At 38.0% G+C, this 142,462-nt stretch overlaps 1 protein-coding gene and 1 long non-coding RNA gene across 7 annotated transcripts; both read right to left on the bottom strand.

The window, feature by feature from the left end:
• Nucleotides 1-51,592: 51,592 nt before the first annotated feature.
• CCSER2 (coiled-coil serine rich protein 2) lies at nucleotides 51,593-121,551 on the bottom strand. 6 transcript variants are annotated; one of them, XM_065670839.1, is made up of 11 exons: nucleotides 121,449-121,551; nucleotides 106,849-108,319; nucleotides 105,732-105,931; nucleotides 88,996-89,086; nucleotides 85,778-85,940; nucleotides 84,928-85,123; nucleotides 75,526-75,609; nucleotides 74,073-74,159; nucleotides 73,470-73,568; nucleotides 65,251-65,335; nucleotides 56,629-56,809 (listed from the first exon to the last, which is right to left on the bottom strand). In XM_065670839.1, exons 2-11 carry the CDS (start codon nucleotides 108,278-108,280, stop codon nucleotides 56,715-56,717), a joined length of 2,532 nt encoding a protein of 843 aa, XP_065526911.1. In that variant the 5' UTR covers nucleotides 108,281-108,319; nucleotides 121,449-121,551; the 3' UTR covers nucleotides 56,629-56,714. The 6 variants fall into 6 exon arrangements, with proteins under 6 accessions (XP_065526909.1, XP_065526906.1, XP_065526908.1 ...); XM_065670838.1 differs by having other exon boundaries at nucleotides 105,732-105,934; XM_065670837.1 differs by lacking the exon at nucleotides 65,251-65,335 and having other exon boundaries at nucleotides 51,593-56,809.
• Nucleotides 121,552-139,872: 18,321 nt separating this feature from the next.
• LOC136011160 (uncharacterized) lies at nucleotides 139,873-142,077 on the bottom strand. The gene is made up of 3 exons (XR_010611247.1): nucleotides 141,979-142,077; nucleotides 140,740-140,931; nucleotides 139,873-140,092 (listed from the first exon to the last, which is right to left on the bottom strand). It is a non-coding gene; the product is annotated as an uncharacterized LOC136011160 (long non-coding RNA).
• Between the last annotated feature and the right edge of the window lie 385 nt (nucleotides 142,078-142,462).

Genomic DNA, 142,462 nt, shown 5'->3' on the forward strand with positions numbered 1-142,462 from the left:
AAACCCATTATCTTGAGATACCAAGAAAGCACACACAATCAAATCTCAAGAGAAAAGGCCTTTTTCTTACAATCCTGACTTCCTCTGGAACAGGAAAGGGACTTCACCTTACATTAGTACTTTGTCATATTTCCTTAGTGTTTCACAATGATGAAGTTATATTAACTCTGTCTTGTAAAACCTCTCCACAGAGATGGAGTCAAAAAAGCACCTAGGTCCCTGCACAAGAAGAATGGGAAGCTACATGTATCAAAATACATCTTGTAAACACGAAGTTCCAGCTTATATGTTAATATAAATATGGAAACCAAGAATACCTAGCAAATAATTAAACAACAGATGATACTCACTGACATTCAGGTTGCTGCGGTAGACTTTTTTCTGATCATCTTCTTCTCCACAGTTCCACCATCTTTCAATTAGCCAAGTGCCAAAGTATGAAAAACCTGCTAGAATTAAGGGAAAAGGACAAATTACACCTCTTTTGCCGCCTACATCTTCCTTTCCTACATCTTCTATTTCCAGATTCTTTTTTCGATTAAAAGGCAATATAGCATGACCATAAATATTATTCCATGCTCCTGAAATATCCACTTGGCTTTGGAAAGAGCCTTTCAAATGTTCAATAATTTCTATCAGATTATTCAAAAGTCATTTAAAACTTTTGGAAAATGTTCAAACCCTGTGACTGAGAGAGAATTATTTTTGTAATTGAACAGCAAAACACAAGCTTGAAATAGCACATGGGCTCTTGGGAGATTAAACGATCAGGTACCTTGTCAACTCAAAATATAAATTTGGGTTGCTTTTTTGGCATTTGTGGTTTCAAGGTGATAACTTATTAATTCATAAAATATATTAGAGCACTTTGTATAGGATTCTTCAGATCCATAAAAATATACATGTAGAAGCTAATGAATTTTCACACAGAGCTTACTTCACAGAGAAGGGAAATGAAAGTTAGCTGTCCTGACAGCCTGTGCATAGTTTCATGCTATCTACAAACAAAATGCATCTACTTGTGCTAAGCTGTGAGTTACTTGCATGCCTCAGGCACAGGGCAGTTCTTTTAAAGAGACTTATTTCTAGCTACCTATCCTTTCTCCCTAAGATTGTTAACTGGCTGCTTCATAAAAAGCCACACATAGAAAGAAAAGTATCTAAATTCAATGAGCATCCTAGCAAAAGAGGTTGATCACAGGAACAAAATAGGTCTCTGATGAGCAGCAGCATTAACATGACATTATTGGGGAATCTATCGTGTCTTTAAATACTTTCAGATACTTTATTGAATATCATTTGTCAGCTTTCCAGCTCTGAAACACAAGTAGAACTATTTCCTTCTCTCAAGTGGGTTAGCCTATTTCATCACTTTCATTTCATTCTGGAAGACAGCTAAATGAATGATGAATGAGATACAGAACTTTCATAAAGTTCAGACATAATTCAGGTCAATTTCTATACATTTTAGGCACAGGGTGTGTGATTGATTCCTTGTTTTGGGCTTTTGGTGGTTGTGGTTTTGATTGTTTGGTTTTGTTGCTGTTTTATTTGGGTGGTTTATTTGGTTTTTTCTTTGTTGTTTTTTTTTTGTTTTGGTTTGGTTGTTTTTTTTTTTTTTTTTTTTTGCTTTCAAACTTTATTGGAGTTGGTTTACCCAGCCCCAAACAAATGACACAGTTTGGTCTGTCTTTTCTGGGTGTCTTTCTAGTGAATGTTCTCACTTTCTTTGGTAATTTACTGCAACCTTCAGTCTCTAACTAGGCATGCAATCTTGTTTATGCATATATAAACTGTTCCATTAACATTAACTGGAGCCATATTTACAGAATCAACAGTGAAATTAGTGGCTTGTTTGGTTCATTGTGTGCAAGGTTGCTCTTGCACTATAGTGCTAATTCAGGGGATCAAAGCACTACATCTTTTGTGGGGTTGTTTTTTTTTTTTTCTCTTAAATTCAAAGCTTGTCCAGTACTGTTGCTCTATTCAGCTTTTTATCCTGCAATATATCCCTGCAAGACAGACAAAAAAATATTATGAAAGTGTGCAGGGCTGTACACAATTGTTCTTGTATAACCAGATTCATTGGGCTGTGAAGTTTGGTGCCTTTTCTTCATTAACCAGCAAAAATGGGGAGAGATTAGTTACTACAAAGAGACAAAACAGCAGAAGTAATTAAAGTGCGTCATGTTGAAGTGACACTTATAGAAGGAAAGAGAACAAACTATAGTACAGTAAGGAAAAACTACCACAAAGCTGTGAAAACCAGATACAGGAAAAACAATCATGATCCAGAAGACTTGCTTCCACCAGAGGGATATGTATTTGAGGTAGCCGCTCAAAAAAATGCTGCTGTCAAATACAGAGACTGTGACTTGACTACATGTGTTTCGTCATCATTTTTTGCATATTGTTCTGATTTTTCTCTCTTTCAAAATGGCAAGAAAAAACTATTTGAAGCTAGTCACTGGTTGTTTTTTGGGGGGATGGAAAGGAGTTCCTCCATGCTTGTGCTTTCAAGCACATACAAATAACATTTTCTCAATGGTTCAATGGTTTTCTCAGGACCTGGAGTTTCTTGAGTGCTTTTCTCTTTTACATGTCTCTGGTCTTCATATTTCCAGGCACAAGTGGCCTGACTTCACGTTCTTTACAGAAAGCCTTCAAGTATTTGCACACAGTTATGAGATCACCTGAGCCTTCTCTTCTTCAGGCTGAAAAGTCCCAGGTCTTTCAGCCTTTCTCTTAGGAGAGGTGTCCCATTCCCTTCACCATCCTCATAGCTCTTTGCTGGAACTTTCTCTAGAAGCTCCATGTCTCTCTTGTACTGGGAAGCTCAGAACTGTACTCCAGATTTGGCCTCACCAGTGCTGAGTAGAAGGGAAGTATCGCTTCCCTCCATCTACTGACAACACTCCTCCTAATGCATCCCAGGATACTGTTAGCCAACTTTGCAAGAGGGCACATTCCTGGTTCTTGTTCACTTTGGTCCACCTGGACCCCCAGGGCCTTTCCTACCAAGCTGCTTTCCAGCTGCTGAATGCCCAGCACACACTGAAACTGAAAGTAACACTTCTCAGGATTTGCCTGAAGGTTATTATTACTGTTTAAAATTCAAGTCAATTTTCAGAGTGCTGAGTATTACATCTGGGAGAAAAGGTTTAGTATTTTCAAAGCTTTTCAGTGCAAACTGAATTTTCCATGGAAAAACAAAGACCTTTTGTAGAGTTTCATAATTAGAGAAGCATATATACTCTGGAAGAGTTAATAAGAATAGGCAGTATTATTTAGGATCCAGTTCTAAGTCTCTCCAGTCTTTACCACAGACTTTTCACCCTTTGGATTTCTTACTGTCCAGGTAAAAACCCTGAAAACAACAACAATCATGACTGTAATGCCTGATCTTTTCCCCTGACACACACACACACTTTCTCACAAACTATACCGAACACAAGGAACCCACTCAAAGGTCTCTAAATCCCAATGCATTCCTACAAAGCTCTCCTAACCCACTCTAATCAACACCACCAAAGATGCAGTCTGACAGATAATCTACATTTTGTTATTTACCACAGCTACACAGTATAAATGACCCAATGAAGGGGAAAGAATCCCCAACTGCAAATTACATTACAGCATAATAAAATCCCTTATCAAAGCCACTATCTGAACCACACATGCAGTCAACTGCAAGATACATCTGATCTGTAAAAGAAATTTGTTCACCCAGCAGGATTTCAAGTCTTTAGGAAAACAGCAACAGGAAGAGTCTTGCAATTTAAATCCCAATGCAGAAGAATCTCAGATCCCAAGCAAACATTTTGTCAACAATTAGTTAAATTCAAAGAGGCAGGAATACTTAAAGCATCAAACTATAACCATTTTTTTGCCTCTCAAAACACAGAAGACTTTTTATTTTTTTCACTGCACTAAATTCAATTGAGTAATTTAATAGTTTAATTTTGACTGGCTCCGTGAATATACAGATCCCATTCTCTCCTTTGCCATTCAAACCAGCTTCAGTTTTCACTGGAGAGCTTTACAAGCACTGAGGTGCACAGAGGAAAATATAGTCAGCTTGAAAAGAGAAATGTGTGTCAAAAGCAACTGCATTTCCTGTTCATTGTTTTCCCCTATTTATTAAGATTATTGCTCTCATTTTATCAAATTAGAAATTCTGTCACTACAAAGAGTCCCAAAGTCTACAGTTGCCACATTGAAAAACGTTGTCTTGTCAATCTATTAAACATGTACACAATGCATTCAGAAACTTCAGGCAAGCCAAAAGGCTTTATACTTCTTTACTCATTCTCTCTCTACCAAAAAAATGCTGTGGAAAATTGAAGTGTAAATAAGAACGTGCAACTACTAACACCAGTAGTGATTAACTATAAATAGCAAAAATGAGACGCTCCCTCCAGATTTGCATCCAGCAGACTTAACCACATAAGAAGGAATCTGTTGTGCTCTTAACAGATCAGATGCAATCGCAATGAGGTCTGTTTCCATGTTCTTGCATCAAAAAACTATTTTAAAAGTCCACAGAAAAGTACCTGAGTTTGAGAGTTTGATTAAAATTTAATGGAAAATATCTTTTTAAATACCTTTTTATTTTTAAAGTAGGATCTCATACTTTTATGCTAAAGTTGGGTAAATTCTCCAGAAACCTGTATTGCCCTTCAGGTAATTGCTTATTTACCAGTACCAGAAGCAGAGAAAATGTTGTATACATCTCCATTAAACCAATCATGGACTTCTCTCCATTGACTTCAGTTAACTTGGTATTAAAACTTCAACAATCTTGGATACATTTCTGTGAGAATCACAGGATTCTCTGCCTGTCTTAAAGGTCACCTAAAGGCGAGCATTTTGGCATCAGTTTTGCATCCTTTCCAATTCAAGACTGCTGAAGCAAGCTAATCCACTCACTTGGCAATTTTCAGTACCATTTTCAGCTTTGGATTGAAATATATTGGTCTAATTTTTTTTTCAGATAAAAAAAAATAATTGAAAGACTACCTTTTCTCAGGGGAACAGAAATGGGAAATAATCTATGCAGCAAATTAAAGGGGGGTGATGATAGCATGATTACAATGGAAACCTGTGATTTGACCAGGTTTCAGGCAAGGCTCTAAGTCAGGAAAGTCTACATAACACCTGTCCGTTAGAGTTGTCTCCAGTAGCAGATGTGGTATCTCATTCTTCCAAGTTATAACTTCAGCCACACATTTTTCAACATGACTAAAACCAAGTATTTTCTTGATGTAATACATGAGATAATGGTTTGAAAAATCCAATACGCTATTGAAAGATGGCTATTGTTGAAGATATCAGCAGTTCAAATAGACACTTTTCAGAAATTAATCTTGAAACTGCACATCTCCTGTCCCTTTATTCTTTAAGTGCCCATTGATTGAGACTATTATGTGCATCCTCAAGCACAAAGGGTTAATTGCTGTGTACCACTACTACTTAAAATAATTCCAGTAAAAAAGGCAGCTGTAACAGCCTATTGTGTACTTACTTTCAAGAAGTCTGAGCACATTTTCTTTAGAAACCATAGCAATTTTAATGTTCCTGGCAAACAAAGAAATAATTATCCTGGCAGTCATTGGAATCAACAATGTGCACATGATGAAAAAAATAACTAGAAAGTATCCATTTCAGCCTACTTGGACTGCAAAAATTCCCCAAACTTAAGGCATAGTCAACTTTAGCAACAAAACTTGACCATCCTTTCTTTCAGTCCCTCTCTCTCATTTTATTCATTCTTTGGTAAAATATAGCTAAAATCTCTGTGAAAAAACAAGATTTTATAAGTACATTGAGGCATTTTAAAAGCTACCTGTCCATATATTCTGTAAGTCACAGACAAATAAGGGTAAAAACAAAAGGAAACTAGAAAAACAGAGAAAATAGAGGAAAAAATAAAGAGTGAAATCTTCTGAAATAAACCTCTCCACAGGACTATCTAAAAAACTCTCATTGCTGGGTACCTTGGAAAACATCCCTGCTTCTTCACAGAAACAAACCCCCTTAAATATGGGTTTAGTTCTAAAGAAATTCACTGAGCAGTTCAGAGAAGACAGGGACAAGCTCTCCCTGTAGTAGGACAAATGTTTGCACAACCTGGAAATCAACGGTAATAATAACAGTAATAATCATTCCCGGGTTTTCTTGGTTTTATTCTCTTTGCAAACTTAGAAATGCTAGAGAAAACAGGTGTTTAGCTCTTCATTAATTCATTTGCAGTGATTCCTCCAGGAAAATCACAAAATAAACTGAGGCGATAAAAAACGTTGTCTCCCATGGAAATGCCGACAGCACAGAGGTATGAGCTCAGCAGAGAGACTTTCATATGCATTATGCAAATTTAGTGGGAAACCAGGCTTCTGCTACCACTGCAAATCTTCCGTCCAGCCAATGCCTCTCTTTGATGAGCATTTTCCCCAGTTTTACCTCAGATTACTTTCTTTGCTGAGGATGAAGAGCAACCATTCTGCCATGTTAGCAAAAAAGTTCCCTGCTTAATGATGGGCCATAATAAATTGTTCCTTGGTCAGGAGCAGGAGCAGATGGGTCAAATATGCTTTGGTCATATACAAGGGCAATGGTCAAGCAGACTTACACCTGAAGTTAATGGTAAGCTCAAATCCAATATATACACAAGGTTTTTTATACAAAGGAGAAATGACCTTGAAGAAGCGAACATGAGCGAGAATAATTTCTTAGAGGAAGAAATTGTGTGCAAACTATCCCCCTTCTACAATTAAACTTTTTTTTTTCTTAGCATGCCAATGTAAAAGGATGGACAACCTAACAAAATGGTTAACAAAGGGAAAGGGAAATAATACATCTTATTCTGTCTCAGATTAGATCTGCTTTCACAAAAAAAAGTGCTCCAGCATGCTGAACAAAACATCATTGCCTTGTGGATGAGATAGGAGAAACTACCTTTTCAGGTTTTAATTTTAAACTTAAATTTATGAAACACTAATGCATGCTCCATTAAAGTTAGCATTTGCTGGTATAGCCAGCAAAGCAGGAATGCTTACGAGCTTTCAGGAGTGTACTTTTTAAAGGAGAAAAATACCTGGAGTCAGCCTTTTCCATTGTTCATATAGTTCTCCATTTGGTAACACTCCGAAAATGAATTGGCATGAGAAACTGTGCAATCTGTTCTCCTTAAATCAAGCAGAAATTTTTCTTGTTTCTTATTCTTTGGTGTATAGGGACTTACTGGGAGGGAAAGGGACAAAGAAGGGAAGGGATATTTTGCTGCTGCCCCCTCCCCCCCTTTTTTTTTCCTCCATATACATCCAGATGTAATCATGGATCAGATCAAAGTCCCACCATGTCCAGTAGCCCACCCTTGGCTCTTTGATAGTATATCACACAAGAACTAGTACATGAGCAGAAAAAATACAGTGTTATTTCCCCAAAACACCTTTCCAGTCTCCAGCAGACTGCAGTTCAGAGATTTCTGGAGCCAGAAGCATTGTTTTTATATTTATAAGTCCTCAGTGGATTTGTCTCATTGCTTTTCTGAACTCATGTAAACTTTCAACATTCAGAACATTCTGCATGTTGTGCAATCAGCTATGGCATTTTATCGGTGCTGAACTGACCCCTGCTGATTTCATTTTATATCCCTTAGTTTTTGTATTAGAGGAGAAAAAAAAGAGCAAACTGTTTCTTATTTCTACCTCTCCATTATATTATCTCTCAGCCACCTCTTTTCTAACTTGAAGAATCTTTCTCTGTACCATTGACTGTGAAGAAGTTTCAGGACTTCCTTAATATTCTCCTACTTATCTCTTCCAGTTATACCCAGAAGCCTACTTCAATGCTGAGGAGAGAGAAGCAGGAATAAGCATAGTATTAGTGATGGCTTTCATTTCCTGTATTACTTCCATTATATACCTAGCATATTATTTGGGTTTTAAGATAGTACTGAGAATTCAGCTAGTATTTGCACCACACCATCCATGAGGATGCTGTAATCTGATACCCAAATGGAAACAGACAGCTCAGAACCTATCATTTTATATGTACAGATATTTTTTCTTATGTGCATCGCTTTTTATTTATCTACACAGAGTTTCATCTGCCATTTCTTTCACTCAGTGACTTCATCTAGTGAGATTTATGTGCAATTCTCTGAAGCTGGCCTTTGTCATTACTATCTTGACATTCTTAGGACTGTCAATAAACTGCTACCTGTCTATTCATTCCATTTTCAAGATTACTTTCACCATGAAAATTTTCAAGATTATATGTTGAACAGCACTGAGTCATAGAATCATAGAATCATAGGGTTAGGGTTGGAAAGGACTTAAAAAAAAAAACCTAAATCAATAACGTTTTCTTTTTCCACTATAGCTTGAATCTAGCTCCATTTCTGTGTACAGTGCATTCATTATTCATGACAAGTCTTTGATCTTAACAAAGACAGACAAAGGCATAGATAGCAAAGTATTTCCTGCTTCCCTGCAGTAGTGGTGATGATATTTGTCCCTCTATTAGCACAGAAACTGAGCCAACAATATTAGTACTTGCGAATAATATCTCACCCAAATACACTGTATGCTATCAGCAATATTTGCTAAAAAATCTGACAATGACCATCATGTTTGACAATTTCATGGGAATAAAAGGTTGGAGAAATTTGCTCTTCAGAGACTGATACTTCCATGAGCATAGTCAAAAATTTGTATTAATTTTACTTAGCAGCCTTCCAGTATCTGACGGGGGCCTACAAGGGTGCTGGAGAGGGACTCTTCATTAAGGACTGCAGTGACAGGACAAGGGGTAATGGGTTCAAACTTAAACAGGGAAAGTTCAGGTTAGATATAAGGAAGAAGTTCTTTACTGTGAGAGTGGTGAGGTACTGGAACAGGTTGCCCAAGGAACTGATAAATATTCCATCCCTGGCAGTGTTCAAGTCCAGGTTGGACACAGCCTTGGGTGACATGGTCTAGTGTGAAGTGTCCCTGCCCATGGCAGGGGGGTTGGAACTAAATGATATTAAGGTCCTTTCCAAACCTAACTATTCTATTATTCTATTCTAATCTGCAAATGCATGGTTCTCAAACATGTCTAAAAATTACCTCTGTATTTTTATGACAGCTTGCTCAGTTTATGCCTCAGTTTGGCAGCACTAGTACTTGCTCGCAAGTCTTTGATGAACGTCGTCAGTTTAATCAAATCACCCCATTTTACAGTTGGGGCTGTTGGACTGATACAGCTGTAAGGCACTTATCTTCTCTTTACCAGAACATGAAGGGTAGCCTTTGGCAACTGCATGACACAGGCATTTGCTAAACAAACATATGTTTTGTCTACAGTTGTTTTTTAAAAATATGTCTCTAGCTTAGTTTAACTGGCTTTGGAAGTGAATTGAGACAAAATGAATTAAAATTCAGTTAATTATATATGAGAGTCTCCACAAAAGATTAATGTGAAACAACTATTCCACTCTAGAAGGTAAATCAGATTATTCATTTTTGCTTGTGTCCGCCCCACATGTAGAAGCTGTTTATGAATTAATCGCCCAGTCCCCCACTCAGCTGGACTTTTAAAAGCGCAAACAATTCCATGAACTTCAAAACCCCCACATATGTGCTTAAAGGTGTTCACCTTTAAATGAACTAAATTAGTCCTTCCTTATGCTTATTTTGCAAAACTTTCTCCTCCCCTTGGCAACAGAAACTTCTACATTAGTATTCAGAGAAACTAGAATAAGGTAGCTGTATATTTAACTGTGTCACCCTAGGGAACACTAATCACACCTTGTATTATTACCCGCATAATGCATAACTCAAAAACCTGTTCTTTTCAGATAAATGCTCTAGTCAAACAGAAATTCTGGTTTCACGCAGAAATTACTAGGATATCTCCTTTGGTCTGATCAGACCCTTGCAGACTTTGCATCCAGACCCAAATCTCCAGAAAATCACTGGAAAACAGTTATTGGTTTAATGACAAATTTCAATTGAAATAACCAGCCAAACATGGCAGATGCTGTCGAGTAAGTATATAACCTTCCTTAAACTCCCCCATTAATAAAATCTGTTAGAAAAAGAGGAAGCAAACATGCGTATATTTTCTGCAACATTATATTAGAAGTACCAAAAAGCCTTCAGCTCCTTTTGTTTGCTTTTACAAAGACAGAGAGCAAAGTTTGTTGAATAGCCATACCTTTAAAATGTATCTATTCAGATATACTGAATATCAGTTTTTTAATGAAAGAGAAATCAAACTGTCCAAACCCCACTGGAAGAAATTGGTTTTAACTGTTCTGTGCCACATGGTAGTACCTCAATGGATCTTCCAGTTGCCCATGTGTCCAATCATCCTGCATTCCTAAGCTGTTAATCATCAGTCCCTCTGACTGGATTGGTGCTCACCCCTGGACTCCGCTGGAGCCTGAGTGTTTGAGGCTGAAGTTTCAGTTGTAACGCTGGTATGCTGTGAAACCACCTGTGCGGTCTCACAGCAACTGTTCATCTAAATATTTTCAAAATGCAACACTGATAAGTCTTTTCACTTCTGCTCAGTAGGTGATCAGAGACCATTTTACACCAAGTTGTGGCTTAGGTGTATTGGGCACTAAAGGCATTACTTTATTTTTATTTCATTTTAGACTGAGAATTAATAAACATTACCCTTTGCAATGGACCAGCTCACTCACCTGTTAGCCGCCACAGCATTTGCTGTGTGGCTCCTTCTAGTCATTCCCTGACACTAACCTACTACAGTCATTCATAAACCTCCAAAGAATCTTCACACCACAGATCACTTTGCTCATTTAGAGTGGATTTTCTGTCTGCACTGGGATATGCCTGTACTGTTCCCTGCTAGCTCATCTTCCCTCTTTCTCTCCATCCCTCCAGATTCCAAAGCTGACCTTGTTAATATGCTATATGGAAAAAAAATAAAGCTTTCAAAGGAAGTTACTGTTCCACTAACTGACATCTCTGCTCCCTCCTAACATTTCCTAAACAATTTTATCCTCATGTACATACTTATCATCTTATTGCATGCAATTGTGTGTCTAAGTGGCTAATGCAAGTATAATGATGCCAGTTTCTAGCCTGTCAAAGTTATTCCAGTGATACAGGTCAGTATCTCTCCTATTCCTCCTCTTCACTAACTTGATCATTATAAACTCACCCTAGAGACTTAATCTGAGGAACACCAAAGGTAGACTAAGCAACAACTAAACCATAAACTATGGAGAGCAAAAAGAGCTAGGAAGGCTGGCAAAGCAGTTCATATCATTGCAAGCAGGTGATTAGTGCAATGAGACTCTATTTTATGAAATATTTCATTCATTCATTTTCACTCAACTTACTGTTTTTACTTCCTCTAGACCCCATTTGCTCTGCTTTTTTGGTTTTCCTTGTAATTGTGGAATAGAAGGTGAGAAAGCAGTACATTGTACAACTAGAGATTAATAGGTTATCTACCTGAACACTAGAAACTTACCATTTAAGCTCCAGCAAGAGGGTGTTATGTCTAGTATTTCAGACTATCTTCTTTACCTAGAAAGGCTGTAGATGCTCCAGAGGAATGTCCTGCAGGAGCTGAACAGTAAAGCCAAGAAAATTGGCCTACAGGGCCATGAGGAATCACAAGTTTGTAGAGTTCAGTGGCATGTGGGAGCAATTACTTCATTTGCGTACCGCTTAACAACATCGTACATCTTAGAAAGAGCCAGTGTCATGGCTCCAACTACAGAAGTAATTTTCAGAACAGAGAAGAATGACCATATGCTGGTGCACAGACTGAAAAGTAGATACGTAAGAGCTAAGACTGAGCATGGGCAGCCATGGTGAATTCCAGCTACAGCCTAGTACTCATCTGTCAACAACTTAATGACAACTACCTGTTCCAGATAAGAACAACACCATCAGCTAGCTGGAGAAAAATCTCTTTTCTGTGACCAACCTGTTCAGACAGGCCTTCCTGTGCTCCCCTGCTAGAAGGAATGAAGAGAGCTTCTTGAGGCTCATTCATTCATTCTCATTCATTCATCTGTATTCGTGAGGCAGAACACTAGGTGTTTTTTCTGTTATATTGTTTTGGGGTCTATTGGTTTCTTTCCTTCTCTTTTCTTTCCCTTTTCTTTTCTTTTCTTTTCTTTCTCTTTTTTTTTTTTTATCTTTTCTTTCTCTTGACAATTTCAGAAGTTTTTCTTTCAAGGGATTTCAAAGAATTCCCTCTGTAGATGCTACTCAGTGTTTTCTTCCAAAAAAATCAAGCAATTCCTTAACTTATGCTGAAGACAAACACAAGACTGTTCCTGCACTCAAAAGCTCAACAAAGAGGACAGGAGATGAAATAAAATAGCATTAAAAAAATGCACAAATGTATAATTAAAACCTCCAAACACTAGTCTTAAACCTCACTCAACCTGCTGTCTTGATGCAACCTAGCGTACGGCTGCAACCTAGGGTACAGCTGCAACCTAGGGTACAATTGGCTTTCTGGGCTGCAAGCACACATTGTTGCTCTACTACTAACCATTCACAAGCATGACATTACTTAATTATGGGGCATCTTATTCCAATCCTTCTTCCATGCTCCAAATTTTCTGGTAAATTAAGCAGTTAAGACAAAAAAAAAAAATGTTACCCTCACTATACCAGTAAGGGTCAGGCAAAGTGGCGACGTATATCGCCATCACAACACACACAGCCCAGAAGAGATGTGGAAACTTATTGCAGATTTCTGGGGGCCCCAATCCAGTGCCTCAGAGTGCAGGGCCCCTTTTCTAGTACAATAAGCTTTGGCCTGTGAATTACAGCAAGTCCCCGCAATTCCACAAAAGGGGCAGTGTATAAGTAACTGACGTATCGGGAAGAACAATTAGGTTTTTGGAAGTCACTTGGAACAGAACTCAAGACTATATAAACAATGCAGACTCTGATAATTTCCCTTAACCTAATGAATCTTTTTCACAAGAGAAAGAACAAATATGTACAGTGAATCAGAAAGTACCAAGTAAACAGAATTTGTTTTTCTCGGACTGAGATAGCAGAAGAATATTTAGATCTGATTGTACAACATGGATCAGTCTGATGCCTGGTTGCAGGTTTACTGGCCATGCAATTTTGGTTCTCCTGGACACCAGAAGATCTTTGAGTCTGCTCCTTTTCCATTTAAGAATATTTAGAATAGCATCACGATATTATTTTACAATTCATGGAAAGAAATGTATTTTTGTCTGCTTGTAATTTCGTAAGGTTCACAATGCAAGGTCTTGATGTTACAGAATTTAACCACAAGTGTAACAAGAACAGCTAGTCTCAAAGGCAAAAACACCTTAAGATGACAATCTGTTTCCAATTCGTGATTAGAATGAATACATAGTGGTTTTCATTTTCTCATAAGGAGTGAGATGCCACAAAAAAAGATAATAAGTCTCTTTCTCTATTTGAATTTAGGAATTGGAAGCTTGCCACATTTTCACTTGTACTAAAAGAAGAAACAACAACATGACATCCAGCATGTTTGAGCAATTTTGGAAGATACACTAGGTAAGGAGGTCTTTAGACATTGGTCAGACATAAGAGTCTGGAAACATAAACAATGGTCATGTTTCTGAAGCTGAAGGGTTTGTCTTTCATTGCCCATCTTTGGTATGATACTGCTTTATGACTGTAGTGGTTTAAACCCTGTAGGCAAGTCAGCCGTGCAGTCTACTCCCCCCCACATCCCCCTTCTTCCCCCTGCTCCCAAAGGGATGGGAAGGAGAATTGAAAGAATGTAGCTCCCATGGGTTGAGATAAGAACAGTTTAATAATTAAGGTATAAAACAAATCACTACTGCTACCACCAATAATAATAATGATAATGATAAAGGAAATAACAAGGGAAGAGAATACAACACCTCAGCACCCACCAACCAATAATTCACCCCCACCCAGCAGTGATCTAGGCCCTCCAGGTAACTGCCCCTAGTTCTACATCCTGGGCATGACGTGCTGTGGTATGGAATACCTCTTTGGTCAGTTTGGGTCAGGTGTCCTGTCTCTGCTTTCTCCTGGCTTCCTCTCCTCCCTGGCAGAGCATGAGGCCCAGAAAGTCCTTGGTCAGACCAAACATTTGAGCAGTAACTAAAAACATCGGTGTTATCAGTGCTGTTCCCAGGCCGAAAGTCAAAAACACAGAACTGCACCAGCTACTCAGGAGAAAAATGACTGCTACTGCTGAACCCAGGACAATGACATACCATGTACTAGAAAAGGCAACTCTTACAAACCCGTAAGGACTACAGGGGCACATAAAGTAACATATTCAGGTCCAGGGTGATACGTTCTCTGCCATTTTAGAGTGATTGATAGGATCACAGCTCCTGTTTTGGGATAGGCTCAAGGTTCTAAAACCTGTGTCCCAGAAGCTGAGGCATCACTCAGGTGCTCCTACCCTAGCCCAAAAAACAAAGTAGACCAAGGCAGTTACTTTGTCTACTGCTACCACTTCTAGCACTTTGCAGGAAAAAAAACTATCTGTAATGTTTTCACTTACTGAAACGAAAGAAATCATTACAGATAACAATGACAAGATGCCTCAAACTACCAAGGAACCTATTCACAGATAAGTAAAACTTAATGCCCTCAAACACCTACCTTTTTGCCAAAACACACATTGCCATATTTTTCTGAGTTTGCAGCTCTCCTCATCAAGACAATGAGGGGGAGAACACAGAAAAACACTTAAACTAACAATTTCCTTAGAAATCAAAAATCCTATTAACACTCATGTAAAATAGCCAATAGACAACCAAAATCAGAGCACAGTATCATGTGTTTTCTTGGGTAAGCCTGTAAGAATGAGGGCAGCAGTAGAGACAAGGTCATTAAAAGTAGAGCACTAGGCAATCCGGCCCTGGGCCAACAGCACAACTAAGTGATAGGCTATGATTTACTGTGAAACAATTAGGTCAAGTTTTATGGAAGACTGCCCCAGAGTGAAGCCTTTCCCACCTCAAGAAGAGAAATGAAGAATATACAACAGCTACACTAACCCTGGAAAGTGACACTGTGATAACGGGCCTTTATGAATTCAAGTGAAATGACAGAATAAATCTGTTGAAAGAAAAGTTATTCTACTCTTTGCTGATAAGAGCTTGGTGATTTAAATGCTCATCAGGACAACCACTGGGGTCTTCAATTGCTTGTTTGGAAATAAGTTGAGGAAACTGATTTACAGAGATCCGCAAACTTGCTTGCTTAGAGTTGGAGTTTTTTGTTTTGGTGGTTTCCTATGTTGGGATGAGGATTTGGTTTATTGATTGGTTGGGCTTTAGTTGTGGTTTCTCTTTCTGTTGTTGCTAGTAGGGATTTAGTTCTATTATTCACCATAAAATAATGGCTTGAGATTTTTATCTTTTTTTAAAATCTGACACCGTCTTACTGGGGGGTTTTGTTTGCTTATTTCTGTGATGGCGTTTATCTCCTGCCTCCAAATAAACAACAGCCATATCTTGTACTTTACACAACCTTGTCTTGCAACCTCATGTTTATAGCATTTATATCAGTAACTGTTGAGCTGTCTCCCTGCCTTTAACCTGACTGTATTACATTCAGTGAGAACAAAGTGAATCCCAGAGATATTATATGCTCAGTAAAAGAAAATAAAAATCACAGCCTTTTTATTTGTCATGGGTCTCATTTCACATCTCACGTCACATAAGATGTGCAATTGTGTATTAACAATTGTGTAGTTCTCTCTTTTTGTTTGTTTTTTTTTTTTTTTAATTTAAAACTGCCTAGAGTCAATCCACTGATGTTCCTCCCCACCAACAGATAATTAGTCTAATGAGTCTGACTCATAAAGCATATATGCTGAGCATGCTGATGTTCTTCGCAGTGAAAAATGTCTTTTATGAGGTTAGTTGTCTGTCAGTTTAGCTCTTGGAACTGGGCACCACTGCACTTGTAGGACAGGATATCACCTGAGGGAAGAAACAAGTAGACTCCACAGCACCTCCTGAATGGACCCGATCACTGAAACTTTAGCTTTGCACTGTTGTGGTTCAGAACACCACCTTTCTTCTTTTTGAGGTGTCACAGTCACCACAATCAAGACAGCAAAGTGGATAAATAGATTCTCTGAGAAATACAAACACTTTGCTGGGTATGACCTTACTTATCAGTAGAACTTAACAGACAGACTGTGCCTAATTCCAAATGCCACTTGTACTAGCAGAAATGGGAAATAAATTGGATCGAACAGTCCCATAAGGCTACATTTGCACATAAGGCAAAACTTTGATTAAGCATATTAAAATCTTAAATCGAAGCTTCTCTAAGAGCAAAGTGGGGAATGGTTGACACAAGGGCCACCAATAGAGTTCCTGTTGCTAACGCATTAGCAAACAAAGAACCAGCGACTGACGGCATCATCATAAAACATTTCTTAAAGGCATTTGCACAATGAAAGCACTAGATAATTGTACTGGGTTTGTATGGCAAAGTTTTGGTAGTAGGAGGGCTACATGGGTGGCTCTGTAAGAAGGTGCTAGAAGCTTCCCTTATGTCCAATAGAGCCAATGCCATTTGGTTCCAAGACAACCTACCACTGGCCAAGGTCAGGCTCATCAGCAACAGTGGCAGCACCTCTGGGATAACACATTTAAGAAGAGGGGACAAAAACCTGCACAACAGCAACAGCAGTCAGATGGGAAGAGTGAGAACATGTGAGAGAAAGAGCTCTGCAGACACCAGGGTCAGCACAGAAAGAGAGACAAGGTGCTCCAGGTGCCAGAGCAGAGATTCCCCTGCAGCCTGTGGTGCATCCCATGGAGAGGCAGCTGTGCCCCTGCAGCCCATGGAGGTTAATGGGGGAGCAGATCTCCACCTGCAGCTCAGGGAGGACCCCATGCCAGAGCAGGGGGATGCCTAAAGGAGACTGTGACCCCATGGGAAACCCATGCTGAAGCAGGCTTCTGGCAGGAGCTGTGGCCCCATGAAGAGAGGAGCCCACACTGGAGAAGGTTTGCTGCAGGACTGGGGACCCAGCATGAGACCCACACTGGAGCAGTTCTTGAAGAACTGCAGCCTGTGGTAAAGACACATTGGAGCAGGTGAAGTGTATGAGGAGTCCTCCCCCTGGGGAGCAAAAAGCAGCAGAGACAACATGTCATGAACTGACAGCAACACCCATTCCCTGTCCCTCTGCACTGCTGGAGCAGGGAGGAGGTAAAGAAAATCAGGTGTAGTGTTGAGCCCAGGAAGAACGGAGGAACTGTGAGAAGGTGTTTTAAATTTGTGAGTTTGATTTTATTTCTTATTATCCTTTTCTGATTTGATTGAAATAAACTAATTTTCCCAACCTGAGTCTGTTTTGCCCATGAGGGTAATTGGTGAGTGATCTCCATGTCCTTATCTTTACCCATGAGCCTTTTGTTACATTTTCTCTTCCTGTCTGGCTGAGGAGGGGAGTGATGGAGCGGCTTCAGTGGGCACATGACATCCAGATAGGGTCAACCCACCACAATAGTGCTTTATAGAGTTTGGTTTTCTCCCTGCTCTCATGAATCACTGAATGGCTGCCACTTCAGGAAATTATTCCAAACTAGTTGAGTATTTTGAGTAAAACCAGGCTACAGTTGGGACAATTTTCTTCCTCTTGCATTACTGTTTTCTCATCTTCCTTCTCACTTATTGATTTACCTCTTGTTACATAAAAATCACTTTTTTGTTTTTTTATTATAGACATTACCTTGGAAATGTGCTAGATGGTGCTAGAATGTATACATATGCAATGTTATGCTAATACAGTGGCTTAGGTTACAATCTTTGTCCCTAGATTTCATCTTCTGATGCAGTCGCCTTGTGAATACTTGTTGTATATAAGCCAGAAAGCTGTGTCAGGATAGCAGAGTCTTATCTCCTCATACTCGGGGAAGGCAGGGGAGAAGTGCATACAAAAACTCAGCTGTAATTACATCAGGGCCCAGGTCAAGGAGACGAAGTGTTCCAGCTGCTACTGTAAGAACATGCAGATCACAACCGTACACACACATAAAGCAAACATGCAACTGTATGAATTCTATATTCTCAAGTGCAAGCCATCCTTGCATAAAAAATCATCTTCCAGGCACTACTGTTTTCTTTCTTAATGCAAATATTCTTGGAGGGGGAAAACAGGAAGCAGAAGTAGAAGAAAGAAGAAAACCAACCAAACAATAAAACAAACCAGAAAACACCTGCTCCTAAGCAGGTCTACAGCAAAAGAGAATTTTGTAGACAGATACCCATCTTGTCTGTGACTTGTGTTACCACTGTAACTGATGTTAGTGACTTTGGAGTGCTTTGTGTGGGGAAGTTTAAACACAGTATATTATTGTCCTAGGTTCAGTGGTAGCAGTCATTTTTTCTCCTTCTTAGTAGCTGATGCAGTGCTGTGTTTTTGACTTTCAGCCTGCAAACAACACTGATAACACTGATGTTTTCAATTGCTGCTCAGTAATGTTTACTCTGACCAAGGACTTTCTGAGGCTCATGCTCTGCCAGGGAGGAGGGGAAACTGGGAGGAAAAAGAGAAAGTACACGTGAGCCAAACTAACCAAAGGGTTATTCCATACCACAGCATGTCATACCCAATATATAAACTGGGGACAGTCACCCAGAAGGGCTAGATCACTGCTTGGGTCAGGCTGGGTATCAGTTGGCTGGTTGTGAGCGGTTGTATTCTCTCCCCTTGTTATTTACCTTATCGTTATTATTAATGGTGGTAGCAGTAGTGGTTTGTGTTATACCTTAGTTACTGGACTGCTCTTACAACAACCCATGGGAGTTACGTTCTTTTGGTTCTCCTCCCCATCTCTCCAGGAGCTGGGTTAGGAAGAAGTGGGGAGTGAGCGAGCGTCTGTGTGGTTCTGAGTTACCGGCTGGGCTTAAACCACAGCAATTATATATAGGAAGTCCCATAACACATAAAGGAAGATACAAAGCCATAGTGGAGCAATTGGACTACACAGTACAGACTTTGTCCGTAACCTACTATAACTTTATATATATATATATATATATATATATATATATAGTATATATATACACACACACAAGACATTTAAACATGGTATTAATATACTTGATTCTTAACACTAATGGATAAACATGTGGACACTTAGGGAAAAGAAAACCCCAAGCAGACTAAGCCCAGCTTTAATTACTGTTAATCTGCAGAGATGTTCAAGTCAGAAATATCACCCTGGCATTTTCCTGTTTACCAGCTGCAGATCAAGCTCTGTAACATTTAATCTTTATAAGTACTTGCCCTTTGAAAACCTTGCTTTCCCTCATCTTTCTTTCAACAAATCACCTCCTCTGCACATACTGCACAGCAGTTTCTGCCAGCCTCTCCCAGACTACTCCCTCACATAGAAAGCTGGGGAGCTTTCCTTTCCTAACCCTTCTCCCACCTTTGCAGGTTTTTTTCCTTCCTGGGGTCATACACCTGTGTTGGGTATGTCAGCTTGACAAACAAGAACCCTGGGAGGCCAGGGCAGTCATGACGTGCTCCTAGTGGTGGTAACTGTGTCTGAAAAACAACAAGAATTTGCCCAGCAGAATTGAATACCTGTTATTAAAAATGAAGTGAATCACCTACAGAGCTGTCGAGATCAAAACAACATGTGGACCAGCCTAGAAACACACAAGCCACTTCAGGAGATCTGGAGCTACTTTTTACCTATATAAAGGCACAATCACTTTTTTAAAGGTTTATAACTTTGATGAACCCACACTTGATCAGAAAGCAAGCACCAGTGACCACATTGGAACAATGTTTATCCTTTAGGCTAGCAACATCCAAGAAGGCTAATACCTATTTGCATTCAATTTTGTTAAGCCATGGTATCCAATAAGTTTTAGGATAAATTAGTTTGTTTTCAGCTTCTTAAGTATGGGAGAATCACACAAATGTAATCGTTCAACAAACAACTTCAGAGTGTCAGGTGTCCCTGAAATCTTTCAGAATAAATAGTAAAATAAGAACATAAATAATAAAGCTAATTCACTTCTCAGAAATAACAGTCTTGGTTAACTGTGTAGATTAATCCCTTTTCTCCAAGAAAGTAAGCCTGTCACCACATACATTCTACCTCTTACTCTTTTTCAGACCAGTAGGTAACTGGACCTACCTCCAGAAGAGTTCTATAAGTTTCAGTTATGTTTGATGCTTTCAAAAACCAAAATTGCATGGAACCATTTCTCCTTGACCTCTCTTTTTCCAACACACTTCTACATTTTTGAAGAAACCGTGTATAATTGTGATAAAAACATCTATTAATGCCTATTTCTATAGATATGACTGTGTAACATTTCCAGGCACTGGATTTATTAGCTTCTTTTTGTACTTTCAACATGAAGCATAAGATTTTAGTTTCCTGGGAAAAAGAAATAAAAATCATTGTTGCCCTACTGCTACTTAGACTGAGGTGAGCAGCATTTTCTTTTTTTTTCTTTTTTTTTTTTTTTTTTGCACCAAACACAGCAAAACTGAATGAGGAGGAAAATCTTGAAAGATTAGCACATTTTATAACTGCCCTGGGTTTACCAGCAGCCGTTTTGCTACAGAACTCCTGAGAGAAAGCCTCTCCGGAGATAGCATCCTTATTAGCTTTACTGACACCAGGACATTATTATATTATGTGCAAAACACCAATTAAGTAATATTTTAATTATTCTGCCTCTGTAAAAAATAAAATAATCATTTGTTCAAGCAAGTCAAATTGAGGATTCAGGTCTCCATTTAGCAAAGCATTCAAGCGCATTTCCAGCTACAGCTCTTCACCTATGATTGCTTTTGCAGTAATACTGTATCAGCCCGTATCAGGCAATGCCTACTTCCCATAGCTACTTTTTAGATAAATGGCTGTACCCTAAGAGAGACGCTCCTTTTAAACACAGCAGAAAGCACTTATGTAACAACAAAACTACAGCCTCTGGATGGTCAATAGAAATTTCCAGTCTTTGAAGCCCCAGGTCACACATCTAATGAAATTAGCACTTCATTATCTGCTTTTCCGAATCAATAATCAAATCAGAAGAGGAAGTTCAGGTGGCAGCTAGGAGAAGAAAATCAAGCTCATCTGGTACTCATCAAATGAAGACTCCATTATTCCCAAAACACTCTTCATATAAGGTTAATTCAGCATTAATGTCAACATGTTCATATTTCACTCATTTTGTTCAACTCTGCCTGATATATATCATTACCTTAACACTAGCTAAACACAACTTCTCTTGCTCCACACATCTGCACACCCTGTGGTGATGTTTTTTTTTCCAGGAGATTAATGTAAAAAATTCACTTAGCCACAGCTGAATCTCTCTGTTCTGCTCCAGTCTATTACTCCTTGCAGTTCCTCTTAGTGAAACATGGATTAAACAGCAGTACAAGGCTGTAAATGTTATGCTCTGCTAGGCTCTACTTTATGCTCAGACTCTGCTGGCTCAGAAGCTTACTGCGTTATAGAAGACAGGGTCCTTGTTTCATTGCACAAAGCTGCTTTCTCCACAAAGCTCTCTAGAACCTCATCATGAGTTGGAAGACATTGACTTGCAGGGCGCAGAGAACTGGCTATAACACATGGCACCAGGAGTCAGTGCTTAAATGAAGCTGCCTTATCAAGAATGCTTCTCCCAAGAGCTCTGGAGAACTTTATCAAAGGCTGGCATAGCCCTGTGCAAAGCAGTAGTTTCTTTGTCTGAACAAAGAGATCAGGAGTCCTGCTGAGTTTGGAGCCCTTCTCTTCCCCCATTGTACTTTTAACACCAACTTCCCACTCTCCTTTCCAGACCACGCAAAGAAACTTGTTTTCTCAGGTTATCACCCTCTAAATCCTACCTCTGCACTCCCCTGGTAAGAATTATGTAACCACGGGTTGAAATTCCCAAAACACAACATTTGATGCTCTTCCGTTTTCCTGTGTTAAAATAGCATGTCTTTGTCCCCACTGACGGTAACAAAAAGACTAGGCAAGACTGAACTTTAACTGAAATATTTTTACTCCAGTACTCGAGCCACGAATGTGTGTACTGCCTTACCACTAAACCTCATTTGCTGACATTTTCCATAACAGCCACAGGATACACAATGAGAAGTATATGGTCTGAATGGCTGCAATTCCTAAAGGGTTAATGAAAGGCCCGATCATCTCTTCAAGTAGTGACTTGGAAATAAAAGCCTGAACTGCAGGGAGGATTGCTGAAAAGATGGAGAAGCTCTGGGAGTATCCAAGGCTAGAATGAACTCAGGGGAGCAACAGGGATATAGACACCACGAGGAAGGGAAGGCTGGAAGCTGCTCACAGTGGCAAGGAATAGTTTCCCTTGTACAGGAAAAAGATCCCACAGGGGCTCTGGGCTACCCCAAGAGGATGGGCTTGATAATTACCTAGGTCTCGTTACCCTCAAAAGGAGGAAGAGTGTCTGGAGGCATACAGGCAGTAACCAGGATAGCTAAAGATGGGAGAGGTGCCCCAGTCCAGACATATGCAGTCCTCTAGGCCTGTGCAGCTTAAGCCCTTTAGTTCTCTGGCAGGGAGGTATCACACAGTAATGGTATCGTCTTAGTCCTGATGTGTCTCATCAGGGTTACCAAAGAAATGCATTAACTTACCATAAGAACCCCCTGCCCTACACACACGCATTCTCTCTCACTTGGGAAAGGTAAGAGAACTCATCATACAGAAATTAATTTGACAGTAACTTTGAGAGAGTTAGGGAAATACGTTAGCTTGCCTAATGGCTATAGAGCAGCTTTTTACACTGGGGTTTCACATAATCTAACTGTTTGCTGTTTAAACAAAAAATAATCTTACAGAGCCTGCAAATACCTCAGACTGAGTCCCATTGCAATTGCAAAGGTGATTGTGTTTGAATAGCTGACTTTCTCCTTCACTGCTCTGCTTCTCTCCACTCTGGTGACTTCTATAGGGAAATTATCTTTTGGACATCACAGCTGCTTTAGGAGTTGGACTGTCAAAACCTCAGTATCTCAGCCTTACTGCTAGTATTAAGGGTGGAAGATAAATGGACTGTTGCAAAGAAGGGCAGTTGTTTAGATACCTTTGAGAGCCCTTACTCTGGAAAAGTCTCCTTTTATCAGCACTCATAGCTAGGAGTCTCTTAACCTGTAACTGTTTCATGCAATCAAATTCCATGATTTATAGGGTTGCCATTACAGAAGTAAGTAAGGAAAACAGTATAGAAAATAACAATTTACACTGGCATGTCTGCAATCCCAAGTTCTCAACATGTTCTACAACTGCTAATGAAAAATACACAAAAGACAATGGGTTATGTGTTTAAAAAGATTAATGTTACAGACCTTCCCAGTACAGAAATGTCATGGCAGGAGAATGACACCGTCAAAACTAAACAAAGGGAGAATGCCTGGGGTAACAGAATGAACTTATCTGTTTTTACAGATGTTACTTGCTTAATTTCACTTTAAACAGGAGCTAAAGGTATGAGGCTGTTATAATTTCATGCAAGCTTGCAAAGTTGAGTGTCCTTATAAAAAGAGCAATTATACACACACTTTAAGCACGAAGCAGCACAATAATTAAATGAGTAATTACCTTCCCACTTTTAAGCTGTCATGCAATTAAACTTAATTAAACATTCTCTATACTTCACTAATCTTATACAAACAGAAGAAGGTAAGAAGGGTGGTAAAGAAAGGGCCTTTGGCAGAAGGCGTAGCCTATTATTGTGCCTATAATAAAAAATAATACTGTACAGACAGCACTAGATGCTCATGTAATTGCCTTGTTCCCAATCAGAATATAACCCGGTCCGAGCTGCAAGAAAAACAATACCCTGAGAGAATACAATACCATTTAATTTTATGTAGCATTCTTACATGTAACGTTGCAAAACGCTCTTCAAAGGAGACAATTTCGAGGAAAGGAAAATGCTGGCATTTTAGAGCAGAGGGAGTGAAAAATTCCATATGGAAAGTCCAGTGCAATTGTAAACCAAAATCTTTAACATAAAAACAAGTTCAAGGTTTCTCTTTTCCCTGGCAGAGGAACACTTGCAAAGACACCACAGAGAAAGGGCCACAATAAGACAAGGGAACTTTACTGACAGGGAAACAAAACAGCTATGGTGCAAGAACAGCCATGATCTTGCTCGTGTCCTGGTCTGAAAGTCAAATGAGCTTTGTAGGGGCATAGACCACATACTGCTAATTATGCATACATTCACAGCTTGACTGTATCACATGGACTGTCTCTAGCTGCATATAATTTTATTGCTTAATATAAGAATAAAGACAAAGCTAAATCCTCTCAAGTAACAAGATTTCTGTCTTCTATCACTCCTGAGACAAAGGCCAAAAAAGGCAGCAAAACAGGTACATATAGAAGCAAAGACTGACCGCACTCACTCGACAGATATATTGTTAAGCCCAGGTGTCCCTAGATTCTGGCCCACCCTCAAATGCACATTTACACATGCCTTTTTCCTCTTTTTCCTCTTCAACTGAGTCCTACAGAAGCAATTTAGGTACATCTCAGCAAAACGCGGCTTGGAATATCAATTTTGCTATTTTCCACCCTCATTTCTTCCAGCATGCAGAGCAGTTCCACAAAACTGAAACTGTCATTAATATATGCAGAGAAGGATCTAAACATAGGTTGAGCCTATAAGCACGATGATGGTACAAAAGCAGGATGCTTGAAGATAAATGCTGCTGTCAAACGTTAAGTGCCATTATGAAAACAATGAGGAAAAAAAACCCAACAAAACAAAACTGAACAGCATTCAGAACACTGAGTGTGCATGCGTGGTGAGACGCCTGAACAACAGATGAAAAACACTGCGCTACACACCCACCTCTGCTGCCCTGCACAAAGATAACTTAGTATTTATTTGCCATTGCCTGATGACAAACCACAAGTGTGGTTAAAATCATAGAATTGTAAAACGGTTTGCATTGGAAGGGTCCTTAAATATCACCTGGTTCCAACCACCTGCCACAGGCAAGAACACTTTCCACTAGACCAGGTTGCTCAAAGGCCCATCCAACCCGGCCTTGAACACTTCCAAGGATGGGCATCCACAACTTCTCCGGGCAACCTGTTCCAGTGACTCACCACTCTCATAGTGAAGAACTTCCTAATATCTAACCTAAATCTCACCTCTTTCAGTTTAAGCCATTCTGCCTTGCCACTACATGCACTTTTACAAATTCCCTTTCCAGATTTCTTGTCAGCCCCTTTAGGCACTATTGGCTGCTTCAAGGCCTCCCTGGGGCTTTCTCTTCTCCAGGCTGAAAAACCCCAGCTTTCTCAGTCTGTCTTCATAAGAGAGGTGCTCCAGCCCCCTGATCATCTGTCCTGGGTTCAATAGTAGCAGTCATTTTTCTCCTTCTTGGTAGCTGGTGCAGTGCTGTTTTGACTTTCAGCCTGGGAACAGCACTGATAACACCGATGTTTTTAGTTACCTCTCAAATGTTTGGTCTGGCCAAGGACTTTGTGAGACTCATGCTATGCCAGGGACGAGGGGAAGCTGGGAGGAAGCAGAGACAGGACACCTGACCCAAGCTAGCCAAAGAGGTATTCCATACCACAGCACGTCATGCCCAGGATGTAACTGGGAGTTACCCAGAAGGGCTAGTTCACGGCAGGGTTGGACAAGATATCGGTTGATGCTCGGTCTGTTGGGGTGGGGTGAGTTATCAGTTGGCTGGTGGTGAGCCGTTGTATTCTCTTCCCTTGTTATTTCCCTTATCATTATTATTATTGGTGGTAGCAGTAGTGATTTGTGTTATACTTCAGTTACTAAACTGTTCTTATCTCAGTCCATGAAAGTTGCATTCTTTTGATTCTCCCTCCCATCCCTCCAGGAGTAGGGGGAGGGAAAGAAGGAGGGAGGTGACTGAATGAGCTGCGTGACTGGGTTCAAACCATGACATCATCTTAGTAGCCCTCCTCTGGACTTGCTCCAACATCACAGAATCACAGAATCCCAAGGGTTGGAAGGGACCTCAAAAGATCATCTAGTCCAACCCCCCCGCAAGAGCAGGGTAACCTACAGTACATCACACAGGAACTTGTCCAGGCGGGCCTTGAATATCTCCAGTGTAGGAGACTCCACAACCCCCCTGGGCAACCTGTTCCAGTGCTCTGTCACTCTTACAGTAAAGAAGTTCTTCCTGATGTTAACGTGGAACTTCCTATGCTCCAGTTTACACCCATTGCCCCTTGTCCTATCACTGGATATCACTGAAAAAAGCCTAGCTCCATCATCCTGACACCCACCCTTTACATATTTGTAAACATTGATGAGGTCACCCCTCAGTCTCCTCTTCTCCAAGCTAAAGAGACCCAGCTCCCTCAGCCTCTCCTCATAAGGGAGATGTTCCACTCCCTTAATCATCTTTGTGGCTCTGCGCTGGACTCCTTCAAGCAATTCCCTGTCCTTCTTGAACAGAGGGGCCCAGAACTGGACGCAATATTCCAGATGCGGCCTCACCAAGGCTGAGTAGAGGGGGAGGAGAACCTCTCTTGACCTACTAACCACTCCCTTTCTAATGCACCCTAAGATGCCATTTGCCTTCTTGGCCACAAGAGCACATTGCTGGCTCATGGTTATCCTCCTGTCCACCAGGACCCCCAGGTCCCTTTCCCCTTCACTACTTTCCAGCAGGTCACCCCCCAACCTGTACTGGTACATGGGGTTGTTCTTCCCCAGACGCAAGACTCTACACTTGCCCTTGTTAAATTTCATCAAGTTTCTCCCCGCCCAACTCTCCAGCCTGTCCAGGTCTCGCTGAATGGCAGCACAGCCTTCTGGTGTGTCGGCCACTCCTCCCAGTTTTGTGTCATCAGCAAACTTGCTGAGGGTGCACTCAGTTCCCTCATCCAGGTCATTGATGAAAATATTAAACAGCACCGGTCCCAGCACCGACCCCTGAGGGACTCCACTAGTCACAGACCTCCAGCTAGATTCTGCGCCATTGACCACAACTCTCTGCCTTCTTCCTTTCAACCAGTTCTCGATCCACCTCACTACTTGATCGTCAAGCCCACACTTCCTTAGCTTATCTATGAGGATGCTGTGGGAGACAGTATCAAATGCCTTACTGAAATCAAGAAAAACTACATCTACCGCTCTACCATCATCCCTCCACCTAGTCACTTCCTCATAGAAGGCTATAAGGTTGGTCATACATGACTTCCCCCTCATAAAACCATGTTGGCTGTTCTTAATGACCCCCTCATCCTTGATATGCCTAGTGATGGAGTCAAGAATAAGTTGTTCCATCATCTTTCCAGGGATGGAGGTAAGGCTGACCGGTCTATAATTACCCGGGTCCTCCTTCTTGCCCTTCTTATAGATTGGTGTGACCTTTGCCATCCGCCAATCCTCAGGCACCTCGCCCGTTTCCCACGACTTACCAAAGATGATGGAAAGTGGCCTAGCAATGACCTCCGCCAGCTCCCTCAGCACCCGTGGGTGCATTCCATCCGGACCCATCGATTTACAGATGTCCAGTTTGCATAGCTGATCCCTAACCCAATCCTCATCTACCAAAGCAAACTCCTCCTTTGTCCTGACTCCTTCTGGGGCTATAGAAATCCGGGGCCCTCGGGGAGAGTCTGCAGGAGTAAAGACAGAGGCAAAGAAGGCATTTAGCACCTCTGCCTTCTTTATATCCTCTGTCTCCAGGGTACCCACTTCGTTCAGCAGTGGGCCTATATTGCCTCTTGTGTTAGTTTTATTTGCTATGTATTTGAAGAAGCCCTTTCTATTGTCTTTGACCCGACCAGCAAGATTGAGTTCCAAGGAGGCCTTAGCTGTCCTAATTGCCTCCCTACATCCTCTAACAACTGTCTTATATTCCTCCCAAGTGGCCAGCCCCTCCTTCCATAATCCATAGATTCTCCTTTTCCACTTGAGTTTGCCCAGCAGCTCCTTGTTTAACCACGCCGGTCTCCTAGATCCCTTACTTGATTTCCTACTCATTGGGACGCTCCGATCCTGAGCTTGGAAGAAGCGGTCCTTGAATGCTAACCAACTATCTTGAGCCCCTTTACCGCCTAGTACACTTCCCCATGAGACTTCCCTTAGCAGTTGACTGAAGAGGCCAAAGTTGGCCCTTCAGAAATCCAGAACTGTGGCTTTGCTAGGTATTCTATTCCTCCCACACAGGATCCTAAACTCCACCATCTCATGGTCACAGCAGCCAAGGCTGCCATTGACCGTCACCACTTCGACCAAACCCTCCTTGTTGGTGAGTACTAAATCTAGCAGCGCTGCTCTCCTAGTTGGTACGTCCACCATTTGCATTAAGAAATTATCATCAATGCACTCGAGGAACCTCCTAGACTGTGAATGACTGGCTGTGTGAGTCTTCCAGCAAATGACGGGGTAGTTAAAATCCCCCTCCTTCTTCTGCTGGGGTCCCAGTGCTGAATGCAGTACTCCAAGTGGTGTCTCATGAGAACAGAGTAGAGGGGGAGGATCACCCCCTTTGACCTGCTTGTCACAGTGCTTTGGATGCAGACCAGGATACAGTTGACTTTCTGGGTTGCAAGCACACATTGCTGTGTCCTGTTGAGCTTCTTGTCAATCAGCACCCCCATAATGTATCAAGTTTAAAATTATAAACCTTAGGGACAATATGAAGCAAATGCTATTACAGTGTGTTTTGTGTCCCTCCAAAAAATCTAAATATGAAAAAGCAAAAGATTTTCATCCATTCCTCTTAGTATCAACTTTAGTTTCAACCACATGAGTATTATCAGGATATCGAACGGCCAGATAGATATTCACAGCATCCCAGCACATTGCCAACACACAATACCACTAAAGTATTGCCTACGTGTTACGAAGATATGTCACATGAAAAAAAAAGCACTACTAAACAACGAAAGTTGTATTAGAGCAGCAGAGCCCAGAAAATCTTTAAAGCAACTCCTAACCACACAGGACTTATCCCACTTTCAAAGCACCAAATTATTTTCAAGTGACATTTTCTAACACTCCCTGTGAAAATATCACAAATCTAAAGTAACTGGTAGAGAAAGGTTTCTCATTCACCAAACAACAGAGCTTTCTGTGATGCATTTCTCCCTAGAAGAGAATAGTGGGGTTTATGCACCGTAGACTAAAATAAGTAAATCAACATCTTGAAAAACATTGGCTGGGCAGCATTTAAGAAAAGACTATTATGGCTGGTCTGTGTTTGCTTGTCCAGCTCCCTTGCTGAATGGCTGCTTTAGGAGTTAAGGACACTAGGTTCAGTCCCACTTGCTGCACAACTGCAGGGATCCTTCAAGAGCCTACAGCCTCAGCTGTTTAACACAACCTGACAAGTTCCAATGGATATTTTATTTCCAGTCTGGGACATTGTATCATATTGGTAATTATAGAATCACAGAGGAGCCATAGAATCATAGAATAGTTAGGGTAGGAAAGGACCTTAAGATCACTTAGCTTCTACCCCGCTGCCATGGGCAGGGACACCTCACACTAAACTATGTCACCCAAGGCTCTGTCCAACCTGGACTTGAACACCACCAGGGATGGAGCATTCACAACCTCCCTGGGTAACCCATTTCAGTGCCTCACCACCCTCACAGTAAAGAGCTGCTTCCTTATATCCAATCTAAACTTCCCCTGTTTAAGTTTGAACCTGTTACCTCTTGTCCTATCACTACAGTCCCTAATGAATAGTCCATCCCCAGCATCCCTAAAGGCCATCTTCAGATACTGGAAGGCTGCTATGAGGTCTCCACACAGCCTTCTCATCTCCAGGCTAATGGACTGGTAGTCAACAGTTCTCTATAGCTGAAAACTGTCAAGTACTGTGTGATTTAAATGCAGATTCAGCAACATAGAGATGGTATTAGAGTTATGGTTTTTGCCTTATCATCCATTGTCCCACCCATACCTGTATGTCCAAAAAGAAATCCCAGCAGACCAGAACTTGTCCACAACTAATATCATAGAATCATAGAACGGTTTGGGTTGGAAAGGACTTTGAAGGTCATTTACATCCAATCTCTTTAGGTCCACCTCTGGACTTGCTTCAACAGGTCCACCTCTGTATGTTGGACGCCCCAGAGCTGTACACAGTACAGTAAAACACTCTAGGTTTGCTATGATTTAGGCTCTGGTTTGGAATTACTGGGTTTATTTTCTGCCCTTGCTTGGGTTTGGGCTTTTTTCCCCACATTTTTCTGTTAGATTTGGTAATATTACCTTAAATCCTCCTGCTGCTTTCTGACACAGATTCAGCACAGATCCTTTCAGCCCCATGAGCATAACTTATCCCCTGCTACTGAGGAGCTTTGTTCAGACAAACAGCTTCCATATAACCTTATCTACAGGAACAAAGGAAATAGTCATATGAAACTAACTTGCAAAAAGAAACCCTCAAAGGCAGTGCTACGGAACAGCATGGTGAACTAACCCATGCCATTCTGCACTGCTTGTCATATTCAGCCCAGCTATTTAAAGATAGTTGTAGCATATCCAGAAAAGATGTGAGATTGTTTCCATGCCAGAATTTCTCTTTTGCGTGGTTTCCAAGATGATCCTGACATATTTTACTGCATATCTGCAAACATCAGAAAAACTAACTTCCTTCTGGACTTACCGTGTGAAATGAGACTGAGGCACAGGCGAGCACAGAGTTATGTTTAATGCTGTGTGGGCTGCCAGAGGGACATGTTTAACTCTGTCAAGAGTGGCTGCCTCCTGCTGGTAGGGGCTAAGAGTGTTGCAAGACTCATTATTTGCCAGGTTTCAAGGGGCACTTTGATTCATATCAGCAAACTTTGCACCTTTATTAAAATACACAGTGAGTAGCTGGAGCCTTCTTTCACTAGTCTTAGCATCATGCCACCCTCTCTGCAATATCTGCTTCCTCAGGACTGCTCAGAAGGCACAAGCAGGCTTCATTAAAATTGTCAGTGTTTCTCACCAACTGAACTTTTCATACCGGTTCTCCAAAAGGCACAGGAACTATTTGTGTGTGGCTTGGTTTTACAGCACTATCATGGGAATGCTTGAAGCAAAAAAATATAGAAAAAGATAGGCTGGAAGGTATCTAAGAGCTCCTCTAGCACAACCTCACACTCAAAGCAAGGTCTTCCGGAGGTCAGGTTAGTTATCTGAGCTTGCTCTCAGGATAACTTATTCCAATATTTCACCACCCTTATGATCAATTTGTTTTTCCTAATGCCTGATGAGAATTTCCCTCATTGCAATTTGCCTCTGATGACTTTCATCCTGTCATTAAACGCCTCCAGGAAGATGTTAGCTCTGTCCTTCATACAGTCTCCCTGCTGTTAGATTGCAATATGAAATTCTCATAGCCTTCTCTTCTCCAGGCTGGAAAAAATAGCACTTTCAGTCTCTCCTGCTCCAGCCACCAACCAGCTTGTTGGAAACTGTGGGCAGATGCTACAGTTTACCTTTGAGGTGCACTGAATCCGTGAACAGAGAAGGCTTTGCTCACTCTTTGCCAAGTATACCTCAAAGCCTTTCCAGCTGAAAGCTTTTCTTAAGACTCTCCAGCTTTCAGAGAACAGAGCCTTAGGCTTCTTATGGAAGAACGCTGTGTGTGCTTCTTGGTTGAGTTCGTAGCAAGGCAGACAGACCATGTGTGAAACAATGTCTGTTTGCTCATTTTTCAGCTAGATTTGGTAATATTACCTTAACTCCTCTTGGTGATTTCTGACACAGATCCAGCATGGATCCTTCCAGCACCACAAGTGTTTGCCACTTGCCAGTTCCACCTTTAGGGTGTAGCTGTCAATCCACCATGGTCTGGCCTCTAGTATATCTCTATTCCGTTGCACATGTAGGTAAGCCATTGGACTATGTTGTCCTCAGGACAGTTCATTAGACAACTTCAGCTGTAATCACTGGCTAAGGAGCTACAATAATACACTACCTACCTTACACGAGAAAACCATCACAAATTCACAATTAATAACTGCACTAAACATTAAGTGAGAAAATACACAGACATGGGTATCCCCTGCTTGAAACAGCTCCCTGCCACATTAACATGTCAAAAAACAGACTAATGAAGACCCATTCTGGCTTCACTGTGATGGAATGACATGTGTATAAGCTGTTCTCACAATCTTTGTTACTGCAATAATAAACACAAACCTGAAAATGAGAAAGGAAAAAAATCCACTCAGCTCAGAGACTACTTCTTGGCAATCAGCACACTCTAAATGACATATAAAATTGTGGTATACAAGAGGTAGTTGACAGTCAAGTCCCGCCTTCCATCTTCCTTTAAACACTGATCTTCAGAATGGCTTTTCATTAAGAAGTGTTCACTTCTATCCCTGCTGCTGCTCAGCTCTATTCTTAAAAGGGAAGGGTGAACAGTCATTCACTACACACTAACACTTACAAGGCTGTTCTTAACATTGGCTCTATGAAGTCTCTAAGCTGATTTGAGAAGATGCGGGGGGGGGGGGGGGGGGGCAGAAGATGGAGCACAAGCTGCAGAATTACTCAGATAAATACAGCTCAGCAAGGAGAGTGAAAGCTTCACAGCTCTATATTTTTAAAACCTGGTAAATAGGTGCAGGGAAGAGTTCTTTCTTTACAAGTCAGTGGGATCAGATCATGAGTGTCCATTCTCAACCCCAGCCCAGGATGTAAGGTCAGAAAAGCACACAAATTGAAACCTCTCAAAATAAAACCAAGAGAGATTTACCTTTTCTGGAAAGAAACCCATAAATCTATTGTTTAGTGTTGTTGAAAAAAGTGTGGTTTCTGTAGAGGAAAATGACCACTTACTTCAGGAAGTGGTTGCTGCTAAAACAAGGAGAGGCAAGTGTTTAAAACACTGTTAGCACTATTAGTCCTAGCATCAGACTGAGATGTTTGTGTACTAAACCTTAATGCAAAGCGTGAGACAAGGATTGTGACTGATGTTTCATATTACTCAGAAATAGAGTGCTCTCTATTTTTATATATACGTTTATTTTCATGTACTTTTAACTTGTCTAAAGTAGCTATATAACCTATAAGGTTGAAAACAACCTATTAGGTTGTTTCAAACATGCTAAGGCTCACTTCCTGACACACTATCTCATATTGCACCTAGACCTTCTTCAGTCCCACCAGCCCATGTCTTGCTGGGGCACTCCCTCCAGTCCTTTGGACATAGCTCCAGGTGCAGATATCTCATCTCTTCTGGCAGTATGTCCCACACAGTACCATTTCCAAAGCCATGAAAGTAGCATTGAGCTCTCACACTCACTCCAGAAAACCCAGAATTCTTTTGCAGCAGTTTTCCAGCATGATCATCAGACTACAGTAAGAAGCAGAAAGCCAACCTCAAGCACAGAGCAGTTTCACAGCCAAAAGAAACTTACAAAGCAAATGGGCCATTGCTTAATGTTGTGATAGATGCCTATGTGCTCTAACAGCACATCTGAGCTGAAAGCTGTTTCAAGAAAGTCACGACAAAGAAATACTGAAGAGTCGACTAATGTCAGGAAAAAATATTTTGGAAAGCTTCCATCAAAAAGCTGTAGGCAAGCAAAACTCCCTTGTGCCTCCTGTGGCCACTGGGATGTTAAATGACTGCACATGCTCTCAAGCTGCTGAAGGAGAGTGGGAGTCTGTGGACAATGAGTACACATTAACATGGATTCATTAATGTGGAGTTAGAGACATTGCTCATCACAGTAGCAAGACTGAAGAGTGAGAGAAATCATGCATTAGGTAGCATTTGAACTGATCAGAAAGACAGGTTTAAGCTACAAACTACCCATAAAAGGATTGGCACAGGTCATATGTAGGTCAAAGTAGCAAATGAACCCAGACCTCATACAACAAAGCAGATTAATTACTGATGCAGGCTCAGTTCTTAATCACTTAAAACAGTAATCTAAAGGTGGTAAGTTTGGTGTATCACACTGTTAATCCTTTAAGGCAGCCGCTCCACAGTTAAGTTGTAAATTCAAGGAAATGGTCCAAAATGCTGTTAAGGCTTTTGTTCAGTTGGTAGCTTTTTATAACCTAATCAGCAAGCCTGGGTACCTGAGCATAATTTGGTCAATTTAGTTTTCAGAAACAAAACTCAGGGAAAGCAGAGACCACTGGTTGAGAATGAGTAAAATAACATCTAGAAGAGGGAAAGTGGACCTTAATCTTAAACCATTTCAGAGATGCGTCTGACAATGCTCACATGTGCTGTCAGCCCTGACACACAGTTCAGCCATGACAATGGTGGTAGCAGCTAAAAGCATGGTAACAGGTACTTCTGAGACTGGAAAACAGACAATTTATGCCATGGCTAGTACCTGCACTCTATCCAGAACTAAACAGCAGAAGCAAATGAGAAGCATATGTGTGCAGCTCGCACAAAACAGTTACACCTAGTGGTTTCCACAGGGTAATGCAGTGACAATAGCCAAGTTGGTTGGTTGGATGCTCAAATCCCTCAGCTTCCTCCCATGGAGACTGAATAGCAACCTTTTCCTGTGAATGGATATCATCAGTAGCTTTCTAGTAAGGGGTGATTGGCTGAATACTAAAACCAAACATTTCCTCTTTAAACACTTCAACTTTGTTTAGGCACATTATTTTGACACAGTATTAAATCGCCATCTTGTTTATACCCACAGACAAGCTCTGAGAAACCTAAACCCATCAACAACACATTTTTTTCTTTTAAGAAATGTGTATGATTGATAGACTACAAAAAAAAAAATAAAAAATCTGCTCTCTCCTGTCTTGTTTTTTTACAAAAGTTCTCATCATCATGATTTCATAATGACAACAAAAGTACAGTGTTCTCCACCAGTAATATATCTGAAAGATCTGAGATGTGGTCCAGAAATATTGCTAACTTCATATCTGGTAGTAACTAAAGTGCTTCAGCATCGTCCTCCTCTAATTGCTCCCATCTTTGAGAGAATATAACACCTTAGCTTCCATTAAGTTCTGTGAAGTCCATTAATGGAATGAACTGTATACAAATAAAAAAAAAAATGCTATCAAGTAAGATAGAATAAGCTTCTAGCACTTTTTTTCACTCCAGGACTAACAACAAAACCAAATACAGATGTCACTGGAAGTACCCAAGTATTCAAAATCCAGAAGGAAATGATGAGTAACTGGTGAATCACATGCAAACATGAAAAAGATTAATAATACTAAGTACAGGGAAAATCTTATAAACATTTACTAGCACTTTGCAGGCTGCTTTGATTACCTTGTGTAGATAAATACACCTCACAAAAGTTATATTGCAATGAAGATGTTGAAAGCAGCCTCTGAAATGGATATCTATTAACTCTTTCAGTAGTCTAATTAGGATTGTAAACCAAGCCATACATCACAATGCACTGTAAGTCTGTCAGGTAAAAGCAGTAGCTGGTTTAAACAGAGATGGCACTACATTTTTTAACAATTGCAGAGAAATCCCATAGGAAGCATCTCAGCCTGGAATTTTAAGGCAATTCTTTTAAAAACACTTAGCAAATTAAACCATTTAGAGATACAAATTTTTCAGTGACGTCAACTGCCTTACTTGACCCTTTCACATAAAATCCTTGTGGATCTATTCAAGTGCTGCTGCAATCAAGTTACTGAATTTCAACAAGGTACAAATGTAAATATTCTTCCCCTAGCAAACTTCCAGCTTAGACCAAGAAAAAGTCTCTCTGCCATTCATTCAGTAGCTAATGGCTTTCCAGTTTACTTCATGTTTGGCTAAGACACTTTTCAGTTAGAATGCCAAGCTGAAAGCAAACCCATATTCAGTTTTCAGAAGTGAAGACCTAAGATTGCCCAACATGTATCCTCCAGGACTACGTCTACCTGGATAAATTTGTGTCATGCAATCTCTTCCCACAGTGATTGCACCAGTGCTGGCCCTGCAGATTTGTTATTTTAAGTAGCATGATGAATGATGGCCATGCTAGTATACTAGGTACCACAGAGGTGCTTAAGGGAAGGCTCAGTAGACAGGCAGTTTATGTACTCAACACACTGTCACAGTTGCTCCTACTGCGCACAGGGACAATGTTGGAACACCACATACCTGGAGTTTAACTTCCCTTGACCTTTTCAGGTTTTCAAGTTCAGGATTTAGCTGCTTGTCTCCATTAAGAACAGCGGGAAGTGAGCAGTTAAAATCCCTAAAAAAGGCTTTGAAAGCTACTTGTGAAATGTTCCAATGCCTTTCTGCAATTCAGCAACTGGCAGGAGGGAGGGAGGCGAGGCTGAGGAATAGGATGCTGTTAGAGCAGGAAAGAGGACACGATGAATATGAAGTTTGGCTGTTACAAAACCAGCAGCTCAAAAAAGACCTTGAGGAAGACTCTGGCAGCTCCCATTCATGTTTCATTGCACAGGGCTCTATTCTGCTGAGCTTCCCAGATGTGGGAAAAGGTACTGAAGCTTCCAAAGCAGTTTATTCTGCTCTTCAAAGACAGATTGACCTGGGGGTTTTGCCAGCTATTTGCCCACTGCATCATGCATTTTTACAGTTGAAACTGGCTAAACAGCTGCTAAGGTAGGGTGGATCTTCCAAAAATCTCTGGCAGCAAATCAGCAGCTGGAAGTCCTGCATCTCATGCTTTGGATAAGCCAATTCTGGGATCTTTCAGGAAGGAATGTCTTCTAATACAATACTTTCTAGATCTCAGAGAGGTGGTATGCCATTTTAATAAGGTCATTATTTCAGATACAGACATGTCTATTCACCCCTGGTCAATGACTACATTCATTCTCATTGTCTTGGAGCCTCATATGTCTCCGGTAGTACAGCTCAATTATTTCCTTAACTTACTTGTAGATCAGTCCTCCTGACTGATTTAGAGTTCTGGATGCTGGGAACAAACTTTAAAAATCTGCATTGAAGGACAAATTCAGGTTCATTGTGACAGGAGCAGGCTCCTGGGAAGATTGTACAGAAACCCTACCATGGCCACTCCTACAAAGCTGGTCAGTGAATATCTTGGTTGTTCAAGGACCTGCTGAGAAGGCAAGTTATGATTCCTGACTACAGTAGCAATCTGAACCAGCAAGCTACAGGTCCTACAGGAATTTGTTTGCCTCTGCTGCGAGAAGGGAAGAAGATCACCAAAACATGCAAAAAGAGACAAGTTTCCTAGTTTTAATAGGGAAAGGCCACTTCAACCATGAGTGGAAAGAGACAGTCATGTCTTTAATGAAAGAGAAGTTTTGGGATAAGGACTCCACACAGTTTTTCTACCAACCTTGTCATCAGAACTGTAACACGTGCTTGAAAGCGTATAATTACTCTGAGGTATGACAGTAATTATGGACCTGTAGAAGCAATTTAATCCGGGCAGCAACAGATCTGCATTTTTTAAATCAAATGGCGAGTTTCCCATCTAAGCAAAGGTCAATGGGACAGTAATCAACACATACTGCTCATTGCAACAAGTCTGGCTTCCTCTGAAAAAATAGTTCAAGCTACTCTACTCTGGATGAAAAGGACTGTTCAGGAAGAAACTATTCAAACCACAAACAGATAGAGGCCTAATGGAACATATTCTCCCGGCCATGCAACAGAGAATGCTTGTATAAAAGACACATATAGATCATGATTAGCAACCTCAAAAAGTATTTTCACTCGAACACTTGTTTTCAAAAAACAGAGAAAACATCCGTGTGCTTTATAACAAGAAAGAGGATCTCTGGTTTATGCAATTACTACACAAGCCAAAGGAAGGGCAGTACTAGAGCTTTGCTTAGAGTACAGATAAAGAAAATACAGTCAAAAAGGATAGAATTAGAGAACTAAGCAGCACTGTCTCAAATATATAAAGCACTCATTTTACCCTGATACTGCTGGTCACTGATCAGAACCCATTTATACATGCTTTTGTTAAATACAAGCTGTACAAGTGAAAGCAAATCCCTGTTTGAACAGCATCAAACAGAAATTACATCCCACTCCCACACAATTACCAGCCAGCACAATACACACAGTAACTAGACCAAGCCAGCTTATGAGGCAGCCTGAGGATTTGTCAATGTATCTCACTAAGTGAGCTTGGCTCAGCACAGGCTGATGGGCTGTAGTTAAGAGGTGATTCCCTCCATCGTTTCCCCAGGTATCAGATTATAGTAATTTCCCTTAGCAGTGCAGAGGGATACTCACAAAGAAATGGAAGGTATAGGGTACTTGTAAGCTACACCTGATCTCTCTTCGGATTTACTACAGCACAGCCTTTTCTGCAAAAGTCAGGAAGGAGCAGGATATGGAATTTCTGTCCCCAGTGATGACTAGCCACTGTAGCTGCCCCTCCTGGTTTATAGCTCCTACAGATATTGCAAGGCAAGGGACAGCACAATGTTCTGCACAGTCTTCAGCTTTTGCCCAATGCAAGTGCACCAGTGTTGACCAGTGGACTTGGCCAGGGACCTAAAAGACAATAGGTACACCTACTTTTCCTGCTGTTTGTTCTTAATTTCAACTTAATTTCTAAATTTCAATTTTTCTTATGTCACTTCAAAGCCCCTTCTCTCTTTTTCTGATGCTAATGCCTTCCACATTATTTATACAAGTTGTTTTTACTGTTGGCTCCTTTCAGTGTCACAAACACATATATTACTTTGAGAATGTGCACATGCATACACTTACACACACTTCAGACTACTGTCCCCTTAAATCTGTTTAATCTGTGTGTTTTCATGCAGATATAAAATAGCTTTTCAGAAGTGCTTGCAGGGTCCTGGTACCCAGTCACTGCTATGGTTCTGTCCTTCAAGGTCTCCTCAACTTTGTTTGTGTGCTCTGGACTCCTTCCAATTAATTCATCCACTGCAATCTGACAGTGGAAAAAGGGGATTTTGGCTCTGCTTTGGGTGTAGCTCTCTCAGAGCAGGAACACTTAAGACAACTGGTAGAAGAGAAAGGATAACATAATCCCCTCTAGAGGCCAGATTGCACAGAAAATTATCCGTAGCGCTAATTCTGCAGCCCTCCACATACTTGATTCTGAAGCTCCCCAGATTCGTCCTAAGATGAGAACCTGGCAACGAGCTCCATATAAAGCCCAGAAGGCAGGCAGTTACTTCATATTCTGCACAGGTGAGACCTGAACATTGAGTATTAAAGAAATGCTGAATTTTGTTCAGTGGTATCAGCTCCACAGCAGAATAAAAAATAGTGTGACATCACTTAACAGACTGCATGGGCAACCAACTGCGGCAGCTTCCGCATTCTGAGAGCTCTGCATTGCAGTCTTAACAATGAGGGGAGGAGGTTACTGAGTTTATTTTAATTATTACTTTAGTAGGCTTTTCTCATTACCAAGGAAATACATGTATTTAAACCAAGGATTCCCTCCCCTCCACAAACACATAGGTTCTGATAGCACTAGAATGGCAATCTCATATACTTACAGGTAAAAGGAAAGATCTAGGCTCTTTCAACATACTTACTGAGTTCACCTCCCCCACGCCCCATCTGGACAGGAAGACTATGTCTAACACGGCTGTAAAGCCTGACTGGCTATTCATAGGGTCATGTAAAGCTCTGCTATGGAAGCTGTAAAAGGGAACTAACTGCTTAGCTGTGCAAATCTTCACCATCAAAACAGAGCTCAAATTGACAGGTTCCAGTTGATTTCCAGTAATTACAAGGTCTTTTAATTACTACATGCAGGCAAGGGATGGAAATGACTTAGCTGCTCCTCCAAGATTTAATTATCAAGCTCATGCCACCAGTGACCCACCTTGGCCCAGTGCAGCAAGAACTGCTTCCTATCACAAAATGCTGTTCACTAACATAGCCACTGTCAAACACAGCAGCATCTTCGTTCTGTATTCAACTCAGGAAAACAATTACTGGTGGAAGTAAGATATCCTATCCGCCTGTTTCTTTTCCCATTCAAGCAAGAGGTAGCCACAGCTGATTGAGCAAAAAACTAAAGCTTTTTTGATGGCAAATAAAATCTTTGCAATGTTCTGCATGGGCAATGTCCATATGGATTCTCTTTCCCCCAGTTTTCAGGTTGCCTTATATCTTCCCCCAAAGGTAGGGTATCTTAACCCAAAGGTAGTTATTTGAAAGACTCTCAAATGACTCCTGTACAAACCTGACTTCCAAAAGCATGTTTTTTTTTCCTCCTGAAATGCATCTGTGGCTGGTGCCTGAAGTGGACTTGGGCAAGAACAAAGACACTGATGGCAGCTCAGCTCCCTGAAACCAGTTATACTTGGGGTGGTGGCACACAGGAACCCATGCCATCCCCAGATGAGAGATCATTTTGCTACTGGTGATCAGGCTCAGAGTCATGAGGTAGAATTAATAGCCCTGGTGGGTCCATCTGCCCTGACTCAACACATGGCCTATAAAAAATAGCAGAGGAGGGGGACCAATGCAGTCAAACATAGTAATGCATCTGGAAAACAGAAAAAATGCAAATAATTTCATCTTCATGTTTACAACGTGCTCCTGCACACCTTGCACTCTGCAATAACAACCCCAAGCAAAAAGCAGGGAATAATATGGGTGAAAAAGCATGCCAACAGGGCTCAGCCCCTCTGAATAGTTCATCCAGTCCAACTGCAGCTCTGTTGAGAAAATACTGCTCTGCAAGTGTTCAAAATGAGCTTCAGGGAGCAGCTTTACTAGTCTCAGATTGCAACATGATAAACAACACTTACAGAATCCACTACAATCTATCAGGGAGGATATTAAGACTTTCTGGTAGGGGAACTTCAGCAAATGCTTAGTCAGCCTGAATTTATGATCTGATCCTTCAGTTCTCTGTTCCAAATGTAACTAGCCCTTGGCTTCTTCGTACAAGCTGTGCTCATTCCTGAGTATGGCTTTTGGAAAAGACAGAAGGGAACTCAGCTGAGTGCCAGCTCAGAACTTGGTTGTTGTTTTACTAACTGTTTTCTATTAATTCTTTTTCAGTAGCAAACACTGCTAAAATCATAATTCATAGCTGTGTACAGAGATCAATAAATAAATTGGATATCTGTTCAGTCACCACCTCCCAGAGCTGAGAGTAATTAAAAACCAATTAAAAAACATGCATCTGTCTCCCAATTGTTCTAATGGGAAGTGAAAGACAATCACAGAGCAAAAGTTGTCAAAAGAAAGCAGATCTTCCTGGACCACCTTTTATAGTCGATCATATAACAATTAACTTACAAATCAAATAGCCCAAAAGTCATTATATTATAAACCATTGGTTTTAGTTTTACAAAGCAACAGATCCCTCTCTTCATTGATCATCTCAGCACATTTAGCACATTTGATTCATGAAGCTGCACCTGAGGTTGCCAAGAACAGAGCTGCTCCTTAATTAATAATAATGAGCAGTAGCTCAGAAGCCTCACACTTATTAGAACCCAAAGGAGCACCAGCTGAAGCAGGAATCTCAGTGGGCAGCATTTTATTCAGCCAACAGCTGAAACACAGATTAGTGAGAGATAGTGTTTACTAGAGATGCATTAACCATCTTTGTTGTTCATCCATAATATCCCCTGCACTGTCAAAAATAACACCTTTTGGGGGTTTAGCAAAGCATTTGGTACTACAGCCCACAAAACTATCTGAAAGCAATTGCTTCCATAAGTTTAGTAACCACAACTTGGCAATAAGATATCAGACAATAGAGAGGAAATTCACTGTAGCTGAGAAACAAAATGCATTTGTTTTTCTGTGAGAATGTCATTGCAGAAGCAAATAATACAATGCAAAAACATTAACACAGAAATACACGAAGTCCACAGAATGCTCACATTATGCAGGAACCATTTCATCTTTTGATTTAGGACGGCGAACATCAGCTATATTGCACACACCATTACTTGATTACTTGACTGCAGAATTAAATCTACTAAAGCAGGAGCGGCTGATGCTCCGTCAGAATTTTGTCTCCAGCTCCATCCCAGGAGATACATCAGCAGAACTTCTAAGTCTGCCACTGTGCCTGACTTTCAGCTTGGCTCAAAAAAATTGCTGGGACCTGAACAGGAAAAAGTAGCATCATTCGACCAGGGCACTGCTGTTGGCAAGCTCAGTGAGTCCATAAGGTCCTAATTAGGTGGTGGTGAAATAGATACAAGTGTCACCTGACAGCAATGCTGTTCAAAGTAAAAGGACACTGAACTGGCTTCCTTGGAGCATCTCAAGCAACAGGACGAGAAAATTAAAACATTTTGTTCTTTCCCATTATTTAGGCAGTGAAAGTAACAGCATTTCAGAGTGCCAAGAAACCTTCTGTACCTTTCAAGCCCCTCACAAATCACACCCACACACAGTAACACACACTGCTAATCCTTTCCAAGAGTCTGGTTGTCTTAGACTGGTTCAACACCAGGCGCTTCAGCTGCCCTGTGGCACAACCCGATTCTTCCCATCCCAGCCATCCTGCAGGAGAAATTCAAGCTCTGTGTGCCCTCAAGCAGCCACCCCACCAACCCACTACCCCAGGCAGCCCAGAATGCAAAACCCCAGTCAGAGCGCAGCTGGCTCCGCACTGAGAGGAAGGCAGTTGGGGCCCATCACCCACCAGCATAATGCCTACTGATTGCAATTCACCTTCCAGAAATCTCCAGAGATGTGGAAATCCGCACCAGACCTTGACCACACTCTGATTCATGGTTCCCTCCGGGTCTGGCAAGGCCCAACATGCTCCTAGGGATCACAGGACTCTCAGGATTGCCTTAGGCAATGCCACAACTTCTGCAAAACATCAGGCCACAGAAAATGTCATAAAGCATTAAAGTCAGAGAGACCCCTGAGCTGTGGGAGCGAGTTTCCTGTGAACCCTGGCACTAGTCACATTCAGCATCACAAGGTTCGTCAGGTCAGCTGTGACAGGTGCTCATTGCAACCAACAGAAAGGCAAAGTACTCGTGTGCTTCCAATTTAAACTTAACAACTGCTGCGCCAGCAAATAAGAACATCTGCAGAACGTTCATCACCTGGGCAAACAGACAGAGATTTCCTGACAATAGGAAGGCACTTCGGCTCTGTGCAGAAAAAAAGCCCCCAAAACAACAAAAGAACCCAAGGAGCCCAACAAACCAACCAGACAAAATATATCTGAATGAATGGTCCATCCTGGGAAACTGCCTGCTAAACCCATGGCCATTACCTTCCAAAGAAAGAGAATTAACAAAGAAAACAAAGTCACAGCTCTGCACATGGCTGCTAGCAGCTGGGTCAGCTGCTGCTGGATTCAGGGCTGGGTGTTTCCAGTGGAGCTCGCTCAGGTGTCCTGCCATGGCAGCAGGCTCAGCTGCAGCTAGTCAGAACACACGCAAGTGCCAAAGGTGTGCTGAGAGATTATCACAGCATGTTTTAATGGATCAAATTAAAGGAAGAAAACAAGTGGAATCCTTATCAAAGCTGTAGTTTTAAAGAGACTTACCAATAGCTGACTTAAAATTAATTCAGACAGTGTTTGCTCAGTTTCTCCACAAACCAGCTCAAACCCCAAGGCTGAGGAGAATTAATTATTCCCATACCCTCACTAGCACAGGGACCAACAATATGGCTTTTGATGACAAGGAAACATCTCTGAGGAGCAGACTCGGGACTGAAAAGTGATTTCCTTGGTTCTGTTAGTAAAAGGTTAATTCACAGTGTACCTGCACCGTGCTGTTGAAAGGCTTGTGCCCTCTGTAGTTAGGTGATAAAATGATGAACTCGGTAATGGCCATGGGTCACTATGGAAGCCAGGAACAAGTAAGTAGTTACCAATAATCAAGTAAGTGGCAAGACCAAATGTAATCTAGGTCTGACAAGAAAAGCAGGTAAAATGATGTGGAGCTCAAAATTTGGGCTACATAAATTGTCAGCAGATAGCTTTAGAAAAGAGAGGAAGGGAAAAGATTTAGAATGCTTTATGTTACTGGGCTGATACACTTACATATAATTACAAATAAAAGGAAGCCATATATGTGAACAGCTAGGGGGACTGTGGAGAAGCACGGCAGGTGAAAGTCTGTATACGTGTATGAAAACATCCTAGGGGGAAAAACAAAAGAGGATGAAACTGGTATGGTGATGTCTGCAGAGCTGCATCATCCCAACTGCTTAACTCCTCCAGCACTCCTCCTCCCAACTTGGACAGGGCAGATCAGGTCCGTGGTGGTACTGAAGATGTCAAAGGAAAAGCAACAACCTTTTGGAAAGGCAGTCACAATAGTTCTAGATAGAAATCAATCTTTTCTGCCAGACCCTGCACCAGTATTACTTTGAGTATGATACAGCTGGCAAGGTAGAAAACATTAAAATGCATCTTCCACTGCCCCGTTTTCTTTTGTGTTAGAAAATACACACACATACACACAGTGAGGTTCAAGCCTGGCTAGGTACCTTCTGCATATGCATGCTTTCTTTAGAAGTTCAAAAAGAACTGCCTTTGTGAGCTCTGCCCTGCTGTCTGTGATTTATTTTGCAAGGGCAGAAAAGGGAAACAAAGAGAAACAAGAAGGCACATATATACTGGAACATGATGTGGTTAACAGGTGCCTAAAGTAGCACCAACTTGAGCTACTGTGCATTGTCATGTAGATGAGAGAGGCATAGTTATTAATGTAGGTGTTCTGCTTCTGGTCCTGAGATTGCTGCCGTCTCAGGTAAGCCTGCACTGTATTCTACTGCATGGCAAGCATGCTCATTGCACGGCCAGTCCTTCCTCCAGGAGATTTTACAAGCTTTCTCATACAGCTTCGTTAATGCAGCTTCCTTCCAGCCAGCAACAGCTACTGAAAAGCCTTTTATAGTGGCATAAGTCAGCACTGCTTTCCTGTTCTTCATGCTTCAGTGGCATGTATCAACCATAATTCATATTATAGCATCAGCGTAACATAGGAGAAAAAGCCATCATTACATCCAAAAAAGAAAAAAAGATGACCAAAAAACTCCCTCTGCTGGATTCAGCCTGAAAAAATGAATTGCTCTTGGTAATGGCACAAAGCACTCCTATCCTGAGATCACCACACAGATCTAGCAGTAGAAAGCATGTTTGTTGAGTACCATGCTGTATTTCCGCAGAGCTTATACACAAGGTACAAAGACCTGATTGCTTACTGTTAAAATTAGCATAAATTGTCATTTAAGAGGGATTTCTTTGCTATCAGTCAAGATAAGAACAGCAATTTTTCAGAGAAGAGAGGCCGGGAAAAATTACACAAATAAGAACTGAAAAACTTGTGTGAGAATGTGGTGACAGGCTAACATGGACTTAATGTACTTGAAGGTTCAAAGGGAAATTTTCAAACAAGTGCATTTTAGGGGTCATTAAGAACCTTTTTCCTTGTGTACTGGAAAGAACTGCTAGGAGAAAAACGGCTGAGCCCAAGGTTTGTAGCCTGAACTACAAATGAAACAAACAAGCAAGTCACAATGCACAAGTGCCAGGTCTAATGCATCACCAATTTAATTCCCTGAAAAATTGCCTGCTTTTTTCTATCCTAATTCTATCCTAATTCAGGGCGGTAACATATAATTAATAAATTCTTCTAACCTTAATTCATACTCACTCTACTTGTGGAAATGTTATCTTTAAATTAATATGATCACAACAGGCCTTAAGTTTCATAAAAATAAAATCCAAAGAAATAAGTTTGTCCCCAGGTTTGTTCCACATTAAATATTCTACTGGATTTCAGTGTATTCTCAGTGGTAAGCAAATTAAACCAAGCTCTCAACATATTCATATATAAAAGCCTCCTCCTCTGCAGAACGGAAGGCTTACTGCAGCAGGCTGCTCACTGCTATAACTTGTGCGTATCCAAGTGCAAATCCTAACAAAACAACAGACAGCCAAGACTGCTGGGAAATGAAATATGGTAGTATAAGCAGGCAACACAAGTGATAACTTCTGCCGCTGAAGGTCTAAGGAGGGAGTGTTACCTACCGGATACTAAATTCAAGGAACCTTAGGAGTAGTTTTTATTTTAAAGATGGAACTAAAATATACTTTAAAAAGCAGGCTCATTTATAGCTCACTGAAAACTGATGACCTGACAGTGAGAACGATTTCTGGTTATTTAACCTGTGCTATATGCAGTAAAGATTATGCTCAGTTAGACAGGAAAGAAAACACACATAGGTCCTCCTCAAGTAATATTCTAGAGGTGACAACCAGCACAGGAAATTGTGCAGTATAGAGAAGAAAACACCTCTTCCCAGCAGCAAGGAGTTTCTCTGCAGGGTATGTCTGTGCACTGAAAGAGCAGTTAAAGATTTCTACAGGAGCTTGGAGTTGCAAACACACCTGCAAGTTTAGTTTTTGTCTCCCATATCCGTTGTGGATTTCCAGCCTGAGCCGTCAGTGAGCTGAATGAGAAATACAGCAGGCTGAAACAAAACAAGCCTGTCACAGAGACCAAGCAGGGAAAACAACTAAATTATTCCTGTTCAAGTTCTACAGATTCTTCGACTGAGGTTATCTATGTCTGTTTCACTTCCTGCACCTCCAAACAGATGATAGCATTTTCTCACTGAGCAAGGTTGCTCCTGCTCACCGAAAAAAAATAAATCAGTATTGCTTAGTTTGGGGCTGCCCCAAATAGGGCAGGATAAGGAGACAAATGATCGGTGTGTTAGCCAAAAAGGCATAGCCCCATCTATGCCTAGGAAGATATTTTGACGTACAGAAATTACAGACAAATGCCGTGGTTGGAACCGTTCTGTATTTCGGCTGCCTGCATTGCACTGCCCTCTCCTGTTCACAGGAGCGAAAGTCCAGCCTTCTGTCTCTTAAAATGAGAGGAGGAAGGGCAAGAACGGAAATTTTTTTTGTTGAAACGGGTGAAAACGTGAGATCTCTTTTATGCTGATCTGAAGAGGGGAAAGGAGTAGACAGAAGTATGTTTCTAAGGGATTTATCACAGACAAAGCAGTTCATTTTACTTGCTTTTATCTACCTGCTTTTTATGCATTTACAATTCAAATAGTAACACTTAATTCTTGTCCTTTTCTGTCAGTAGAGTTACAAGTTATTTATGAAGTGCTTTACTTTTATTAGACCTTGTTATTTACCCTGCAAACACTGCCTAAAGCATGTTTGGTAAGGCCCGTGCAAGTGGCATTCAGTTTAGAGCCATTAGCACTACGTAGAGACAGATGCTCTTATGTATTTTAACAGCTGGAAGGGCCTTCTATAACATTTATCCTGTGCCCACCAGTATATTTCTGACTCCTCTCCTCAAATTTCTTTGTTTAGTTTGTACCTATACTAGTCACGTTCCAGGATAAGGGTCTGGAAAACATACAAAACACAGGTGTTGCAGTGTTCTGTATTAGCCGAACTGCATACTGCAATGTGGAAATGACCTTCATGACCCTATTTTTCCTTTAAAAGAAATGCATTTGTGAGAAATCAGATAATATTGCATAACAGAATAATAACTGTCAAAGAAAATCCCCTGAGAAAATTAACACCCTCAAAGCAGCTCAAAAAAGTGTCATTAGAAGCATAAAGGAAATACGTATTTAGCACGTATAAATACGAACTATAACTACACAGTATTCTTTCAGTATCCTGCATGTCCCAGAAATGCCACACACAGACCTTTCCACAGCCATTAATGTAATGCTCACACACATCACCCTGAACCAACTCTTTTGAAGTAAGAAATCAAATGCCAGCATAAAATACACAGGAGTATTATTAGCAGAGAGCTTGTATATCATTAAGCTTCCCTGCATGGTGACACCAAATCTGCAACAGCTTATAAGCATATGGTTTGAACATCATAGACTTTTCAGAAACAGAAGTTCGGATCCTGGCAGGATCAACTTAGCTTGACAACCTTCTGCTGCGTATCTTGCAGCAGTAACTGCTTCGCTGCTACTGTTTGATACAACATCTCACACAAACAGCTCTCACCTGTGATTAGGGGTTTCTGTGTTGCTACCCTAGTACAAAAAAAATAACACAGCAACAATCCACTGAAATTACACAGCAGAACTTGAAAGGGTTTCTAAGCCAAGTCTGAACTCAAGAGTTGCCGGTAGCAGCCTGAAGAACACAGAAATTGGTCACTCAAATCAGTTTGCCAAAAAACCCCAAACCTACTGCATAAACTCACAACTTTTTGTACAATGTACACTTCTGACATCTTTCAGGATGATATGGACACAGGTTCCTACTAGCCCATGATACTGTCAGTGTACTGTCTGAGATACGTATTGCCATAAGAACTTTCTTACAGGGCTTCAGAGTACTTTTTTGTTGTGCTGTGTATAACACAGATGCTATTCCCTCTCATTTACGCTTTACGAATTCCTGCAAGTAATTGCTCTGGAACCCTAATAAGTTGTAAATGCACTGGATCTGCTATTACTGAAATGGTTCCAATAAGATCCACAAAACTTGCCTTGCGAGTAATTATTTCAAGATTTATTTTTTTTTTTTTATTAAAAACCTGAGCTTTGTATCTAGCTCAGGCCTTTGAAGACTCCTAAGCAGGCAAATGCAGGGAGATTAACGTAATATTCAACAAAAAGAGGAAGGATTCACTTCCTCAGGTAATTTTATCATGCTGTCAGCATAGTCTTGACTTTGCTGCCACTGATATTATTCTCATTTTATATATGAGGAAATTAAGGCACAGAGGTTAAAGGTAGCATGGATTAGATTAGGACTGTTTGTCAAACTGAGTAGCAATTAAAATGGAGCAAAGAATTTTAGGAATCACTGGGCTTTCATATTACTAAGCACTGAAATCTATCAGACTAAGTGATCCAAGTCTTTAAAGGCTCATGGGTTTTATATGCATACACTTGTGCTGTAGCTAAATTAGTGGTATTTACCATCCCTAGTTACCACTGTGTGTGCAGGAAAGTTGTTCTATACTGATGATCATAAGGAAAATAGGAAAACTTACAAAGGCTGATTTCAAGGGTGCCTCTTTTTCTACCCATAACACCCAAGATAATGATTTATTAGGTCTCATCAGAATAAAATCTGAACAATTGTTTTGATTGGAGAGGCATTAAGAGAACCACATTCTATCAAGACTGTGAAGCTCCATTGAAATCTACATGTTTCCCCCAAATTGCTGCATTTCTAAAGAATATCCAGAAAAAACAAAAAAGTAAAGTAACTGTTGAAGTGTCCCATTTCTACAATTGTTTTTAAATGCCTGCCAGTTTGGGCTATTTCAGAGGCTGGCATTGTAATAGGCTTTAAAAGTCAACCTCTGTAATAAAATGCATTCAAAAACTGAAGTGATTTTCAGAGGATGTGTTGGATGGAATAATTTTAAACAGCTTTAAGGTACTTTAAAGTAATTTGCTTTAAAGTAAAGGGTTTGGTCTGCTTTGGAATAAGCAAATTGAAAACGCTCTTAAAGCGTCTGGTCTGTTATGTAAGGCAATTACTTCTGCCTTTAGCTTCATACTAGGAACTCCCACTCTACTGAGTGAAGACTTTGAACAAGCATACAGAACTAGCCCATGTACTAGCCCCGAGGACTCTTACTGCGCCTCTGGTTTCACAGAAAATAACTAGAGCTAACAGAAAAAACATGCCTTATGCTTCACATTGATCAATTAGCCCTTAATACTTGATTAACTCATTTTTAGATCTGTGACATTTATATTCAGTGTCCTCTGCTAAAAGAGAATTCTTACTTGAAACTAATAGGCTAATTCATTACCTAGGGAAAGCAGCAGCTGCATAAATCTAGTTGATGCTACATTTGCTTTGATATTAACTACTCTTGTGATTCAATCATGCTTTTAAAAATAAACCATTTCTGTACAAGGAAAGGTGCCAAGGGTGTTAATTCTCAGTCGCAAAATAAAGGAAATGTCATAAATTTCTCATCATGTCTCCTCACGTGTAATATTCTGTCCAATGACAATGAAGCAGATCTGCTCCAATGTCAGAAGATGTCCTTGTTTCCTTTGTGATAGAGTTTTCTTCCTAGTAGCTGATGCAGTGCTGTGTTTTGGCTTCAGTCTGACAGCAATGTTGATAAAAACACCAGTGTTTTAGCTTTTGCTAAGTAGCACTTACCTTGATCAAGAACTTCTCCGTCTCTCATTCTCTGCCAGTGAGGAGGGACATAAGAAGCTGTGAGGGAGCTGAGATAGGACACCTGACATAAACTAGCCAAAGAGGTATTCCCATACCACAGCACATCATGCCCAGTATATAAGTATATAGGGTTGGAACTAGATGAACTTGAGGTCCTTTCCAACCATAACTATTCTATGATTCTATAAACTGGAGCTGGCCAGGAGCCACCAATCGCTGCTTGGAGATAAGCTGGGTATCAGTCAGCAGGTGCAAGGAACTGCATTGTGCATCACTTGTCTGTCTTGGATTTTATTCCTCACATTTTTTTATTTTTTTTTAATCTCCTTTTTCATTATTGTCATTATATTTTTCCTTTATTTCAATTATTAAACTGTTCTTATGCCAGCCCACAAGCTTTATCTTTTCCAAATTCTCCCATCCCATGGACGGGCAGGGAAGGGAGGCAGGGAGTGTGCTAGTGGCTGCATGGTATTTAGTTGCCACTCACCTGAGGTTAAAGGATGACAGGAGACCACGCTCTCAGTCCAGTCAGCAGAAGTTTGCTCTTCACTGCTTCAAGGCGTTTGCCTCTGGATGGGAGAGGGCCGGTAAGACAGAGAAACTGAATTATAGCTTTTAGGAATACTATTTACATAGTCATTACATCAGCTGTTTCACACCCAATGATCACACTTAGGTGGACAGGCTTATCCACCACAGTGGCACAGTCTAGTCCACCAAGTAATAAACAGCACCCTTACCCAGCAGAAATTACGAGGCAAGAGGACCTACAACATGTAATTATCTATTTGGGTCTCAGTTGAAGAAGTTACCTAAAATGTGTTTGGACTTGGCAACCCTATGCAGGAGTTCCCCCACCCCAAAAACCTCTGGAAGTCTTTACAGATCATCTTGAAGCTCAAAATAAAGCCTTAGGTTAAGGATTAGAAGTGTCTGCAGCATTTTCTAAATGTTCTTACTTCAAACTACAGGCCTGTCCTTTACCAATCCCCAAACTGTGATTGAAATTTCAAACTTGAACTTTCATTTACTGAAAAAAGTTAGATGAAATTAGTGGAGCAGATGTCCTTTTCCCTCAAGAATAATAAGCCATTCAAACCATGGGCAAAATACTAGTATACAATTAGGAAACTTTTATGAATGTATATATGTATGCATACATTACATTGATTTGGACTCCTGTGGGGAAATAATTTTCTCAAAGTAATCTCTTCTAATAATAATTTTAACTAGTTAATTACATAAGAAAACCCTACGAAATATTCAACTTTGCAGTACAGGTGAAATAACATACTTTACAAACTAGCCACATCCATCCTTTTTCATCTGGAAACAATACATTAAAATGTTTATCTTTTCTATGTCTTTTTTTTTTTTTACTTTAGTAAAAAAGTCCCATTCTAAAAGCCTGCAAGCCTGTTGGAGAAAGCCAATTCCATAAGAAAACACAGTAACCATAAGCATAATCACCCCCTCCCCCAAAATTTCCTGCCTACAGCCCTGTTAATTCTCCAGTCAATGACTTAAAAAACACATCAGTGAACAGACAGAACACACGGATACTTACTAGAATTATTACTTTTATTTTTATTCACTAGAGCAACACTGAGGAAAGAATTTTTACATACAGATCTTTTAATCAACTTTACAAGCAAATATCCAATATACAGTATTTACTCTGGCCTGGGTTAAAAAATGAAACAAATGAAGCAGATAGTAAAGGTACCCCTTGTTTAAGCTAGTACTGAATTTAAGAGATCACTGACACTGGAATTATAGTGTTTTTATTGTGGTGCTTTTACAGTTAAGTAGGCAGTGAGTAGCTTTACCACAACAGTGACTAAATTTCCTTGATAGCATAGTTGCGAGACGACTATACTGAGACCTACCACCAGGATCATGTATTAAATCAACTCTGCTCAGAAAAAGCACTGTAACGAGATAAGAAATAGCTATAGAAGCCCAATTCAAGAACAGATTCCATTTGTATGGCAAGAAAATGTCTCTATTAGGAGTATTATGTGCTGTGCAAAACCAGAAGTACTTTCCCCAACATGCAACCTACCCAAGTATGACACTTCAGAATGTGCATATGGATATGACATGCAAAGTAAATCACGCACATGGTTTTCAGTTTTTTAGCATCATCACAACAAATCAGCATTTAGTTCAAGGATGAAATGAGTTTTACTGACCTATGATGCAGTCTAGTTGCTATGTTTAGTCTCACTGCCGTGAGATGTAAAGTTGAGGAATCCACTCTTTTTGCAACTATGTGAAAAAAGTATCAGTGCTATTTGGTATTCTCAGGGCATTTGTGATTATTTTGAGAAGGTCCAGGAGATAATATTGCACTTCTTTCCTCAAGTAAAAACGTATGCTGGGAATATTATTCTCTAAGGGTTATGCTAGTCCTAGGAAACTTTTGCCATTGGCCTTGATTCGCAGTAGGAAGTGCTAGCTTCAGGGAAGGGGAAGGTAATAATCCAGCTGCATCATCAGTATGAAAATTCCACAGTAAAACTAAGTCATTGCACAACAAAAAACTCAGTATAGTATATGAGTATTTTTAAACATGCTACAGTGCTTATGGATTCTGTGAAAATGTTGTGAAGATACCTTGGAAACAGCAACACTAGACAGCAGGAGGCATCTAGATTATTTTAGGCACAACTCCAAGCAATTAAGCTCATTTAAAGTGCAGTTCTGGTTCGCCTTTTTTATGTGTGTTTATTAATTTGTTAAAATGCGTAGTTGCCTCTGTACACACATACCGAACAGTAGTTTAATACTTTTGTGAATATTGCACAAAAGACTGAGAAATCCAACAACAAAATAATGCAATAAACCAGTTTTAGAAACCTAAAAAAAACCCTAAAGACATCAAATAATTTAATTTATGCATTTAAGATAATCTGCACCAGTACTGATTATGTATCTGCACCTTCCATTAAAGTAGATACATTACCCAAAAATACTTGCTTAATCCCATTTGACAAGCTCTACACAGAGCCCTCTTACCCGTCTCCTCCCAACCCCTGTCCTTCAGTGAAGTGAAACTTCAATTTTTCTCTCTCAGCTGCCCATCTATTGACAGGCTTTGCTCATACTCTGGACTTACTATACATGCAACAGAGCCTTCCCTGGTAAAGTCTGAAGAGCCAACTACGTAGCTGTCTTTAGAGGGATGCAAACTCGGCAGCTGAATATAAATACAATTCAGGCTAGCATCAAATCCTGCTGTCTCCAGCTCAATGTCTCACTAATCTGTCAGAACAAAATGGCGAAATGCTATTAAAAAAAATATATATATATTCCTAACACAGAAACAAACAAACAGACAAAACCCCAACAGAATAAATATATGTTTGCTTTTCTGGAAAAAAATAATTACAAGCTACCTTCTTTTTTTTTATGAAAACACTGCTCATCTCTTTGCTTCATTCCTTAATTTTCAGTAAAGGTGCAGACAGATAGATATCTATACTTTTAAATGTAAACATAACATTTTAACATCATTAATTCAGGCTGCTGCTACTTCTAGAACAAGAAGCAAAAGAACTCATGGTGAAACATCTGTCAATACCATTAAGTAAAAATAATCTTTTTACCAAAAATCATACAAAACTAAAATCAGCTTCTCTTCAAGGAAAGTAAACATGAAAAATCCCACCTTCCGTAGAAATCTATATGGACCAGAAAATGAACCAGGAGTCTGATCATTCCCTCAAGTAATTTTGATCTCCCAAGAAACACAGCTGCCGAAACTAAAGCAGCTATAAGTCAGTTTTATTTTCTTATTTAAATACTTACAGCAAAAGCCATCTAATTCAATACTTTTCAAGGAAGGATTTTTTCCTGGAGAATAATTGTTACAGCAAGCTTGAATTGCAGTTATTTTGATCCTGTATCAACTGCAACAATGTTACCCTGATTACTTCTTGGTTGCATTGTCTTCGCACCAGTTAGCAGAAAGTCCTGCAGGTCTCTTATTTCAGATTGATATAATCAGTTTTGAAATAGACCTTCCTCCATACCAGTTTTCTCCCCAAGCTTTTAATTTTTCCATTTAATTGTTAGATAAAACAATTTACAGTGTGACCAATCCAAAAACTTTCTTGGGTATTAATTACGTACTGAGAAATTCAGGTGAGAATTGTATTTTTTTCCTTCCCCCCTCTAACTAAGGTATCCACCAGGATACCCCTAATTAAAGGGTTTATATTACAGAAGTTGATAATTGAATTTATTTATGAAGTGTCTATGCCTATTCAATTTAATCCTTTCAAAGAAAATACTGCTATCTCTCAACATCACATAGCCAAAGCCTAGAAAAAAATATGTTTCTTTTACTGACATGATATGCTGTCCAAGAAGCTATTTTGAGCTAAGTTACTGCTAGAGCCTACTACCACTGATTTTAAAACCAATCCAATAACAGGAAAAAAAAAAAGGGGGGGGGGGTGGAGGGACAACACAAACAAAAAAAAACCCAACCAAGCAAATTAGTAATATTCCAGAGGAAAGAAGACAGAATTGCAGATGGGACATAACATTAAATGTCTGGAAAGCTTGACTGGATATGCACATATGTAACTCACAGCACAAATGTCATGGTCCCACAGTTGCACCACGATGGGCGTGTATTTCCAGATCACTTTCAGAAATTATATTTCTCCTAGAGAACAGGTTGGTGTGGGGTTTTTTTTTGTTGTTGTTGTGTTTTTTTATTTTTATTTCCCCCAAAAGTTCTCATGCACTTCTTTAGAAATTAAAAAAAAAAAAAAAAAAAAAAACAAAAAAAAACCCACCAAAAAAACCCTCAAACAAACAAAAAAAACCCAAACCCAAAATACACATCTCTGACAAACTCTTAGGAGTACCAGCTCTGGACTAGAACATAATAGGATTGCTCAAAGCAAACAAGTGGGGTTAATATTTTTATAAATAGTTGCTTTTTCATACAAGTTTTATTCTGTAAAATAGTTTCAAATTCTTACACATATGGCAAAGTTAGTGCAAAATTCAAGTCAGGTACTTCAGAGTCATTCAATGTTAAACAGAAATCAATAAATACAAGTAATACAATTGAAGTTAAAAAATACTAATTAAAATGCATGTTGTGCAACCTTGACACAGGTGTTATGGACCCCTTATTCCCAGAGGCTCCCTACTTACCAATTTGTAAGAGCCTATTTTGGAAGGTTTTGCACAAGTATCCTTAGAACTGCTTTTCAAAAATCTACCCAGTAATGTGTCTATTCAACAGACTAAAAACATACCACAGTATTTTACTAAATGATGACGTTTAAGAGAGAAGATTCACTTCACCTTGTGAAATCTGCTTATTGTCTGTGAACAGTGAAAACAGGATAAATAAAGAACAGAGCAACTTCAGATTACAGCAAAACAAAACAACACAACCCACCCAACCCATCAGATTAAATAACATTAAATATGTCAGTCTTAAGATAAATACAAGGATTTTTGCATAGGCCTCTGGAATACAGAGTCAGAATTATGGCCAATAAAACATCTGCTAGCAAGTCTAATTTTCCACTGCTCTAACCTAGTGAGTACTCAGAACCAAGAAGTTAAAACAAACAGTAATTTCATTGTCTCATAACTCAAATAAACAGAGGTAAGAAATTATTTCTGCCATCCTGAAATACATAGTGCAGCATTCTGGTATTCATGGCCACCACAGACTTCAGTATTTGCTTCATTCCTAAGAACACTGGGAAATAACAATCTTTAATACAGACCTGCAATATAGAGAAGCTGCACAGGTCATAACATGAGCTTCTGAACATATCAGGATGAGTAAGCAAACATTAAAGATGCTACTTTTAATATGCACTCAGGATTTGCAGGCTGTGGATAAAGCAGCCTCAAAGGCAGTCATAACATAGTAGTTTAATGTATGGCATCATTCAATGAGATGTAGGTATGTTCTCAGTGTGTCTTTGGTTTAGGGAGACGGGAATGCCGATTAGAGGACAAACTATCCCCAGAATGCAAACCGGTATTCTGTGTTTGAATGTTTTCCTTTCTCTGTACCGGTGGCTTTGGGATGTTAGTCTTCAAACAGGTGTTCTGAGGCTCTGTGGATACTGGTGTGGATTTCTGACTGCTCACTTGCTTAGATTTGACAAAGGACGTACTTGGTGGGCGAAGTTTAGACACTTTCTGACTCTGTTTACCCTTTAGGTTATCCTGACCAGATGTTGCCTGTAGCTGAGCTGAACTACTTAATGGTAGAAGCTCACGTTCCTTGGAAGCAGCGGAATGGTTTGCAGATCGTGCGAGAACGGCCATTGTAGGAGGCACTAAAGCATTTGGGGGCTTTGCGATTCTTAAAGTCTTTGGCCGAGAAGCCTGGTTTGTGAATGAGGGTTGACCTTCCAGAGCTAATTCAGTCTGTACCTCTTGAGCATCAGCTCGTGTGGAGGTCTGAAAACAGGAACGAGACAGTAATGTACCTTCTTTATTACTAGCCACCTGTCCAAGGTCTTCAGTGTTTTTGTTTTTCAGGTTTTCCAAATATGATGCATTCTCATCTTTCATGCTTAACTGTACGCTCACTAAAGAGTTTACATTATTGAGGCTATTTGTGAGAGAGACATCTGCAGCATTTTGATTCTGATGATTACTATTTTCATGCAGACCATGTTTAGGATATTCACTGTGGGCCTCGATATGTGGCATTTTTATTAGTTTTCCCTGGGCGAGGTCTGTGGAACTGGGAAGGCTGCTGGAAGGCTGTAGTACTTGAGGCTGTTAAAGAGAAAATAATACAAAAATATATTAGGCAAAGAAAACATCAGATAATATTTTGAATCCAACGTGCGCTGACTGGATGCTTGATAAAGGCTGTATATCTGATTTATTAAAATCAAAACTTTGACTTGGGCAAAACGTGATGGTTCATGGGATGTGTACAAATGTGACTTGTAACTTCAATGGAATAAATTGTAGCAGCACCAAAATACACGACAACATGAAGACAAAAAAGAAACCAATTAGCTTTAAAAAAGAAACATGTAAAAGGCATGGTTGATGATTTCACCTAAATCTGCAGGACAGCTTAAGAATGGCACACAAGTACTGATCAATTCTGACTCAAGTGCTTAATAAACAAATGCAATGGCTATTACACTGTATCCATCTTGTAATTCTCTTCACTGCTTACCCAAGTTACTATCCAAAACCTTTTATCAGTGTTCTGTACCGTACAAGCAAGAAAGGAGTTTAATGGACCACATGAATTTATAGTGCATCTTCTTTGCGTTACTCAAGGCAGAAAAATTGATACAGTTATGTTGTAATTAGGCTACTGACTAGACTTAGGCAAGTGTGTCATTTTTGAATGGATTTCAAATAGGCTGATAAAGAAACCACTTTCAGCAAAGCAGTAAAACAGAGTGCACATGAAGCTAGAGATCATACACTACAGCACTGACAGCCAAGGGATAAAGATAACTTAATGAAGACTTGACATTTTATGTGAAGATAAAATCTAATCAGACATGGATCAGACAAGAGAATTGCCAGTACCTCTTACAGGTCATTTCTATTTTCTCTTTACTCTTACCTGTAAAAAGACTGTAAACATTAATGTGTGTGCTAACTTCACAAACACATACTAGAGCTGCAACTTGCATACAGGTCTTGGAGGAAATAGAAAAAAAACTCTGCGATTCCCCAAACCTACTAAAAATCCAAACCTCAAAACCCCAAACCTACTAAAACTCAAACCATATCTTTAGCAAGTTTCAAGTTTGGATGAATTTCTCATTTTCTATATAGAAGAGGGAAACCAAATTACTACAAGCCAGTTTTATCCCTAAACTACTTGAATTCTTACCAGCTGGTTTACTGTATGTACATAGGCTTATATCTGTTTACTAGTGAAATATAGTCAATAAAAAAAAAAAAGCAGCTATGTTTCTCTTTAAGAGATTTGACTAAAAATGACATTTCAGCCACTCTTTTGAATTATTCACAACTTCTAAATGAGAAAGCCAATTCTTTGGCTGGTCCTTTTAGCTCTTAAGATCAGCAGGAAGAATGTAATGATAGCTGTGCATGCCAGAGTCCTGTTACATTTCTAGCACAACAGCACGTCTAGGGATTCTTTAAGCTTTTCATCTTTTCCTTGGCAGGATTACTTCTGAAAAGCGAATCCTCAAAATCCTTCATAAAGAAAAAAATTTAATGGTAATGAAAGAAATATCAACATTTTCAAGCTAATTTTGATTTATTAGCAGTTTTCCCCTTAGTATATACCAGTTCTACCTCTTAGCACAGGTAACATCTAAGCTGGACCACTAACATCAGCAAGTGCTGATGTTAGACAGGTTAAGTGCAAGAGCAGTCAGAATATGACAGTTCTGGAAACAGGGAAGAAAAGGAAAAATAAAATAAAGCCCTCAAAATTGGTGTCAAATGAGTATCAGAACACCACTTTTAATGTGACTAAAAATAGCTTAACTTTGTGATTTCCTTACACCACCTTGCTACAAACCGAGCAACCCTAGGTGAAGATATTGCTGAACACAATAATTCAATATACATATACTTAGAGTTACAGCTTAAAAGACCCCTAAATTCTCCTGGTATTTTGGTCATTTCTCAGTGTTTGTGTAGGGGTTACAGAAGTCCTGATCCTTCCAGCTTAGGAGATAACACAGGGAGGTTAGCCAAAATGACCTCGCCTTCAAAAACAAAATTGTTAAAAATGAATGCAGAAACCAAAGCAACATACGCTTGATTCCCACAAAAATACTCAATGAAAATCTTCTAATCAAACTTGAAGTTTAAAATTAGTACATTTATAGCAAACGGCATTGTATCAAATCCTAATATGTAAAAATAATTATCAGAAAACTTTCCCCCTCACCTATAAAAGGTTTCTAAATGCTAGTCTTCAAACAATGCATATAATTATCTGAGCGTTACAAATCCTAACTTTATATCAAATAATCCTAGTTAAGCTAATCAGCAAAATGAAAAATTTCTAAAGGTACAGCAGATACTAGATTTGTATGGAAAACTGAGTTAGACAGAAATCCAACTGAAATACAGCAAAGCAGTAAGTTTTTGATAATGCTATTTTAAGTTCTTCTGACAAAAAACGAGGTAACATTTCAGCCTTTCAATGTGCACGACTTTGCATTTTTACATATAAAAATAGCCAAATACATATTTTCCTTGTTATTCTTCATAACCTAAAAGGGTCTAAGCAGCTTAATATCCAGGAATTTAGCAACTCAAAGGCAGGGAACAGCTACTTGCTCAGAATTATGAGGACACTAATGTCCTGGTATCATTTTTACTAAGTTGTTTTACATAGTGTACTGTTTTCTAATTTTGTAGTTCTGTTTAGTCAAAGCCTGTCCAATTATCACGACTGCAGATTTTAATCTCTTCAAATTGTTACATGTGTTAACATTCAAGATGGCACTGAAAGCTGAAAACCACCACATCCTAAATATGCAAAAGTTCACAAGGTATCCGATACGAAAACCGTATTAACTCCATCCACAGCTTACATGTTTGCCTTATATACATGTTTTTCATGGACTAATACTTGGTGAATTCCATTACAAGAAGGAAGAAGGATTGAAAGATGAAGCATTCCACCTTCTAGGCACAGTCCTTTATTTCATGGAAGTCGTTAAAGTTTATAATTTGAATTTCTCTGAGTATGCTTTTGATAATATTTTGGGATTGGATAGACCATGACTCCTTGTAGACTGCCATGCTAACCAGACTTCTATTTTTGTCCCATAAAGAAAGCATTCAGGTGGACAAACACCTGCATCTCTGCGGGATGCTCTTAGATTGTCAAGTTGGATTGTAAAACATTTCAGGCATAACATAACTGAAGAAAATTAGTTCTTCCATAATTGAAAGTACATTAGACAAAAACTTTGTGCACATGCTCCTTTTTGAATAACAAAGCAACAGACATTTCTGTACTAGCAAGAGTGCCAAACACTTGCATGTACTGATGCACCAGTCAAAATTACTAAATTATAGTCCCTACCACATTTACTTCAGAGAAATAAGAAAGTAAATCTCTCAAACTGAACTGGATATCACATTATCCAGATAAAAATGACAACATATCCACAGAGAGGATTACCATTATCACACAGTTATTGAACCACTGAGACTGTGTTAGCTTTGTGTTGGAAAACTGAGACAAGTATGCTATATTGAAAGAAGTTAAATCAATGTGGTCATGACAGTGATATTTATTGCAATATCACTACTTTTAAGATTCCCTTCAGTTTTGCTTTGGTTATTCTGTATGTCTAACATCAATCCCCAGCTTGATTCCCTATATAATACCTCTTTAGAGTAAAATAAAGAATTTTTTTCCCTGCAGTATTATGAGGAAAGAGGGAAGTGAAGCAATGAGAAACCTAGAACCGCATGCACATCTCCAATAGACATGCATCATGCATAGGGCAAAATAAAACACCCCAATGAAAATGCGTGAGGAGGAGATGGGAAGAAATTTGAAGTTGTACTGTACCACGCTTTATCACAGAAGTAATGGACTAACTTCTCAACTCCTTGCCAATAGCATAATGGGAAAGCAGAGACAAGAAAAAAACAAGGACAATGATGTCAGAGGACCAAGACAAAACAAATGAGCAGTTGCCATGACAGAACCGCAACTTTTCACCATTTAAATTGTAATTACCATGTTCCCCATTGGTTTTTAATCCACCTTCCAGAAACAAAGGTAGCAATAGTGTTTAAATAATGAAGTACAGACTATATTTATAGCAAGACTGCACAGAAGAAGCTTTGATCTTATAACTTCAAGTCTTTTAACATAGTTAATCTCTTATGTTTAAAATACTGTTTAGACCTGTAACTAAAATTCATGTGTATAACTGTATACATCAAAACTATTTGCATTCACACACATACATGTTAGATATCTAAAATTAATAACATCATCATAAGATACACTGCATGACAGATTCTGACCACGCTTCCCATACTGTTCAGTAGCCCATCTTCCTAACGACTCAGAGCGTTGAAGAGACTCCAATATAACAAGATTTCCTTTTGGAAGGGAGATGTAGCAGATGAGGTGAAGGGAAGGGACACAAGCCCTACTACATAGGTTTTTCCTTTTCTGATCAGTTCTGACATCCCCTACCTCACTGCACTGGCACAGGATAGGTTGTTATTTCACAGGCATTCATTGAAGGCACAGCCTTGCTAAATGGGAGAAAGAAAGGCTAAATGGGAAAACTCTTATTTTCTACCTCTGACAAACATCATGATTTCCCACCTTAAATCTGTAGCATTTGCCAATACCTTAATTTTGGATTATTTTTTTTCTTCCTTTTAGCTAGCTATATTATACCAATATTTTAACATTGTAAAATAGAATTCCACAGTATAGACCGTAACTTCAAGTAGTGATACAATACAAGCATATTTTTTTTTCTTTTAAATCGCCATTCACCAGAGCACGAGGGTACTAAAAAAAACTGGTAATATGACATAGCATTATTTTTGACCTGCATAATCTGTACAGAAATCCCAACTTAAAGAAAAATACTGTCTTTCTCAAGGAAAAAATACTGAAAGAAATACATAACTACAAGGCAGGCATTTCATCCATAGATACAGATATAGGAGCAAACCCCCAACAAATATAACCAACAAGTAAAAGTTTTGTTTGCAAATATAGCTTTAGTTAGGTATAAAAGACATTTCTCTTTCAGGCCAATCTGCAACTACCCAACATGGGAGAAGGGAGCTTTTCTTAAAAGAAATTTCTTCATATAGCTGAACACCGATTTCTCAGAGCAAAAATAATTAAAGGACAGTAACTCCAGGACATTTTAAATAATTTGTCACTCTTTTAACCCAAGTCATAGAACTTCCAAGATAGTATTCTGAAAGTGCTTTGGTTCTGCTAACACAAGTACTTTGTACACCCTACGTGGAACCTGAATTAGTTAATAGAGGTTTGGAAACATTTCACACTGCTAAGCAAGGTACCTTAAAAAAAAAAAACAACCAAACAAAAAAAAAAAAGCAACCATGAGAAAGCAAAGCCTGGACCTGCTTTACAGTCAATGTGCATACAAGCAGCTTTCTTGCTGGTAATCAAAAGCTATGTGTCACCTGACAGAATTGCTTACATACAAAAAGACAAAATGTTTTTTCATGAAGTGCACAGTAAGCACAGATATAAACAACTGCAATGCTTGAGTAACAAAAGTTTTCATCAGTGTTTCTGTGTGGAGAAGCACTTGGGGCTAGGGGCCTAAGAAGAGCATTTTAATATCCTTGTATTACTACAAGATTTCATGCTTGGTTCATTAACAATATGTATTCTAAATGCTGTGTTTCTAGAGCTGCACCATTAAAGCTCCAGAATACAAATGCAAGCTTTAAACTGTACAGAAGAAAATTTGCTTTATCATCAAATTGTATCCTATAACCAGGAGAAAAATAAAGGAAGTTGAATTCAAGACACATATAGGAATTATAGGAATAAAAACCACACACAATTTTGTTCATAAAATGACAAGAAGCAACGTACTATTATGAAATACAAAATGCAGAATTGTTTCCAAGGCTGTTGAAACAACATGAAGTCAATAAAAGTGGAAATACTAAAAAAGTGATTCTTAGTAAAAGTGCAAAACATACATCCAATTCTGAAGTGTGTTAACAAAGCACAGTGATAAATTCATAGGCAACTTAAACAGTAGGTATGCTAACACTGTAGCTGGTGCTAATAGAAAATAATTGTAAGTGTATGATAGTATTGTAGTATTACAGAGCAGGGATATATTACCTGGTCTGTACAGCAGTAATTAATTAATATTTAGTTGTTTATATATGGCAACATGAACAGTTTACAGATATATACCCTCGAAATCTACAGTATTTGTAAGTGATCTATGTATCCATCAGCTTTCAACAAAGGGAAGAAACCTGCAGTATTCACAAGAGCAGCTGGTATCTTAGGTTCAGGATCCAGAAGGTAAAAAAACAAAACAAAAACACAAAACCAAAAACAAACAAAAAAAAACCCACCAAAAAAACCCTTAAATTTCAAGACCTCCAGACAGAAAACACAGCCAAACAAAAGCTGAGACTACTTCATGTTCCCATCACCTTTGTTAAACTCCTGCAAAAGAACACCAAAGCTGACTTTAAGGCTGTTTTCCTATCCTCAGTGGCAATACTCATCTCAGTTCTTGTCTTAAAACCCCACATCTGGCATTCCATATAGCTCAAAAACCAGCAGACCTAAAACTACTTAACCAAGGGAAGAGGTAATGTGAAAGAAGGATGCTAGTGATAATTCCAGTAATATTCTACTTTATGGGACTCTTCACACAGCAATAAATAATTGATTTTGCAAGAGTATCAGTAAAAATGTCCAAAAAACCTCCTAATTTATATTTTATTTTTATTTTCTGTATCTTTTGATCAAACCTAACACTTAAAGAAAAAGGCTAGGAATGCTCAGTTATAGGAGATATTTATTTTACTAAGCAACAGGCTAACTAGCCTAGGTTAATTACTCAAGGGCTAGTTTTCATTTACTTCATTTTGTTTACTAGTAATTAATCAAATGTAATGTGTAAGACGTATACTAAAAAATCCAACCTCCTTTAAGTAATGTAAGTTCATCACAGAGCCCTCGAAAAAGAAGCTGCTTCCAACATTGGAGGAATGACTGGTGGGGGCTCAAAGAATTGGTAAGAGATTAGGAAAGTTTTCTTCAGTACAGCAGTTGATGTGAATGATCTAACACCCAGGGGGCACGCATCTAGCAGCTGTGACACCATCCTCCCATTCTGACTCTTGGATCAACAAATCCCAAACCCGTGACATTCATATGCTCCTCAGGTCTAAAACCGGTCTTTTAAAACTCAGACTTTCTGCTGACAGGACAGCAAAACAGCCAGGCTGCGCTACTGCTGGCCTCTACCCAAAAGCAGAAGACAAGATGACCTTACAGGTTCTTTGTTCATTAACATACAGCACACAGATTCCCACATTAAACATTGCAGAAAACAAAGCACATCTCTCCATTGCATAGAGAAAAGCCTTTGAGACAGGCTGTGCATTCCTGATGAGTTGCTTAAATGAACATTGTCACAGAAATACCAAGAGAGTATTTGAAACAATATACAAAATACAAGGTTGGGTTGTTTTGGGTTTTTTGCCTTGAAGTGAATTAGGATTTTAGCCATCTGAAATATATATAAGCTTGGTATTCCAAGGTGCAGCTTACTCTTCAGATCTCCAATGAAACTGGAAATCTTACTTTGTTTCCATAATTTTACCTTTTCCTTTATTTCTTGTCCAAATACACTCTTGGTCTTTGCTAGGCAGTCAAAGAAACTGTAATTCTCAAATTACAGTACATTTTAAAAATATAACTTTAGCTTTACAAACTAGTTATATTTCTTCAAACAATTATTTATAATGCAATACTAAAGCACAAAATCAGACTTACCATTTCTCTATGTCTATGTAAGCATACAATTTTTAAATCAGCAATTGTCTTTTGTATTGCAGATCCAAGCCAAGAGAACAAATGCATTTTATATCAGCCCACATTGTAGCTAGCACATAAGGAATTTTAATAAATCATGCAAGTTTTGTAACAGCCACTTCAATGTATTAGAAGCCTTTATACAACAAATACCAAGCAGGCAGGAGGGGAAATTAGTTTCAGGGAAGCCATTCTGAAAATTTAAGGAAACTTCTCATGAGAGGCAATGAAAACACTTTCTCACCAATATTTTTATGTATGTTCACTACATTTATGTAAATATATCCACATGTGCACATGTGCAGACTTATGAGCAAACAGAACACATACACAAATAGGATAGCATAATACAGCCACTTAAAATTAAGGGAAAATGCAGCAAGCAAGACTTATGGTAAGACAAGACTGGAAACAAGGGCCTATTCGGGTTTGCCTGAAGAACTACTGATGTAAGTCAGCATTTAATTACTGTTATAAAGACATAAGTTGTAGATGTTTATACACTGGTTGAAGGAAGCATTTTGGTTAGCCACAGACTATTGTGTATGCCTGTAAATCTGCCTGAGAAAGGAGGATACTACAAGATGAACAGTGCGTGCAAAAGGGGAAGCTTCTACTGGAACACGGTGAGGGAGATGAGTGAGAGGTACAGACTCACTCTGTCTGCGGTGCGGTGGAACAGTCCGAGGGATGCCCTGGAATGAGCCCTGCCAGGGAGAGAAGGAGGGAGCAGAATACCCACCCTGTGCAGAAAGAGAGAGGGGGAGAAGTATAATAAAAAAAGAGAACAGGATAAAACAAGACACCAAAAAGCCACACCATTCTTTTTCTTTTTCCCCCAGAAAGGTATCATTATATTTCCCAGTTGTTCTACTTCATTAAAGCAAATGCTACATGCTACTGAAGATCAGAAGAAAAAAAAAAAAAAAAAAAAGGCTTTATGATGTCCTAAACTAGTCAGAAATCTTACAGAATACCTCCATTTTTGTTCAACAGATATGCACCCATTTCTGTTAAAGATGTTTTCAAGGGACAAGTATAGAAGCTGAGCTTTTAGTTGTAAAAAACACATACTAAAAATTTTATTTTTACAGCTTTCAAAATGCCTCACCAAATACTCAGTTGCTTAATACTAACATACTGGCAAACCACACAGTTATAGTTTAGAATAGCTTCTAATGCACAGAAGTATTTTCTAGCAAGTCCTCGTGCTTTAGAGTCCACTCATATTTTGTTAGTATTATTGAATGTGAAAGAGGAGGGGTGACATAAAAACATGTAAATGCTTTCCTTGCATTTTGCTCTTGGAGCTTGGGCCTTCCATTACAGGATCAGAGAACTGTCACATCAATGTCATGCAGGGTCTGCCTGTCAGATGCTTAAGAGCACCACTAAAGTGACACATTGCAGCAGCTGCAATCTCAAGCCAAGACAAAGTTATTTTATGCAGTCTTCCATGTTCTCCATACCCTTACCTTTAAAAGAAACCTATCCAAGCTGCAACTGCTCTCTTAAATCACAATCTTGATTTCCTATTTAAGGAAGACAGGTTTAAGTCTTTATAACCCCTTCACTGTTTAATAGCTGAAAACTTCTGCTTTTATGAACATTGGTGATAAGAATAACTGCCATTGCCTCCTAGCTACCAGTAACAAGCAGATATCAGCACCAACCAGTTATAGCTACTCTTTCAGACAGCAGGCATAAGATATGTGAAGGAACACCTGTATCAAAGAAAACAGGAACAAAGTTTGCCCCTCCTCGCCAGTTTCTCTGCAGGCATATCTGCAGCAGATCATACTGCCAGAGCTGGACAAACAATGAAAGAATTTTACTTCCACACTTCTTTTAAAGGAATGTTAAGCACCATATTATTTCTATTAAGAGATATTCTGCATTTATTTATCCTAGGAGAATTTTAAACACTGATGTTCCAGTTATCCTAATCTAGTTAGATTTTATTCACTACTACTCCAAGTGTCAGCACTGCTAAAATGTAACTTAAAATAATACATGCATTTAAGCAAGTCTTGGAATTTGCTAGCCAGCGTATTTTTAAACTATAACAAGAAATTAAAAAAATAATAAATCTGACAAGGCTTCTTTATTCTTCTCCATAAGCAGACACAAAACAATCACTGGAGTAAAATCCAAAATGAAACCAGTTCTTTAATCCAATTATCTCTAAACAGAGATAGATATTGATTACCTAGCATGTTCTTACAGTCCTCCATCAGTAGCCATTAATGCCAACAAAATTTTTAGACCGCTGCCTGAAAGAACAGCAGTACTAGCTTCAGTCAAGCTATATTACAAAATGATATAATATGTTCCATCAGCTGAGTAGGTGTTAAATACAGTAATATTCCTGGGAACAAGTTTAATCAATCAACGATTGATGAGACATGAACAAAAGCTTTGTATTTTCACAGTGCTGTACAAACAAACACATCATTTTTCAGGCCTGTTCACATTCCCTCCTAAATAACATCAGGAACAACAGCAAATTCTTTCCATTCTCTAAACATAACTGAATCTTCAGAGAGTAAAAAGCACATTATCATCATAGGTCTCATCTTGTAGAGACTTCAGTTGGCAACGAGCTCTTTACAGAGTTCTTGGAAAATTTTAATGTATTAAGGAAAGACGGGAAAATTTTACATCCTCTCCCTTCCTCTCTCTAAAAGAGAGATTAAGACAAGTACAAGCCAGCTGCACTACAGAGCAGATATGATACTATTGTCAAAGCACAGAAATATTTAGATGTCTTGATATATTCCAGTAATTTTTAAGCACCCATACTGGCACTTCAAAGGCCCACACTAAGTACAGTCTTCTCAACAGTTCTTCATGATATGTAATCATTACTCTGACTAGAGAATTAAACGAAGAAAGTGCAAGTAGCCTCCTTTAGTGTTTTGTCGGCTAGACTGAAATGCTCTCCAGACACAGTTCAGTACCCTTCTCCTGATTGCTGAAGAATATTCCATAGTCTCAGACTAACAACTAGATCTTTCTCTGGCACCTGTCTTGAGAGTTCACACTGCTCCACATAGGCATATGTCAAATAAATATCAGATGTCTTAGTTGTAAAAAAAGTAATAATAAAAGCTAAAAATCATAACAAGTACTCTTTAATTGTGTATCAATTAAGGTAATTAAAATCAACATCAACTGAACCAAATCACCACCACAAAATACAGCACTGGGAATTTACCAAGACGGTTGTTATGATTTACACTGATTTCACAAATGATAAAGATTTTACTGATCCCACAGATACAGCACATTAAGAGGTAAATATCTGCAAATAAGCCTGGCTTTTGAGAAGATGACTTATAATAGCATTTTACAGGAGTCCAGGAAATTTACCAAGCTTTCTCCTTTAAAAAACTCACATCAACCCCTTTCATTAGTCAACTATGAACTGAGGTTCCCAAGAAATCCAAAGAAGAGGAAAAAAGAAACACACACTAATAAGCACACCTCTTCAGATTATGGTAGATATTCAAAATACACAGAAAACGTGGCAGTTTCCTCCTAAATATAAGGAAGAAAAACCTGAATGACAATTTATTTTATGCTTATCAAGGAGTCTATAAAACTCATAAGCAAGTTCTGTTAGAATTGAAAGATGAGAATGTGACTTACCTCGGTTTCCATAATAAACATCCCCAAAAAATTTGATGGGACTCTTCTGGGTTCTGGAGCCTAATCTGATGCAAGTTTTTCCAACTGCACTTTAGCATAAGATAGCAGTCAGAACAGATCCTCCCCCCAGCTGTTATGTGTATCCAGCCACTAAACTGAAATCCCATCTCATTTCCCAAATGCTGGAATTGTAAAATAGCAAAAACATCCCAAAGAAGAAGTGATTCAAAATTTTAACAATCAGGCAAAATGGGAGACTTGGGAGTGGAAAAATAAGAGGAGCTTAAATAATGCAGCCTACAAACCAGAACAAAATGATAAATGTTCTTCACAGATCCTGATGAACTGTAGAAACGCTGCTATACATATCACAAAGTTCTGAAGCTTGAGGGTGATAGTTTTTTTCGGGGGGGGGGGGGGGGGGGGAGGTGGGGGGGTGGGTGTTGTTTTATATTAATGGCTACTATGAAGATATTAAGGCCAGACTTCACTACTGCTATGAAGAAGCCTCAACCTTAGAATAAGCAACCACATGAACAAAAGCAATTGCTTCTGACTGAAAAGGACAAGATTTCTAAGCTATTGGTGCACAGTAATTTGCTCTTTTCCTAACATCCTAACCAGCTACTGCTTCACAAGTCTCTTCTGTTGCAGGAACAAAAACAGAAAAGATCCATTTTTTTTCATACATCTGGAACCTCTGAGCACTTGCAAGAGCTGATTTTTGCTGCATCTCATATCCAGTTGTCTTATACAACCTTAAAGCTTCACATCATGAACAAACCTAGAATGATATATTTAAGTATCAATGCAAACCAAAAGTTTTTGCAAGCAGTCTCCTCTTGCTAAATCTAACACCCAGAAAGGGATTATGAATGAGCAGTTCTGATATGCAACAGTCTTTTTTGAAAGTATTCGGGGAAAAAAAAAAAAGAAAATAAACCCAAACCAAAACAGGTCTTATGTGTGGGTTTATACTTAACCAACATGAATTGCCTGCAAAAGGCTTAAAAGACCTCTCTTCTGTGTATGTGCCTACATGCTATGCTCAGTCACTGTAACAGTGCAAGAAACAGATGCACATGGCTACCTAGTCCAGCTGTGGTTCTGTCTCACAAAGAATGTACATTATAATGGATCAGCAAGAAAACAGCAGAATACTAGACAATGTGAGAAACCTACTCTAAATGTCAACATAAACACTAATACAGTGACTAGGCTTCAAAACCTGGAAGTTTAAATTAATATTTGCAGGGTCAAAGCATACAGGACTTTCAATGCTAAGGTGGAAGGAGATACTAAAACCAAAATGACAACAGTACACAAAGATTGCCAAAGTATTACCAAAAATTCATCAAAACAACCACCATAAAAGGCTTTGGAATGACAAACTGGAACAATAGCTAAGTGGAAGGCAAAGAATATCTGAGTGCTGAAGTATGAAGAAGTGCAGCAAAGAATATACACGCTTCCATGTGAACTGAGGTTTTTTGTTGTCATTTTAGCACAGAAAAGAATGAACAGTTAGGAAGCAAAGCTTATTCTCATCACTGTGTATTGGTCAAGTACAAAGTAAAAAAAAAAAAAAAAATCAGTTTTTCCTGTACACTACACTATTGTTACAGGGCGTAAGAGAGCACCCATGAACTAGGAGGAGTTCCATTTTGCTAAGGAACTGGACCTCAATTCAATGTAAGTTATTTTGAATACCTTCTTCCTGGCTTTGGTATTGTTTTCTTTCTTCCATGATAGTTAAGTGATAGACATCAATTTACTGGAAGTGAATTCCACATAAGAGATCCTTTTGTAAGAAATTCTTCTAGAAACATCATAGTCTACCCTGTTAGTAAATACTTGTCAAGCTTTTATCCTGAGGATGGCTAACTAAAGATAATGCTTCTCTCTTTAATTGTCTATACAAACAGTTGGAAATGATGTAAACTTTGAGTATACTGTGAGGACACTACCTCCAAAAACACCATGTAACAGATACAGCAACTAGGCAACATGTAGTTACCTATTAGTTACCATTTATTCTCAACCACTAAGTTTTATCACATAAGTATTCAGTTTCAAGGATTAACCTAAAATTACATAGCTTCTATTTATGTACATATTTATCTTTAAATAGGAAAAAAGCCCACAACCTTGAAAGTATTTTCAAGAACTAGTCTCTAAAGAGAATCATTACAGACAAGTTTATAATCACATCAGGATGTGCAATATTCTAGAAATATCTAGTAATAAAGAAAGAAACAGATAAGAAGATGACTTTTTAAAGAATACATATAATGATTTCACTTGTCCACTTACTGGGAGAACCACGAAGTGATCAGAAATATTAGCTATTTCAAATGGACTGTAGAATTGCACTAAACTGCAACTCATATGGTCTTAAAGTCCTAACTGCAATCCCTTAGTAGCTGATTTACTAGTTTATTCTAGTATCTATTCTTTATGAAACACTACATATTAACAAGTTTGTTAAGCACATTTCTGGAAGCATTTAAAGTATTTCTTGAAACAGTAACTTATCAAGGCTTCAGAAATCAACACGTAGTTATCAGCTCTGCTAGAATTTGGTAACCATCACAATCTTGGAAGGTAGAAAACCAAACTAAATTAGCTTCCTAATATTCACCATAATTTAAAGTGACTGACAGTGCAACAATTATAAGAAAATATGAAATAGTTATATATTCATCAACTTTGATAACTATTGCCAAGCTTAAGGAAGCAAAAAGCTTATAAAAGCTTCAAAGGAGCTATTCTCTCATTGCCAAGACTTCAATTACAATTTGGCTTTACAAAACTGTAGTCTGTATAAAAACATCATGATTTCATATACATTATTTCATGATTTCATATACATGATTTCATATACATTAACTACATTTCATGATTCATACTACATTTAGGACCAATAAACCTAACTTCTCCCAGCCTGTGCTCTTAAGTCCATTATATTAAGCCAACCAGAAATGTTAATAAAGTGTAACTAATTTTATGAAGATAGTTTGAGTGTCTCCTGCTGTTTCCACGCATTGCACTCATGGCTCAAGAAAATAGAGCCAATTGTCTCTTCCTTCTGTTGCAAGCAACATTCTATATCATTGGCTTATAGATCAACAACGATTTCATGCCAAGGTTTTTTCTATATTTCTCCTTCTCTTAAGCCATGCAAGGAAGCATACAAATACACAAATGCGTATTAGCAGAGAAACTGTAAAACCAGAAAGTTGAGGTCAAGAACTGAAACTTAACTACAACAGCAAGACCACTGTCCTACTTTAAGAAATCCCACATCAAGGAGCTCATATCAATTTGTATTTGCTTACAGAAACCCTAAAAATTACAAATATACAAATAAGACATTTAATAAAACCAATCCCACACATTCTCCCCAAAACTTTTCAGGTATCATTTACTTATTTGTAAAAGCTCCTGAAAAAGCTATGTATTTTGAAAATTTTTCAATACTTCATGAATTTTCCTAATTCCTTTAGCAATTTTCAAGTGAAACTTTATATGTAGATAAAAATACCGAGATGTTTATAATGTGCATCTAATGGTCATATGCCTACACACACAGGTATGAGTATCATATACATATGTATGCGTATACAGGTACCCACGTGCATACACACACCAAACCATGAATACAATAGAGGGTTTAAAACAAACAAAAAAAAAAGCTAAAAAATCACCTCTCCCTTAACCTGAACAAAAGTGTCTTTTTAAACAAAACTACTGAATAACATTAAAGAAATATACTGAGCAACCTGACCAAAACGGATAATTGGGCTAAATGACTCCTTTTACCCAAGATTCAACTCACATTCCCCATTTTCTCCCAATATATCTGTCTTATTTAATACTACAGGTTGCTCAAACTAATGCTCTGTACTTTGCAACTAACTTTCAATGGCTACAGATCTGTTTCTGAATTTATGTGGAAAACAGGATAGGAAAAAAAAAAGGGGGGAACATGGAAACAACAATAGCCACTAACCTAGTAGTAATATCCGCAAGAAAAAACTTCCAATTAATATCACATATATGAAGTTAAAGCTTGGGAAAAAGAAACAACAGAAGAGCTCCAAAGCTCCAAAGCAACAGGAAAACAGAAACAAACAGGATAAGCAAAGACATTACACATACATTCTGAAACAGAGGTGTCAAAGGAAACTAAAAGCTACTTAAGGTTATGATTTTTTTATATTGGGCTCTTACCAGGCAGAAGACTGTTGGAAAGCATGGTGTCAATAGGATAATGTTGGTTGCTAGCAAGTGGTGAACATACAGAATGGTGGTATTTATTTTAACACTACATATTTAAAAGAGTAATTTCAAAAGGATAGCAGGGGAAATTTATTTGTACTACAACCTTATATCAAGTAACTCAAGGCAGGGTAAAAACAAATAAACAAATATCTAACCCATTTTAAGCCTTTTTTAAAGAAATCTCTTAGAATTCTCTAGCTAGAGCAGTAGCTTCAAGATCCAAATACTATTTGCTGGTAACTGACAAAATGCTTCTTTATCATTCAAAGCTAATTCCTTATTATTATTTAATACCAAATATGTTGTCCCTCCACCATCTTAAGTATTTTAGTAGTGTTCCATGAAGATACATGAAGCAAACGTGATCCACGCAACAAAATATGGGAATGAAGATGTCCTTTGTCAAAGTGATTTTCAACCAATTATTCTTTGAATGGTTCCAGTTATTCAAATAAACGATAAAAATAAAAATAAAAAAATTAAAAATGTGAAAAGATTAACCATTCTTTTTACATTTATGGACAGAAACTTAGAATACATTGTTGCTTTTCCTCAGTAAATGTGAGAATGTCAACAATGAAACTTTAATTATAAAAAAAAAACAAACAACCAAATACACATACCTATGACTTCAAAATGAGGACATAGGAAAATATGTTACGTAGGATTAGATATACAGCTTGGACTGACTGTAACTTACATAGTGCAATGGGAGACTATTTTAAGAGAAGACTTCTTATTTTAAAAGGAATATTTGTAATAAATGATGAAATAAAAGGGTTGCAAAAGAATGCAGGAGATGAAGAGCAGGAAGGATACCACTCTCACAGACAGCACAGAATCTCTTAAGCAAAGCCAACCTGTGTGACAGCAAAAGTAGTAGAACTGGGGAAATGAAATGCAGAAAATCGTACCCAGGAAGAAACAGCACGTTTTACTCACAGAACTCCTCCTCCAGGAGGTTTGCGTAAATTTATCAGCATACGTGCATGTTGCCCCTGCAGGTTTTTGACTGTCTTTCTGGCAGTTAGACCTAGTAGCCTTAATCACCCCCAAAAAGAAAAAAAAAAAAAAAAGAATTTGTTAGAAAATAAATTTCTTAGAAAAGCACATTCAAGGCCCAGTATTCAAATATCTTGTACTGTGCTGAACTGTCAAGTAATACAAGTAAACTGTAGAAACTAGTACTTACAGTGCTGTACAACAGCTTCTTTTCCAAAAGTATATTTAGAAATTACCTAAAATGAATGTTTATTTTTAGAAAGTGTTTTTGATTCAATTAAATTTCTCAGGCACCACATTGTTAAAGTTGCCTTTCAATAATTACATGCTAGAACATGTAGAATCAGTCTGCTAGCTGAACCTTCACAGACCGATGAGTGAGGTGATTCTAAAAAGAACCCAAGTCTACCTTTGTTATAATGCAAACATACAGAAAAAAATAAGACATCTAGCCTTCTAAAATCCTTCACAAGAATTACCTATTGAAGTTAAACTCTGCAGTGCACACTTGGAATTTCGTTAAACAGTTAGCATTATACTTACAAGTTGATGCTCTAATTGGTTGATTGTTTCATCCTTTTTCTTCAGTTCATCTTTAAGCTGCCTGATCTCATTCAGCAGATCATCCATCTGCAATAGAACAGTGGAGTTTCTATAAGGGCTAGACAATCTAAATCTACACCTCTACAGGACATACTACATCAGATGTTCACGGAGGACTGGCAGTAACATTAGCATGGGCTTTCCTTTTCCTATTCATGTGGCGAGATGGGCTGTACGCATATAACCTGAAGAATGATGAAACTTGACTAGAAGTCTCTGTAAGAGATTGAGTTGAGCTGACCCACTAGATTTTTAAAGTAAATTAACTGTATTTTTCACATAGTAATTAATCTGCTGTACAAGCAACTGGCATCAGGTAGATGAACATCCCTAGCCACCAAACTCTACCTATAGTTCTCATTATCCAACAAGAAGATATACTGCAGGTTAAAGGTTAAGAGAATGGATATTTAAAAATCATTAATATAAACCAACAGAAACAAGAAAAAAAATCATTTAGAAACATATGCATAAGTACATTTACTGCATGAAAACAGCACAACTGATTTGAATATATCATACTAAAAATTGAAGACTTTCTAGTAGCAAAGTTCAGAAGTAAAAAAAATGGTAAATATGCAAGAGTGATTTTGTGTGCAGTTCTGGTGTCCTCAACATAGAAAGGACACAGAACTGCTGGAACACGTCCAGAGGAGGGCCACGAGGATGATCAGGGGACTGGAGCACCTCCCGTATGAAGAGAGGCTGAGGAAGTTGGGGCTGTTCAGCCTGGAGAAGAGAAGGGGCCCTATAGGGATGGTGGGGAGGGACTCTTCACTAGGGACTGTAGTGATAGGACAAGGGGTAACAGGTTAAAACTGAAACAGGGGAAGTTTAGATTGGATATAAGGAGGAAGTTCTTCCGTGTTAGGGTGGTGAGGCACTGGAATGAGCTGCCCAGGGAAGCTGTGAATGCTTCATCCCTGGCAGTGTTCAAGGCCAGGCTGGACGAAGCCTTGGGTGGGATGGTTTAGTGTGAGGTGTCCCTGCCCATGGTGGGTGGGGTGGAACTAGATGATCTTGAGGTACTTTCCAACCCTAACTATTCTAGGATTCTATGATTCTAAGTATTGTAGGATTCCACTTTTAAACAAAAATCGTCTTTTCAAATCCTAACACTTATCAAGTAGGTAGAAAACTTTTGAAAGAAGTTACACTGTTAAGCCCCACATGACTGCTACAAACACCAAAACGTAAGTTATGTTAATTATTTAAACCGTGCTAGCATTTGTAAGTATGTATTTTAAAAGGTCAAATAAACCTATTTTAACAAAACTGGAAAGACTGAAGTGTTTAAGAAACACTACATAGTTATACACATTTTTGGTTTGTGTTTCTAAAACACAAACAGGTTTGTATCTCTTATCCTGTAAAGTAAATTGGTGTCATTTACCTTAAAAGTTGTCTCAGGTTCTTGCAGTTCTGGACTTGATGGAACTGAGAGTCGAATATCCTGGAGTGACACATTTTCATCATTCTAGCAGAGAATACAGCCAAGAACAATACATCAAATTACTTGCTGAAACAACTCCCTTGCAAACTTGCTTTCAAAGAAGGAGATACATCACCTCTCTGTGGAACCAGTTGCAATACCTGACCTCTGCCACCATGAGTTTTCCTTTTTTTTTTTTCCCCCTGACAGGAGAGCCTCCCTTGCTGCAGCATGTGTACAGTGTCCAAATAAGGACCATGAACAGCCTTTCCTCACAAAGCTTAAGGAACAGCTGCAGCTATATCAAAGTATGATGATTCTGCACAAAAATCTGGCACAAATTGGCCATTGTGCTCAAATGTGTTATACAAGGAAGGAATGGTGATGCTATGTTATCTTAAAAGCTTTTTTTTCCTTTAGTATCCATTCAAATCATGTGTGAGCAATATCAAAATATACAGCCAAAATATTTCAGCTAGGAATTCTTAACTAAAAAAGCAACATTTGCTACTGTGCAGACTAATACAAAACGAATTTACAGCCATCAGAACTAAATATCAATTACAAAAACTGTAACTACACAAAGCTATTCTTTCCCCTGCCATGACAGCCACGAATTCTGAAATTAAGCACAGCAAGTAAAAACAGAAATAACAACCAAAGATGCTAAAAAACATGACTGCATAGGTATGCCCTGAAGCACTTACACTCCCGTGACAAACACACACACAGAGCCATTATGTGCAGTACTCAAACCTGTGGCACTCATGCCTCAAAAGGTTGAGGTAGGTTGCACAGTCAAGTCACAAACTGAACAAACTGATGGTTTATTCTTGTGTTATGTTCTCAGGTTTGTCCCATGATGTCCTGACTAATCGCTGTGATATCAAAGAACAGTACAGTTATTTTTTTGGTCATGCAATATCATAACCCCATTTCCTTGGTGTAAAAAGGTTTATTTCCCCTCACCTCCCTCTCTGACCATCTCCATCTGCTACCTCCTTAAATACAAACATTTTACTTTATATTTTTTCAGGTTCTCAGACTTAAGTATCTTTACCCAATGACCTTACTGCTTAACACTGAATTTGCAGAATACAAGAGCAGCCTATGTCAAAACCTGTCTAAAACCACTCTAAGCCTCAGACAGCAACTCCTCAAACCCACAAGAGTAAAACTGCTGCTCATATGCTAAGGATCAATTAAGGGAAAAACCAACAACAGACCTATACATCTTCTTGGTATCTTTTTTGCTTTTTAATCCACAAGAAATATCTTACAAATTTAACTAAATTACAGATAAACATTGAGATTGCCCAGATGCAAATAAGCAAAAAATTAAGTTAATTGAACTTTTAACAATTCAATTTTTACTTTTTCCTAGTCACCAATTACTTCCAACCAAAATATACAGAACCAACACCAGTCTTAAATGGTAAGAGTACCAAGAACTACCATAAAAATCCAAACTGCTTTTACCACACTACAGACAGTTAAATTCATTTCACTTAGGTTTAATTTTATGATTTGCATTTCTTTGGTATTGGTTTGTTTCTAGTTAGCTTGTTTTTTGTGTTGGCTTTGGGTTTGGTTGTCGGTTTTTTTGGTTACTGTTGTTGGTTGTTTTTTGGAGGGGGTTTGCTTTTTCTTTTCAATTTTTGGCCTTTCCCCACCCCCACCCCCCTTCTTTTTAAATGCTACCAATTGTGAGAGAAGTCAAATTTCAAGGCTTCTGACTCCTTAGCATAGCAAATACTTCAGCTTACACTGTCCAACACACAGCTGTGTTCAATTCACAAGTAGCAGTTTGTCCATTCTGGGCAAATCACCAGCAAATGACAGACTGACAAAGCAGCAGTTTACAGTCTATGTTATGAACAACTTCTAAGAGAGTATTTTTAAAAAATTGACAAAATAATAAACACACATTATTTAAAAAAATATTTATAAAATGCTAGAGGAAATGATTAACTAGAATCATAGAATCATTTACAGATTAACATATACTTTAAGTTTTATTTTATATAAAATAACTATATTTCTTATATATTACAGTTCATCAACATTTTTTATTTTAAATAACTATTCATGCAAACACATGCACTCATAAGAAAAGCTACAACAGATGGTCTCATTTATAATTGTGAAAGACTAATCAAAGGAATGGAAAAAACACAGAAGAGGTTAACCTAGTATGTTACTATCCTCTGGTGATTCTCCAGTGATTTAAATCAAGTACTCCAACAATATAACTGACTAATATTCACTAGCAAAGCAAGAACTAAGTTCATTTGCATCAATTCCCTTACCACTGCCTTAATTATCTTAACACATATAATGCACACAGGTCAATGGAAAATAAAATTCAGTTCTAACACGATCTGCGGGACTTTAAGAATCCAGTTGTGAACAAATGCTAAGATAAATCTATGGTCTTGTTCAGCTTTTTCCTTCCTGCTTATCACTTTGCTAAAATGAGACTGGGGAGGATGAAATCAGCAGAATAAAGACTACCCACGTACAAAACCAACCAACCAACCAAAAAAACCCAAAAAAGCCCCCCAAAAATTCAAATTTGCAAATAGACAACAGAATTACAAGATAAATGAAACTGGTTATATGCATGTGCTATTTTTGGTAGCCTAGAAATTATATACCAAGATATCATCAAATTTGAGAAACTTGGAAAAAACATATATTTTTAACTTCTAGGTAAAATAACAATAAGCTTCATAAAAAGATATCATGGCATTGCAATAGACACTATAAAATGCTGCAACCAGTTGGTTTTTACCTCACCAACATTTTTATAATAGTAGAAAACATTATTTATTACAGTATAATTACATCTGCAGAAGAGTTGCACTAGCCTCATTTGTGCCAAATATAAAAGATGCTTGCAAAAAACAAGAACTTAGGATAGTTTGTTAGTCATATTAAAAATAATAAAAATGCTTATGAAATGCATCAAAAAACTATTACTTACAATCAGCAACAAAACATTTTAACTGCTTTAGCAGAAAATGGCTTTTGAAAAACAGCAGCAGCAGAAGGAAGAAACAGTTGTCAGTATTTGTAACTATTTCCTAAATTTAAAACATTGCAACAAACAGCTGAAACCTCATACATTCTGACAATCCCAGTACAGTTACTTTTAAACATTACTTGCAGTTTAGGTCTCAAAATAACTTGCAGTATGTAAACTAACAGAGGACTAATGCTGCAGACACTCCCATTTAATTAGTTATCAAGGAACAGCCTTCAGTTACAGGCTCGATTATTTTAACCAGATATAAATTCATATATACATGTATTTGCATATGATATTTAATCAAGATCATTGCTCATTTAAGAAACAGTCAAGTACTATGGCAGTGACTTATTAGTTCATAGTCCTTTTCTTGGTGCTATGCTTATCAGCAACCCATTTGAGTCACTCTTTGTCTACAATGATTTTCAACTTAATCACATTTATTGGAAGGGTTTTGCTGGACTTAAGTCAACAGCATACACTTCATCTTTTGTCCAGTTCTGGGTGATCCCTATGTAACAAATTGAGGGAATCAAACGCCTCATGTTTTAAAGTGGCTTATAAAGTTATAGCAAACCTGGAGTCAGAAGCCATTACAAAATACCTCTTCACACTTGTCTACAAAAAGTTAGTGTAAAGGTTTTCATCCAGAGCAACCTATTTGTCTTGGAGTATTCTAAAAGAGGTTGAAGGGAGTTGGTGTGTGGATTCCACATACCCCTGGCTACATATTAAGTGCCTATGTAACAAATCCAAAGGATTTAACTATCAAAGTAGTCAGATTTCAGATTGAATATCATTTCAGCTTCATATTTCATTTCAAAGGGGACCTACTCAGAAAATTGGTGACATCATCCTAGTTTTTCAGAAACCAGTCAATTTTACTATTTCAGGACAAACTCAGTGAAATCTAGAGATACAATTGTTAATTTTACATACAGGTAAAATATGTAACAATCCTTTCTTCCCTAAGTGATAATGCTGTCATGCACCTTATTTCTCTGGACAATTATTTTTGTACATTTAAAACATTTTTACATACCCAGTTCCAAATGTTACATGTCCAAGACACTTCTCAAGTCTACATGTCATTTTTAATCCATCCCAAGATCATGAGCTAAAGGTTATGGGAATAACCCTCCATCATGGCTGCCACAGGTACAGCACAACTCATCCAAAGAGCCAGATACTGAAATTCATATTTTTGAGTGGATGTATTCAATATGTTCTCATGACAGTATTTTGTGTGAAAACTCCAGTATGAATGACACACATATATACCTGTGCTTGCTTTACCTTCCTAAATTCCCAAAGAACTGACTTGCACTCCATAAATAATAATCTGTCACTACAGTGTTTAGTATTTGGCTTACCAAAAGTAGTATAAGATACAAGTATTTTGTCAAGAACAGCCTAATAAAAAATGCTTCTTTCTAAGTTAGTCTCGCTAACTTTCTAACCTACTGTGCTTATTATACACAGCAGCAGTTTACCTACTAGACTGTTTGGCTTTGAGCACTGCAGTATTTTTGCAGATAAGCAGCAGCTCAAAAATGCCACACTGGCCTGTAACTCTCAGCAATTACATGTTCTCATCTTCTGAGCCTCTCTATAAAAAAAAGAAAACAACCAACAAAAAACACCAAACCATAAACAAACCCCCAAACAAACAAACCACCAATCAAAAGAAAAGTCAAGCTCCATGACTAAAGAGAAAATAATAGATCCTGGAATACATTTCAACATTACAAACGTGCCTCCTATACAGCATACAGACAGTGCAGATGTTCTTACTGCCTTTTCTTTCCATCTTCCCTTCTCCCTTTGCTTGCTTTGGGTAATATCACTTTCAGGCTTTATCTAAAAACACACACAAACAAAACAAAACAAAGAGGTACAGAACTTCTAGAAGAGATGAGATTAAGGGTATCCTCTCTCAGAAAAGACCTCCTATATTGCCTCAGAAGAAACCTCCCATATTGCCTCAGAAAAAAATACAGATATCAAAGCTTAACAACAGTAATTATTTTCATTATACTAATGTATTTTAAAGTCTTCTATTTACAAAAAAATAACCCATTAGAAGCAAAAGCTTTTTCAGAAATTATTTTGTGATTCCCTAACAGCCTAAACTGCCTTTTAATCCCCAGGATGTTTAAAAAATACGCCACTAACAATATACTAATAATTTAATCTTTAAAATTCTGCCAACATTCCAGCATCCACAGCTCAGGAAGAAGTTGAAAAATGTTAAATATTTCTGAAGTTTACCAAGGTTTATTAAAGTTTTCTCAAGGTCTAGCCTTTGAATGCCAATTCAAAGTTTCCTTTGGTACAAATTTCTTGTTTGAACAGTATCCTTTGCTAACAACATTTTTTTAACGACAGAAAAAAAATTAAGTGTCCTTCAATTAGGGGGTGCTATTCACTTGCTCACTACCTGGCATTTTGAGTGTAGCTTCATTCAAATACTGCTGCAGACAACTGACATACATTTTTCACTGTCCACTGTCAAATGCTGTTATAATGACAGTCCAACAACTAACTGTTTAAACTTAAAATTTTCCAATTTTATTTGCTATTGTTTGTTAATTTCTTTGATTCTGTCTCTTTCAATTATAGTTAAGTCACTGAGGTGAACTATTTTGTGGCTAAGGAATAAAGCAACAACTGTAGGTGCAATTCATACAACTTAATGCATGACACAAACCTGCGTATTTCATTCATTAAATCCGTTTCTTCAGGCCTCTTATAACAAAGATAAGTACCTCCTGCAGATCTCACCAGATGCAAAAAGAAGGGAACACAATGAATATGTACTTCAAAAGTATGTGACTTACGAATCTAAAGCCTCTGCAAAAATATATTGGTACATTTAACAATGTCACACTGTAGACTATACGTTCATTCATATCTCTTCATATAAATGGACTAGTCATACCTGATAAGTTATAATAAAGGTATGTACTTGAAAATTATTTTTTTTTTCTCATTCATGAATGGTGAGTTGAAAAGTAATATATAAAACTTGCCTCCCCTAAAAAAAAAGGGCTTCACAGATCTCATGGCCCAGTGAACCTCTTCATCTTTCAGTTCCCCTTAAAATATCAGTAAGTACTTATCTGAAATAAGACAGATGGTTGTGAATTATTGCTGCCAGTCTTGAGAGGAAGTTACTACAGAGGATGGGCCAATCCTTGCCTAGATCAAAGGCTCTAGGGCATGAGAAATAGTACAATTCTTATTTTAAAATGGATGTGCTAACACTTTAGTTCTGTAGCCTTATCTGGCAAGTTGAGTAGCAAGTTTAAAAAACTGAGGAGGAAGAAGGAAGATATTTTTAAGATCAGAAGAAAACTTACTTCAAGCATGCAAACTGAGTACCTCAGTCAATGTTTAAGAGGCATTAACATCTAGATGTCAATTATTACTAGAGTTAGATGTCCAAAGCATTTTCTTTTTCCAATATAAAGTTAATGCTCCAGTTAAATATTAAGTGAGAACATTCACCAGTAGTTTAACATCTTCCTGTAAACAGTTGCAACTGCATTTAGTGCAAAAAGAACGTACATTTTTATACCAGCTCCTACAGAGTGAACATTACTGCACTGTCAGAGGTTATACTTACTCAAGTGAAAATTTTAAAAACCTCTGCATGAGATGAAACACCTGTTCTGGATTCTCTGAAGATACAGAAAGAGGACAGTATGTGAGGAGTAAGCACACAGCATGTGTACTGCTGGCATTGTTACCCTGGTCACACAGAGTTCAGAGAAGGCTAGACTACTCAAAGAACTACTTATTTTTTCCAAGCAGAACTGGCAACACAACACCAAACCCTTCCTGTTGCAGCAATATTCAGGATAATTTATATACAGTTATGTGAACTACCATCACAGCAATGAATCCAGTATAGCACATTAAGTTTCCCTAGGAGTCTACTAGGTATATATTCATTACATGCTATGTTCTACAGTAAGCCACAATACAGTTGATTAGATAATTGTATAAAATTGCTTTTAATTAGTGTATCTTACTATCTTGCTGTAACTGCTCCTCTGAGCCCTCATGCCTAAGACGTGACTACAGCTCTATTTCTACCTATCCAAATTAAATAATATTGCTAGAACTTGTAACTGCAAAAAGATAACACACATTAAAAAGTACACAAGAGTAGAACAAACATTCCAAAGTCCACTGATGAGTTTTGGAAGCAGCAATTCAAGAAAGGGGACATTTACGTCAGGAAAATACAAAGTATGCTTAGCAAAGTTTGAAGGGAAGAATATTTGTTGTTACAAAACTCACACTTAAAGGGTGGGAGGGGAGAAGATCAAGCTTTTTGCAAGAGGAGCAGTAAATTCTGAAGAACATACATCTTGGGAGGTAACAGTTTCTTCTGTGATTTTAAGGGTTTTTTTTTTTTAAAAAGCTTAATCTGAGCTACCTGAGGTAAGGTTTGTTTTCTGTAAGCTTTATAGAAATGTGGCTATTATAAATTAGAGTGAGATTTAAAATTCAACATTCTGCATGCAACACATTATTTGGCTGTACATGCACACCTTTACATAATGAACTACACATGGACGGATCATCTATCTAGTTGTTTAACTGTGCTTGTGTTAAAGCTCTGGATAAAGAGTTTACTGCTACCTCATGTACCAATCGCCTGCATGAGGCTGTGTTGTGGTTTAAACCCAATCAGCCATCAATCACGCAGTCACTCTCTCACTCCCCCCCACTTCTTCCCCCTGCTCCCAGAGAAATGGGGAAGAGAATCAAAAGAATACAACTCCCACAGGTTGAGATAAGAACAGTTTAATAACTAAGGTATAACACAAATCACTACTGCTACCACCAATAATAATAATAACAAGGGGAGAGAATACAACACCTCACCACCAGTCAACCAATAACATGCCCCACCCAGCCCGACCGAGCACTGACCGATACCTTGTCCAACCCCCGTAGTGTACTAGCCCTTCTGGGGTAACTCTCAGTTACATCCTGGGCATGAAGTGCTATGGTATGGAATACTTCTTTGGTCAGTGTGGGACAGGTGTCCTGTCTCTGCTTCCTCCCGGCTCCCACTCCTCCCTGGCAGAGCATGAGGCTCACAAAGTCATTGGTCAGTCTAAACATTTGAGCAGTAACTAAAAACATCGGTGTTATCAGCTCTGTTCCCAGGCTGAAAGTCAAAACCACAGCACTGCACCAGCTACTAAGAAGGAGAAAAATGACTGCTACTGCTGAACCCAGGACAGGCTGTTGGGAGTCTCAGTTCATGCTTTCCACTACTGAGGCACTAGGTTCTAAGAACACACCCTCCCTCCCTTTGACGCTCCATATTTTTTGTTCCAATTGTATTTCTGATTTTGTCAGTGGAAAAGCATCTCAAGTATCCTCTGTTACCACAGGAAACAAATGGTCACATTTCTAATAGGCACAGTCATAACCTTTAAGTAGCCTCTAGGTTGATTTGCTTTTTGTTTTGCTGTTTTGTTTTAGTACCTTACTTTTAAGGCACCAACTTATTTACACTATGTTATCCTGTTAGAAAAAGAATAGAAGTATATCTAGTGTTAAACAGAACATCATACAGATACTTTTCAATGCTAATTTGTCTATGATTCCAAAATGTCTCATGGACTTTTTTTTTAATAGTTAAGCACTTTTTGTAGCTGAAATGCCATACTTCTTGTGGAGTCATCCAGCAGTTTACCAGCTCCCACCATTTGCCAAGTTTTGAGGTGAAATGAAAAAACTCCTTAAAAGGTTATAACAATTCAGTAATTTCATACACCAGAAAGGTTAAATTTGAGCACTTTCAATAGAGAAGACCCTGTAGGATTTACTCAGCTTCTTGTCAAAACACACAAAGAAGGTGAAATGAATAAGAAAAACAAATATCTTCTTAAGAAGAAGCTATTAGCATTGACTTGTGGAACACAAGTTTGATCAATGGGATTGATTTTAGCATTTTTTAATTTTTTTTTTCTCACAGCTTTTTAGGATCTTAGTAAGGATATACAATATTTTATAAATAAAAGCTTGTGTTAACATCTACTGATATTTCTCTCTTATTTAGCATTATTTCCTCAGAGATGCAGAACAGTAATATAATATTTCATATTTTTTGCAGTTAGTAAAGTGGTAAAAAAGCAGAAAAAGTACTCATTTCGATGGCAGTAAAAAGTGCTCATTTTCTTGAGCACTCTAACTCAATGTATAACAGAAATTACAATAGCCTAATAAGCCTGAACAGAATAATAGCCAATCCAGGCTCACTCTCAAATATATGTTACTGCTTTTGTTCCATTTAAACAGCTCACCTGGTGCAGCAATCTCTTCAGTTTCAGTAACTGAGTTTTTACAGCTGTGCAGTCTTGGACCATGTGCCGAAGGGTCATTTCATCAAGCATCACAGTAGTCTCTGGTAAGCCCACCACTTGTCTAGAAGCCTGGTAAAAATTTGGTGCTCCATAGCTTTCAAAGTGACTAACAGGAGATTCTAGGTAGTTTGATCCCCTAAAAAAAAAAAAAAAAATAACAAAATAGAAAACCCCTAAGACATATATATATTAAAACCACAGCAGTTGCACACTACAGCTAGAGAGCATTTAGTAAAAAATGAAATGTTATGTTATGTGGGTCATATTCACATACCATGGCATACAGCAGAAAATAAATCAGAAAATGCCAATGCTATTTCACTTAAATGTTGGGCTTTCTTCCCCACTCTGAACACATCTCTTGGGGACTAATAACCCCAGTACCCTAAAAAATATTGCTATAAACTGTCGTTCAAACTAGCCTGTAAGAACTATAGGATTACATTTAATTTAAAAGCACATGAATAAGTAAAAAACTCTCTAAACTTACAAAATGCAAGTAATAAGACAGTGTAATGTTTTTCCATAGAACACATGATAAGTTAGTCAAGCATTTAGAATACCATATAAATAAAAGTAACATATGCTTGGATTAAAAACCCTGACAGAAACAAAAATATTGAAAACAAATTCTTATAAAACTCAGTGATGCGCCCACTCAGACATGTATTTACAGACATAAAACTATTCTGAAAATGTCTTGTACTCAGCATTACTTGAGACCCATTAGTGCCAAAACAGATTTCTCATGACAGTATTTTAATGATTTGGAATAAAAGAAGTTCTTTACCTGTTTAAATCATTTTTACCATGGATATAGTGATCAGTATGGCCAAGATGATAGTGATCCTGTGTATTCCATCGCTGCTGTGGTGTTCTTTTCCAGAATCCCTCCTGATGTTGTCTAGCATTTCTGTCTTGTCTGTCATAACGGTTCATATTTTCACATTCCTCTACATAAGGTTAAAAGGAAAAAAAAAAAAGGCAGCTGTAAAATTTGTTCCTATGACCTTGTAGATAAAATATTGAGTATGTGCTGGCAACAGATGCAGTGTAAAATCCATGGGGTTTTATTTTCATTAACTGATCCAAAAAATGTATGTATGTATCTTAGAACTGTCAAGCAGGTTTCTGTAACTATGTCACACTTCTACCAGTGTATGAACTTGTTACAAGCATAACAGTAACCTGTAGCAGAAACTATAGAAAACAACCTTAACAGTATTTTCAGTTTAAGCAGAAAATCATTTGGAGGAGGTAGAGCTATGGTGAAGAAAAAAAAATAAAAAAAAAAAAAAAAATCCAAGAGTAATGTTTTCCTGTCTCTCTCACTGACAGATCTTCAGGCCTTTAAAAAGTTCAAACAACAAACACAGAAAGATGACATTTTAGAAAAAGGCCAGTACTTCATTCCAAAAAGAAGAGTTTCATTTTTTAAAATACATACATCTCTCATCCTATTTATCAACTTCAGAGACATTTAATCTTTACTTACTTGGACAGAAAGCCTAATTTAAAAAAAGCAAACAAAATAATCTCTTTTTAAAACACTAACTTCTGCAAAGCAAAGCAGAGCAGATTCCACAAACTTCTTGCGGGAACAAAAGCTGTATTTGGCAACAGCTTGTAAACCACAAGAAACAAAGCCAAAACTAAGGCTATCCGTGCAGTCAGACACAGCAAAAAAAAAAAAGTAATGAGCTGCTATCCTGCCATCACACTTGCTCCTTTACTTACCCAAGGAGTTTTTGCTCACATTGTCAGTCCTTTGCTAGGAGAATAACTCTACACAGGAGAACATTGTTTTATTCGGCTGCCTACTCAGACATAGTTGCGCACAAGACGCTCATAAACAGGCCTTCCTTCCTGCTTAGTTCCCAGCCTGCGTGTTGTTGGGAAGTGAGCCCAGTTTTACCCTGTGATTTAAAACTGCCATCCTCACTCACTGCATACTTGTTGAGCTAGAACTGTTGCTATAAATAGCGTCCAAGCGGCATCCCAGACTCCAAAGTGAAACAAGGAGGGTTTCTGAGGACCTGGAAGGTCTTAAGAGGCTGATGTCACACTGCAGTCGCACACAACTATGAGAGTGCTGGCAACAAACGCTGTTAAATATTATTGTAACAAATACTCATATCTACAATTCAGTTTTTATCACCTAGTTTGATAATCAAAAACTTACTTAAGAAAATCTTGTTCACCTAAAGTAACAGAAAAATTATTTTCCTTTCCAAGCTTCCTTCTACAGCTCATAACATGTGAAAATTCAACCGGGTCTACACAAAACAAGCCCTCGATAATTTTATATGCAATTTCATTATTATGATTCCTAGCTTTTTAAAATGACATTGAGACAGACTTTTTCACGTGGTCATGTTTACTTATAGGAAAGCCTGAAAGTGGCTTTTGAATTTGTCTTTTCAGATGCTTTTTGCTAATTCAGTAATTTCAAGAAACAACTATACCAGAGGCACCTTGTTTATGCCATACTAACTTAATGCGGAAACTCAACTTACAAAAGAAACCACCGCCAACAACAACAAAAACAACAACAACAAAAAACACAGAAGGTTGTCAGCCACAAAGCATATTCCAGCTATACAAACATTACTGATACTTAGCTGTAGAAGTAGATTTAAGTTTATTATATTGATGTAATTTAGAAAGCAGTGGATTAAAAAAAATCATTTCTCATTTGTGTCTAGATTAAATGGGAAACTAGTTTTTTTTTTGTTTTTGACATTCACCTTTAAAATGCACATATTCTTTAAATTTGTAATTTGAAAGAATTACTGATGCAGATGCAGTGCATGTTTATGAACAAGGAAACTTATGAGAAATTGATCTACCTTTTAAAAATGTTTCTTAGTTTTTCCCCAAGAGAATTAGAATTACCCTTACTGAAAGAATATCCCATAGGCTTGGGCTGTTAACTGTTCTAGTAAACCAAAAAAGTAAAAAGATAAAAACTGTACACTTATCTGGGCAGAAAAGCTGAATATTAGCACTATTGTCAATAAGCACCCTTCACATAAGTCCTTTGGAAAACCTATTCTGAGATTTAAGATATTAAGTGCAGCATTTCATATGTGCACACTGTTAAAACATCATGTGCCACCATGGTACATAGTAAATTCTGTATTTATTTACTGATAATTTGGCTTCATATCCAACATACATACAGGAGTCTTCACTTGTGCCTGTTATTACAAGGTAGGATGCTGCAGTGCTCCACATTAAACGTTTCCATTCACCTCAAAATATATTACCCTCCACTGAATTTGGAGAATAAAGCTAATACCCATATCACTTGCTGGTAGCAATTTTTATTAATAGGTCAGGAATGCCCAAAAGCAAATGCCTCTGGTCTTCCAGGACAGGATTTGAGAAACCGTGACAATAATCTCCCTTACCTAGTTCACTCTAGTTCACATTTGTATTATTTTAATGGCACCTAGGTACCACTATCCTCTTTATGAAAATTTTGCCAGCACATACACTAACCATATGAATGCATAAAAAACACCTCGAAAAAAACCATATTGTAAATCTTCAGGCTTCTGTTACTCTAAATTGTATAAAATGTATTAGGATATATTGTCATTTTGTAGGAGAAAATAATAATAAAAATAACTAGGTTGTAATTCAAAGCTGTGAAAATGCTGTTCTAACATTTTCTAGTGCAGCTGAAGCATGAAACTGGACTAACTTAAAAGTTTGAAATTTATTCTACCAAAATAATTTTAATAAACGGAGTGCAACAAGGTTGCATTTTTACAAAAGGCAGTAAATTTCTAACTTGAGATTTCTTCAAATGCAAGAGTTGTAATTGGCAGAACAGCAATATTACATTTCATATATGTCAGAAAAGAGTCGTTACTTACAGAAAATAATTTGAAGAACACATTGTCTTATTAAAGCAGAAGTAAAAAAAAAAAACAACAATTCAGAAATCTCCTAAGTCCATATTGCAGTTTCACATTAAGATTGCTTAGCTAATTTACTAACCTTTATCATGAGGTGGGTCCTCCGGCAGGTCCACATCAAGCATGAGATCATCATCTTCAAGATCGCATGAATCAAGATTATTCAAGATATCCTGCAAGAAAGAAAATATGAGATACAGATGCTTTCATAATATTTTATTTACCCTACTGTCATAAAAAGCTTATTCCAAAGGTTTGTTTACATTTGCATTGTACACATATCCAATACTAGCAGCAGCTTCTTCTCTTTAGAGGCCAAGATCAACTTTACTTGAGACAATCTACACAAACAACAATCATCACACATCTAGTAATATGATACAGTAACAGTGTTAGTTGAAATAAAGATGGATTAAAACATTTTTGTGCCTTACATCTATGGAATACTTCACAGATTTTTCTTTTCATTAATATCCTGCCTTCCCCCCAGTTGGAAGCATTTTAAAACTAAATGATTTTGCTCACTTAGAAGATGTTCCATCACCTTATTTGGGCTCTCATACCATATTACCAGAATATTGAAAGGAAGAGGGGGAACCTGTATGTTATCTTGATTTTTTGGGCCAACAAACAAAATATGTTACTACCAGCACTAACCTCTGCTTTTATCTTTAAGATTGTGGTTCACATAAAGCTGTTTGTAAAGGAACTAACAAACTGTCACAATGCGTGTGTGTGTGCGCGTTAATAGTTCCAAGAAAAATGCAATGAAGTGTGATAGTACTAAATGAAATTATACATACGTGTAGTTAGTCAGGTGCATTAAAGGAATGTAGTCAGGGCATGTCAACTCAGTGTTAGAAAGGCAAAACCTGACCCCTCTTCCTTAAATACCAAAGTAGGAAAAACTCGAGAGGGCTGTAGAATATTCAACTTACGGAGCAAACAGAAGCTGCCAGCACCACACTACTGAAAAGCTACATCAGGCAACAAAGTGTCGAAGTTGACCAGAGAACCCAGAATGCATTTTACATATTTACACAAAGAAGGCTAGACATATTAATACTAAATGATTACAAAACAAAATAGGTCTAAGGAAAATGTTAATGGTTATACAGCTAACTCTTGAGCTCTATTTTCCATATCCCACAAAAAAAGCCATTGCTTCAAGGCACACTTCACACTTGCCTCTTTTTTTTTTTTTAAGAGCAGAAAGGCAGTTTTTTCTTAGGTTTAATAGCTACACCTACAGATGATATGTGGGACCAGTATTGAAAAATTTAGCAAATACAAAGTAAATGAAGTGTTTAACTAATTATGTCACACTGGATAATAAAGGGATTGTTAAATACTTAACCAAATACTTCCATACAGACTACCAATACACTGCAAAACAATATTCACTTAGAAAGTTACCCTTTGCTGGCTACTGTTAGATTCACTTTGTGAGAGATGCATAGCTGAAAAGGTAGAACATCAACAGGAATGTCTAAATTGCTGCCCTAAGTATTCCTGAGCAGTCTTCCTATAATGTTCACAAAGGACTATTTTATTTTATTACATATCATAGAATCAAAACATCAACCAGGTTGGAAAAGACTTTTAGCATCATCAAACCCAACCATTAACACAGGACTGTGAAGACCATCACTAAACCATGTCACTAAGGGCTTCATCTACACTTTTTTTTTGAACACTTCCAGGTACGGTGATTCCATCACTTTCCTGGGGAAGCTTGTTCCAAATGTTGAAAAATCTAAGTATATTTTAAGGTTTTTGGATATTGTGACACACAGAACATTAAACATTCTACAATTCTGATGGGGAAGTCATTTATTGACTTAGAAGGGAGAGTATGAGATGAAAATAGTTAATATGTACTTTGTAAAGCACGAACACTATAAAGGACAGATGGAATACTTGAGACAGAACCATCTGGCTTTGTCGCATTTCCAAGTCCTACCCGAAATATTTTGTTTACATTCAGTATCCCAAGTATTTATTGGGAAAAAAAATTAGTAACAAAAAAAACACTATGGAAAAGCTTCAGAGAAATGGAAGCCAGTTAAATGAAATGTGGATTGAATATCTGCGAGAACTAACTTTCTGGAAAAAATTTAAGTTAAAACTAAAAGTAGTAAATATATAAAAACTAGAAGAATTTTAATTAGTATGTATTTTTTAATAATCCTGCAAAATGTAAGTGCGATTGAGAGGTAGCTTTGGTTTTTTAGTTGCCACATTGTTTCTATGTCACGCTTTGATCTTCCAAATTAGTACAAACAAGCATTATTTTCTTCTACTGTGGGAAACTTAATGAGCATGACAAATTACAGATAGTGGCAACAAACATCTAAGGAAGTTGAAAACATTTGACATTGCTATGCACAAGCATTAAAGCAAGTTCAATATAAAAACATAGTGTGTCAGAATGTCAACTAATAAACCTAGATAAGCCACTTCACAATCTTTGTACCACAAATTCGTTAAGCCTAATGATGTCAGAGAAGGTCAGCATTTGAGATGCCATACATTTTTCTGTCAACAGAACATTTGATTATGCTTCCCTAATTATACATTCCTGCACCACACTGAAGCAATTCCATGTGGGAAAACACAACTGTGAATATGAAGTCTTTGTAATAGGTAGACCACATGTGAATTAAATTTTGAATAATTCCCAATGTTATCTACTTGGAAAACAGAATGTAAAAGTACATGTCAGCAACATCATCTGGAGATCACTGCAAGATAAAGTGGTTTCATCAAGATCAGTACACTAACCCTGTATTTTCAGACTTCCATTGTTATTCTTACTACTGTATAATGAACAGAAGTTAACTACATAGCAGTAACATTGTTAATAATATGTGCTCAACAAATTATCATCATGAAGTGACTCTGGGCAATGAGCTAAAACAGACAAGGAAATAAAATCTTCAGAAGTGCATCAGCTCCAGCCCCACAGAATATTACATGTTTCAGCAATTATTAAAAGTTGCAGTAAGAGATAAATCTTATTTTATTTGTATAGTTGAAAAGAATAATGCATGCTAAAAGGGCATGTAACTTCACATGGCTGATTTAGCACAAGATTTTCAAGATGGCACAACCTACAATTGGGACTGCTAAATCTTAAGTCAAGCTACAAGGCTGTGCAAGATCCCCCTCCAGAAATTTTTCAGGTTAACAGAGGTAGTAGTGCTTTGTTCTCTTACTGCAACAGAGCAGAAAAAGCATTATGTGAGAAACAGTTCATGTATGACTAGTGCCATAAGTAGTCACACATACTGAGCAAGCAGAGAACCTCAACAGCGGGTAGCACTTGCACTGCATAAAGAGATAAGAAAAGACTAAACAGAGGCAAAGGTAAGGCTGGCAAACAATTACACCACACTTTGCAAGTTTATTCTAGTGTCCTGCAAATTCTTACTGTAGTGACTGCCCTCAGGCGCCAAGTTTACCCAAGGTTAATCAAGCACATACCAGCAGTTCACCTACAATAGCTTGAGGGTTTTTTTTGCCTAATTTGTTGGATGTGTAGCATTCAGAACATGTTTCTCAAGATGCAAAATAATACTAAGCTCTGAAGACAAAAAGTTTAATATTCAATAAAAATTCCACTCGAGTTCATTATGAAGGACACTAAGCATATTTTTTTAAAGTTCTTTCTAAAAATTACTCAGACTACGTGCATAAACTCTCTCTTCCACTGAAGAGCAGTATTTTTCAGCCCACCAACTTACGTTCAATTTAGCTTAACAGTCCTAGGCAAGATACATGATCCTTAGCTTTCCCATTTCTTACGCTAAGTATATAATGCAATTAAAACTAAATTACATGTCCAAATTACAAGGACAGATACCTACATTTCCTCCCTATTAAACCTAAAAGGTGTGCACAAGTGAAAGTTTATAACACAATGCATATTACATTGAAATTAAAAAGAAATCAAGTTGGGCATTGGATTAGTGCAGAAATGCAAAGTAATTCCAGATAAGCAACCCTCAAAATTTCAGAGTGTTCACAGAATTGATAAGAGCCTAGTCCCAAAATACAAATTCAGTACCCTTCTTTTCATGCCAAAATATGCTATCTTGCTTGAAAAGAAATTGCACTGAGGTAGTCATGAACTGTTGGTGAATATTTGGAACAACATTTTACCTTTTTCCACAATTTAAGATCTCAGACCTCATTAACTTATTCTGCCTTTATGAAATCGGCTGTTAAAGGAAAATACATAATTATTTTGGTTACCAATTTAGTGAGTTAGGTCTCGATTTCAATAATAATAATGCACTCCTGAAGCCAGTGGAAAATGGAAGCAAAAGCTCAGATGTCAAGTATTTTGTAGTGATTAAATTTAATACACATTCAAATTTCTTCAGAGTGGTTTGCTCTATATCCTAATTTTTTCAAACCTATATGCACAATTTCTTTGATCTTTTAATTCTTGTTCAAAAAAGACTGTAAAAGCAATTCATGTAGATCATTTAATACAGAAGACTGTAACTCCTTAAAAACTACAAACAACAATATTACAGGATAGATATCACCACTTCGGGAAGATGAATGAAACTACAGAAAGCAGGTCTACAAACTCAGAAGGTGGCAGCAAAAGATAATGTGTCATCTACAGCATCAATATATAAATACCTTTCCAACACACCTAGTTTTGTTGTTAGTATTCATACAATACTTTCCCAGGTTATGGACAATGCATTTATAGAAGCTTTATCTGACATTAAGGTAATCTAATTTATTTAAAAACTTCACTGTTAAAACTGGATGGATATTATGAAAGACAAACATGCTAGGTTATTCCCAGTATATATCTTAAAGTTATTTACTTAAGAATACAGCAGTAATTACAGGTCACTTTGCTGAATGACAGCACATTATAGCATGTTCTATTTACTTAGTCATACATTAATCCCTTTGCACAAACAAATCACCAGTAGGTTAGATCAAACTTCAGACTTGTAGTCATTCTTGCAGTACCACGCTGTATTCCTTTTGTTGAACACATATTATAGCAAGTATCAATGACCACTATAAAATTAAGGTTATGACTTCCATTAGTTAAAGGGGCTTTACTTATTTTGAACATTGTAAGTCTTTATGGACAATGTTTTATGCTTATTTTTTTCCTACATCTACCTTGAGCTGATTTTCAGTTTTAGTAACAGGATAAACAGTTTCTTTGAAATCGCTGAAAGATGAAATAAAGTGATTCGTCCACACAAAATTTTTTCTTCAGCTGTTATGTTAAAAAGATCTAATGGACACAGACTAGAAGAAAGTTTGACATTTAAGTTAGTGACAGTTAAACTAATTAACATATCAGAATTTTAAGCAATGGCTTAAAGGATGATATTTAAATTGTCCTAAAATAAAATAAAATACATATAACTCCATAAATAAAAGCCTTTTGAAGAGATTTCCATCAGAATCTCTCAAATACCAGTACTACTTGTATAGGTCTTCTGGATAATTAGTATATCAAAAAACATTTTAAAAATACTATATTACATGGGGAAAAAAAAACTTAGAAAAAAATTAGCTTCTCTGTATTACAACAAACTGCTCTGTCAATTTAGAAAAGCAGTTGTCAAAGTCACTAAATCATTTAAAGCTGACATGTCTTTGTGACATTCCATAGGGTAAAACATAAAAAGTAAAAGAAGTCAAACATCCTGGTCAGATGTCGCCTCCATTCTCCTACTGAAGAAATCCTGTTTAAATTAAATGTTTGTTGCCTATGTCAGCATGACAATGAAGCTACGACACTGTGTTTAGCAGGAGTATGATGCTATGGCAATGAGTATATTAACATAAATTTAACAATGCTGATTTCACATAATACCACACAGGAGAAAAGAGTAATCAAAGTAATTTCTTCAGGGAGATGGGGGAAGCCTTTTGAAACAACAGAAGATGTAGGAGTTGACAGTGGGATATAAAGTCATAAATCCCAGATGAAACATACTAGTACTTTACCATTAGTAGTCACCTCTCTGCAGCTGTTAAGATCTCCCAGCTGGGTGCCTCTAATGTGAACTTTGAACACTACAATTAACATGTAGTTGCACTTACAAAACAGATGCCTTTTATTTTCTACAAGAGTTCATTGACTTGACTGCAAGTAGGGATCACTGCAGTGAGTTGGCATAATTTGGGAAAAACAATGAAAATATACTGTGTTTATACAATTCTCTGTGCTTTAATATTTGAAATAAGAAATTATACTATTTTGCATCTGGAAGTGATTTATGTCTCTATAGTGTCAAAGTGTATTGCAAGTCTTATGCTATATTAAAGGGGCACTGTTTCTTATTTCAAACATGCTTTTGCAAAGAAAACCTAGATGTGCTTTATGCTCAGAAAAATTAACAGTTTTAGATGCATGAAAGTGCAGACATTTTCCCAGCCCTTTACTATGCAGTTGCATATGCTGCATGTCCTATGCAGAGGTGTTAAAAATTAAAGATTTTGGATTTTCATTAAAAAAATAAAATAAAATACCTATACACACACACACACATATATTTTGAGGAGGAAAAAGACCACAGAAAAAAAGTTCAATAAGCATAAAAAAAAGCATGAGCAAAGGGAAAATGTGCCCAAACAACTCAAGGGGCAATTGAAGACTTTGGGAGCACTACAGAAACTAAAAAAGTATGTTTTCAGCTGCTTGAAGAATGAAAAAATTAAGTAGCTTTTAAAATTAAACCCTAAACAGACTGAGTCAGCCATCTGGAGGGCAGATAAAAGATGACTGTAAAAGTCAAATATGATTGAAGGCTGACAACAGAGAAGAGGGAGACTTCCAGAGTCTTTGTCAATCCTATTTTCAGCATTTTGCAACAGCCCAGGTGGAGAAGAAGTAAGGAAAGACAGAGGAATTCAATACAAGTCTCCAAAAAGGCAATGTTAAATAAGAACTGAACTGGTAAGTGAAGGCAGAAAATAGAAGAAAGAGACATAGGAAGGCACCTAACATACTACAGGCTGAAGAGAAAAAAAACCACTGTAAAAGCAAACTCATCAAAACAGAGAAAAACACAGAGGTTAAAGAGACAGCTCTGCAGGATACCAAAAACTGGTTAGGAAGGGAGTTATTTTAAACACTGTACATTGCAAGTTGCATTAAAGATAATTAAGCCCAAAATCCAAATAAGTATTTCATCATTTTGTTCACATTCTGTAACAGAAGGTTGCCAAGACAACAAATGCAACAAACTTTGTTCTCAAAATCAAAGATACTTTATGATTTACTGTTAGATAAAACAGTCTTAAACACCGATTTACAATTCTTGAAAACACCATTATAGAGGCATTGTGTCTTCTACCTAGGTTTACTGAATGTAGATAAGAAATTATTAGCAGAAGTTATCACCCACTATAGCTTAAGCAGCAGCTATGCTTGCTGCTTTGGTTTTTAAAGTTTTTTTTTTAAATTACAAAATCAGCCACTAGACTGAGTCAGAAACCTGAAATTCAACAGCATGATAGAGAGAAAGAAAAGCAGAAATATTAACCATTCTGTTAAGACTTAACCAGTTCATAAGCCACAGCACTTTCCAAACATGCTAAGCAAGTTAAACCCCACTGCTACAAAAAGTATTCCTTCAGTGCCACCTAGCCTTTGGTAATGAACCTACAAAAAAGAAATAAGGTGGGGGGAAGCATGTTGACTATCTCCCTGCAGAATTCCAGGAAAAAAAAAATTACAAAAATTACTTTTTCTTAAACAGGCAGAAGCTTTTTAGCAAGAAGTTTCCCATCTATTATCGAGCACAACAATAGAAAGCCATCAGCAGTAAGCATAAATAGTAAGACAGCAGAGCCTGAGGAAAATCGGTCTTTTCTACAGATTGCTTACAATATGTTTTTGGAAAATCTACCAATATCAGAAGTTCAGTATTACTTTTACTGTTTGCCTAAAAATAACTCAGCATTTTACAGTATAAAGCAATATGTAATTGCTACACACCCCGTTAATTGTCAAAAATAATTGAGAATGATCCTTACTCCACTGACTTGCAGTTGTATTAACAGTGTGAAGTGAAGTTCAGCTTAAAGGAAAATAGCGAGGCTTCGAATAACTCCCGCTGAGAACGAAACCAAACCATAACCTCAAAATTCAGAGGAACATCATGGGCACGGTTACTACCAGATCAATTACGTTTCCTCTGTGTAGTTAATTTGAATTATACCCTAGCTAGGTTTTTGGGGTAATGTGAATAAGACTTGCTTCACAGGATTAATGAGTTCTATTCTTATACAGTCAGCTTAATATACTTGTTTCTAATTAAAAGCAAAACAATCCTCAAACAAAAAAAAAAAAAACCTTATGAAGTTTAACCATGCAAAGCACAAGGTCCTACACCTGGGTCAAAGTAATCCCAGGCACAGCTACAGGTTGGGCAGAGAGGAGATTCAGAGCAGCCCTGCAGAGAAGGACTTGGGTGTGCTGGCCAATGAGAAAATGAGCATGAGCCGGCTTCAGTGTGTGCTTGCAGCCCAGAAAGCCAACCGTATCCTGGGCTGCATCAAAAGGAGCGCGACCAGCAGTTCGAAAGAGGTGATCCTGCCCCTCTACTCTGCTCTCGTGAGAGCTCACCTGGAGTATTGTGTGCAGCTCTGGTGTCCTCAACATAGAAAGGACATGGAACTATTGGAACAAGTCCAGAGGAGGGCCACGAGTATGATCAGGGGATTGGAGCACCTCTCGTATGAAGAGAGGCTGAGGACATTGGGGCTGTTCAGCCTGGAGAAGAGAAGGCTGCTTAGAGATCTCATAGCAGCCTTCCAGTATCTGAAGGGGGCCTACAATGATGCTGGAGGGGGACTCTTCACTAGGGACTGTAGTGATAGTACAAGGGGTAACGGGTTAAAACTTAAATAGGGGAAGTTTAGATTGGATATAAGGAAGAAATTCTTTACTGTTAGGGTGGTGAGACACTGGAATGGGTTGTCCAGGGAAGTTGTGAATGCTCCATCCCTGGCGGTGTTCAAAGCCAGGCTGGACAGAGCCTTGGGTGGCATAGTTTAGTGGGATGTGTTCCTGCCCATGGTGAGGGGGTTGGAACTATATGATCTTAAGGTCCTTTCCAACCCTAACTAGTCTATTATTCTATGATTTATTCTCATATTTCACACACCAACACATCAGCTGTTGCTCTCTCCATCTCTCCACTATCCAAATTCAAAGCTGTCATTAATGGCTACCACAACTGAAACAAAGGAGTACAACTGAACTTGCCTTGATTTTAGCAGCTAAAACAGCATGAGAAGATTTACTGTGTCAGTTCTGAACCAAGCAGCTCTCAAGGGCATATATGCTTTCTGATACCAAAGGAAAAGAAGGTAATTTGCCATAAAAGCTTGTTCACAAAAATATCATGCTTCTCAAACCAACATCACAAGAGGTTTGTGCACTGTAACACAGTCACATAACCTCTTAATAGTATTTGAGAGCAGGGACACATACATCACATGTGGCAGAAATGTCATCTCATTAAGTAATTCAGTTTCTTACTACCTCCCATTGCTGCAATAGTTAAGCTCTGAAGTTGAAAACTAAAGCAGCAATGGGAGGGTTGTGGCTATTTTCACTCTGAAGACAGCACCTTGAAATCAGTTGCTACTTTCATGCCTTTTCTTTTCCCTGCCACAAGCAGAAAACCATATGCCAGCAAACTCCGCTGAAAGACTGGTTGAGGAACCCTGCTAACAGAATGTACTTAAACAAGTTCATACTCTTAGTTCTGTATTAACAAGTAGTATTACATTTTTTTTAATTTTTTTTTTTTTACAAATCCACAAATGTCTGCTCATAATGGAGACTAAACACAAAACTGTGACACTGACTTCTGAAGCTTTGAAACTGGAAGCAGTCTACTGGTTTTCCTAATAAATCATTTGAGTCGAAACTGAAAGTTTTTTAGAAACTGATGATATAGAAAACAAATGCCAGAGATTTTTATACTTGTAATGTTAGAAAAATAAAGCAATTATATCAACCTAATGAAAACTATGAAGTTAGAACAGGACAATTTAAGAGTCAGCGTCATTTTTGTCAGATTCTGGAATATGGCATGAAGATGCTGGGACAAAAGAGCATAGAACTTAGACACGACCGTATGAGCTTAACCAGAGGTTACCAGCAACATCAGCTTCAGCTAAGTGGCACTCAGATGCATGCCAGTGAAAAACACCTGTCAAGGCTGACATGTGTATGAGATTACAATCCCAGAACCACTGTATTTCTGAGCAGGAAGTTTGAACCACTTCATGAATTTTAGAAATTCAGAGTAAGCCAAAGCTTTTTCACGGACATCCTAAGGAGAAATGGCAGCTTACCAAGACAACACATTTACAGTAAATCCTTTTATATTACAAGTAAAATTCAGACATGCTGTTTGCTGTTTTCTAGAATACAGCAGTGAAAGCTACAATCTCACAGAAGGCTTCATGGGCCACTTCAATGTCTCTTGCCAAGAAAAACCTTGGCCTACAAACCCAAAAGTCAGGCTTTCAAGTAAAGGAGTGTGAACAACCAATTACTCACTCTGCCCTTCACAGGACAGGATTTCTGTGATGATCAATGGAACAAATGAGCAGAAGCAGAAAATACAGAACTCCACACTGCTCTTCCACATTAGTGATGGTATGTGCCATACAGCTCTGCCCATAAAAATGGTCTCCAGTATGCTGGGCACAGAGGGAAATACAGAAGGAGATACAATACAAACTACTAACTGACACTCCCTGAGTTTGCTCTTAGCCACTTCCCAGAACGTTCAGATAATTTAACTTCAACAATGAAAAAAGTCTTCATGAAAAACTTCATAAGAATGCAGCTCAATTTCAGCATACAACTGTGTTCAAGTATATAAAAACTGCTTTTAATTCAGAAGCATTTTGTACTGAAAATGTTCCCAATGGCTGTTACAAAATCTAGACAGCACCACATGGAAACTCAATATTTATCTATTAGGAATTAGCATTGTACCATTACCAAAAAAATTTCAGCACTTCCATTATATACTTCTATAAAAAATCCACACTGGGCAATATATATTTTATCTCAAATAGCAACCTCTAAGGGGTTCTCACTTCATAAAAGTCCCCCAAATGCTACTTTGAAATCGATCCTTGTTTATCTGAATAGCTGTTCTATTCCATACTTTCACATTATCTTAAGCTTACTTGCACTTGCATTTTTATTACAGCTGTAACAAATCTACCCAAAATTTTAAAAGCCCAGCCTCTCACACAACAAGAACTATGGCTTAGGTATCAACCCCCTGAGGAAGATGTGCAACAAAAAAATAGGTAGAATACCTAGAACACTTCACTGTGTAGAAGTAAATGTATTGGAAATACACACAAGCCTGAGTTCACATAACAAATAGTCATTTGAGAAATCAAACTGGCAATTTAAAGCTTACTATAAAGTCATTTTGAAAAGTGAATTATTAAATATATTAAAATATTAAGGTAATTAACACAGTTAATTACACAACTTCTCACACAGTGATAAATTAATGATTGAACTAAATAATGCTACCTTAGCAAGTTTATTTCCTTTTTAGTGGAGCAAATTTCAGCATATTTCACTGTGTGTACCTACACTTCACGAAACAGAAAGCATTCTGCCCAGTTTCGAAAATTAATACAGAATTGCCCTTTCCCAAGTTTCAATCACAAAGGGAAAAAACAGAATAAAACAGAACAGAATTATTATGAGATTTCAAAAATTACCTAGTAAGAAGAGAAAAACGTAATAATTTCACACTCCAGAAACAATTCTGGCCACTTGTCAAGAAACGACAAAACAGATTAATTCCAATGATATCCAAATTTCACTCCAAGGGTAGTTAAATTCTCAACAACTAAAGCACATCTGTCTCTTAAAAACAGATTTCAAATATTATTCCAGAATCCTATATCCTGATAATTACATTGATGATCACTCTGTATATACCCAAAACACTTTATTTATTTCAGTAAATAAAGACTCATACTGTTACCAAAGCCTACAGTAACAAGGAGTCAGAGGATTCCCTTTAGTCTTTTTCTAACATAGGGTCTTGTGTCAACCTGATAAATGAGGGAACACTCAAACAGTTTCCTGTTCTAAACCTATTTGCCCAAATGATATTGATTTAAGGAAAAACAAAACAAACTAAAACCCCAGACACCACAACAAAGTTCTCTAGAGAGTATGAAAGAAAGAAGCCAAAGCTACTGGAATATTTTCAGTCTGTTTTTTTACTTCTTGCAAACTATTAAACACTAGAAAATCATACTGCCTTTTAAAATGCACACACCTCAGAACAATGCACACAACTGTATTAGCTATCTTAATTTTTTATGTAAATGAGAACTTTGACTTTCCAGAAATATTTAAAGCTTCACTCTGGATCAAAGTTCATATATAAAAGCTTGTTTCTTATGTGTATACTTCATACAATGGTCAGGAGAAAAACTAGATCAAACCTTGATACAGCCAAAGATTCATTAGTCATCAAGCAAAGGAGCAATGAGACTTCAATTAGGATGCATGTTTTAGGCTACATTGCTTGTATGCATTTTGAACATCCTTCCCGACAAAAATAATGAAAGCAAAAACACAGCAAGGATGATGCACTATAGTACAAGTTCTCATTCTAGGAAATAAGAAAACATTTGTTTCCCGCTTTCTGAAATGAAACTATTTCAGTCCTAGGCAGTTATTACAAAGATCATTGCAGAAATCAGACATTCAGTCCTTCAGATGTGTAACTAACAGACTTCTACTGAGGGAATGTTAACCTTATCAACTGCTAACTGAACAGGCACGAGCAAGCAATATACTAATATAGTCATGCCCTCCAATGAAATTCATTTATAGGAAATAAGAACTTAATCTTGACTTCAGCCTGGCTCTGTAAATCAAAGTGTTTTGTTGGGTTTTTTTCATGAAGACAGTTGCATTTCAATCAAGAGCAAAATTCAAGCCTAGAAACAGAAAATGTGCAGATCCACATTAATGTTTGTTCAAGTTCTTCCTGGTTTCTGGTTTTTTGTTGGTTTGAGTATTTTTTCCCTTTCTATAATCAAACTGTTAACTTTGTTTGCAAGGCTTTTTTGGTTTTGAATAATTGTAATCTAAGATTTGATTACAACCACTCAGTGGCAGTGAAATGAATAAACATTTTAATTATAACCCTTAACTGGAGCTGAAGATAGCTAGTGACAGAATTGATGAAAGCCTATATTAAAAACTAAACAAAACCAAAACAAACACCAAAAAAAACCACCAAAAAAAACACACACACAAACAAAACACATGGGAAGCTGTACCTCACATTGTTGAGCAGCTTCCTGCCATGAAACAGTAAAGCAGCCCAGTGTTAAGAGTATGTAGCTGAAATAGAGACCATGAGAAAACAGTACAGCTAAACATTGAGAATAAGTATTGACAAATATTGTCTATGTCAGTGGCTTACAGAGCCATCACAATTGCTCTGCTAAGTATCAGTCTTCTCACACAGAATTAGCAGAAATTGCACCAGCGATTTGGTGCTCAGCAGCAAAGACCAGTTGTTGAAAGAAATACAAGGAATATCAATGAAATGAATGCTTGAAGACTTGAAAGGAGTTCAGTTCTTAAAATATTAACCACTTGATTTTTGCCTTCAAAACTGGAAATGAAACAGAAGTAGGGATAGTGGAATAAGTTGTTTTCTGTTACACACACAAAAAAAATCCTGACAAGGCCTCAAAAAAAAAAAAAAAAAAAACAAAAAACCCTCATGCATGTCCTACCTAGCCGTAAGTCCCCATGGCATCATCTTATGAGAGGTTATTAAGATTTGTATAACGTTCAAGCCTCCAACACTGGGTGCTGCATTTGGTCCATAGCTGTCTGGCCAGTTAGTGGAAAACAGGACTGTCCTAAAAGAGGCTGAGTTTATTTTATTTCCCTACACACACCATGCCCTTAAAACCTAGCTCTACTGAGAACAAAGATACCTGCTTTTCTTCTCCCTCCCCCCCCCCCCCCCAAAAAAAGGAACAAAAAGATTGAGTAGCCAGCAAGCTCCTTCCACCATCTTCCTATTCTTGTTGTCACTCCAGAAGCCTAGTTAACATCCCTCCGCAGAAGCTGCTTTCTCAAAAATGGTCAAAACATTCCTAATCTAAGACTACCCAGCAAGAGTTGCACTGCCATCTACAGAAAAATTTAGGAAAAACATTTAGTATTAGTTGATATTAAGGACAATACAGCTTAAAAGACTAACAGTATAACAGTAAGATGGAAAGAAGAAAAAAGCTGTTTGTGCATTAACCAATTACTAAACATCTAGGTACCCGAATTCAGCTACATTGCTTCTACTCACTCCGGCCTGATGCCATGGAAATTCTAAGAACCAACTATATGTTTTGCAGATTTCCCTAGAAACATTAATTCCAAGAAGCAGCTAATCTGGCATCAGATCAAGCACTCAAAATTCTCAATTCTGATGCTTATCAACTGGATTTTGACAGATACTAACTGCTTTTACCCTCACCGCACTAGAAGATATATGATCAAATTATGTGGTTTCTATCTCCCAGCAATCAAAGCATCTGAGGTGCTGATTATTCTCAATGTCTTCAGTTCTATTTTTTTACCTTCTTTATACTTATTGCATGTAGAAAAAGAAAAAACAAGGAACAAAAGTTACATTACCTACATAAGAACGTAATTCCTCAGAGATAATGACTAACTGCATCAGAAATTCCTCTGCATCTTCAGATTTAAAAATAATTGCTCAATCTTTAGGCTAAAGAATTTAAATGTATCATGATTTCTACCAAAAACAACATGCATAGGGAATAAAAAAAAAAAAAACAAAAAAACTTGACCACCACTAAAAGCCAATTCAACAAACATTTCAGAGCTACAATTTCCCCTCAAAACCCAACCTGCCTAAAAATACATTTATGCCTTGCAAAAATAAAATATTTATTATTGATGTTTCTCTCATTTAAGACAAAAAGTCACAGTAAACACTATGATTCTGAAATAGTACTAACAGGATAAAAATTAAAATGGATAGAAAACACACGACTTTCTAGATTCAACAGTAAGTCTTAAAACCTCGTCCTTTCTCCACTTCCTCAAAGCATAGTAAGTTCATTCCTTCATTTTTAAGCCCTCACTAAAAAGTTAATTACTTTCAGTAGAGGAAGAAATAAACAAAAAAATGAACAAAAATATCAAAAGCTTCTAATGTACCTTTGCTCCACAATGCTTTCAACAGCTTCTGTCAATCAGAACATTATCAGTTCACACACAGATACATGGAGGCCACATGTATCAAACCCCTTGATACACAGGGTCCAAAACATTGGAAAGTTGTGTCTTTTGATTCACAAACCACATTGTATGTATCAAAATATCTATATTTAATATTTTTCAAGGGCAAAGTTTAAAAACCTTTTTTCCTGGCATGTGCATGCATGTGTTTGCAGAAAGGGTGCTTGTTTTTACAGCAGCCTACATTAACTTTTTTGTCCCCTATAAGTCAATACCAATAAAACTACAAAGCTCATTCTGCAGAAGTCTCAAACTGCTTTTCCAAGCTGGCCACAATTACAACAACAAGTTAATAACCATTTCTAGACTGTAAGCACTGATGCTCAACATCATTTATTTAAAAGAGAAAGCAAACCATATCATAAGTAGCTGAAAAAATATCAGGTATTTGTATGCAGTTACACAAGAATATAATTACATAGCTATGTCAAATTTTCAGGAGAAAGCTCTGCTGTTCTGCTCTGGGACTACAGCAAACAACCCAGCTAAAAGTACAAATCAAAGTCTAAGCAGGTGCCACAAACCCTGACAAAGTCCAAAAGTACATTACTAAATTCACAGTGGTGTCACAGTATCTAACACGCTCAAAACACATGAAGCATGACACTGATTATACCAATTTTTTTTCCTCTTAGAAGCTCCAATTTTTAATACCTTGTTACTAAAATATGAGTTGCTTAATTCAAAAGTCTGTTCAGGTAAAGGAATATGAACAGTGAAAAGTGATGAAGGACAGACAGACAAGTATTTTCCTCAGGCCCACCAAAATCCCAGGGTTGGCTCCCTGACCTCGGCTGGAGGATCACAGAACTGCAACAACTCTCCATCCTTTCTTCAGGCTGAATTCTGAATCAGTCTTCAGACTGATTTCTTACAGATCTGTTACAACTTTAACACTAAGAAAATGTTCTTATGCATCTTGTGTATCACATCTGAGACATACAAAAAGTCCTGCTATATGAGCTACAGTCAGGTATCTACCTTACAGATTCCATGCTTGAACAAACTGAGAAAACTTCAGTTCAGCAGGGCCTATACATATACAGTATACAAACAAGATGATGCAAGTCAGACAGGCAATAGCTATTTTCTTGCTTTTTCACTCCTAAATTATTGATTTGTAGGAGATATTTAACCTATCATTTGTGGAAATTCCTTTCCTTATCCTTTGTGAGCACTACCATGAGACTGCGTAACGATGGAGCTGTTCTGTCCTAACTGGAGAATAAGGAAAAAAACAAAAAAAAAAGTGCGACTCAAGGTCACCTGTCCAAGTTCTCAACAAGAAGTTTCAAAAAGCTATCAACTACAGACAAAAGAAGAAACAATTCTGAAGTAAAAAAAAAAAAAAAACCAAAACAACAACAAAATCCAAACTACATTAATTCTGTTTTCAAAAGAGATTTAAGCAATAAACTCAAAATACTACATTTATGCCAGTTATACATATAAATACATACTATGCTGTTCATTTCTGAAGATTCATAACTTCCACATGGATGGACACTCCCAATAGGTTCCAATCCTTCTTCATCCCACATATACGTGCCATCAGAGCTGTCAGATGGAGAAAGCTCAAAAGAAGAACCAGCTCTGTAATTCATCTCTGGAGAAATCACATTCTCAGCAGTATCCTTTGTGCTTTCACTGTTGTCATCCACTGCTTAGAGAAAATAGGAATAGTTGAGATTACAAAACCAATCCAATACTTCAAAAATGAATACTAAGATGTCTATTACTGGTACTTGTCTGTAACTACACTGTAACAGACTATCTGAAAGCATTCTACAGTATTGTTCACTCATCCTAGAGGGGGAAAAAAGCTCAAGCTGGTTTGGCAGCTACAACCAAGTATTCTTCCAACCTACATCTTTCCTGGCCTTTTACATTGCACTAATTCATAACCTACATCTTTCCTGGCCTTCTACACTGCACTAATTCACCCATCATGAAAGCTACTTTCTAGAAATCAGTACTTTTTTAACATAAAAGAGGGTGGGTCCAAAAGTGTATCTTTCAGATCCTATCTTTCAACTGTAAGTTCTCTCAAAACAAGTATGTGGGAAGCCCATCATTGTTTTGAAAACGTGGCTTTTATAAACATCTTCTGTCTCTCCAACTACTTTTTAAATAATTAATATAGCATGCGTGGGGGGGAGGGGCAATAGTGACATGGCTATTTAAAATTTAACCAATTTAAATTAGACACACTACACTTATTCCCACTACTCAGCAGCATTACAGCTGTTCTCTGCCTACAGAGGCAGAAGGGAGAGAAAAAAAATTTCTTAAAAGATCACCAGTCCAGAGAAGTGAATCACAAAGCAAGGATATGAAAAAACCCACAACCATACCACAAGCGTGGTTAAAGGAAGAATCTGACATTCTTATCCCATAGAAAAAAGTTCTTTAAAGTCATGCTTGGGAAAGAGAAAACAAATGGGCCTGTATAGAGCAAAGTTCCATTCCGAAACAATTCACAAGCAATGGGCAATTATATAAAACAACTTAATTACAGTTACAGGATCTTGCTTTAGTACCTAAAATTTCAAACAGAACAGAACATAAAGTATTTACCAGACACATTTATATCAAGCCACTCATCAGTATTACAGCAAGATCCTCCACTTTCCTTGAGAGAATTGAACGGTTCGATTGACATTATATTCCCATGATCTAATTCTTGGTGGCAGTTCTCCTTTTCTGGTATTTGTAGAGTTCTGTTTGGGTCTTCTATATCTATGAAATCATCACTGAAGTCTTCACTCAAATCAATTTTTTCAGAGGATGACAAAGAAGATATAGATATTTCATCTCCATCATCACTCATACACATGACTTTTGACCCATGTTTTCCCATACTTTCATGCAAACCCTCATCAGATTCTGTTCTTTGAGTATTGCTCTCTATAACACTGTTTTTCTCAATTGTTCTGTTAATATTTGTTGAGATTTCAGAGTTCTCCATGATGCACATGCCAGGAGTTGTCCTTTTGTTGTTATCGACATTTCCAGCAAATCGCTGCCGGGCAGGCTTCAGCAGAGAAGGCCGACTTAATCTGTATCCAAAAGAAGGTGCTGACCCAGATCCATTTGATAATGGGGGCTTCTTTGAAGAAGGAGTCGACATACCAGAGTAGGGTCTGGCAAATCCGTACTTCATAGGTTCATTTCCATTGGGTACATCCAACTGACATGCATTTCTTGACAACAAAGTTGACCTCTGAGATGTCCTGGCAGCCAGATTTTGAGTATGATAAGGCCTTGTAAGATCAACAGCTTTGTTAAAAGAATGTGACCTGGTTAAAGATGCAGTGGGAAGGAAAGAATTCTGAATGGAATGTGAGAAACTTTGTGATCTTACCATTTTTTCACAGGAAAAAGCCTTGCTGTTGTCTGTAGATTGTGCCAAGCCTTCTCCTGAACTTGTCCTTGTGGAACTGGAATTAGCTCTAGGTCTCTGCAAACCCACCACCGTCCTATTTCCATAAAATCCATTTAAATGTGATTTTGGAGCACTGAGTCCAGAATACGAGGTCCTTCCTGACAGGGTACCTTTGGCAAATTTTGCTGAACTAGAGAGTCCAGGCAAAGACTTTGGGTTTAATTCCTCAGTAGAAGATACAAACATATTGGTTTGTTTTGCTGCTTTTGATGTAACTGAAGCAGTACTGTTCAAACCCACCCTGAGCACATCATTACACAATGCTCCTTGAGACTGAGAATACTTCTCAGAATCAATTAATTTTTCATTACAGTTATTTCTAGAGTTGGTGTCTCTCCCATTATGATCATGAAGTTGGTATTTATTTGACTTTTTCCAGTTGAAAGCAAACGAAGACATGTGAACAGTGCCATTGTGCTTGCCGAAACTTTTGCCACCATTATTCCCTGCTAAACTAACAGCTGTCCCATTTGGCATAGGCTGCAAAACACTTCCTGAAGTTTTCATTCCATATTTCGGTAGCCTGGAAACCAAGGGTGTCCTGATTTGATTTTTTTCTTCCATGAGCTATGTGGTACATTGGTCCTTACAGGGTGCTTAAATCTAAGGAAAAGAAGAAAAAAAAAAGGCAAAAAAAACAACAATATCAGACCTGAATCAACCACACATTAAACAAAATAATTTTATATACATTTGCATCTATAAATTTACTACATTCCTGTGCCTAACTCTACCTGTATGGTGATACAAACTAATCCATGCTAATTTTGTAAACTCCAGAGAAATACCAGTCACCAGCAGTTAGTTGGCAGTAATTGTTACTCAGGTCACAGCCAGCCCCCAGCTTTCATTCTCTAGATAAACTGCCCTTTATTTGTTTATTTATTTATTCCTTCCCTTAGAAATCTATAAAATAAGCTTAAAAAGGGATTGGGTTTGTTGTTGGGTGGGTATTTTGGGGTTTGGTTTCCTCCCCCACCATTTACCTATTTTAAGCAATAAACTGAATTTTTCAACTGTGTTATGATTATTAAATTACTTTGTATTTTTTAAAAAAATCCTACAAATAGAACATAGCACAAATCTGTGGCCAGCAATGTAAAACTGCAAAAACTATAATCTAAAATCTGACTAAGAGCTAATGTTTGTTCGGGCTTTTTCTTCCCCTCCAGTTTCCTCAATGTCTGTGGTACGAGATACAAAAACAATCATTTACCCTCACCATAGCATTGTTTTTCTGGATCTTATTGATGTTCCAAATTTAAGATTAATATATCTAGGTAGCTTTTCCTCTCTGAATGGAAACTATAGTCTATTTTAGTCATTATCTTATTCATGTACAAACTTCAGGTACATGGCAACAGTTACTTTAGATCAGTGTTAGTAAGTGAATTCCAAAGTCTACTTCTGTGCGGCAATATATGAACACATCACCCCAGCTACAAGAGTATGAAATAAGGCACAATCACAGCATGCAGACTCCCTTGTACCTTGAATTTCACTCCCATAAACCTAATTTGGAGTACAGAGACTCCACTACATTCTTTAATGAATATCTCAACTTACAGTCATGTCATTTTGGTCTATTTTGTATCATTTTATAAAGCCATATCTACATTATAGATGTATCTTTTCCCTTCCTTTGTTATACTGCTTTTTGTTTCTTCTTTCCTCATCTACCTATCCATCCTACTATTCGGACAATGTCTGTACCACCCTTTTGTACAGTACTTAGTCTGTCGTTTTGCCTGGCTATACAATACAAACAACTTGTCTGTTATTATTAAGATCTGCAATTCAGATAAGGCCTTAAGAAGTCTCCAAGTTTCAATGCCACATCTTAAGACAACTTTTGTGTTAAATTCTCTGTTTGCAAGACCAGGTTTCTGTTTTTTTTTTTTTTTTTTCCAAGATAGTTGTAAAAGAATATCACTTTTGCTAGGCTATACTTGATGTTTTTATCAGTTCCACTTGCTGGTCTTACAATAGTGTAAAGACACAGTCATTCATACATCATTCCCTGAAACTATTATCCATGTTTCTCTTTTCACAGACCTACACACAGCTGGCAGGACTGAAAAATAAATAAATAAATAAATAAATAAATAAATATTTTTTTTATCACAACAATCAGGATGAGAATCAACATACAGCAAGTAACATTATACTTATTCAAGGTACGGAAAATATCTTGTGTAACAGCAAGCATTACCTTAAAGTGAGTCACTCCCCAGTCTGCAAGACCTCACAAACACTTACGATAGAAATCAAAGTGGCCTTAAATTCATGCAAACTGCAGTACCCTTAGGATTTTGTAAATTAACAGGATGCCCCAGAGCTGTACTTCTGTAAGTAGATCTACATTAAAAAGATATGAAGAGGAACACAGACACACGGCTATTTAGGGGCTTCCACATAATGAAAATAGCAGAATCCACACACTACAAGTGGAGTGCATTTCCATTTAGAAACACACAAACCCAGAGTTTTCATAAAGTTCTTGCACACCAGAGGCACCCTCACCTGGGTGTACAAAGCAGCATGAAAGTTTTCCCCCACCACTCCCTTTAACAGCAAATTGTTTAACTCATTATACGTAAGTCCTTGTACGTGGATTTAGGTGTCTAATGTTAGACTTCTCTCAAAAACAGTATGATGAATATCTACTAAAAATAAAAAATAAAAATTAACAGCAAATCAGTCATGTATCTGTAACCATAAAGAAGAAACTTGACTACAGTGTACCCATGTAACTTGCAAACAAAAAAAATCATTATGCTTTAATATCAAATGTCAGATATTTGTCAAATATATACAGTGAAGGCAATAAATTATACCTTTTCCAAAAAAAAAAAAAACAAAAAAAACCCATGCATTAAAAATGGCCTTTAATATCTTGATGAATTCATTCAAAACAAGCATTATACTGCGTATACATCAAAAGATATCCCAACTCTAACAAAAAATCTTCAAGTCTCAAAGAAATCTTCCAAATTAAAAAAGTTAAATTAGAAAGCTGCTCATTTAACTTTCATGCTTTATGGATAATTCCCATCTCACATCTGTCTACCATCTCTTAGGTGACTGTAAAATTTAAACGAGGCCATTCAATTAGATTACTTTAATCCTCCACCAAACGCTACAAATTGAACTCGAAAAGAAGACCTTTCAGGTCCCTAGAAAGGGTGCTTGCTCATTTATCCTTGATTAGGGAAAGACAAAGCATTATCTTCAAAAGTGTACTGATTGCTTAAAACACTTCAGATAATTAAATTAAAAAGACAAGTAATACTTGTCTGTGTTTTATTAGCTACTGAAGTGTAAGTACTGTCTCACCTTTTCAATTCTAGGTTGTATTTGTTTCCTTGAAATAAAATGTCACCAAAAAAAAAAAAACAACCAAAAAAAAAAAAAAACCACCAAAGAAACAAACCCCAAAACTTAACAGTATCATGTCTGGAAGATGTTTCTTTTCCCAGAAAATGGGAAATTTTCTTTTTAAATTCTCTTAAACATCCTCAATCTTGACATGTATTTACTATTAGAAATAACATTACTTTAACCATTACATTCCTTTATCCAGCAGCACAGTACCTGCAACTTATGATTTCTACATCCCACAAAACTCAGGTTCAATACAATTTAAGTTGTAGTCTGCTGTATTACAATAAAAATTTAAGTATTTTTAGACTTCAGCAATCTATAGATTTTTTTTTTAAACCAGACTTTTAGGAAATGAGTCTTGTATGTTTTGCCTTGGGAAATACATTATCTAGTGCACACAAGCCTACTCAGGAATTAAGCTAATTATAAAGAGCCAAGCCTTACATAATGATCCAGGGAAAGGAATTAAACCCACAGACCCTCTCTGAAGTATAATCTAAGTTAACTGAAAAACTGATACATCCTTACCTTCAAGGATATTCAAGATCCTGCTGATAAGCAAAAGGATATTCACTCTTTCTCTCCTTTGTGCTTTCTGCATTGGATTATTTACACCTCAACGAGCTCCTCCAATGTTAGTGTCAATTAGCAAACACAACATTCACTTTTACTTTGTTCACTGTCTGTTTCAACAACACCAGAAAGGCAGCTTCGTAAGTATGGGCTTCTCAGCAAAGTTTAGCTTTGTACCCGAAACTTCACCCTACACATTTTGGAGTTATTATTACAGCAGAAGACAGCTTAAGGTTCACACATTTCAGTGTTTGGACACCTTAAAATACTGTGATCCCTATGATCCATGCCACCATACTGCTAAACAGCATTTTCAAGTTCCAAACAGATTACTCTGAGTGGGACCAAACTCCTCTCCCACTGTCACAGCAGCATGGAATAAACAGCTGCTGGATGAAACATACCTGACAGACTGGCAACAGATGAGCAATTCTGCAGAACTATTGCTGTGCCAACAGTTTCAGATGTATACTTCATTATTTTTCTCGATTTTAAGACCACCTAATCAGAAACACCGAGTAGCTAACTTAAAGACGCTTTCCTTAGAGCAACTTCCTTCCCAGTGTGAATAATATTTTTCTTGAGGCAGAGACAAACTTAAAGTAACAGGATTGATACATTTGCAACGATCCTCTTGTAACAGGATTGTGCTGGAAAACCAAGATAGTTAACACCACCTTGCTGCTTCTGGATAAGAAAAATGGTACTTTCATGTAGGTCTGTAAGAACCTGGCAACTACAGCGGTACACAAGCTTCCTTAACTACCCCCAAAAAAATCATGTCCATCATTATCCATATATCAGCAAACACCAATTATTAATCAGGTTTTGGATGGGTTTTGCTTTTTGGGGGGAGCGGGGAAAAGGAGTTATTTGGTGTGGGCAGACTGACAGAGTAACTGCTATGAAGCTCTGTTAATATTTCTGCCATTAAGTACTTGATGTTACTGTTACATTCTAAATGAAATTTTAAAATGCGCAGTTACATGAAAATACCTTATTTATACCAGTATAGGGAGGTATTGAATTACAAGGGAAAATATTGCAGGGAGGACCTTGAAACAGATACAGCAGAAAGCTTCTTTAGCAGGTACTTAGGAACACTGCAAGATGCTAGCATAGCTGCAAGCCAATTTTCAGCTTTAAGAGGTCCACAGGAGCTTACCACCTGAAAAAAAAAGGCATGAGATCTAGCTAGCAAACACCTGCTCTGAACAGGACAAGCTCTGAAGAATTAAAGATGATGAATTCTGAGGAAATTGTATACGTTGCATGAGTTAAATCTTCTGAGTGATTACACTTCTAAAAGTTTACAAGTGTCAGATTCTTTTGTGTTGCTTACCCTGCACAGACTGGCTCCAGGTAAAAAAAAAGCTGCTTTCTCTCAACTCCAAGATACAGTAAGATTTATCAGCTCTGCTGTAAAATCTTTCCTTCCTTCTCCTGTCTTCAGTGTCTCTGAAACACTTCTATCAAATCCATTCCCAATGCTTTATGAAGTGATCCATGAATTTTACTGTCTGTTCTATATCCAATCTGCATAATGATTAGTACTAGCTTCTTTAACAGTCTATTCTTTGAAGGTACCATAGTCATAACATATGACACTCAATGCTTAGTGTACCTTATCTCTGAAATCATCGTGTTCTATATTTGAAGTTTACAGATTATGTTCCCAGATCTCAGAGAGCTTAGACACTTTTTCTAAACTTCCTCCTTCACACTTAGGTATGCTGATGTTCTACCGATCTGTAACAGTTTGGCCCACAAGCACCAATCAGAGTTTATCCAAGCTGCTGTTGTGCTGAATTTTATTTACTGTCAGTTAGAAGGCACTAGGTCAAGGAATATACGCAGAGCATGATAATGAATAGAGATAAAGAGAGAAAAAGAAAGACATAATAAGAGATTAGGGTTTCTGTATTTCTAACACTGGACAGTATCTGTAGTCAATACAGCAAAAAACATGTGACGTTCCTTGCAATCTTTAAAGGTGCTGTTGTTCACAAGAATACGGTTTCCTTATGCTTTCTAAGGCTAGAGGACACAAGCACTTACCGGAGAAAAAGAAATAGGGAAATTCAGCTCTCTTTGTAGAAGGCGGCTACCAGAATACTTCCAAAATCAAAAACTCCATCCACATCCCCTACGGCCACACTCTCAATTCACTCCGCCATAATGCCATTTACATTGAGTATCAGGCACCTCAAGGAAGAAAAACGGGCTAAGTGCTCTCTGCCCAGAACATATGCTAAAAATTTGCCCACTTGACCTTTCCCTATTAATAAAATAGAGCCTATACGTTTTAAACCCCAAATTTTTACATCAAAAAGGTTGAAACAAAACAGGATTTCAGTTATAAAACCCGTAAGTTTTTTTTTTTTCAATAAAAAGTCATGCAAATTTTAACTACAAGCAAGGCCTTCATTAGGGTTTCTCACATAGGTAAAATTTGTCCCGATTTCTGCATTCTTACACGAGTAATAAAGCAGAAAGGAGGAAAGGTGCAGATGCTTAGCCAGCTGCAGCAAAAGAGCAGCTTCGGGAGAAAAAAAGAAAAAAAAGAAGATGGAAGAAGATAGCTGGTGACAATGCTGTATTACTCCAAATAAAAGAGAGTATCGAGGCCACCAAAAAGGAAGAAATAGACTTGAAACAGTGTATTCTCGCATTTCTCTTAAGTGTAATAGAGGTTATTATAGTTAATTCAAAAATGAGACATGAAATGCAACAACACTTTTCTGCATTAGTGCTGACAGCCTAACTTTTCTCAAGGATAGAGGTCAGCTAGCAACTGGAATAAAGCACTGCTGAGGCATGACTATCTGAAGCTGCCAATCATCTGATGCATCCTCCTGGGGGAAATGAGCAATTCCCTCTTCAAAGAGAGGGAATTTGTGGCTTCTTGCCACAGCAGAGAAAAAATATAGGTCTATTCTGACTCGGTCAAAATTCTGGAAAATGCCTTTAGTAAGAACTAAATGCAGCTCCAGACAGTGGTGGACACTGGGTTTTCCTTAAGTTTCCTTTTGTGCATTCTTCCAACCACTCATCTAAATGCAGCAGATCCTATCTAGTTAATAAACTATTAATAACATGCACTATAAATACCATGCACTTCGTGTATAACCACCTCTTCAAAACACAAGATCCAGAACATGGTAAGGCTTTCACTGGAAAAAGCACTACATAAAGTCTGCTGATTCCAAGAACAAAGAACAGCTTTCAAAGCATTGTAAGAGGCAGATGGGATAAATTGTAAAAAATCATAAGCAGAAACAACAGACATAATCATGACTAATATACCTCCAATACAGAAACACTCCAGCAAGAAGGAATTACGTGGATTACTTCATTTGTTATGCTGCAGAAAAAACAGCCTTCCTGTGAACAGAATGAATTCAACAGATTCAACCTTAGCAAGCAAGTCATGAAGACCAAGCTTCTTAATAGACTAGCTTAACAGCTCCTAAAACAGCAAAAAATGTATTATTCTCAAAATCTTTGCTGGTGAAGAGATACAAAGAGCCTGTATTTGCTCCAATTCTTTGATGACATGACTCAGTTTAAATTGCTACCAAATTTGGAAGGATAATAAAGAAAAAGTAGAAAACCAAACTAAGAAGAGACATACATTATGTGTCTGCCTTACAGATCTAGTGCTCTGCAATCTAAAGACAAAGTCATACAGAGAACTAAACTATTACTCAAGCATTATTCTTCCCACAAAGAAAACTACTGTGTCTATAAAGCACATCTACATTACTCTCCTATGCCATTTTAACATTTGGTTGTATTTGTCAGGATTTTAATCCTGGAAGATAACCCATAGTTGTGTATATGCATGCATGCATTTACATGCATTCAAAATAACTCCGATCTTTTCCATCTGATGTAGATAGCTGCCTTTCAAGAAAAGTTTTAAAGCTGACATTACTATTTACATCAAAATTGCAAAATAAATTTTATGCTGCAGTTAATATTGACTGAAGAAGAGTCCCAAACATCAACTGCAGTCTAGAATCCAAACTTTCTAGAAGGGACATGGTAGGTATCAACCTCTCCTTTCAAAAATTCGTGATTATGTCAGCACCAAAACAACCGACAGCAGAAACACACTGCTGCTTTTGCTGACAGTATTATTCCTCCAGCAACAGGATTTCACATTGGCAAATTCAATCTTTCAGAAATTTGTTCTTACAAAACAGATTAATCTATCTCCGAGTTCAGACACGAAAGCAATGTCATTCTGCAAATGAGTAGGAACTACATGCTGTTGCCTGCCAAATATTTCACTTAAAAAGAGAGGAGCCTCCCGTCTCTCTCAGAACTCAGTGTCACCAACTGACTCAAACACCCTACTCCCATCTCTTACCTCTACTATGAAAGACTTGCCTTGTTACTGATTCAGTAACAAATTAAAGAGTGAGCATCCAGTTACCGTTTTCTGCTACCTAGTAATGCATGCTACTGGAGCAGGATTTTCTTGCTGATAAGAACAGGCAGGCTGGAAGCCAAGTACAACTTTGAATACAACCTATTATAAATGGAAATATGTTTTTTTGACTGCCACCTTGTCCATCCTACTCCTCTACTTTGTTTATTCAACTGAAGTAGCTCCTCCATCTAAGAACACTGAGCTGTCTTGAGCTAAAACCGACTTAAAACGTTACAAAGAGATATGATTCAATATATTTTTGTATTGATGATATCATGACTAATGACAGAAACAATACTATTCGTCTGAGCCACTGCTAAACAGTTTACCTATGTAGCTGTACCTTAAGATTAAGAATTCCCATTAGTTTAAATCTGCAACAAGGCTATGCTTACCACTAATACATAAGATCTTGTTTTCCCTCCAGCCACACAGGCTCAATCTTTCCACCACTGCGTGAGAAAGAATTCTGGTTATAGGTTAAGCCGAATGACAAGCAGAGATAATTGAAGGAGACGGCATGTTATTCATAAACTTGCTGGTACTGAGGTATCTTCAGTAAGCCTGAAGAGGTTCACAGGTGATAATTTAGCAAGACTAGACAAGATGAAGCAGAAGGAAGATAAACAGTTCTGGGAATTTCTTTTCTACATATTGCCAATGTTATTTCAACATAGTTTAGTTTTCAGAAGATCACAACCTTGGGACAAGAACATGTCACACCATCAGCCACTGCTGGACTAAAAAGAAAAAAGATATAAAAAAATAAGAAAGAAAGAAACTGACAAAGAAAATCTTTAAAACTGGTTTGGATCATGGCAATTCAACATCCAGACAATTCTCCAGCTCAGCCCTCAGCCATACAGTTCTAGCAGCCAACCTTATTCTAAAGGTGATGAATAAAAAGTCACGTTGTCACCTGTACTAGCCTTAAAAAAAAAGTGCACCAGGAAGAGGAAGAATGGGGCAAGCATGAAATGTGACTTCTTCAATCTTCAACTACTCTCAATTTATAGGATTTTTTGAATTTTACCTAGTCTGCTTAGGAACCCTCCACAGATCACTGCTCTGCTATCTCGACCAACCTGACCTTGAGACCCCAAGCTCTTTCCATCCATGACCACCTTAAGCACAGAATTCCAGAGCCCTACTAATAATCCTTCTGAAGATAATTTCACTGCCTTGTGCAGATTCCTGAGGAAAACTACTTGTAGATTCCCTACATTGGAAGAACTGTCCACTTATTTCTGCTCTCCTTGCTACCAAACATACCAGTTGTACTGATCTGTTTGTTTTATATCTATATGCTTTCAAAAAGATACTGGATTACTTATATTCTTTGAAGTGAAGTTTGACTTCTCTTCAACATTCACCCTTCAGCAAAAATACTACAGACATATACTGGCACGTTACAGCTTCCAGTTGACACTTATTGTTGGCTTATTGTTGAACCACACCTTAAAAGTACTACTTGCCTGCTACTGAAGTTAATTTTAGTAGAGCTAGACACCTACAGCTTCTGCCTATGATTTAATTTGTTCCTAATCTCAAAACCAAACTCTCTAAAAATATTTCAGTACCAAACAACTCTGCAAGTTCACCACAGCATGATAAATATCAACATTATTTTGTAACCACAAACTGGCAACCTTCTGCAAGTATTTTAAAGCGTGTTTTGTATTTTCTCACTGATTTTCTGATACACAAATTTTTATCTATATATACCTATCAAGGTTAGTTTTCTACAGTATGGAAGACCCATACTTGTTATAGCCTCACACATCCGCAATTGAAAAGAAAATTCTCAAAGAAACTGACATGTGTAACTTCAGCTACTAGTGACAGTTTGTCCATGTGATCATTTTTCCCACATTAGCTTGCAGTTACAAAGAGACAGTCATTTGTGCTTATATTCCACTTAAATTTAAAGGAAGTTGATACATATGTTTTGTTTAATCAAGATCTCAAAATTAGTCATGATAAAGTATTATTTTTATGAACTACCATTTCAGAAAGCTTGCATGACTGAAAGATTTACATACAGACAGATCAGGATTTTTCTTTAAACTTTGTTTACTGATGGACAAGGCTATGTAGGAGTACAGATTCTGCTCCTTTTTTCAAGTCTCCTATTACTAACAGCAGTAGATTTGGCCTTGCCAAGTTTCCACCTATGCAAGGTTGGTTACCAAGACGAAGGTTAGTTAAAAAACATAGCTTCCTCCAAATCATCAAAAATACCGATCAACACAACTGTGCAATAATTTCATCATGTAACATGAAAAATGCATTTAAGTAAAAACTATCTCCAGCTCAAAGTACACATGATATTGAGTCAAGAGAACTCAGGGTGTTCAGTTCCCCCTTGACACTGCTTATCTTGCGCTGTGTGTGTCACAAGCCATCTGGCTAATTAGCCTAAAAGCACAGTTCTTCTGCTTCAGGGAATGAATTCAGAAATTGTTTGCAATTTAAGGGTTATTCCAGATCTCTAACGTGTTCAACCACCCCATAAAAGTAAAACCTTATCAGCCATTTTCCTCTGGCTAAGAAGTCAAGTGTCCTTGCAGCAAAAACACCGCCAATATTAACCATACTTCTGCTTCAATCAAAGCCAATAAAATGCATTTTACAGCAGACTACCTCAACTCATCACGGACTAAGTGCTCATGAAAATCCCAGCAATCTGTAGTGAAAAAGGCATTTCACTGAGAACTTGTGACACCAGCTCCCCATGTGACCAGGGATAAGCATTCCCCACCCCAAAACTCTCTTGCTTCACTTACTATAGGATATTTTCAGAACGGCTCAATCCTTCCCTTAGAATACAGGACAGATAGTGAACAAAATCCAGATCTCTGCAAATCAAGCTACTCTTGATCAAGGAAGAAACAATATTCCCAGAATGCCTTCCAAAACCACACCTATTTGATAGAAGTTTAACAGTGAGATAGATATGTGTCCCAGAGGTGTGAAGAAATGCAAAGACTGACTAGCTAAACATCAACCCTAGGATAATTATTTTAATGCTGCTGGGATTTTATTGTAACATGCATGCGTTCAGATCTCCAGAGATGTACATAAGCTTTTTTTATTGCTCCCACCTAAACACAATACAAGATTTTAAACCTAATTATCAAAAGTATCATTAGTATTTTGATCTTTTTAGTATCCCTGGTGGCACAGAATTTAACCCTGCCTGAAAGCTTCTAATTAAGATGGTGCTGCTGTTTACAGTTCCAAATAGCATCTAAAAGAGAACACCACAACAACTGCTGCAACTGGCTTTTATTCCTTCATCTGTCTTCCATTTTCAGAGATACACACAGTCTAACAATTTTAGGCGAGCAGTGTTCACATTAAGGATGATGGCATGATGGCTTTTTATCCAGAGAGACAGTGCCAACACTTCTTTGTAACTGGTTTATTCCAAATAACCAATCCCTCTTAAAGGATGATCAGGTCCAAAAGTAATAGGTTTTACTCCACTGAGCTTTTACATGAACAGTACCATTAAATGGGATTACTCGTTAGTATAACAATATATTAAATGAGATCATCACATTAATTGAGATCATTACTATTAATTTTTTCTAAATTCATATATATTATTACTGCACTTCAAAAACACAAGGTACTATAGTGGTCAAAAATACCAAATATGAAATCTTCTAAACATGAAATATTTCTACTGTTTAAATAGCTTTACAATTAGAAGACAATACTGATTTTGGAGCCCAAATACTGAGATTTCTATAATGAAAAGTACTCACTGTAAGCAAAAAATAACTTCAACTTTAAGAACATTTTTTCCATTTCAAGTTCTATGTTAAAGTAGGTTCTTGATTAACATTCAGGCAGCTGTTTATTACTAATTTTCCATGTCAGGCCATAACCTCTTCAGCTTGGAATTACTAAATTTAAAATGGGCCCTCAGAACTTTGAGTTATGCGAACATCACATGCATAAGAAAATATCTGTCAATTGTCATTCAGTATCACTAAAAAATGTAAATATTTACTGCCTCACATTAATGGGATGAAGAGTTTCGTATTTTTAACTAGTCCACAAGAGATTTTGTTATAGTTTCACATAATACTTAAAAGTGGTTCTCAATTATAAGAACATAGCAAAATGAGACCTTAGATCCAACTTAATTTTGCTTTTAATGCCTTCATAATGAAAAATTCTATTTTGCATCAAATTGGGACTCAAAGCCCACAAACAACAGGAACAAACGCACTATAAAGATGAAATATGAACCCTAAAAATTGATCCAATTCCCTTGAAAAGGAGCAAACACCTTTATACCACATACATCTGGACAGAGTATGAGATCTACAATCCTCTCTTAAACTTGTTGTCTGGCCTGGACAGTAATGCTTTGCTACAGCTTTAAGCTCCCACTCAGTTTTGCTTTCTTCAACCGAATCAGCTCGACTTCCTCCAACTCAAAGTTAAAGGCTGAAGCTGCTTACGTTTCATTGTGTGTCAAAGTGCATTTAATAGAATACATTGATAACATCAGGCTCTGGGTGAAGCCTGCAAAGTCTTGGCATCATTAAAGCAAAATCATCATACATAACATCCCCTGTTGTTATAATCGAAATCTTTACAGATTATAGCTAATTAGATAATCAACTTTTGGTTTTTGTGGTTTTTTTTTTTTTTCTTAAACTGCTGTCTATGAACAACCACATTCTGGGTACTTTTACTTCTTCCCCTTTTTGGGGCTACAAAGAGATCTTCGCAACCAGGGCCTTCAGTAGCTGGTTCCCAATATACCTGCAGGTATCTGTCACTAAACAGTATTAAAAGACGCATAAACCACTACAAAGCAGGAACCGAGGGAGGAACCCAGCGGCAGGCCTGCCTTGCTAGATTGCCTTCAACCTCGGGGATCAGCTCAGCTGACGAAGCCGAGCGAAAGCCCCGGGCACGGCCAACCTGGCTGGCACCGCTGCGAGTGCCCTGCCATCCGCGGGAGGCCACACGTGTGGCACGGCTAGCAGCCAGCGGCACTGCCGGAGCCTCAGCTGACATTCAGGCCCCCAAAAAGGTGAAGGCTGTGCCCGGCACGGACACGCAGGAGGCGGCTGCCCCGCCCGCCCTTCCCCAGCCTCCTGCGGCCTGCGCGGCCGGTGATGCTGCGGCATCCCCTGCCCGAGACGACGATCCCAGACCCAGCGGACGAGGGGCGGCGGAGCAAAGGGAGGAGGCAACGACCGCTCCCCGCTCGGCGCCGACCAGAGGACCCCCAGCCGCTCAGCCCACCGCGAGAGGAAGGGGAAGAGCGGCAGGAGGGCGGCGCGACAAGCCCCCCGCCGCTGCACTCACCGCCGGGACGGGCGCAGGCCGGCACCGCCGCCTCTTCGGGCAGGCCCGCAGCGCCCTGCGCCCTCAGGTACCGGCCGCGCCGCCCCGCCCCGCCCGGCCCGGCCCTGCCCTGCCCTGCCCGCGGTGGGAGGGCCGGCACGCGCAGCTCGGCCGCGCATGCCCCGGGAGCCGTGCGGGCCGCCTCGCCACGCCCCTCCGCGCCCGCTCGGCTCACGCTGACGTCAGCGCGACTGCCACCGCCCCTCGTCGCCGTCCGTTAGGGCGCCGCGCGGGCGCGTTCTCCTTTCAAACGGGTCACGTGGCGCTGGCGGCGAGCGCAGCTGGCGAGGAGGTGGCGGCCCGGCCGGGCCCGCAGCGGCAGCGGTGGCCGCGCACTGTGCGTGTTGCCCGGGGCTTGCAAGACCGTGAGGCGTGCGGGCTGCCCGGCTGCGTTCTGCAGCGTGCCCTTGCAGCAGGTGTGCCCGTTGATGGAAGCAAACGGGACTGCTGGCAGTGCTGCAAGTGTGCTGGGGCACGGAGAGCGCTCACAGGGGAGCGGGGGGGCCTCAGCAGCTGCGTGAAAAGCCCGGGAGGACTCTAGCATAGTGCACAGCGACACGCAGATCCGCGGGGGACTAGGCTTTCTCCATGCCAGGGCTCATGGGAGGACTTCAGAGCCTGGTTTCCTCGAATGTCCAGCCTGTGCAAGGAGTCCGAAGGCACTGACAGTACCAGGAATTTACACGAGGTTCAGGAAGTTACATGCCTGTGGTTACATGAGATGGTTCGGGATCATTTCACCCGGTTTTTATACCACAGTGCTTTTCCTAGCAACCTGGGTGCTTGTTCACGGCTTGTGTTTCAGCATCTCCCATGGTTTGGAACCTTCATGTATACAGGAACCTTTTGGCACCCATATTGCTCTGCTTCAGGTTTAGATTTCCAAAGTTTCATTTTTCTCAGGAGTTCTGACTGCCAGTATTTACACATTTTGGCTGCCTGCTTTACCAGCCCTCCCAGAAGAAGAAAGCTGTGCAGTAGCTTCAGGCTACGTTCATGTAGAAAAATCCTAACCACCCCGTGACTGATAAGCATCATTTGCCACACCTCTTGACTAGAAGTTGGACACGCTGCCAGGGTGTAAGATCTGCTTACAGAGGCCAGCCCAGGCACTGCAGGTGCCTCCTCACCTTTCTAGACACAGGGTGTGAACACTCTACTTGCTCTGTGGATAGCCAAAAAGCCTTTTGTAGCAAGCAAGGGAAAGAGAACTAAAGCCTTTGTATGTCCTTTTGCCTGAACTTCAATGGACCAACCACGTTAATGCATTTATTCTCAGAACAATCTGAAGCGTTATTACTCCCCTGTGGTACAGGAAGAAAGAAAAAAAAAAAAAGAAGCAAGCAGAGAGATTAAATCTCTTGCACAAAGCTAAAAAGACACCAAGGCCAGGAAATGAACTCAGATTTCCTGAGTCAGGCGTCACTGCTTTAACCACACAATCATCATTGTCAGCTTCTGAGCATTAATGTGAACACCAACTGCATTAGTACAGGATCGATTTTTCCCTACTCTGTTAATCAGAATGACTTCACTGTTTCCAATGACATTTTCTCCAACAAACTTTCTTCTCCATTTCCTTCCCAGAAGTAGAAGAAATTATATTGTAGACTCACTGGGAAGGTGAATTGTTATTACAGACTCATTAGGAGAGCCTTAAATTTCCACCCACTGCCTTTCTGCAGGCACTGACAGGTATTTCTTCAACCCTAATACTTTAAGCATCAGCTCACAAAGCTCATAATTCTATTATTCAAAAATAATTCTGAAACAAAACTGTAAAAACTACGTACAAAAGAAGAAAACAACCCAAAGATATTTTAGGACAGATTGGAGAGCCTCCATTATTCGTTTTGACATTTAACGCTTATACAGCCTCAAGATTCAGATCCATTCTTTAAGCAGAATTCATAGTTTTTGACAAATAACTTCAAAAAAAGGGAAGCATTGCATAGACAACTCGGCTTCTAACTACTTGAAAGATAGTCATAAAAATCCTACCAAAAGACTAGAGACTAAGATCTAGTGATGACCAAGTGCAGTACATTATCAGTTTAATATTTTATATGTCTGCAGCTTGAGGACTTTACATTTCATTGTTTTTATAATCAACTGATTTAAATGGACTTCATATTACACTGGAAGATGGACTAGAAGCTTGTTTTACCCACTTCACTTACTGATTTAGCATTGCACTGCCTCCAAAAACCAGGGACAAAGCAACGGGTAACACCAACCACCAAGGGACCTTAAAGATCATCTAATTCCAACCCCCCTGCCATAGGAAGGGACACCTTCCACCAATCCAGGTTGCTCAAAAGTCCTGTCCAGCCTTGCCTTGAGCACTGCCAGGGATGGGCAGCCACTATTTCTCTGGACAACCTGTGCCAGTTCCTCACCACCCTCATTTCAAAATATATCATTCTGCAAAATGTATTCATTGATGGGTATCAAAAATGAACTGTCATCTCTTTTCTTAATCTATGTCTCTACAAATAGTTCTTTTATTAAGGAATACATCTTTTATATTTTCCAAGTTTTAATTTGACACTAGAGTCACTGTCTCCAGAATTACCTATTTAATTCTCAAGTTCTCGTACTTTTTAAACTACACAAGTAATTTCATTTTTGTACTACCTTAAAATTGTGTACTAAAATGACTATGACAAATTGATGAACTTGTTTACTAAGATAACAAAACAAAACAATGGGCTAAAGTATGAGGTTTCCCTGCCCATGGCAGGGAGGTTGGAACTAGATGATCTTAAGGTCCTTTCCAACCCTAACCATTATATGATTATATGATATGCAAAAATACTTACATTACTGTGATCATATGTGTGTATATGTATTCTTTCTATGCATGATGTCCACAGGTAGCTAAACTTTATACCATTCTGCAATAAATAATTGGGTAAAAAGAAGATAATGGAAATTCTGCTTGGTGCAAGTTGAAGTCTTTACAATGGTTTTCCATCACTGCATCTTCTTTTGTGTACGTATGGGAAAACAGAGATGAGCTCAAACTCATTTAACTGAAATACACGATAACCTCATCACATTTAAGACCAAGTAAGTCCTGTATTTTTCCTACTAATTTGTAAAAGAATCCAATTACTTGAGCATTTGATACCATTTTAGGCATTAGTGATCTATCTATCACTTTTTAAATAGTATTTAGATAGTATTTAAAGAGGATAATATTTAAGTGAAGAGCTGCTCATTACCAGTTGGTAGCTGCTTCATTATCTAAATAATTGGCTCAGACATCTACCTTGGATAGGCAAAGACAATGTTGATATATTTAAGGATTTGGCTGAGTGAATGATGAACTGGCCCATCTTACCCTTGTCCTTTCGGAAAACGGATTTTTTTGGGGGGTCTTGTTTAAGTCAAACTCTTCTTCTGAACATATTCTTAAAGAATACTTAAATATCAGTCCAGGATGTCTGTTTTTAAAATCCCATAATGCATTACTCTGTGGCATTGTTGACATTCAGAGATGCTCAGAATGTGTTATGCTGTCTCTTCATGTGGTTAAAAACAGTGACATTCACAGGCCTAAACTACTCTCTCATTTTTAGTATTTGCCATGTAAATGAACACGTGGGCAGAGAGCTTTCCTTTCTGACCCTCCCTCTCAAGGCACATGTATCAAATGCAAGTTAAAATTCATGTAGATGAAGATCACATGCTTGACGTTACCCTTTCTTTACTCTGGCATTGCTGTGATAGAAGTAACCTGAATCAATTCAGTAAAAATCTGTTACTAAAATCTGCCGTTGAGGAATCATTATACCTTGTTGCTGCTGTCACCCTTTCTTCTAAGGGCTGACCACGCATGATGCTCCAAAACACTACTTTAGTCTAAATAACTAAGTAGGTCTAAATTATTTAAACAGACTAGTTAAACTATTTGAGCAGTCTAATTAAAGCTACTTCATAAAACACTGCCATTTTTTTCCTGCATATCTTCATTGGCCCTATTCTGACAATGTGTATTGCCTTTACAAACACAGAAAACCATATTGGTTTTCTATTGGAAGCCTGTCGTTTCTTTTTAAACATCGTAGTGCTCCTCAGCATCTAACTATTAAAATTAATTAATGTATATTTCATTTAAGTCTGATAGTTTCTCTTTCATTTTCCATTGCAACTTAATTTGTATTCACATAGACTGAACGCCCAAAGTAATACGAATGCCTAACATTTCCTTTTTTGAGGATTCTGAAACATAAATAAAACCTCTTATTTCAGCTTCCTTTACAGGTGTGGAAATTATTTCCTTTAGTGTTATTATAAAATTATTCTAAATCAGGCCAGGTAAATATATTTGTTGCATTTTATAACTGAAAGTTTGACTGATAATCTCAGAACTCAAAAAATAGCCTTCTGTTAATGACACTTTTATAGAAATTTATCTAGAGTGTTTAGGATTTTTTTTATTCTAATCTGCAAAGTCATCATTCAGTTACACAACAGAAAAAATAACAGGCTTATGTTTCTAATAATTTAACAGAATGAGAAAAGTTGACTGGAATTCGATGAATTCCCAGTAGAATTCATTAAAAACATTAAAATATATTTGGCATCATATGGTTTAACTTTATGTAAACATTGTTACAAAGGATCCTGTTTTAAATAAATCCTAATCCTAAACTGATGTGGGTAACTTGTATTCTTTCTGATTTTCTTATTTAATAATATTTCAAATACTATAGTCCTTAAAATGTTAAATAAAGATGAAATGCAGCCTTTTTTGGTTGTATAGCTAGTGTCCTCCATTTTACAATATGATTATAGTTTATAATCCTGAGATTTGCAGAAGTATTAATCTACTTATAAGCAGGACAGGACACAATGGATAATGTACTAACAGAGCTATCTATATTAAGAAATAAAATGTAAAAGGAAAGAAAGCATATCCAAGAAGAATACATACAGTTAGAGCATCAGGTTTATGTGTTTGCTTTCATTTGGCTGCTCAAGGTACATCATTTGTATGAAGATAAAGACTGTCAGCATCACTCAGCACTTGGAAGTGAAGAACTAAACAAGATCCATTTGAGTCTTGTTTAAAACAATTATGAAAGACACCTGGATGTTGTGGTAACCAAAGACTTCTACCTGCTGTTAGCGCACAAATAAATGCAATATGCAGAGTGCAGTTGTTCGTTTATACCTCCAGTGATGACTCTGTACTTTGAACTTGACAAGACAGCTGAGACACACCAGTTTGATTCTGTTAATATGGTGAGAGATTATACAAGAAAAATAAGACAGATAGAATTACAGATTAAGTGCACCTTCCTTTCTTAGGGAAAATTCCCATTAACTTGGGAATTATATGAAAATATATAGTAGCTGAAAGTGTTAAAGGAGATGCTTATGCATCCTATAAGGAAGCATTGAGTGAAATGTATCCTCTGGTCAATTTTGTTAGCTACTTCACAGTGCAGATAGAGAACAGGGATCACAGAAATGAAAAAAAAAAAAAAAATCCTGCCCTTTATCTGTACTTCAAAGGCATTTTGGCCACAGCAACCTGAAATGGTGAGGCTATAAATGCTCCTGGGGTGTTGAAAGAATAGCTCTGACTCTTGCCTGATAGATACTGATCATATTCACCTCCCTGAGCTTGGTTCATCTCTCGGATATCCCTGCTGGCCATACAGCACAAGACAGTCCTTGCCTGAGCACTTAGTTTATGGAGCACTTGTATGTTGTGCAGGATTCCAGCTTACCAGAAGCTGGCACAGGGAATACTTCACACACAGATGAAACGTTAAATCATTCTTACTTATTTCATCCCAGAGAGGATCCTTTTAAGGGGAAATGTGCATTTTCTGAGTTTTGGTGCGTAGATGAAGCAGGCTGCAGAAAGGAATTACCTCAAAGAAAGCGATACTGTTTCCATGAATACTACTTCAGTCCTATTATTTACTTTCAGTTAACTTAAAGAAAAATACAAGCAGACTGCTGTAGTAGCAAATAGCACTTTCACAGTACAGCTCAGTATTTTAAAAACAGTTTTATCCATGTAGATATTTGACATTAATCTTTCTTGTCTGAACATGTGAAATCATCAGAAGATAAAATACAAAAGCTGAAATTCCATTTTTCAGTGATTAATTTTCAGTGATTATTTTCAGTATTAAATGGCAATGAAAAACAAAGAGCTCAAAGATGCAGATTAAAAGTTGCATCTTCTTTTCAATTTTGCACATGGCAGTAACATTTGCTCTGGGAAGAAAGTTGACCTCACCCAAAACTATGTATATGACTAATCAGTAATTAACAGACTATTTCAGTGCTTCACAGGAACATCAAGGACAGTAACGCTATATGCTCAAAATCATAGTTACTTGGAAAAATCATTAAATATTATCTTGGAAAACGTTCATAAGGATTTCTTCTCTTTTTTACTTATTCTCTCCCTTTTTTATTAGCTCTTGTTACTCAGGAAAGCACTGCTTTATATATACATGTGTGTGAGTAAGATATATTTATATAAAATGCAACTTTTACATATACCCTAATGAACATGTATGTATATATGTGTGTGTGTGCCTAAGTGTGTGTATACATAAGCAAAGTTGTTCTAGGCATTGGGAATCATCTGGAGAATATAAATGGATAGCAACCCTGGACTGTTGGAGATTATTAATTTATACAGATAGAGATTAATTTTTACAGGTCACTAGTGATCAACCCTCCAAGTAGGGTTTGTTAGCCCATCTCGGCATAGGCTGGGGGATAAGCTATCAGTCTGGCTCCAAGATCCTTCCTTAACACTGCATCTCTCTGGAAACTGGTTTCTAACTCAAATGCAGTTTGGTTGGAATGAGTGTTAAGTACTTGCTTTCCTGTCAGTTCAGAAAGCTGGATTCTCACAATGTCAAAATAGACATTTTATTCTTATAAACTGGCACCTGCCTCTGATTCATGGACTTCTGAAGTCATAATCCCAAAAGATTCTGTCAGATTCCTGAAATACTGGCACCAAGAGGTTCAGTCACTGCTCTATCTAGTTAGGGACTTCATAAGGTTCTTGTGCACCTTTTAAACTAGGAGATTTTGAAGTTGTTTTTCTTTGAGTTAATAATTACCGTCTGGAGATAGCAGCAAGAAAGAGGCTGAACTATTTTAGAGATGGATGCAATAAATAATAATGGGTATGCTTTAGATGGTCACAGGGCCCAAGGACAAATTCTAAACAGCATGACTCTGGCTTTTTAATGGCTAAAAATACGTCTTCAATCTACATTGTGAAGTAGAAAATGTTGGCAGAGAGAAAGATACATGCAGAATTGCAAGTGAGTAAAAACTGCTGCTCTTTCATTCTCACTATAAAGATAGCTATGGAAAAGACTTTGTGCTCTAGATCCTTTGAAATCAAGGAATTCCCAGTGCTATGCAAACATGAATGTATCCTCAGAATATGTTTTAATAGAGTTAATGCTTCTTCTAATTAATTTTAAATAAAATGAGGTATATAAAGGCGCCAGGATCAAATTGGCAAGGTAGTGGCAGGGACAAAGCTGGGATCCACCATTCTTCACTGTCAGATGAGTATATTTAGGATTGAACCATGCAATACCCTGTATAAAGTCTGTCCCATACCAAACTGGTGTAGAGAAAGAACACAAAATGCAACATACTGAATGTAAGAAAGCTTTAACAGTTACAGCTGCACATAAATTAAGAAATATTTGTGTATTTCATCTAAATGTTGATAGTTAAAAACAGAACTTCTGAACAGAGGTTCAGAAAGTCTCAAAGGTGCAGAAAAAGGGGACAACACAAAAAAGCTGTAGCATATCTCTTTACTGAGAATGCAGTTTGAAGTGCAGAACTAGCTCAGACTGCAATAATGGACATAATGAAAATATTATTAAATGATAAACTTACAAAGAATGCACAAATAGGTGGATAAGCTTTTAGGGAATGTCTGCCTGTCTTCTGTCTTTTAACATAATTATAAACTGTAGTTGATTGCAAAAAAAAATTTAGGTGTCTTTTGGGTTGGGGGTTTTTAATGCTACATTTTTAATCCATTACAATCATTTTCAAGAGCAGTATGATACTCTGACCACAAGACTCTCTAAGTTGCAAGACAAATGAGGACAAATGTTTTAGAGAATACAATCAGTAATGCAATGACAGCTGCTAGGTTTGAGTATGATATCTACAGGTGTAAAAGGGGATCTTGGTGAAGGGGGAATGTTCTTCTGAATTATTCACTTAGTACAGTGAGAATGGTATTCCCTTAACTATGCTTTTTCCAACACATGCCATGACATACATTGTATGTTTATAGTATTTAATCACTACTAAGACGCCAGATTCCACTGCTGTGTAACACAAAATGTTACACACCTTTGCATGGAATATAATTTTCTTTGTATTCATCAGAAAGCATTTAAGGCAAAAAAAATATTATTTTGGAGTCCGAGTATCTAATCATAATTACCTGAAGACACACTGTGGTATCCAGAGGGAAAAGGTGTCTGAAGGCATTTTTATTATAAGAGTGACCTTATTAGTCCTGTGAAAATTTTCAAATGGGAGAGCCCCTGTTAATGTGAAAATTCAGCAACTGAAATTCTGTTACTGATTCTAAAGCATGTCACAAGAGAGAAAGTACATGGAAAAAGGTTTTATGTCAATTTTCTTTAGGACAGAATTCTTAACAGGTACAGTCACCTAAATAAGTAAGTAACTGTATCCTTCACCCTGGCAGAGGTACTGTGATAGTGTGCGTCTAAAGTGACGTATTCCAATACTAAGAAAATAGTAGCATGTTCTGCTGATACAGCTAAATCACGAGCTGCATTACAGACTCTACCTAAGAGAAATGAGCCTTAATTTTCCCTGACTTGTGCTTCTTTTATAGTCCTGGTGTCCTGGAAGTGTTTTTCTTGTCAAAAGCATAGAAGCAGCTGCAGATAAAAATGTTTTTATTTCTCTAGATGCAGATGACCTGAAGTGGTTCAATGATGGGAGAAAGCAAAGGGGAATAAGAGATTAGAATACAAAACATAACAGAAAAAGGTTTTCCGTATCAGAAGGGAAAGGCAACCCTCTTAGTATGAGAAGATCAAGTCTCATGAAATACTGAAGAGAGAAGTAAAAAAATAGGCCTGCCATTTTCCCCTGAAGTGGTGAAAGTCCCTACTTTGCACGCACTTCATGCTGCTTTTAATTCCTGATTCTAATACTGTGACATCCCCTAGCTAGATAAATACACAAGGGTATCACTGGGGAGATTCAATTACAATCTGTAAAATTGTACACCCGAGGCCAATTTTAAGTACTTAGCTAAATATATAGTTAGCATAATCAGTGAATGAATTAAAGTGTACGTATCTGATAGAAACGTAATGGGGTGTAGATCTGTTTTCTAAATAATATGTTTATAGGTATATGTCAATCTCTTTGTCACTGAATGACTAGGTGCCATTGCATGAATCATGGAAGTACGTTATAATTTTAAATGAAGAAATGCTTACTTGGCAGTTTTGGGACATTAGAGTCCAAGGTTACTGGCTTTTTAAAAAACCTTAAGGTACGATCTGCAGTCCTGTGTGACACTTCTAGTTCTGTGCTGATCTTCCAGGCATAAATTGTAAATTCAATATCGTTTGGGCAATATTTTGTCTCAAATGTAATTTAAATTAATTCATTCTGTAAGTATGTTTTCTGTAGATTCAGGATGGATATGCAAATGTTTACCACCCTCAAAAGCTTTTGCCTTAAGCACAATGAACCCACAGAATTATTTCTTATGTTAATGTGGTCCCATAATTTTTTAACATTAGGATTTTGGTAAAGGGTATATTGGAATACTATTTCTTTTTTTTTTTTTCTCCACATATTCAAAAGACCTTTATTTAAAAGAAAAAAAAAAAAAAAAGAAGACTAATCTCTTAGTTCTGTTAAAGATCATAAAAATCACTCAGCTGCCTGCTTTCTTCACCAAGTTGTTGCCCAAAAGTATGTTGATACCACCTTACATACGCCAAAACTTCCTAAAGGGGTCCACAGCTGATGGCAAACATCTAACAATACAAGTTAATTTGGGAGAAAAACAACCCACAGATATATTGATGAATCTTTTCAGATCTTTCCATGGTTAATAATTCAGTGGAGCATGATTTGGGCCTCTTACAAATTTAGGAAGCTATGATGATAAAGGTAAAAGATTAAGAAACATGAAAATTAAAATCCTGTATTTATACACAATTTAGGAGCAGCTTTAAGGAATATACTGCCAACATTTCACTTCTCTAAGCTAAGAAATCCTCTACTAACATAACATTCAACTCTATAGAATAAAGGGCAGGTGGTCACAAGATAGTAATATTGATAACCACTGAGAATATGAGTTTTCACTGGAAGTTTGATCACTGTGAACTATACTAGGACTAAAACTTACTCTGGTGCTCTTTTAATAGCTATCAGACCATATTGTCTGTCAGAAATAATACATCATCCTCACTGAGATGTGACCCAGTTGGTGACTGTGAATTGAATCTTACTCTACTCCCTGTACTGTTCCTTTCAGATAAAGACCCTATTATCCATTACCTCTGTCTTTGTAGAGCATGTAGTTTCTTAAGAAATTTACTAATTCAAAAGCTAATATGTTTAAACTTCTCTATTAGATGGTCTGCGGTTACTGGCAAGCAGGAAGGAAGCTAATGCAAAAAGTTCATCAATGTGTATAGTAAACAGAAAAAAAACCATATTAGTGAGAATGGTTTACATTTGTTCTGCAACACTGAGTTCTGTAAATATAGACAAGCCAGAATACATTTCCATATCAAATGCCATCAACATCAAGAGGCTATATTTTTATTAGTGTAGTAAATGCTTGCAAATAAATAAAGGGGAAAGAATGAGAAGGAATGAATATACTGGTGATCTGTCTACAAAGATGTTTCTTTTCTTACTGAGGGGGAAAAGTACCATTATTACAGGTGTGGTGCTTTCTTGTTTGTACTTAAGAATATAAACTAGATTCATATTTTGGTTTTATCCTTATTTACGTAAGTATATTACATAAACTCCTGCCTTAATTTTTTACATCTATTTACATTTATATAAATATGTGTTGTATACATTTATATGTATACGTCTTGCCAGCTTGTTCTTAGAGGAATGAATTCAAGCAGTCAGTCCCTTTGACTACTCCCAGACTTGGCAGATATACACCATCACTGAGCCATTTCAGTCATTGCCTTTAACTGCTTTGCAGGTCATCAGCTTCTGGAAATGTTGAGACAGAATAAGTCATGTCTTGCAAATGGTGGGTTTTTAATAAAGATGAGAGAATAAAAATAAAGCAAAGAAGGAAAAAGAGGACTTCCCAGGTTTTGTTTTCTGATGCAGTTGAGACCACAATCTCAATATTCCTTATATCTGTTTTATCTAATCAACGTATATTTCTCGATTAGGCCCAGTAATGATGCAGTTTTGAGGAGGGTGTGGGGGGAAGCAGGTGGCCTTCTCCAAATCCCAGGGATACTAAAGATGGCAAAGATGACAGTAAAATTCCTTCCATTCTCCCAGCCTTTCTCCACAGCCACTTCCCACACTTTCTAATGGCTTTAAAACACATAAGGAGCAGAGTCATCCCCCCATTACCCTGCCAGCTAGTTAGTTCTAATTGCCAGCACATCAATTATGATCCATTAATTTCTGGTTCTGTTCCTCCCTTGTTTACCAGACATAATGACAGTCCAGTCCATGGGTTGTATCAGTAGATGGTTTTGTTTTCTTCAGTTCAGTAAGCCACCCTCGCCACCATCTCTTTCAACGACTGTTGTTAGAGGCAAATAGAACATTTTATGAAATGTCTCTTACTTCAAAAAACAGTTTACAGTCTGGTTCAGCCCGAAAAGGCCTTAGCGATTACAAAAGAAAATCTACTGTGTGAGTGTCTCTTAAGAATGAATCAACTTTGCTCTATATAAATGCTAAAGCTAATTATCCTCCCCTCTAGACCTGCAATAACTTTTCAGTAGGAAAAGTATTATGCTGTGTGTTCACTTTGACAACTGTGTCACTCCTGAGTGCTCCTGGTACCAGGAGTATTTCCACAAGGGCAATATTTGGTTTATTTACCCACTATGTGCAGGATGTCAAGTCATTCTTTTCACATTATGCACTAATTGAAAAATAAACATGTAGTATGACAAGTTAGATTCAAAAATCTCTGAAGGGCAGACCAACATACAGCAAATCAGATGATATTTTGTGCCCTTAACTATGACTTATTTCTGTTCTCTTAAATTACATTCTGCTGGCTGATCAGTTCATAAAGTAAATGGGCAGCTGCAATAGAGAGCAGACATTTTAATAGTAGAGTGCTGTAGACATGGCTGACTGCCAAAGAACACATTGTTAAAGCAAGTAGCATAAAATGAAAAATTAAGATATTGGCACCAAGGCCTACTGGTAAGAGCTGAGGGTCAGTAAGGACACAGCAATAATCTAAAAGATTTTTTCCACTAGATTAAATTTGGGACAGGCAAAGCATCCTTGCTTTGGAGAAGTGTTCAGCAGTGCTGGGAACTGAGGCGCGTCTCAAAGCAAGCATAAAAGACCCTGTTGGCCATCCTGGCTACCACAGCTTCTCAGCAAATTAGCAATTTGGTACAATCCTCCTTTATAGCACAACTGTCGCAGCTGGACATAACACCACTCAGATCAGTTCTGAAATGAACTTTGTCAGTAATCAATACATATTTTAATGTATGTGCTTTATTTGATACTCTATCGTGTTTATTTGGTAAACATTAAGAATTTCATGAAATTGCCTTTTGCCTGAAACAAATGCTGAATAATAGCAGCAAGGCAAAACAGTATATTCAGATGCTCCTTCCTCAGTACCTGACACCATTATCACCAGTTAACATACACTGCGTATGAAAATGGTTTAGAGAGATCCTCTAGTGAAATGGCTGAGTATTCATCATTCAGAAAACTCCACATGTATGATTACATATCCCTTCCTCTGGCTACATACATTGTGCTGCAGTCTTTACTTATTTACTATCATGTACTGTTACTCAGAGTGTGATGGGGTTTTTTATTGCTGTCCTGTATGATTACAACGTAGCCTGTGATGTTTCTTTATTCCCCTCAGTAATTCTTTTGTCACTATGACCTAATGCCTCTTTATTGACTCTGACTTTTTCACATAAATAGTATTTTATTCCATAGATGCCTTTAAATAGTTTGTCAGCATCTGCATACCATCCCATTTATTTCTGTGCCTGAGAGTACTCCTTCCTTTGGAGCAATTTAAAGCTGAAGCAATTAAGCAAACAGCTGCAAATAGAGATGGTGAGACTATCAACTATGTCTTATAGAACCTGTGAATTAATATTACAGTATCTTTTTGCTTTTCTATATGGAGTCCGATGACGAATATTCCCCATGTCTGTGGAGAGAACAGCTCAGAATTAGGAGAAGGCTTCTCGACCTGTGGCTGTTCACAAGCAACAGAAAATCATAGCTACAGATTTCATTATTTGGAATCATTTAGCCAAAACTAAAGGTAAGAAATACAGCCTGTGTTTGTGCCAGGATATGCTGTCAGCTCAACCTAGGGAGATTCTCTTTCAAAGCAGAGCAGCTCTGAAATTTCTAAGGTGAATCATGAAGAGTGTCCTTTTGTGAATTTTTATTATAAAGCAGGAGCATTACTCTTTCAATGATTTACAAAGCGTGTAGGGATTGAGCCTGAACATCTTCAGCACAGTATTCATTATTCATCTGTGTTAGTCAAGCATAGCTCAGCCTTGCCTATGTTGCATTGGGCAAGAAAGCAGCGTGTCTGTGATTATCAGCAATGACAGAGCCAACTCTGACATGTGAGACGATAAGAGGGAGAGAGAAAGGGAGATCTACTCAACCATGCAATGGCAAACATGTCACAGGGTATGGAAGGTTTTATGCCACATTCATCTGTGCTCACATAGGAGAAGAGGAAGTGCATGCCTCCATTGGCGGGTTTTTTCTTTCCTCTTCACCACACCTAAATCCATCATATTTACCTGTTGGCGGAGACTGTAATTGCTATCTCACTGGGCCAATTGCAATTCTTACACTTTAAGGTTAGGACTTTAACGTAGGTATTTGTCTGACCTTGCTCCAGATTATTTTTAGATATCAGGAATGAATTACTGTTATGAATAATGGTACTTTCAGACATTTTGAATTGGGAAACTATATAGAGGAGCTTGGGAAGCATTACTGATTTCTTTTCAGTAGCTTAATACAAGCAGTTGAAAACAATGAAAAAAACTTAGCGTTTTTCACATTACACGTTTTAACTGGAATGTGAGTGACATTTGTACCATCCCCTAATTTCTCCTATGCAAATCATCTCAACAGGGTATGAAAAGTTGTAGAATCAGTCTAAGCTTCCTCGATAAAAGTGTCAGCTTGGATAACACTCTTTCTGACACCCTAATCAACAGGTGTTTAAAAATGCAAGCCTTTAAGATACGCAACCAGGTATAGGTATTTTGTAGCTGCATCCATATGGGTATTTTGGGCTTATCCAGACCGGCCCTAATTGATTGTCACTGTGCACTCAGTTTATTTTAGAGGAGTCGGAGAGCCTGAGTCAATTTCTCATTAGAAAATGGAACTGCATTTGCATTATGTTAATACAAGATGAAGAAATGGTCTGAATATAAGGAAAAGTTAAAATCTGGCACAGAAAAATCAATCTGACTCTGCATATGCATGCCTGTGTTGTCTTGGGCTGTACCAATCAGGGCTGATACAAAGCTTCCTTCCATTTTAAGCAGCATTATTAAAAATACCTGAAAAGTGGGACAACTTATCAGCCTAATATCACTTTAGCACAATGTGGAGACTAATCTCTAATATCTTTATTCAAGACGTTCCTTCTCTGGGTTCTCTGCCAACACTCTTTCTCTCAGCCCTGTCTCAGCAAGGGAAGATCTAGGTCCTGGAGTGATTTGGGTCACTGGGGCAGCCAGCCCCAGTGATATAATCACAAGACTGCAAACAACAGGCATATTTGAGCCTCCCATAGCTGCAAAATCACAGCTACCAGCTTACCCACACTGGGGGAGAGAGGAGACCCAGACAGACCCACAGCTTAGCCAGCCATCAATAAGGATGCCCCAAAGCCTGCAAACAAACAGAATTTCTCACTGATCCTCAGTCTCTTTGAGAGCAGGAGCCATTTTAAACATCGTTTGCCACTAGGATTCCTGAACAGGAAAACACCACTACTGGTAGTTAAGTGAATGTATTAAAAAGGCTATAATAAAAGATTATTTTCTGAGGACTGTATGGAATAGTCTAAGTCTAATAAGGGGCTGAAGATTGAAGGCTAATATGACTAATCTATCCTAATACCTCTAACACGTATTATTGCTGATAAAGTTGAGTTAGAAATACGAAACATAATTTTAAAGAAAAAAAAAAATAAACACAGGCATAAATTAGTGAAGCTAGACCCAAATATAACAGTGACAATAATGAGTGCAATAAAGAATACCAATTTGTTGCACCTTCTAAAGACTCTCAGAGTAATAAAAGTAATGTACATACTAAGTATGTTCAAGGTTAAAGTAACACCAAGGCTCACTCACTTCAGTTCCTCTACGTTCCGAAACCCTCTCTTAAATTTTAAGGCTTCAGTGACATCTGCTGTTGAAGACCTATTTAATTAATTAGCTGTAATTTAACAGATATTCCCTCTAAGTGAACTCCTCTTCCACAGAGTTTCTGATACTCAGTTCTATTCATAAAGTTCCCTGCCACCATGGAAACCCTTTACACTGATCAGAAAACCTCTTAAAGCATCAGGAATTTTCTCTGTCTTGTTTCTGCCCCCCCTTCTAATTTCAGTACGTGGAAATTGCATGAGCACATGTTTAACTGCCAATAAAGCTATCCCCAATGTGTTCAAATCCATTGGTGGAACACCAAGATGTAGTTTGTGATCAAAAAGCAACCACAACAAATGGCTCTGTGTAAAATGATCCTGAAACTTTGCAAATTAATACTTCTGTGCTCTCATAGAATACACTAATCATTACCTTCATTAATTAATCTGTGGTTCCCTTTCACATGTGACCTTAATGCTCCTGAGAGCAGAACAGTAAGGCCAACAGATTCTAATCAAGCCCCTAATCCGAGCAGTTCAAGAAAGGTTAAAGTAAGGCTACAAGTCTGATTATTTAGCTCAGAGCAGAGACAGAAGAATTCAGGATTAAACTCACTGCACTACTCAGTTGACACCACCAGTTAAGTGATATGGTGATTCATATCCATTAAGAAGATATGCTACAGCAGTGCACATTTGCATTTCTGGGGTATGATCAAGAAATGCAACTAACCAGAATCATGCTGGTTAGTTGCATTTCTTCTCACTCTGGAAAAAAACCCTCTTCACATTAGAATTAATGGCCAACACTTCTTTGGTGTATTAGAGTGCATTAGACCCCACAGAGTCGGGATCGAGAATTTTACATCCTGTTTCTCCTATAAAATTGCTATATGAACTTGAGTAAGCCACAAAGTTCAATATTAAGCATTTCTACAAGGATGATCAGCTTTGTACACCAGGTAAGTTTCTTGCAGAAGTACCTGGTACACCTATAGTAATAATGGAAGTGACTGGAACGCACAAGTGTTTTGCACCCAGGAAGCCCTAGACCAAGGTCTACCAAGCTATTCATCTAGAAATGGAAGCATTTAGCATTAAAGTTTCTTTTGGAAATACAGATCTCATGTCCCATTTCATAGAGGTTTTGTGGTTGATACCTTAATTTCCCAGTGTTCAGGCTCTATTTATTACTGTTACTGTGAGGAGTCAATGAATAAAAAGTAAAATGTGATATAAAATCTAAACAAGCAAAATCCTAACTCCTTCCTTCACTTGCTACTGAATATTAGACAAGTATTAATAGCACCTTCTCAGAGCTGCTTGCAGACAAGGCAAAAAGTTACGGACCTGTGACACTTTAACATTTTAAGCCCATAGCAGGCAGTGACTTTTCAATTTTATTTCATTAAAACGCTCAACACATTAAAAGTCAGGTGAAGGAATGAAGTTAAGAAGCCAAGGGAAAACTTACTATTGCCCCATCAAACTTTCAGTCCTCCACATCATTGTAAACCAATGCAATTTAACGAGTTACCAAATATAAGATTGTATTATTTATTTTTAATCTTTTAAAGCTGTGGTTGTGACTGAAACATCCCTTCTCTTGAGCATTTTGATCTTGGATACAACTGTAGTAAGCAGAAACAGTTCAATTTAATGGTTTTTCCTCACTAGAAGGAATCCAGATCCAACTTTAGCAACCATTTGGAGATTCTTAAGAGTTTCTGTACAGCTGCCTAGGCAGGGCAGGGTCCAAGGGTATGAAAAATAATTGGGTGAGGAAGAGAGACCTCTCTACCAAAAAGAGGTAAGCATCAGCAATCCATAAACTTAAAGAACTACACTAAGTAGTAGGAAATCTAAATTCCATTTTAGCTAATCCTTTTAGGAGTAAATTGTTGCAGTGTAGAACTAAATAAGATTAAAAAAAAAAAAGCCACCAAGGAAAGAGAATTCTGACTTTCCAAAATGTGTTTTCAATGTACTTTTAAGTTGGATACATGATGCATTGTTATATAGTATTGCATTTTAAAACTGGTTGTCACAAGACTTTTGCTGATATTTATCAACTAATGAAAGCTGCTTTAATATGGAAAGCTTATTCCAAGGCTATTTCCCTATTTTTGGAATCAAAGCTGCACAAGTGTTGTACCAGTGAGAGTTTCCTGTTGTACAGAATAAGCAAATCTTGTTCAGTTTACATTTTGGACCTTGACACTTCCTTAATGGACTAGTGGTTGCATTTTTAATTATTTGTATTTCTGTTAGGTTTCTTGAACTATAAAAAAGCAGAGATTACAAAGTTATCATTTGACAAATTTAAATATGATATTCTGTTACTAGCATATAAAGTCTAATTGTCAATATTCTATTAGTAATATTAATAAGTTTATTAGTTAATATTCTTGTGAGCCATGTGACACATTACCTGAGAAATCCTCTTCCACATTTAGGCTTTATAACAAAGTCTTCCTTATCTGATTTATTTTTACCATTCCATCACAAGTGGGATATGGATAATAATAAATACCTCTTTTTAGATTTTTTTTTTTTCAGTAAAGATATATCTAGATGTTTTACTTTTATTTGGTATACGCTGCTTCTATTTTGCATGAGCCCTTACTGCAATGCAAACATGATAGGCAGAAATCCAAAGCTGTACTGAAAGCAAGATGGTATGATTTCATCAATTAAAAGTTACACAGTCCAACCCCTGTAAGAGGCTAAGAATAGCACACTGCTGGAGCTCTCTCCTTGTGCGAAGCTCATGTTCTGGCAAACCCCCTGCACCAATGCAGCTTTCCTTAGGTGTGTCTCGCTTCCTCTGTGGGTCAAGTCACATGGGGGAACATACGTTTGTGCAAGAGGACTGCTCCTGTAAATAAAGTTCCTGAAGTCTGTCACAGGGGATTTGTCTTCTGCTACTTGGAATGGCAAGACTCTGAAAAAAAAGACAAGAACTAGAATAATTAGGAAGGAGGAAATGGGTCAGGATAGACTGTAATTAGGCTGCTATATATATTCAAGTAAAATCATGGTTTTACTAACTGGATTAACATCATTTTTTGACCTTAAGTAGGTGCAGGACTGATTTTTTGTATTTTTTTTTTTTCTGAGCTTCCTGGTACTCCAGACTAGCATTGAAATTCCTAAAATAACAGTTTTCAGCATATATGAAAGTAGGGGGTTTTAATGAAATAATTTACAGTAAGTTTAAGTCAGGCTTCTGTTTATATATTCTTCCTGAAATAACTTCCATTAGAAATTAAGGACTTAATCCATAAATTAAATATTTTAAACACAAAGGCTGTGATTATGTCTAAGACCTTGACTACTAATTGCACATTTAAATAAGAGTTAAACTCTCAGAGTTTAACTTGCAAAAGCTGCTGCCAGACTGTAATACACTTAAATGCTTCCTTTCACTTTTTCAGGACCCTGTGGGACTCAAGCTCACAGCTAGGCACAAAAATCCTGAGACTGCATTAGTCTTTGCTAAAATATCAGTAGAACCAGAGTGCCAACAGTACACTATGCCCTGAAAGCTGTGAAGGGGCTAAATACGGGGATGAGTAAAAATTCAGGTACCCTGTTTCCTCAGGTGTGTTGTGAACCTTTTCTCTGATTCATCCAGCTTTTTTAGATGTACCCTCCTTCTTCCAGCATCTGCTGTAGTTGACGCAAAAAGCCTCCGTTTGATTTTCTGTTGCCTTGAAATTATGCTTCCGAGCCTAAGCATCTCTTTTTAAATGGCTTCAACACACTTTTCTAGTCCTTTGACTTGCAAAAATGACCAGAAATATGAGAAAAAAAGGGAAGTTAATATGTTGATACCTGTTCAAGTCCAAAACATCACCCCAAACAATCAGTTAGTTTGAGAAATGAAAACTGGTGCATTCATCTGAATGAACTGGTAGCTCTATTATGTGCAAGTGAATATGAAATAATGCTTATCTAAAATTCCCAGCTAACACAGTTATGACAGTTCCAAGTTTCCTGCCTCATGCTTGCAGATATACAAAGTGCTGTGTCCTATTCAGATAAATCCAGTATATTTTAGTGGCTTTAATATAAAAATATGTGGCTCATAGGTAGCAATTGCCAGATAGCAGTCTGAATTCCATCATAGTGCTGGGAAATATGCTTGAATATTTTTTATTATTAACGTTTCATTCAATGAGATAAATTACATTTTAATTTCATTTGAGCTATGCAAGATTCTTAGAAGCTGTAAAAAAAACAGCCAGTAACCCAATTGCTTGTTAGCTCTTTTCTATGATTTGCAAACCCACGGAAGTCCCTAAAGTAAGGATGACCAGGTGATGGAGTTCATATTTTAATTTATAATCTACAGCTCTGTGGCTAGACATGGCCAGTAAGTAGTCATCTTCTTGGCATCAATTCTGCCAGCATGAGACAATTTTCTCAAACATTACAATGACTTAAATAAGAATTAAAGTGATTGCCCTCAAAAAGCACAACTCACTCCTATTTGCATGAAAACACCAAAGCTTGAAACACAACAGTCCTAGAAACACCCTTGAGCATATTTCTTTTAAAGGCTGGAAGGAACAGATGGCTTTTGAACCTTGATGCTATGAGCGCTGTCTGCATAATGAAGCACTGTATTGTCATTTGTACTGATTGGGGTCAAATCAGCTCTAGCTTTTAATTCACCCTAAGCAATGAGTATTTCTTCTAATTAGAATATATGTCATTACCTATTCCTACAGTAGTGATAACCTACTAAACTCTAATGGATCAATCCCGTTTGCTTTGCTGTGCATATACTCAGCTATTTCACCACTCAGAATCAAAAGAACTCACCATGGCACACAAGCTAGGAATCACAAGTGCTGCTCCATGTACTGCAGTGTAAATTGAGCAGTTATTCTGGGTTGCACCATGATTTTCTGCAGGGTTTCATTACTGAAGAGTTTGGAAGTTCATTCCCACGAGAACCTTTGACAGCCTGCAGAGCTAAACACAAAATACAAAAAACATGGAGAGTGTTCTTCAGCTTTTGTGAAGAACAAAGATAAAGGGCACCAAAGAGATGCAGTCCTTCTAAATACCAAATTTTAATGTCTGGTAGGAGTTCATACATTATAGATTGAATTCTGCTGACCCTGACACCTGGTTTAGACCAGAGGCACTTGAGCATCACCCCAATAGGTAACAGATGGGATCTTGGCGTCTACTACAAAGCAATATTTGGAGCCCTTACAGATCTGTTGATGTCCTGAAACACTGGTGCAATAGTTCATTTTATCCTGCCAAAGATGCCTTCCAGGCAGGAAAGTCATGGAAG

Source organism: Lathamus discolor, chromosome 3 (assembly GCF_037157495.1).
Source record: "Lathamus discolor isolate bLatDis1 chromosome 3, bLatDis1.hap1, whole genome shotgun sequence".
NCBI lineage: Eukaryota > Metazoa > Chordata > Aves > Psittaciformes > Psittacidae > Lathamus > Lathamus discolor.

Bases quoted from the DNA above. Each gene is read 5' to 3' on its own strand.
- CCSER2 (XM_065670834.1), bottom strand. From the start codon at position 108,280: ATGGAAGAAAAAAATCAAATCAGGACACCCTTGGTTTCCAGGCTACCG. The intron at 85,941-88,995 runs GTTAGTAAATTA...AACCTTATGTAG, and splicing joins GGACCCACCTCATGATAAAG to AGGAATGTGAAAATATGAAC. The intron at 56,810-73,469 runs GTGAGTAAAACG...TCTCTTTAACAG, and splicing joins CCTCCTGGAGGAGGAGTTCT to CCTCAAGTACTACAGCCTTC.